At 52.9% G+C, this 140,191-nt stretch overlaps 8 protein-coding genes across 14 annotated transcripts; 1 reads left to right on the forward strand and 7 right to left on the reverse strand.

Annotated features, from left to right (window-relative positions):
* Positions 1-867: 867 nt before the first annotated feature.
* On the reverse strand, positions 868-14,341 carry OLFML2B (olfactomedin like 2B; the record flags this gene model as incomplete). The annotated part of the gene is made up of 8 exons (XM_080348895.1): positions 868-1,469; positions 1,871-2,047; positions 2,499-3,068; positions 3,925-4,153; positions 5,955-6,122; positions 9,519-9,626; positions 12,904-13,167; positions 14,198-14,341. 8 exons carry the CDS (start codon positions 14,339-14,341, stop codon positions 868-870), a joined length of 2,262 nt encoding a protein of 753 aa, XP_080205021.1.
* A 12,257-nt stretch (positions 14,342-26,598) lies between these two features.
* Positions 26,599-34,202, reverse strand: HSD17B7 (hydroxysteroid 17-beta dehydrogenase 7; the record flags this gene model as incomplete). 2 transcript variants are annotated; one of them, XM_080349152.1, is made up of 9 exons in its annotated part: positions 26,599-27,486; positions 27,870-27,968; positions 28,556-28,612; positions 29,601-29,705; positions 30,634-30,828; positions 31,336-31,450; positions 32,316-32,408; positions 32,514-32,717; positions 33,997-34,202. In XM_080349152.1, the coding sequence occupies 9 exons, from the start codon at positions 34,200-34,202 to the stop codon at positions 27,391-27,393; spliced, it is 1,170 nt and encodes a 389-aa protein (XP_080205278.1). In that variant the 3' UTR covers positions 26,599-27,390. The 2 variants fall into 2 exon arrangements, with proteins under 2 accessions (XP_080205278.1, XP_080205279.1); XM_080349153.1 differs by lacking the exon at positions 33,997-34,202 and adding an exon at positions 32,865-32,899.
* Positions 34,203-35,256: 1,054 nt separating this feature from the next.
* Positions 35,257-43,754, reverse strand: DDR2 (discoidin domain receptor tyrosine kinase 2; the record flags this gene model as incomplete). Its single annotated transcript, XM_080349154.1, has 16 exons — positions 35,257-35,427; positions 35,870-36,019; positions 36,559-36,793; positions 36,956-37,147; positions 37,548-37,684; positions 37,801-38,024; positions 38,509-38,719; positions 39,496-39,626; positions 39,791-39,850; positions 39,975-40,218; positions 40,290-40,473; positions 40,872-40,977; positions 41,134-41,281; positions 41,367-41,598; positions 41,720-41,822; positions 43,676-43,754. 16 exons carry the CDS (start codon positions 43,752-43,754, stop codon positions 35,290-35,292), a joined length of 2,574 nt encoding a protein of 857 aa, XP_080205280.1. The 3' UTR covers positions 35,257-35,289.
* Positions 43,755-49,695: 5,941 nt separating this feature from the next.
* UAP1 (UDP-N-acetylglucosamine pyrophosphorylase 1) lies at positions 49,696-57,236 on the reverse strand. The gene is made up of 9 exons (XM_080348375.1): positions 56,887-57,236; positions 56,601-56,805; positions 55,614-55,789; positions 55,162-55,334; positions 53,822-54,015; positions 53,515-53,658; positions 52,938-53,126; positions 50,525-50,591; positions 49,696-50,259 (listed from the first exon to the last, which is right to left on the reverse strand). Exons 1-9 carry the CDS (start codon positions 57,209-57,211, stop codon positions 50,167-50,169), a joined length of 1,566 nt encoding a protein of 521 aa, XP_080204501.1. The 5' UTR covers positions 57,212-57,236; the 3' UTR covers positions 49,696-50,166.
* A 767-nt stretch (positions 57,237-58,003) lies between these two features.
* UHMK1 (U2AF homology motif kinase 1) lies at positions 58,004-73,107 on the reverse strand. 2 transcript variants are annotated; one of them, XM_080348376.1, is made up of 10 exons: positions 72,718-73,107; positions 71,460-71,752; positions 68,555-68,746; positions 67,664-67,758; positions 66,665-66,741; positions 63,391-63,489; positions 62,594-62,682; positions 62,028-62,100; positions 58,240-58,362; positions 58,004-58,128 (listed from the first exon to the last, which is right to left on the reverse strand). In XM_080348376.1, the coding sequence occupies exons 1-10, from the start codon at positions 73,001-73,003 to the stop codon at positions 58,019-58,021; spliced, it is 1,437 nt and encodes a 478-aa protein (XP_080204502.1). In that variant the 5' UTR covers positions 73,004-73,107; the 3' UTR covers positions 58,004-58,018. The 2 variants fall into 2 exon arrangements, with proteins under 2 accessions (XP_080204502.1, XP_080204503.1); XM_080348377.1 differs by lacking the exon at positions 58,004-58,128 and having other exon boundaries at positions 58,230-59,319; positions 62,024-62,100.
* A 1,872-nt stretch (positions 73,108-74,979) lies between these two features.
* On the reverse strand, positions 74,980-75,835 carry LOC308043103 (uncharacterized protein C1orf226; the record flags this gene model as incomplete). The annotated part of the gene is made up of 2 exons (XM_080348989.1): positions 75,564-75,835; positions 74,980-75,466 (listed from the first exon to the last, which is right to left on the reverse strand). The coding sequence occupies exons 1-2, from the start codon at positions 75,818-75,820 to the stop codon at positions 74,980-74,982; spliced, it is 744 nt and encodes a 247-aa protein (XP_080205115.1). The 5' UTR covers positions 75,821-75,835.
* A 787-nt stretch (positions 75,836-76,622) lies between these two features.
* SPATA46 (spermatogenesis associated 46) lies at positions 76,623-77,658 on the forward strand (the record flags this gene model as incomplete). Its single annotated transcript, XM_080349074.1, has 2 exons — positions 76,623-76,629; positions 77,195-77,658. 2 exons carry the CDS (start codon positions 76,623-76,625, stop codon positions 77,656-77,658), a joined length of 471 nt encoding a protein of 156 aa, XP_080205200.1.
* Positions 77,659-80,702: 3,044 nt separating this feature from the next.
* NOS1AP (nitric oxide synthase 1 adaptor protein) lies at positions 80,703-116,138 on the reverse strand (the record flags this gene model as incomplete). Of its 5 annotated transcripts, none has more annotated exons than XM_080348986.1 (10): positions 80,703-81,109; positions 81,640-81,805; positions 84,453-84,620; positions 85,177-85,340; positions 86,551-86,692; positions 86,881-86,989; positions 87,582-87,640; positions 88,007-88,099; positions 106,731-106,802; positions 116,034-116,138. In XM_080348986.1, the coding sequence occupies 10 exons, from the start codon at positions 116,136-116,138 to the stop codon at positions 80,703-80,705; spliced, it is 1,485 nt and encodes a 494-aa protein (XP_080205112.1). The 5 variants fall into 5 exon arrangements, with proteins under 5 accessions (XP_080205112.1, XP_080205110.1, XP_080205114.1 ...); XM_080348984.1 differs by having other exon boundaries at positions 84,453-84,642; positions 85,169-85,340; XM_080348988.1 differs by having other exon boundaries at positions 85,177-85,324; positions 86,544-86,692.
* Positions 116,139-140,191: the final 24,053 nt, after the last annotated feature.

Raw genomic sequence — 140,191 nt, forward strand, 5'->3', positions numbered from 1 at the left:
GGGGTTCCCGAAAGCCAACAGGAGACACAGCAGGAGCTGGAGTGGCAGCAGGATGGGGAGCGAGGGCTCCCCCAGCCCTGAGGGGCCCCCCCCAGCCCCACAGCTCCCCGACCTGGCAACCCCACACCCGGCCAAGCAGAGCCTTCGCCCAGCAAATGCCATAGGGGACTATTTCAGGTTACAAAATGAACAAACAAAAGCCATCTACACGCATTTACAATGTCCCCCTCCTGCTGCCAGGTAGCCCCAGATGGGAGTCAGGGCTGGGGGTGTGCCCAGCCCCCCAGAGCAGGTTGCAAAGGGCAGAGTTGCGGCCAGAGGGGACAGTCCTCAGCATAAGTGCCAGCACCAGGGGCTGCCAGAGCTGCACTCTCAGCCCCATTGTACAGCATGATCTCCGAAGGGCCTGCTGGCCATCGGCTGGGTTGATGGTCCTGAGAGATGGGACATCCCCATGGGACACGCACGCCCTCCACCAGGGCAGACGGACATCAGTATCCTGCTGCGATCTGGTGCCTGCAGGAGAAAGGCCAGCTTCGCACCCGGTTCTGGGGCTCCTGCTGACCATCTTTAGCTAAAAACCTCATCAGGAGAGCAGCATCTCAGCCACCTCCTCCTCTACAGGCAGGAGAGCCAGGTCTGCCCTCCAAAACCCTCCCCACGGGAAGGAAAAAAAGAAGTAAAGTTACAGCAAAAACAAAGGGGGTGGTTCTGGCCTGGGGATTGATCTACAATCCACCATAAAAAAACGAGCTCAAAACAAAACGCATCATTTACTCTTTGATTTGTACAAAATAACAATAAAAATAATAATAAAAGGTGCTGGTGGCCCCTGGCTCGCAGTGCCCCACTGTGGCGGGGTGGGTCTCAGTAGGCAAAGATGACATGGTAGGTGACTTGATGCCCATTGTCCCAGGCATAGAGCAGGCGATCCTTAGGGTTATAGTCTATCTGCGTGGTGTAGGCATACTCGTTCTCAAAGAGCAGCCGGGGGATGATCTGTGTGTTGGTATGTGTGTCAAAGGCATAGGAGATGTTGGCATTCCTCTTGTTGTAGCTGTCAACTGCGTACAGGACCCCGCAGATGACAAAGCAGTTCCCATAGAAGTTCTTCCGCAGCCCCGTCCGCCACGTTGTCTCCTTCTGGGTGCTGAGGTCGGCTGCGTTCAGCTTGCTCAGCACAATCACCTCCTGGTTGAAGCCCTCATAGCTGATGGCCGGGTAGATGATCCACAGGCCGTTCTCATCCACGGCAAAGTCCACGTCCGAGTGGCCTCGCCACCGCCATGGGGTGGACTCCTCATAGGCCACGTCGTGCAGCATAGCCCAGGCGGCCACGTACCGCTGCTTAAGGTCGTATTTGATGATGTTGCGTGTGAAGGCTCGGTTGTAGTAGAAGGAACCATTGTAGACAACGTGTCCCGTCCCGATCCAGCTGTATGGGAGCTTGTAGGAGTTGCTCCAGCGACCTGCAGGGTGGAGACACCTTGTTGGTGAGACCTTCTCTTTGCTTTCACAGAATCACAGAATGGTTGGGGCTGGAAGGGACCTCTGGAGATCATCTAGTCCAACCCACCTGCTAAAGCATGTTCACCTCGAGCTTTGGGGTTGGTGGCCCTGCTGCCAGCACCCCTTGCCCCCAGTCCTGCCTGCACTCCCTCCCTGGCCACAGCCACAACCCGGTGTGGTGACAAGCATGTCCAGAGCCACCACAGGCAGCCTGACCTGCCCCATGCTCTGAACCCCACACGCCAGGTACAGGTGTCCAAGGGTGGCAGGTCCCCCACAGTGTGGCTTCCCAGGGAATGGGGACGCTACTTGGACCAGCCAAGCGATGGCTGGCACAGCATCGGGGATGGCGCAAGCCCACCTTGCTTGAAGTTGTCCAGGTTCCTGAACTCCACCAGCGTGTTCCCGTAGTAGTAGTTGGTGACGTAGATCCGCTCCTCCCTGGCCAGGGGGTCCTTCATCCAGGCCCCCTCGTTGCGCCCATAGGTGTTCTGGGTGGTGGGCCCTGAGATGGTGGACAGCGTGTCCTTGCAGCGCCCTGCACAGGCAGAGAAAGGTTTGTAAGGTCCAAGTAAGGGTGGCCATGGTCTCCCTGATCCTGCTGGGAGTGTGTGGGCATTGCCCCCACTCCAGCCCCCCCAGCAGGTACCCCCGCTGCCTCAGCCTGGTCTCAGCCTCACAAGGCCTAGCAGCTCCGGCCAGATTCTGCAAACATCCCCGACAGCCTCAGCCATGTCCTTGTCCCAGCAGAGGCTGCTGCCTGTCTTGGGTCCATCCCCAGGGAGGCCTCTTTCTCCCCTGCCCAGCCCTTCAAACTAGGAGGAGACTACAGTAGGTTCCAGAGTTAACAAATGAGTAAAGCTGGTGCCCCAGTAAAGCGCTATCTAGCCACCACCTCCATGACACATTCCACCTGTGACCAAATCAAGGTGTTCTACGCTCAGCCCCCCACATACAGCTGGATCAGTGCAGGACACTCAGGTACTCACCAATTATGTTCCTGATGTCCTCCTCCTCCAGAGCCTGCTTTGGGGTGGCAGGGATGGTGGGGCTGACTGGTGTTGCAGGGGTGCTCGCCTGCTCCCATGCTCCTGGGCTGCTCTCCAGGGAAGGGCTCATTGTCATGTCCCTCAAGGTCCCAGCAGTTGTGGCCACGGCAGGGCTGGGGACAGCAGTGGTGGCTGTGGGCAGGCTCTCCTTATCTGTGGCCATGCTCTCTGTGACTGTGGCCATCACTGTGCTGGCCAAGGCTGCTGGTAGCTGTGAGGTCCCCTCCTCTGCCAGCCCCACCAGGGCAGTCGTGGTCTCTGGGGTGGGGGTCAGCCGGCTCACAGCAGTGGGGTCCGCGGTGGGGCCCATGGAGGTGGCAGGGGACAGAGGCACGGTGGCCGTGGCGGCAGTGTCGGCAGCTGGCGGGGTGGTGGGGTCGCTGCCAGGCATGGGTGGCCATCCCACCGGGGAGGGCTTCCTCATGCCCTTGCCAGCCCTGGGACTGGGCCTCAGGAGCTGGTCCTCGATCAGCAGGTCCACCGTGTTGTCCCCGCTGAACAGCTCGTCTGCTGCCAAACACAGGCACGGGCATCAGCCCCACAGCAAGAGGGAGCAGGTCCCCTAAGGCCCCTCTCTGCCTGCCCCACTGCTCTGGCTCCTCTGCCTGCATCTCTAGGCTTTCTCATACTAAATCCATGCAATTGTCCTCTTAATTTGCAGCCAGAAAAGGGCTGCACAATCAGCAGGGGTTGATGGTGCTCACATTAGGAGGTCGGTGAGACCTCATCACATCCATGTCCACCATCTCAGGCTGAGTGGAGTGGGAGGTGATGGAGAGTGATTGCACCCTGCCAGCTCCCAGAGATGGGGCAGGATGGAGACAGCTGCAGCACCCAGCCAGATCCCACCCACCCGACCCGGCTGCCAAAGCGGGAGCATCATGGGGACCACTCAGGTTTCCAGCCAACACGGGTGCCCCGTGCTCCTCCTCGTCTCAGGGGTCTCATGAGCCAGCCACAGCTCCGAGCTGCCTCCAGCACCCCAGCCTCCCGGGATGCCACACAAACCTCTCAGGATGCCATTAGGCAGCCGGATTTGCAGGAATAACATATGTAATAAACCTGCATTTACTTTTGGAAAAGTGTTGGTGCTGGGCATTTTAAGCCAAAGTAGTGACCTATGTCCTTAGCTCCCAGGAATTTTCCGTGCATAACAATGCTGCACAACTCCCTCCCACAGGCCCCAAAGGCTGCACAGCAGTGAGGTACAGATCCTCCCACCTGTCCCCCCCTCCAAGCCCTCCTCCCCGAGGTGACCCCCCACGGGCTTTGCCCATGCGTTCCCAGGGGACAAGGGGGTTAACGCTGGTTTTACTAAAGGATGCAGCCAGCCATCCCACCAGACACGGCTGCAAACCCAACTCACGTTGCTCCTCAATGTCGTTCTCCGAATCGGTGGACTGAGCTTTGTAGTAGGTGACCCCTCGGACGATGGTGGGCTTGGAAGGAGGCCGGCTCCTCACATGCAGCTTCCTCTGCAAGAGCTGCTTGGGCTTCTCATCCTCTGGAGAGAGGTGCAGCTCCGGGAGGGACTCAACGGAGTTGATCTGCTGGGAGATGGTTTCATCTTTCAGGAATCTTTCTTCGTACCTGCCCTGGAAGAGATGCAGGAAGTTGTTACACGATGGGTCAGAACAGCCAGGTTTTGAGGGACAGGGCAGGTGAGGCTGGCCATCCAAGCACTGGGTAGGATGCTCTGTCCTTCTTCCTTTCTCAAGGTCACCCTCAGTCACTTTTGCCCAGGGAAATGCTCCAGGACACAGTAGGGGCAGCAGATCAGCAGCATTGCCTCCATCTGACCTTCATGCCAATCTGCAAACCCAGGACCCAGTGCTTAGTAAGGCACCAGCTGTGGGAAGTGGGGTGCAGGATGTGTGAGCAGAGCCAGGGGACCCCGAGGAGGCATTAGAAAGGTACATCCCTGGGTACCACTGCTTGCATGTCCACCCGCCAGACACCCCCTTGCACACCAGGGACTGGTGCCCGTAGCTGCAACATGCAACATGCACCCAGCTTTGGTGTAGCAGAGAGGCTGAAGACACCTTCCCAGCAGGGCTGGGAACCCCCAGGACAGGGACTGGGAACCCCCTGGATAGGGACCAGGAACCCCATGCTGAAGCAGCCACCAGCTGCCACAGCTCATGCCTGAAGGATTTCATCTCATTAAAGGAAATCGGAAAGACAGCCCAAAGGTTGAAGTGCTGCCCATTTGGCTGAGAAGACAGTCTCAGGGTTCCTTTGCGGCCCTGCTGCAATTAACAGCGAGCAAAGAGGAACACTGGGAAATGAGGTCACTCGGGGTAATAAAAGCCCCACGTTTGCTCTCCTGCCTGGCCAGGCTGGCTCCTCTCCAGTGGGCAGCGGAGCTCCTGCTCAAGTTACGGCCTGGGGAGCCGGGGGCGAGGTGCTGGGAGCGCTGCCGGACACCCTCTGCCATGGGTACAGCCCCCCCGAGCACAGCACGCCAGCACATCATAGCCAGTGCCGTTTACCCACCCACTGACCCCCAGCGTGTCTGAGAGTCCCCCCTTATCCCCATCAGGTCTCATGGAGCCCACCTCTGCATAGGACCCACAATGTCTGTTCCTGGTGCCAGGATGCCCACGTGTGGGCTGTCCTCAGGAGCCAAGCACCCCTCTTTGGAGCTGGAAATGATGCAGCAACTGTTCCCCCTTCCCCAGACACCTCCTCCTACCCTGAAGGCAGGATGCTCCAGCAGCCACCCAGCATGGTCCAAAGCAGTGTCAGGCCACCCTAGATTGCACCACCGAGGCAGAAAGGGGGGTCAGGACACCCTGGGTGAGCCTTTTCCCAAAATACCCCTCTTACCCCTCTCTGGGGCAGCACAGAAACCATTGCTCTGAGCAGAGGATGTCCCCACGCTGTGAAGACCCCACAGGGACCCCCGTGGTGTGGGGCTGGGCACTGGAGCCAGTGGGACACCCAAATCTCTGCCCGGAGCCAGCCAGGCGCAGGCGCTGGCTGGGGAGGGGTAATTGCCTGGGAGGGAGGGAGGGCGACAGGCTGTCCCTCCACCGAGCCCCCAAGCCCTGCTAATCAAAGGCTCCGCATTTCCCAGCGCTTCCCAGCCGGCCCCACAATGACATCACTCTTTCCGAGCAGCACAGCCGCCACTGACCTCAAAACCCAACAGCCCCGCGGGAAGGAGGGAGGCCGAGGAGCAGCCTGCTCCTCTTCCCTCCTCCATCCTGGCAGCAGCTGGGCTGCGCTGAGAAGCAGGCTGGAGCTGGAGACACAGAAACAGGGTCAGGTGGAGCAGGGAAGAAAATGACCCTGGGCTGGTGGCCTGCTGGTGGCCACATCCAGGGACACCCCCTGGGCTGGCTCCTGGGTTGGCGGTGACCTTGAGCCATGCCACCTTCGGTGCGGCCGTACCTCTGTGTGCATGTAGGCAGCCTCGGCGTCCCGCTGCAGCGAGCCCTCGATGTCAGCAAGGCTGTTGGTGATGAGGCGGGAGCAGTTCTCCCTGTCCCTGCGGTGTGGATCCTCCTCCACACTGGCTCCTGCCCGGTTGGCTTCCTGCGAGAAGTTCCTGGCCATGCCCTAGGAAAGCAAGAGAGGAGATTTTACCACTCACGTAAAGACAGGGGATGCTCCACAACCACCAAATGGATGCTCCACAGCCAGCAAGTGCTGTGCTCCCACCCTGGACTTGTGGGCTTCTCTGTGGAGCTGGGCACTTCAGTTGCTAAGAAAGTGCCCCTGACACCAGTGGGGTCCAGAAACCCCATCCCTGGTGTGCACATCCCAGACCCACTCTTTGCCATGGGCCCCCATGGAGCAGGAGAGTGGCCTAGAGGTTCTTCAACACCCATCTTCAGCCATGCTCACCAGCTGGTAAAAGGAAGAGAAGACAAGCTGAAGTCCCAGTCTTATGTCTTTGCCTGTACTAGTGAGTTCTTCTCCCATTTATTAATCCCACTTTCCTAGCAGGGTCCCATCCTGGCTGGCCACTGCCTGCTTGATCCCCAAGGCAAGTCCTCAAGGTTGGCATCCCCCTTGTCTGGTTTGGAGCAAGAGAAGCATGAACTTTCCGAGCTGCCTGCCAGCTCCAGACACAACAGCACCCCTCAGGGCATTGGGACATGGCTCTGGGCTCTTCTCCCCACTCTGCCCCACTGCCCAGCCATGCAGCTCCTGAACTCAGGGACGGCTCCCGCTCCCCACCCTTCACTCTCACTAAAGAGAGGGAGAATCTGGGGAGACGGAGAGAACCAGGGATACTCAGAGAGCTGTCCCGGACCCAGAGGGAGCCGAGGCTGGCTGCAGCTTGTCAGGCAGCCCAGAGCAGGTAAACCCCTTTGCCCTTCACAGGCACAACTTGTCTCCAACGGGTGGTTGCAGTCTCTGCTCATCACTCCTTGGTCTTTTACATCTTAAATGGCAACTGCTTTGAATAGATGGTACATCAATCACTTTTGCACAGAGAGTGGGGGTGGTTCCCCCTGATCTTTCATTTTCAATCTGTCCTGCCATTAATTTCTCCTAAAGCCCACCATGACCTCCATCTGCGACCTCAAAATCGCCAGCTGATGCAACAGCTGCAAGCTAAAGACAAAGCAGAGAAGCTGTCTCGCTGGAGAAGGCACTAGCTCTGCAGACCAAGTGTCCCTTGACTGTCACCTTTTGTATAAAATACCTGGTTATCCTGGAAACAACTCACAAACTTTCTCATGTCTGCAAAAATACCATCCTGAGCTCAGTTAATCCCCAGCCCCCTCCATGGATTATCTGAACTCCCAGTCTCTATCCAGGAATTGTGAGTCTCAGCTTTATCATGCAATTTTAAGGCTGAGTCCAGTAACACAGGGACTCTTCAGCAAGCATTTTGCTGTAGTAAGAAAAGGAACGGGATCTCACGATGCTCTCCTAGGAGCAGAAGCAGCTTCAACACCCTCCTCCTTTCGGGACGATGGCTGATTCCAACAGCCATGGACCCTTATCACTTTTTCAGTGTAATGTTTGGCTTATGACCTGCTCAGGGATAAAATCTGTCTCCCCTTGAGCAGGGAGGCACCACCACAGCCTGGTCTGTGATTCTGCTTCAGGCTGCTCAGCTGCTTTGCTGGGGAGCAGCTGCCAAAAGCATGCCCACCTGGGAGGCCGATGCTTTGAAGCGATGCCAGTCTCTTGTTCAGCATCTCAGCTGTCTGTTGTATCAGATCCCATGGCTGATGCAGGGCATGATCCTCCTCTCAAGAGGAATTTACATGTTAAGCCAGCAGCAGGAAGCATTTCACACCTGCTGCCTGCACTGCCTGCACCAGCTCTGTCCTGCTCCAGCAGCATCAGGGAATCTCCATCTCACCCAGACCTCTCCTGTCCTTCCCCATACCGTCCGAGTGCCTGCAGGCAGCTTCAGCTGCTTGTTACATGATACTGCAGCCCCGCTTCTAGGAAATTAAAGACCCAAATCTGTGAATCCTCCCCTCTCAGACCTTTACTGCCCCATCTCTGGGCAAACTACTTCAGCCAGACCAAGCTTTCTGCCCTTCTGCCTCACTGCAACGGGCTGCGAGCAGAGCAGCTACGTTGCCAGGTCACCATGATGTGCCCAGACAGACAAGTGCCACCAGCACTGCTGATGCTGAACAGACAGGAACACTTGGGTACCAAAGAGCACAGTGAAGTAACCACTTGTGCCATTTGTCAGTACCCAAACCCCAATGCTGACCTTCCCTTAGGCTGCAAGTCAACCGTGAGCCAGGTCTTTGAGGAATCTGCACTCCCTGCTCACCAACTGTGGCCATGCCACTCTAGTCTGACCCGCTTAAAGGTGACAATGTCTATCAGCATCACTTTCAGTCAACTAGTTCCAGTTGCCCAGGGCAGGGCTCAACCCGACACCAGATCCAGGGCTACCAGTGCCACTGGAGAACAGCCTAAACCACAGGAAGAGCGTGGGATTGCAAACAAAAACACTGGCGCTTCGTTATTTTTAGACCTCAAAAGCCCTTTTCCCCTCTTTTGGGTCAATCACTGTGCTTGGAAACCCAGAGTCCCCCAGGCAAGCGCGCTCCTCTCGGCTGTCTCTTTCCTGACCCCGGGATGGAGCACGCCGTGCCTTCCCGAAACACTTTGCAAGTGGAATTTTGGCTTTATAAATCATCGCCTCTTTGCTCCTGGCTGCAAACGAGTGGGACTGCTCTGCTCCAAAAAGAATGTGGAATTACTGTCCCAGATACAGACCACGGGAGAAAACTCCAGTATTTAATCTGGCAACCTGTTGCTACATAGCTGAGCAAAGCTCAACAAACTGCAAACCCTACATTGTGCTATCCAAAGAAATATTAAACTGTATGGAAGTGAAAATTATTTCACTGGAAGTCTGCTTTACAAAAAGCAGGAGGTACTTTATCTATGTTTTTAGCAGTGCTGAGGGCTCAGCTCTTTTTAAACACATCCCAATATATAACTTTATCCTTAAGGAGTTTGACCTCCTTGGCTACGAGCAGTCCTGGTGAGCGTGTCTCGGTACCAGCCCTGAACCGCTCTCCCCCACATCAAGGAGCACAAAAGCACCTGGTTGAGAGCAACTATCTCACCATCACAGACATAAAACTAAGAAGAGGAAAAACTTAACAGCACACTCTTTGGACCCCAAGGAGATGCTGGTCCTGATGAGGCCACAGCTGGGATCCTGCACCCACTTTGGGCCACGAGAGATGAGGGAAAGTGAGAGGGTCAGAAGACAGTAGGCACTGCTGTGAGGAACAGTGGAGATCAACTTTGGGGAGCCTGGGCTGGTCTAGTTTGGGGAGTTCAGTCTGGTCTAGCTTGGAGAGTTTAGTCTGGTCTACTTTAGTTTCAGCCAAACAGCTAATCAACATTTCTTCCAAAAGGAATGAGGCTCTGAATGCACCAAAGGTACCAAGGGATAGACTTGAGGCAAGTCCCACTGAAGGCAACAACCCTGAAGTGGCACAGGACTTATCTTACCTCCTCGAGCTTTTCCACCCGACCCACAAGTTTGGTTGTGACCGAGTGCAGTTTCAGAAGGTCCAGGCCATAAAAGGCACTTTCCAGCATCTCAACGATGGAGGACAGCTGTAAGGCAAAAGGAGCACACCATCAGTCAGGGGCACTTGCTGCAAAGTGCCTTGCATGGGTTTTACAGCTGAAAAGTCAAGGGTAATGCATGCATCTGAGCACAAGAAGTTTATTAAAATGCAAGTTTTTCCTTATACAGCCCTGCCACATCACTGCTGCAGTCAGGAGCAAAGCATGCAGAATTTCAGGGGTTCGAGAACATGTTTTGCGTGCTGAGGATTAGTAAGGAGAGCACTGCCCTCCTTGCCAGCTCTGAGCAAGCTCTTTCACACTCCCAAAGACTTAGCTGCCCCACTAGTGATGTGACTGGCAACAAGCAAACAGCAGCTCACATAAAACTATGTTTGACATCAAACTCTGAGTTCATGCCACCAATTTTTTTTTTTTTCCAGTAACAAGAAGAAACTTGTTAAAAAGTTTTAAAATGTTCACAAATGCAAGAGTGAAGCAACTGAGATTCAGTGCCAGCCTGGTAAGACTTTGCTTCCCTAGAGAACAACTTTGTCAGCAGAATGTTGCCGCCTTCTTCAGCCTCCCATTTCAGAGATGCCCTGTATTTAACTCCTCCGCTTCCTGCTGTGGGAAGTGTTGCATCCCCGCGTCCTGCCAGCATCAGCCCTTGCTCATCAGTCCTTGGGATCCAGACAGCAATACCCTCGTTCTGCATTTTGTACGGTTCCTGGTGCTCATTTTGCAGAGGACAGATCTGAGCCAGGCACCGGCTGATGGGGTTATCCCCCAGGCCATCCCCTGCCTCAGCTCCCACACGCACCTGCTCTCTCCAGTCCCACATGTCCCCACACATACAGCACGGTACTGCAAACCTTACAGCCCTGGCAGCTCAGAAGTATTTTCAGTGCATGGGAATTACTACAAGGCAGTGACATTTTCTCCCAGCAGCTACAAACTGGTCAACAGAGCTCCATAAACATGGGAGAAGTGCAGGCAGCGCTGCTGGCAGCACTCTGAGTTTCCACCCCAGCCTCTGCAGTCACCCTGTGGAGTTGACAGCAAAGGAAAGATTGTTGGGCCAGATAAAATAGCAGCATGAAAAGACAAGGGCTGTTTTATGGCTATGCATCCACTTTCCACCGAGAACTGGATGGAGATGACCGATACAATGCACACAACCTGCCAGACAGCCACTGGAGACATGCGCTTTCCCTCCAGGCTGGATAATTTCCATCAATGCACAAAAGTTGCAGACTTTATTAACCACCTTCAAAATCTTCCTGAACACCGACTTCTTGCACAGATTCTGTGTCCCAGACCCCCAAAACACACACCATGCCTACAAGCAAGATCCAATTTCAAAAAACTGGATCTTAGACTCAGCTACCCCTGCCAACACCAAGTTGTCCCTCCCCAAAAGACCATGCTGATGGATGCACCGACTCACTCTGTTTCCTTCCCATTACCCACTGTGGACTTTGGTTCCAACTGTCTGAGGGTCTGTTCATTCCTGTGGGACCTTATCAAAGGCACAGATGGGACTGAAACCTTCAGCTGGGAGGCTCAGTGCAGCTTCATAAAGCACAACAGACATAGAGCATGACTGACTCTACACGCTTCCTGCTGCTGAACCAGGCAAGAATGATGCTCATCAGACCAGCAAGCAGAGTAAAACCCTAGGGGCTGTTAGGAACCATGAGGTGGTCTTGCCTGTCCCTCCCAGCCCCTGATGAGCACAGGAGCTGCTCCTCACGAGTCACATAAGAGCTGGAGCTGTGTCCTTTCCTGTCTTCTCCTACGAGAGGTGGTTGTTCCCAGTGAGCCCAATCCCAGGAGGGACTCTGTGCTTGGCGAAAAAGGCAGCCTGTTTCCACAGCTCCCACAGCTTGACTTTCGCAGCAAAGAAAAACCCCACATGTGTGTATTTGGATAAACCTTGTGAAACCGCTTGGCTGTGGATCCTTGCGAAATGAGCGGGAAGCCTGGGCCAGTTCCTAGAGGACCAGCTTTCACACCACAGCTGGCTGTGAGCAGCTCCCCGGTGGGAAGAGGCAGCTGGAGCCAAGGGCGCAGCTCGCTCTGCTTCTCTCGCTGGCTGATGGGCTCTGGAGGGGACGGGAGAGAGGTGTGAGCTGCTGGTGGGGGACTTCTGCCTGTCTCCAGGCGAGGCACTTCAGGGGTAGCTCTGCCGCCCTGGAGGGTGTTTTCTTCCCAAACCACAGAGAGCTCATGGCTCCTTATCTAAGGCCAGCTGGGACATCTTTGCTTCTCCTGCAGGCGAGGGATCACCAAACAACTCCGGACTGGGACTTCTCCTTCACTGAAATGATGGATTGTCTGCCTGTGCCTGTTTATCTTCCCTAGCTGCAGGGGAGCTTGGACAAGAAGCTGCTAACTGTCTGCAGTCAGACAAGATGAAACACATCCTCAAGCTCCAAATTAATAAGAACAAACCCACAGTGGTGGCCCGGGGGGGGGAAGGAGGCTGCCCCACAGCACCCTGCACGCTGCCCGCTTTCCCACCTGAGCTGGGACCAGCGGTACTGCCCCAAGGTACGTCCCATCACCACCCACACAAGTGCCACCAGCACTCAAACTTCTGCTCTGGGGACTCCCCAGGGCTGGAGCAAAGCAGAGACCTGTTGGGGAGGATTTCTACTGCCCTACACAGGTAACACACCGGAAAACTCAGTAGGGTCTGATGCCAGCTGCTAGATCAGCAGCAGTAAGCATCCATGAAAAGTCATGAGACAAACACTGTCACATTTGGAAAAAGGGTACATGTTACTAAAGAGATAAAATACCAAATAGTGTAGAAGTGGCAGCACTTAAATCAACAAAACCCATCCTGCCATCAGCCAGCTGTGTAACACAGCCTCACACTGACGCATCAGTGGCTTTAGGCCCACAGAACCCAAAATAGCTTTTTGCATGGATCCTCAGAAGTCCTTCTGTGTGATGGGAATGAGATCGGGCAGCTGTGGAGCAGAGCAGATCCGTCCCCCCGGGGACACTTAGCGCTGGACAAAGGGCAGGGAGCAGCCCAGTCCCTCCTGGGCTTCCAGCACAGGCAGCCACAGCAGACCCAGGCAGCACAGGATGAATTGAGTGAATCATCGACTGCAGCTGCTCAAAACAATCCCTTAAGCCGAGCTTGATTTTTATACAATACAGGCAGATATAAAAGTAACTATAGGATATTTTTTTTTTTTAGAAAAAAAAGAAGTTTACGAAAAAGGTTTTATAGAAAACAATCGGAAAGAAAAGGCTTCGGAAGATCTTCCCCTCCCCAAAGACACCTGAATTCAAGCTGCTCTCCTACCTTCAGGTCACTGCTCTCCGCCTCCCGCAGCTTCTTCAGCCTGAAGTCCCCCTCACAAGGGTTGAGGGCCGAGGGGGGGGCCACGCACGCACACTTGCAGCTGGGTCCTGATGTGATAGTTTCCACCGTGTAAAAGTCCTCTGCTCTGAAAGCGCCTTCGTTAATCCTTTGGCAGGCACCACGGCCCAGGGGTCTGACCAGGCATTTACACCGACAGTCGGAGCCTTCAGACACAGCCTTCACCTTGTCGTAGTCACCTAAGAGCTGAGCACAGAGCACTAGCAGTGAGCAAATTCCTCATCCTTGCTTCCCCAGCAAGGGACAAGGACACCCTGGACCTCAAGGTCCAAAGGAGGACAATATGGACACCCTGAACCTTGAAGAAACTGGACAGCTCTTCCAAAATCTGCTGTCCAAGAAGTTTTCTAGAGAGTGCAGAGCTTTATGATCCCTACCTACAAGGGGAATATGAACTGGCTTCTTCCAACAGGGTATTTTTTATTCTACTTCGTGTAAAATGGACCTAGTTGCTTTGAATTTTAAATACAAACTGCACCCTGCTGTTTTCTAGTGATCTGTGTCCAGTAGACCCACTAGGTCACCTGCTACCCTGAACAAGATTCCTTTACACAGGTAAACATGGTAAGGGTGCGCTGAAAGGGCGACTGAAAGCCTTAAGCAGTGTAACCTGGTGGTGAAACAGTATTTCTGATTAGGCCCATACAATGCCAGGAATTTCCTTTACGGAGATTTGCAGACAGCACTTCTGAAAGCCCAAGCACAAAAATAACTTCGGCGGTATGTTTCCAATAGTCTCCACGTTAGCCATTTCCGAGGGCAGATAATAGCACACAGTCCAATCAGCCAAATCTAACAGAAACCTCCACCGCATCCCGCTGGCGGGGAAAGAGTCTGGATCCCTCCCCTAAGCACACAAAGAGGCTCCACCAATTCCTCTCCCAAGGAGTTCCCTATTTATTGAGTACCCCCTGGGAAACAATAGGATGGAGTCTGTGAACTACTCCCCGTTGTGCTTCAGTGGGTTCACTGTACCCCGGGTAATAAAATTCCCTGCAGTTGCACTCACCCAGCAGTGCCAGCGAGTGCACAGCATCTCTCAGCACCATCGAGCATGTACATCCAGTATCACCCAGGGTGTGCACAGCATCCCCCGGCTGGGTACCGCAGCACACAGCAGCACCTCCCGCGGTGCGCACAGCCCCGCGCCGCGGGTACCCAGCACCCTCCGAGTTGTCCAGCATCCCCCGAGGTGCCCCGCATTCCCTGTAGATACCTGGGAGAGGATGTTCTCCTGGTTGTCCGCCTCGTCCTGCAGCGGCTCGGCGGAGGGCCCGGCCGTACCGGTGGGGGGAGACCCTGCCCGGCAGCCGGCGCCCAGCACGGCCAGGCAGAGCAGCAACGGCAACGGCCGAGCCATGGGCGGGCGGCGGAGGGGGCCGGGACCGGGGCCGGGACCAAGGCCGGCGCGGAGCCGCCGCTGATCGCTCAGGTGCGGCGCGGCGGGCGGGGCCGGGCTCCCGCCCCGGTCCTCCCTCTCTGCCTACGGTCTTCCCTCCCTCTCTCCGGTCTTCCCTCCCTCTCTCCGGTTCTCCCTCCGCGGCGGGACGGGCCCCCGGGCGGGGCCGAGAGGGCGGGGGGGCGGGGACGGGGCCGCTCCGGGCGGCGCTTCCCACCCGTGGCGGAGGCTTCCCGCAACCCACCCCTAGCCCGGCGGGGCGGCGGCCGTGCGTGGGTCTGGTGCTCAAGCTGCCTCCATGGGAAAGGGAGAGCCCTGTCCCGGGGGGAAGGCTGGGGCCAGGAGGGAGTGGGAGGCTGCGAGGACCTGGGCATCATCTGCTCAAAGCAGGTTGTGATGACCTACTGCACACAGGGCTTCTCTGGGGGGCCACCACCCACCTGGCAGCACATTTTCCCAAAATACCTGCATTGCCTTTCTGCACCAAGCAAACCTGCACATCCCACCCCTGGGGGTTTCCAGGGAGCTGGTGGGGGACAGAAAGCCATCTTTACAGCCTGCCTGGATCATTTTCCATCTCTGGTAACAGCCTGGCTCTCATCCTCTGCATGCTTTGGGTCATGAGGAAGCCATCCTGATAGCACAGTATGGCACACCATGCCTGCAGCTCTCCAGTATCACTGTGTGTGCTGGGGTCACACAAGCAGTTGATGTTTCCAAGACAGGCCCATAGCCATGAGTGCAGACCTCTGCATTCTTACTGAAATTCGGGCTGATGCCTTTGGGAAACAGCCGTGCTCTGGCAGTCCTGTATCCTTCTGAACCTCCTGCCAAACGGAAATGTCCTGGACACGCTGTTCCCGGGGAAAGCACAGGCACAGCATCCTCCACTGCGTAGGTGTCTGCACTGTGGTGATCATATCTGGACCTTGCTAAATTAACGATGAAACCTGAGATTCCCTCACAAACATACCGATGGCAATCAAACACATGCCAGCACCACACCCCAGGTATTGCACAGGCTTCCATTTGCCTAAAAATCTGCCCACAGGTCAGAGAGAGAAACCACAAGCACAGTGGGTAGCACGAGAGGCCACACAAAGCTCTTGCTGAAGCAAGGCTGTGCACCAGCACAGCACCTCCATCCCTTAACATGCATGTGTCCCGAAACCACCTCAAACCTGGTGCCTGCAGCCCTGGGACAAATCACATCTCTAGGGGGGCTCCAGCTCTCACATCCCATGGACAGGCCAGAGCGATGGAGCTGACAGACACAAAGAAAACATCTTGTGTGAGAGAGGAAGTCACTGTGGCACAGGGAAGTTGCTGGCTCCAGGGCCAGGACCACAGGCTTGATGTGGCATGGCGCTGTGCCCCCACCGCCTCCACCCTCCCTGGGAAGCAAAGCTTGTGGAGAAGGGGGCAGGGATGCATGAGTGCCTGCAGAAAGGCTGAACAGAACAGAGCAGGAGGGGAAGCAGCCAGTGAGGATGGGAGGACAAGGACAGACATCCTTTGGGCAATTGGAGAGCTATAAGAAGGCCAAGCCACTTCTAAAAGCCTCTCCCCCACCAGCCTCCCTCAAGGATAAAACATCCCTTGGGCACCAGTTCCTTCAGCTCTGTTTCCATCACTCCATGATGACGACAGCTGAGCTTCTGGAACTAGGGAAAGCTACTTGATTGTCTGACTGTCAGCACAGACTGCTCTGAGGCTGCGAGACTGCGGCTTCTGCAGCCCCAGCTCATGTAGAGCAGGGCCTCCAGGAGACCTTAGCTGGCTCAGACTGCTGGGCTCCTATGCAGCCCAGTCACCATCAGGGTTAGCAGCCGAGAGCAGCCCCCAGAGATCCCAAAACAAGCAGAACCTTGACTTTTCAAGCCTTTTCCTAATGGTCACTTTCAAAGGCTGGAAAAAGAAGGAAAACAAATCAACCACGCTATTTCAGAACAAAAAGGAAGGATTTCACATATTACCGACAGCCTTTGTTGATTTCTTTTCTTTAAAAGGGGAAGAAAGCTTTTCTGGTGGTATTTAGCTTGGGTTAAAGACAAGTTTAAGCCTGTCCTTTCAGGGCAAAAGGAGATATTGACAGGCAGTTTGGGTTCACTGTGGTCATCTCTGAAGTCTGAACATTCCCCTTTCAAGAAAAAAGAAAAACCAAAACCAACCAACAACCAAAAAAAAAAAAGCCCAAAAAATCCACAAAAACACACACAAAACCTCCTCACCAAACAAACAAAAAAAAAAGAAAAGAAAACAAACAAAACCACCAAACCCACAAACATGGGAGGACAGTGGAGCAAGTAAATGTGGCTCTGGCTCTTCTGTCTTGCTGAAAAAGGCTGGCCTGGACCCTGGCCTGAGGAGGAGGCCTCAGTATACCCACACCTGGTCCCATTCTGGGTGACTGGTCTCATGCAGAGCAGGGGCTGCCCTAGGAAGAAGGCAGGTGGTGCTCTCCAGGTGCTAGAAGTTAAAACATCACTGGCTCTGGGAAAAAAAAAAGCAATCAGCACTGTGACAGGCAACAGAGCATCTCTGTGCCTGGAGCTGTGGGTGCAAAAAACGGTCCCCCACCAAGCCCTGCAAAGTATGGCTCTGTGTGCCTTGCAGCTCCCCATGCTGAGGTTTGGGCAGTGCCTTGTCAAAAGCACTGGCAGGAGGGATAGTGTGCCATTACTGGTCAAATCAGGCCACAGATATGATGGTGGGAGACTTAAAGCCTGGGCTGCCCCCGATGCTAGGTCTAGCGAGCGACCCATGTTGATTTTAGCGGATGCTGAGCTTGGCAGGACCAGGGGAGGCTGTGCACGCAGGAGCACATCGAGCCCTTCGAGAACAACCACCGCCGCCAGCCCCAGCCCCGGGCCGGCCGGGTGCTCCCCTGGCCCGGGCACCGCTCCCGGGGGATGCTCGGTGCCGGGCGAGCGGCCCGGGCGGGTTCCCGGGCCGGTCCCCGCCGCCGCTGCCTGGCGGTGCCGCCGGCGGCCGCAGTCCCGCTCCGCGGGGGCGCAGCACCACCGCGTGGCACCGCAGCCCCGCGCAGGGCCCGGCCGAGGGAACGCGGGTGCTGGGGCTGTCACTCATTAACATTCTTTGCAATTAAAACTCTTCATACTGCGGGCAGAGAGGCAGTGCCGGCCTGCCCGAGATCCCCCCGCAAGCCTTCTCCAGGCTGAACAGTCCCAACTCGCTCAGCCTTTCCTCGCTTCAGTCACCTTAGGGGACCTCCACTGGACTCTCTCCAGTATGTCCACATTTCTCTAGTACTGAGCAGCCCAGAACTGGACACAGCACTCCAGCTGTGGCCTCAGCACAGTCCACCTGTGCCTTCCAGAGGGCACAAAGAGAAAGAAGCTGGTGGAGTTTGTCATGATGGCACTGGGGCTCTACAGCTCAGTGGCTGCTGTCAACAGCAGCCAGGGGCTCACAAAGGCAATGCTCCTGTGGCTGTCAAGGGCCGGGAGGGAGATAACCAGGCATTTGAAGTGAGAGGTGGACCTAACAGATGGCACTCACTGGTGGAGAGCACATGGTTGGATGGCAAGAGACCATGTAGCCTGGCAAGGGGCTGCAGCAAGCAGTGACAGTCCCTCGTATATCAGCTCCACCACACAGCTTTGCTGCAGGTGCCCAGGGTGAGGGAAGCTCTCTCCTGCCTCCATCTGCTGAAGGAGAAAACCAACATCATGGGAGTGATGTGACTAGACAGGAAAGCTCATGACGTGACCCTGAGTTGCACAGCAATTTGAGAGGTTTCTCTACTGACCTCAGTAGTGACACTTCTGTTTATGACTGCACGTCAAACAGGAGCTGGGTGAACAGGCACGTGCTCCAGAAACCACATCTTGCTGTGGCTGTCCAACCTGTGTCACCTCCAGGAGGCACAACTACATCAAGCCTGACCTTTCAGCCTCCCTCCTTCAACAAGACCTGGAAAGACAGAGGAGGTTTGTCTAACTCAGGAGACATGTTTACAAGCATGTCTTAGAAATATTAATAAGAAAATTTTAAAGACTGTTTTTAAAAACCTGGAGCAGTTCAGGAGAGTTTTGTAATGTCAGATATCTCAGCTGTCTGGGATGAGCCCCAGGTTCCTAGGCAGGTAAGGTTCAAGCTGGTAAGAGCTTATGAGACCAGTGTAAAGCTGGGTTTAGGAGAACTTGCGCCAAGCTGAGCTGCATAGGCACCTAGTACAAAGCTCAGGACAGATTACTGAAATACGAGAAAAGTGGTACTTCATACAGGTTCTGCCTTATAATCATATTAAGCTGAAATTCATGGCTTCCTATTCCCATACACCAAGCAGTGCCACACCATGGGGCCTGGCAGTTTCCCATCAATGTCAGAGACTTTTTGAACCTTTTTGGGTTTTCTGCACACCACGGGTGCCTGTCCTGTGCCAGCCCTAGTACCTGTGGGGTGCAGGAAGCCCAGTTTCCCTGGCAGCCTTTGAGACCCTACAGCCCTGCTCTTCATCCATGGGAACCCCTACCCCATGGTTACCCCATGTGTAGGCATGGCTGGGAAAAATGAGGCTGGCTAGGAGCCCAGCTTGAGCAGCACAAAAGATGACCAAAATAATCCAAAATAGAGAGTAATGGAGGTGACTGTCCATCCTCCTGACCCCCCCCATGCCTACCCAACTCCTTTCTTCCCCAGCACAGGATGCAGCTATACACATCCTGCCTCCCTGAGATGCCAGCTGTTTGTCCCTGTCCCCACTGCACACTGTAATTAAACCTGGGCAAGCCCCTGTGATCAAGGCAAGGTTCCACCTTGTTGTGTTTCAAAACATAAATCCCCTTGAGCGTACACATCACAACATGCCCTCTCTGCTGCGTGCAGCTGCGCAGGATCATCCCTGCGTTTTGAGGCCACCCAAATGACACTAAAGCCCTGCAACATAGGCACGCTGCCAGCACACCCACACGCTGCCCTGGGTGCCCCACCAGTACCTGGACATGCAGGGACACCTGAACTACCCCTCGGCTTCTGGACCACCTGGAGCTGATCAGCATGTCCCAGCCTTGGTGGAGACTGAGATGGGAAGGGACACACAGGGGATTCACTGCAGCAGCAGCGTTCGCGGTACCACACGTGTGCTCACGCTGCCCTTTGCATGGAGGCTGCATGAGCACCCATCTGCATCCATCACATGAGCTATCACCAAAACCCAGCACGGTCACAAATGAACTTCCAGCTGAAAACGCAAAATGAATGACCTATAGACAAATACTGTGATTTAACAAGCTGGGCCAGAAGGACAGAAATGTCTCCATGCATCCCTGGTTATAGCACCTTGGGCTCACACCATCCCACTGCACCCGAATCCTCCCCGGCTCCCCTGCCTCTGTGCTGACCCAAGAGCATCCCCGCAAAGACAGGGCTGGGGACAGGGCCCGCAGGGGAGGCAGAGGCTCGGGAGGGCCATAGTGCTGTTCACACCTTAACAAAGCAAGGAAGCAAAAACCTTCTGTTTCAATCTCCTAGACAGAAAACACCAATAGAATTTTCTGGGGAAACATCCAACTTGGACAAAAGCGAGTCTCTGTTGGCTGTTTGGCTCTGAGGAAACAAGCCTGGCTCTCCTGCCCAGCTCCAGCCATTCTGGCACCTGCTTTGGGATGTTCCTTGCATTAATACCCTGCTTTGCTCTCTCCTGAGCTGAACCATGGACCTGAGAGCCCACGGGACATGGGTTGTGCCGAAAAATGTGGGCGGAACTTTGCGCATCCCAGTCAGCCCCTGCAGAAGCTGCTAGTGGTCAGCATTTGGCAATGATGGCAAAGTGAGCGTGGGTAAGGTCCAGGATGGACTGCCTGCCTTGCTCCAAGCAATGCTCTCATGGTGTCCAGGACGCTGTGGTTTGATCCACAGTTCTCATACTGGTATGCTTGCAAATGCTGTAAAGGCAACTTCTGCCCTGTGGCAATCGTGACACTGCTGAGCACCTCGGAGGGGGAGACATGGGCACAGTCAAGAGGAAAATGTGGGGAGAAAATAGTGATTAGCAAGGGCTGATAAAGACAGGACCTCTCCTTGTCAGCGGTCTGGGTCATGAGGAGCGTTGGCAGGTCCTGTTGTGAAAAATTACAAAGCTCAACTTGTCAAGCAGCAAACAGCATGCATCAGCCCAATCTGCAGCATTCAGGGCAGCTGACTGAACAGTCAGGGTGGATGTACTGGGGCAGGTCTCTCCAGGACACAGACACAACATGCCATCAGCAACCTGTTGACGAGGTGCCCTGGCACCACATCCAGACACAGAATCAGCACCACCAAACCTGTCCAAACATGCTCCATCTTTGCCCTGGAATAACAATAGGAGCTCGCTCCACCAGTCAGTGCCTAGAACTCACTGATGATCTTGCAGGCTCATGGGGGACCCAAGGGACATTTGGGAAGACACATCCATCCCAACAGCTTCTAATCCCACCACTATGACTGTGTGCTGACCCTTCTCTCCTATATCCTCGTGAACACTACTGCTCTACATGCCAGCAATGTTGTCCTCAAGTTTAGGAAAAGAGAGGAGAGCAGAGGCTGGATGCAGCCCTCAGCCTCCATAGTAGGAGAACAACTGTGCACACTGAGGAGTGATCTCCTGCAGGACACATCTCACCCTTGTGACCCTTTCTCATCAAACACCATAGAACCTTGGCAAGAGTGACCAAACTTGCTGAGGGCTTTGTTGATGAAGGAAATGCCAAGGGCTATAGCCAAGTGGGTGGCAGGAAGCCGATGATGCCCACAGGACTGAAGCAGCGTTCCGGCATCTGGTGAGACCTGCCTGCTGGGCCGGCACGCTGCCGAGGGGCTCACCGGGTAAGGGCTGGGTTTTGGCAAGGCAAAAGTTGTGTCCTGGTGTCTGCTGTGAGAGACAAACCAGGTGCTGCTCATGTGACTGGTTGGGTCCCCCCACAGCCAGGGGGATGACTTCTGGTCCCACTGAAAACGGCAGAGGGGTCCTCATTGTGACAGGACAGCTGCCAATGCATCCAACCCATGCAGAGCAGGGAGCTCCACCATGGATGTCCCCATGGCCAAACACCTCAGGGTCTCTGCTACCCTGGCACATCCTCCCCTCAGAGGGAGCTCACTCTTCAGGAGGTGTTTGGGCACGGGGATGGATCCCTTACCTTAGGTGAAAACTGCAAGGCCAGCACATAAGATGCCTAGATTCAAAAGCCTCATGACTCAGGGCATGAAAGGAGAGCAGGAGAGCCCAAGGATGTGGCCAGCACCATGGGACCCTGTAACAGTAGGGAACAGAGAGGTGGACTATTACTGCTGGTGCTAGTCCTGCTCCAATAGGGATATCTCCAACAAGGGACCCGCAGAAGCCTCCAGTGAGTCTACAATAAAACATCTGGAGACACTACTCACTGCTTGTATACAGAGAAATCCCCAAACTGACCATTGCCCTCACCAGTCTGACCTTTCCAACCTTAGATTTGATGTTCCCTTCTAGTCTAAACATGAGAAAATGTGCTTGCTACAGCCTCCTCTTCCTAACTTCACTGACCTCAATCTCTGCCACTGTCTGGCAGATAGCCCAGAGATGGAACCACCCTTATGGCTGGCCTCCAGCCCTTTCTGTTCTCCAACACCTCCGCTATTTCATGGACGCAAAGCAGTGTCCCCAGCACATTCTACCAACTCCCATCCACACAGCCTAGAGCCAGGTGACAACACATCCCTCTCCAGGCAAGGATGCCTATCATGAGCTGGTTGGGCAGAGCAGAAAGAGCTTGAGCCAACACAAGAGCTGCCCAAGGAAAAGAAGCCATGATTTGCTGAAAGGTATCCAGAGAATTCAAAGCATGGATGTGGTGCAGCTCTTCTGACCCCCAAGCTGTGGCATTTGCCTCCAGGCAGAGTGTGGTTAAGTAGCATGAGGATCTGCTCTGCTCGTGAGTGGTATTACTGCATTTTAAGGCCATTAATAAATCCCCGGTGCCTGGAGACCATGCAGCACGTGTCCCTGGGTTCTGCGGGGCTGGCAGGCATTGAGCAGCATCCCTGCAGCCTCCACATGCCACAGCTTGGAAATTACTTACAGAAACCACCTCAGCAGGTCTGGCTTTTGCTGGCTCACCATGGCTGAATCACCATCTATTGAGATGACATGGACACGAGATATCACTGCACATTCATTGCGCTTCCCAGAGAGGTGCAGACCACAGTGACTCATGGGGCTACTTCAGAGGTAAATCTCAGGAGTACCCGAGCAGTGGGCGACCATCCCTAGGTCTCCTGAGCTGAACACACAGGTTCTTCCAGAGGACTCTGGCAGACAGATGTACACTGAACCAAACTGAACCTACCCAAGGTCCTGCCGAGACAGACAGAAACAAAGAGCAGAGCAAGACTGAAGCTGTGCCTCACCGATGCACACTGAGGTCATCCTTGTCTTTACTAGCTTCTCTTTCAAGAAAGAGGATCCCACACCTGAACACAGGACCTTGCACAGCTTCACCCCAGGCAGGCTATCCAGCCACCTCCTCTCATTTGCTTTGCTTGAGGCAGTTTTAAGGAAGAAATGACTGCAGAGAGATCTGTTTGGCTATTTTGCCTCAAGATGAATGCCACTCAGCCCTGTTCATCTATCTGCCTGCCCTGCAGCCTCCCCTGCTTGCACTTGAGTTAGGTACAAATCCTTGTGTTTACAAGAGGGTTTCTGGTAGGGCAGCCTTCCCAGACTCCTCTCACTGAGGCCAAAATGTTGATTACAGCACTGCAGCCTCTCCAAGCTCTGCTCTTACACCAGAGCATCTATTGATGAGGTAGGATAAAGTATTTACTACTCATTCTGATTCTTTTCACAGGCTGCTCCTGAACTCATCCACCAGTTCCCCTCGAGGTTTCTCCTTCAGGCACAGTTCTGCACTTTGAAAAGCAACACTGAAGAGCCTTCCTAACCCTGCAGGTGGTCTTGTCTCTCTTGGGGCTTTCCCATTCTCTTGGCCACGTAGCACATGTCTGCCCTGAGCCTCTGACATCTCATCCTTCAAACCATTCAGCCCTACTCTCCCTGGGAAGCTGCCAAGCAGGGTGGTGTGCAGGAGCAGCCCCAGGAAGCTGTGGGGTCTTCATCCCCACCTGGACACATCTCTGCTCAGAGCAGGGCTGGCTGGAGGGCCAGAGCTGGTGTGAGAGCTCCCTCTCTGCCAAAAACTTCCTGGGGCTCTACAATTTGCCCATTCCCAATGAAACCCATTCGAATCCAAGTCCCCCTTGGCTCTTCCCTGCCAGACAGACCTGTCACACTTCTGCAACACTCCCAGAGGTTTTTCCACTCCACATTTCTCACCCAGCTCTTCAGAGCTATGTCTCTCCTCTCCCACCAATCCCTCTGAGCATGCTTAAGATCAAAGCTGCCGTTGAGATGTTAAGCCTGGATGTTTCAACACAAGCTGGCTGTATCACTTCCACCTCTGTTTACAGAAGTCCTTCTTGTTTATTTCAATCCCATTGCCTTCTCCTCTTAGAGAGGCAAAGGTCACCCAGCCATGGGGATTTCAGCCCCGCCACACCAGTCTCGAGCTTTCTTCTCCCTTGGCCACAGCTTGGGCTGCAGCTCCCACCCACACTCCTATTATCCCTGCCCTACATAGCTGGAAGTCAACTGAGCAACGGAGGACTTGGGCTGTGTCTGGAGCAGGGCAACGTGCTTGTCCATGAAGATAAGAAACCAGTGACTTGGTCATGAGGCAAGATGATCAGATATTAGATTGCACAGCCTGATTGTACAGGACATCACGGAGCAACCGCAACGAATTTTCATGTTCAAGACCTGACCCAGAGCATCTCTGGAAAGCTATGTATCTGAGGATGGGAAGCAGAAAGCTCCTAACTCAGCACTGACTCCATCATATGCCTGGCATGTCTCAGTGCCCTGTGTCACCCCCGGCACTGCCACAGGCCCCGTGCTCCAAGCAGGACCTGTTTTCGTTGCGTAAAGGGCTCGGCAGCTCCACGTGCACAACCTCAACAGAGGCACCTGGCTCTTGGAATGGCATCAGCGGTGTCTCCACTACCTCAGCAAGCAAATACGTGGTGACAGGAGCACACTGGGAAGAGGTCAACAGATGCAGGTATCTACCTGCTCTCTTTTCTCCATTACCGATTTCATGCTTGGATGTGCCCGCTGGCTGAAAGGGATTAAGCTCCATACAGAGGTGTCTGTTAGCCAAGAGCAGAGCACAAGGAGCCATCCCTCCCTGCAGATCAGCAGCTCCAGAACATCAGCCAGCTCTGCTCAGAGTCACCTGCCTGGTGGGCAGCCAAAACAGGTGCCACAGCACCCCTTGGGCTGGATTCACAGGGCAAAGCTCACAGAGGGCAAACAACTGAGTCACCCTCCATTTCAAGCCACCAGGTCCTACCTGTGCTTCATCTTTGCAAAAGATGAACTTTCCTTCCACAGAAGAGCATAGACAATGACACCTGGGGTCACAAAAGCAGTCAGAAACCTCTATAGAGCAGTGGAGTACTGCAATAAGTGCTATAGGACACCAGAGCACCTTCTCCAACTGAAGAGCAATCTTCTGGAAACACCTGGGCTGACTGTGCGTCTCCAGCTCCATGCAGCACCCAACTCATAGGAAACCACAAGCTTTATGCTGTCTTTCCAGGTTGTCCCATCCCTCCAGGGCTCAGCTGGTGCTTTAGTGCCTTTTGCTCCTTCTTCATGTAACTCTCTTTGAGCAGGTAGCTGAGCTAGACATCTCCAAAAGCCACTTTGCGTCCACACCAACCACAACCACATGTTGCAGCAGATCTCCCACAACTTCTAAATCCTACACTTGCATCTCCCAGGATGTAATATACATCATGATGCACCAGGTACCTTCACAGCAACCAAGGTGAAACTAAACCACGAACAGGCTGAGCTCAGACACAACAGAACAGAAACACATATTCTCTAACCCTGAACCCCAGATTCCCAAGAGAGAGCTACAGAGTGCTTTTAGGATGAGCCCAGAAGCCCGTTTATACTTAACACCAATGTCATGGATAACAAAGACTGGTGATGGTATATCACATGTCCTTCCCCCTCACCATCCTCTGCATGCTCCATAGGCAAAAAGCACTCACCCCATCCCACCAGGCAAAACTTCCCCAGTAAGTGCTCAAGGTCAGCCCATAGGCACACACTTGAGGAAAAACAAAATAAACAAACAAAAACCAACAACAACAACCCCTCCTCCCAAGAAAAAAAAAACCCTTACGCAAACAAACAACAAAACCTCAAAGGTCCTACCTATGATCATCAATCTCTGCCCATCCTAGAAATCTGCCACTTTGTTCCAGGCTTTAGAAGACAAAACAACACACACACACGCAGAAAACACAGAACACTACCACAAAACAAAAAACCCACACCACCAACCCACCAAAACAAACTCATACCAGAAAACATTTGATTTTCCTAACTATAAGCTGGCTTATTCAAAGCTACCTCTTCTAGCACCCCCAGACCTTACTGCCTTCAAACCCCTGGACTGCTGCAGCTACAGGGCCAGCACAAGACAACACCGGTGACCAGCTCAGTGTAGGAGCCCCATCCTTCCCATCTCCCAGCATGTTGCACTCCTTTCAGCAAGCCTTGTGTCAGACACTGCTCTGAGTAACATTTGCTATTTAATTTACCTCACCCCAGAGATAACGTGAGACAGAGGCAGCAACAGAGCAGGGCAAGGAGCGACCAGGTGCCTCTGGCTTTGGGATCAGGGTGACAGGGCTGGGTGGCATGGCCACCCTTCCAACCTCCCCAGCCCCTGCCAGGCTCCAGGGGAGCATCTGGGCACACAGTGCAGCCCTTTCTTGCCAGGGAGCATTAAATCAGTCATTCCATGACACGTCAGGGTGAGCAAGCACCAGAGACATCAGCATCTCTCAAGCGCCTGGGGCTGGGAAACAGCCTCAGGCACCCACATGTGCTCAACACACAAAACCACACTGAAGTCAGAAGTCACTCATGTCTTTCATTAACCAGAAGGAATGAGAAGTGAGCTCAAACAGGTGGTGAACAGCTCTCCTATGACAGAAGAGACCCCATACATCCCAAGCATGTGCCGGCTCATTGTGCAAGGCAACAGAAACCAACCTCCCTTCCAGCCCTCCCAGTGCAAGCCAGACAGCTACTGGAGTGAAAACGCTACTGCAGCAAGGTCAACTCAGTTCCAGTCATTTATTCATTGCAGCATTTGAAGTACACCAGGTACTTGGTGAAGTTCCCCAGACAGACAACAGGAAGAATACTTGGTACAGGAAATTCATATAAAAAGAGAGTTAAATAGATAAAACAACATGGTAACCTCTTACTCTCGCTACAGAGTAGACTAGTCCTGAGCCCAGGTTAACATCAACAGTTTCAATCTGGTTAGATGGGACAAAAAAAGGCATTGCACTGCTCAGGCCAGCTCTTCAGGAGCTTGGCTTCAGACGCTGTGCAGAGCCTGACTTCCAGTCAAGTTCAATCTTGTTGAGCACACCTGGAAAGCTGGCCCCAGCTTTGGTGTACAAATGAACAGCAGCTCTTCTGAAGATGAGCCTTCAAGTACTTCAGGATCAGCCACAGGTTATACATTCAGGCCATCTAGAAAGACTGGTAGAGCCAAGGTGCAGGGCAGCACCCCAGACTGCTGCCTTTCCTGCACTAAGCCAGATTTAAACCACACATTTTGAGGCTGCTCCTGAACCACACATAGTTCAGTCATGCTTTCGCAAAACACTGTTTTGCACCTGTATTAAGACAGTCTCCATCTACTTCAGGTCTCCACTGTTCTGCCAGAAAAAAAAATCCCATACCAAAAAGACTAAGTATTTCTCTTCAGTTTTCACAATTCCATGTTCAGGAACTGTTCACCTTCTGTTGAGAAGGAAGATTGGGTCTGAAGCCATGTGCCTGTAGAACCACAGGCATCGTGAGTAGCACCAGAATGAAGAAAGCCCATGTTACTGATACGAGGCTGTTATCCCACGGAGACTGGCTTTACTTAATCTAGGAGATCACTGTATTTCTCTAGAGTCTCCTTCTCCAGTTCCAACAGCTTTTGGTAAAATTTCTCAGCAGTTTCTTCATCCACATCCATCTGGAAGACAGTAAGAACAAATACTGTGAGACCATCACCTTGGTGGCAGCCACCACAGATGCTGAGGAAAGCTAGGAGATACGTGGGTGGATCTCCAGGAACTTCTGCATCCACAGAGAGGGAGCCAAAGGCATCTATCAGCAGGACACATTTTCAGAAAGCATCATCACACACTGATCCTGTTCTGAGCATTGTCTTCATTGCCCTCCAGACTCCAGCCTGAGCTACTCTAGGAAGCCTCACAAATAACCCCACATCAGTATTCAACACTCATCTTGTTTCCCCTCCAGCCACAGGACACCCTTGGCACCAACCCTTCCATGCAAGGCAGATGGTAGATCCCAGCCGAGTCCCCCACAGCAAGAGGTTGCTGCTCCATTTACCTTTCTGGGCTCCACATAGCTCTTCCCCAGTCCAGAAGTACAGCTGTGGTACTTGACAAGAGCATCCAGGCTCTCTGGCTTCTGTTTGAACAGCCACACCTGGGAAGAACAGCACAAAAGTGTATGAGACCTGCACACACAGTCCTAACCGAGCCTGTAGCCAAGGACCTGACTGCCTATGGACACGGGAGAACACCCAACAGGACCTTTCACCAAGCAGAAAAAGACTTGATATCCACAGAAAAAGGTCTCAGCTGGCTCCTCTCAGCTGTGACCTACCCGAGTCAAAACTAAAACCATGTTTATGCCCCAGTGCTAAACCACCAAAGCAGTTCAACACGGCTAAACATGCTCACGGCTGTGCTCATGACCCCGTATTACTCACCTCCTCCCTGTGCCTGCATGTCTACAGCTGCTTGACTGCCAAAAGGGAGAGCAGTGTTCTCCCCACCTGAGATGGGAGGTTGGTTATTTTATGAGCACCTGATGAACGGCATAAAGCATCACCTTGGCAGATCAGCCCTGGTCACAGCTGCTTCCCCAGCACTCACTGCTGTGTGCCATTCAGGGGTGAAACACCGCACCCACCCACACGCCTTGCTCAGAGGCTCTTTGTTCAAACCAGCAGACTCTGGAAGATCTACCCAGAAGGAAGGAATATTTAAATCAAGTTGTGAACTACTTACATGAGCTTCTGCTCCATTATGTGGTGTCAGAGTGTAAGTTTTGGCAAAAAAGCGGATCTGAGTGGAAAAGAAGCACATGACAGAATCTGTATTTTGGCCCATGGTTTCTTTGGCAAGCTCTCTGCAGCCCAGCCATGACAGATCATCTACCAGCAGCAGAAATGCTTCTTAAAGTTGACTGCAGGTAACACCACACACTTACAACTCAAGCTTTATCACCACAAACTCTGATCTCTGAGGCCACCCACCAGATCAGCAAGCCTCGCTCCATGCTCTCCCAGAGCAAGAGGCCACAGGCCACACAAATGCCTCATTGGCACCTCTTCTTGAACGGTCTCTAGAGCACATCAGGCAGAGAGGATCTGCAACACTGCTGGTGCTGAGGACATGTGAGAAGGCATCACCTCTCCTCAGCCAGGAGAAACGTGACCTGTCAGGACCTGGGGCAGCTTCAGCAGAAAGGCCAACCTTGCAGTGCCAGCACCAAGGCTCAGAGCTGTCAGCCTTCAGGGGCAGAGATGTAGGGAACCTGAAAAGCTGAACCCTAGCAGAAGAAAGGCAAGGGAAGTTTTGGGAAAGCAGGGGAAGAGGTAATAGAGAGCAGGAGGCTTTGCTTTCCAGAGTAATGGAAATAAAAACACTGAAAAGCACAGAGTCTGTTGTAGGGACAAACAGCATTTCAGTGTACAGGGGACACATTTGTCCTGAGCTCTGCTGCCACCACAGTGACTGGATTTTACAAGCCCACAACAGGCTGGCAAACTTTCTAAGGGCAGCCCTGACAAACACTGCTACAACTGAAGGGTTGAACGCTGGCTCTGTGTATGGTGCCTGTCCAGTGCTCTGGTGGGCAAAAGGAACTCAGCTTGCAAATTGTGGCCTCAGGGTACCAAAGGGATGTTCTGCATAGGGGCCAGCCTGACCAGTTCAACAGAAGGAAGAGCAAGGAGCCAGAAGCACACTGCACATAGCTCCGCAGTGATGCACTTCACTGCAAGTGATCTCAACCCAAAATTCCCCCAAACTAGCCAGGAGTTCCACTTACCAACCACATAATGGGCATTAGCAGCTTCCACAGGAAAACCGGCAAAATTCTGTATGTCATATTAGACATAACGAGACCAGGACAAACGACACTGGAATACAGACCCTGGAGAGAGGAAACTGAGTCAGTCTGCAAATATACAATAATTACTTCATGAATGAATTATATCCCTTCCCTCCAAGTACTTGTCAGCAAGAAAATAAAGGTGAGTATAGAGACAAGGTAATAGCAGATGCTCTCCTCTCTAAAATTACCAGAAGCAGATAGTGATTAGATGTAGTACTTTCTGAGAGGTCCCAATTTGGAGATGTTTATGTCTAATCTGTGCCCATTAGAAGTTCACAAGACAGCAGGTACAACCTCCCAACACATCTCCACCTCACCTTGCAGTCTACATGCAGCTCAGCAGCAACAGCAGTCACTCCACAGATTACAGCCTGCTCAGATCAAAGGCTACCTCACATTTAGGAGACAAGACTTCAGCCTTCTAGGACTAAACTATTTTCTCATGAAGTATTTCAAAAGAGTGTAATCACTATCATGGGACTGGGGTTGCCACTTGTCAATTAAATCCATCAGTCCCCCGTGATGGGGAAGGCAGGTTGCTCATACATCACAGCGTGGAAAGCTTGAGCACCAGTATGGAGCCACCAGGAGAGACAGCAGAGCCTGCACCTCAAGTATTTGCAGGCAAAGCTGCCTGAGCAGCCCTGTTCTGATAGGCAGGTACACCTGAAAGCAGCAGCTCTTTGCCCTTTAAGGCCAATTCTTTGGTCTAAAGGGACAGCTAGAGCTTGCAAGGTAGGGATCGCTGCTAAAAACTTCTGCTTTCAGCTAAAACACATGGACAAGGACCCCAGAAGCAATTTCTCTGGCAGCTTCTCCACCACCTGCACACCCTTGGCTGTGTTTAGTGCATTAATGAACACATCAGATTGCTACAAACGAATGCAACTAAGTAACAACAACATAATGATAATTATAAATAGTAGGATCTCATTAGGTTTTTTACAAGTACAAACCCCATGGTTACCTGGTTATTAAATTTCCTGTTCAAAACCACACTTGTCAGGTCAGTAGCATACTTAGAAGAACTGTATGATTCCTGCCCCTTGGCATGCTGATAGTCAGAGAGGCTGAAGGCAGATTCCCTGGCATTGCTGGAAGATGTCCAGATGAGTCGCGAAGGCTTTTCATTACCACAGAGTAGAGACTCAAGCTGACGAACCTGCAAAAGAATTGTTAAACAAGTTAACACGGTAATTTTGAAGCCTTACAGTATAGCTTTACAGTTCTTAAAAGCTTTCCTAGTCTTGGCTAATCTTCACTAAACTAGCCAGAAGCAGCTGCTGTTCAGGTAGAAGAACTTCAGCCCAAGGTCCACCAGGAGCATTTACAAGCAGCCACTATTCTCTTGCACATCTCAGTTAAACACTTCAGAATTTAATACAGCCAAGTCTTGGCATTCACCCTGGACAGCGAGAATGGTTTACCTCTATTCACTGACTAACTCGAGTAACCTCAAGATTGTATTATCCCTTGCAACAACTATCACCATTTATTGCTATTTTAACAAAACTCTAGACCTTCGCCCTATCATTCCTCACCCACCAGGCTGCAGCCTGCGTCAACATCCGAACCAGGATGATGGAACTGATTCATCAGTCCTATCTGTACCCATCTTTACCCACATCAACCACCAAACCAAGGGCTCAGTCTTCAAACACAGCCTCACCAGGATAAAGTGTCCAAACAGGTTGGTAGCAAACACCTCCTGCAGTCCATCTCCATTAAGCCTGTCCGTCTGGGTCATTACGCCCTCTGCAGTGGTCAGCATGTGAAGCAGCTTCCTGGAAGCCAAGGACAGGAGTTAGGCAGGAACATTGCCAGTAGACATCTAGTGTGCCCCTGCTTCAGCCCTTCAGGAGAATCCCCCACCTCACAGGCTCCATACAGGCTCCCTACTTTACACCTCAAAAAGCCGTAATAACACATGAAAAAATGGTTGGAAAAAGTTTACGGAGTGTCCCACCCCCTTTATTCACAAGTGCCTCAATACTGACTAGAGCACCACAGTAAAGCACCATTTAAAAAAAAAAAAAAAGCATTGCTTTTCAATTTCACATTTATATAACAAAAACAAGCTCCAACATGGAACTAAGCCCTAGAGGCAAGTCTAATACGGGTAAGGAAAGCAGTTTAACATCTACATTCAAGATCCCAACCACTGTATTAGACTCAACACAAATCACTTTCCTCTCTAGCTCAACTTCCCCATGTTGTTTATACAACAATGATGCTTATAGAATAAGCACCGGCATCTAGCTGCACCAAATACCATGATCCACAGCTGAGAACAATTACGCAAACCTACAGTGGAACCAAAACAACGGTAAGGAGACCCAGTAAGAGGAAACTTTGCCTCCTCAACACCCAACCCTGAGCCAGGGGTACAGTTGGACTTCTCCCTGTGCAACTGGGTTCTAGCAACACCAGGAGCTGCAGAATTTGGGTGCCCTATACTGGCATGCAGTGGAACCCACACCGGGGATGAGAAGGAGCGCAGCGTTCCTCAGAGCACCCCAGCACTTCACCCAGCTGCCAAGCCCACCCCACACGGATGTGCTCTGTATCACACTGGGGCTGTGGACACAAAGGCATGCCTTGGCCACCACGATGCTGCCAGCGTCCCATACTGCCCCCAGGATCTCCTACCCAGTGAGGAGGCCACGCCAGAGCGCCTTGAAGTTCACGTGTGGGTTGGGCATGATCCCAGCATTGAGGTAGACAAAGTCCAGCCGCTGAAACCTGTGTGGGGAAGAGCACAGAAATAAGTAGCAGGACAGAGGGGTCCGTTGGAACGCTATGCAGGCAGATGGGGATCCAGTGGGGCAGAGGACAGAGATCCAATACCTGCAGCGGAGCTCCTGGGCCACACGCAGGACGGACGCCAGGTTACCCAGGTCCACTTCCACGGTGGAGACCTGAGCGGCAGGGTGGGCGGCCAGGATAAGGTCTCGCGTGGCTTCACTCTTCTGGTCGTTGCGACAGGCGATACAGAGATGGATGCGGCCATCCTCCTCCAGCAGCCGCTGGCACAGCGCCAGTCCCACGCCGCTGCAACAGAACGGTGTCAGGTACGGCACCGAGAGGGCTGGGGCGAGCCGGGGCGGGGCGAGCCATGCCAGCACAAGCCCGGACAAACCCGCCCCACCCCAGCCCTCTCGGTTATGGTTCCTGCCCGGCCCAGTCCCCGCCGCTCACCCGCTGGCCCCGGTCACTAGCACCACTCGCTCCATCGCGTTCCCCAGTAGCCGCCACCCCCGCCCGCCCCGCGCTATAACCCCTGCCCGCACGTGACGCCCCTCCCCTCTCCGCCGCCCCGGCCAATCGGTACGCGCGAAGGGGGCGGGGACTGCACCGCCTGTGGCGTGATGGTGGGCCGAGCGGAGGGGGCGGGGCGTGACGGGACACGCCCCCTCGGATCACAGGGTGTAGACCACGCCCCTCCGCCCCTCCGCCCCCCCCCCCCCCCCCCCGTTGTGTAGGCCACGCCCACTCCACCGATCTGCGAGGGCACGCGTTCCTGCACTTCGCGCTGCGTTGTGCTGCCCTTCCTCCCTTTGTGCTGCCTTCCCTTGCCTTGCAGCACCCCTGGTGCTGCCCAGGTGCAGCAGGCAGGCTTTCTGCAGGTAGCTGTGGCACGCTCTGCGCTTGCATCCCTTTTGCAGCCAAGCAGAGGTGACACCAGGTTACTGTTTCCCAGTGCTGCTGTGTCAGAGGGGGTCTGGGTGCGCAGGTCCTGCAGGAGATCTGTCCCTGCCCTCTCCTGTCCCAGGCCTGCTATCTCACATTAGTCCCTGCCTGGGGTCATATCTCCTGTCATGGATGCTAAGCTTCAGAGCACCCTCACTGCCAAACAAGGAGATGAGCAACTCTTGTGTGTCAACCAGCAGGTCTTCACAGAGTCACAGAATGTTAGGGATTGGAAGGGATCTTAAAAGATCATCTAGTCCAATACCCCTGCCAGAGCAGGAACACTTAGATGATGTTACACAGGAAGGTGTCCAGGCGGGTTTGAATGTCTCCAGAGAAGGAGACTCCACAACCTCCCTGGGGAGCCTGTTCCAGTGTTCTGTGCATCCTTCCTCTATCTCTTATGCCATTACCTGTGTGCACTCCCCTGACCTCTCCCCACACAGCATCTTGGGGTACACAGTGGAGCCCCAAAGCCCCCCAGCAGGTGGGTACCAGCCAGGCTCCCAGGGTGCCCACAGAGGAGTTGAGCCACCTTCTGAACTGCCGCAAGCACACCATGCAACCAGATTCATGTAGCAAGTGTCTTTTCAGCGGGTTTGCCCCTATACATAGGTGCATCTACTGAATATATACACACCTTAGCAATAGTATACTGGAAACTGTGCCACGCGTGACTTGATGGCGCTGAACTAATGCATACAAAAGTATGGAGGGGTCCATGTACCCTCTAAGTAAAAAGTTCCTCGTGTCCAGCTGCAGGAAGGTCCCATTGTGGGGCTCGACAGATAACCTGCCAGGGCTCCTGGGGGGCACGCAGCTTTGGCACCTGCCCAGTTTGCTCATGAAGCAGCTGGATCCGGGAGGACGGACTGGTGCCAGACTTCTGTGGGATGCTCAAAGCAGGAGACTCCAGTCCAGGTGCTCCAGCTGAGCCGCGACCACTGGGCTGACAGCCAGGGAGAACTGGGCTGCTTCTGCTCCCTGCCCATGGGCTACTGCAGGTTTGGGCATCAGGCAGCAGCATCGAAAGCCCAGCTACCTGTCTTCCTCTGATGGCAGGTGAAGATGCAGGTCAATCCTGGGATAGGAGAACTTGGAGATTTCCCTTGCAGGAGAAAGGTGCTAACATCCCACTACCATGCAGCAACCGCAGGGCATCCAAAATGCATTTTGCGGGCAGCTGAGCAGCTCTGGAGTGGCTGTGATGGGTGAGAGGAAGTCTCCTCGGTGCTTCTCTCATGCCCACTCCTCCCCGGCTGACACAGAGAAGCAACAGCTGAACACATCAACTGCTCCAGCAGCCAGGTGAGGAGCCAGGGGCACAGTTGGACTTCTCCCTGTGCAACTGGGTTCTAGCAGGCAGGGATGAGGCTTCCTGCTCCTCCATGCGGCATGTCCAAAGCCCAAAAGGTCCAAGGAGTTTTTGCTTTCACTCTGTAATTGCACAGCCCACTGTGAGCTAGTGGCAACTCCTGGCCCCTCCTCGAGCAGGCTGTGGCCACTGGACAGTCCCTGCTCCAGCAGGCAGGTACCCACACGTATCCCTTCCTCGGGCGCCTGCCCTGTGCATGAGCCAGAGCTTCCTCACCGACAAAGTCCGGCTGATGTTCTTCCCCTCCAACAGGGGGGGAGAAGCTGCTCTGTCCCAGTCATCATCACCGAGAACACGCTGCATCAATAAATAACCGTCGTCTCAGCTCATGTCGCTCCCAGGCATGGGTCAGCAAGTGAGCGGGAGCTCCGAGTCATCTCAAGCTGTAGCTCTCCTTGCTGCCCTCGGGGGTTTTTCTCTGAGGCTTCACTGTACAATTAGAACAAGACCAGCTGCCTGGGTTTTATTGCTAAGTCCAAGTGAAGTGGCTTCAGTTTGTGTATGGGGATCCTCTGAGGATGGGGTGGGACAGGGACTGGGCTGGGGAGAAGCAGAGGGTCATTCTTCACTGGCTGACTCCTGGAGAAGGCGGTGGATGTCCTGGAAGGAGGGACGATCTTTAGTGTCCCGTCTCCAGCAGCTGAGCATTAGCTTATAGACTGAGTCAGGGCAAAGTGCAGGCTGGGGAAGGTAGGTCTTCAAAACAAAAGGCAAAGATGACAAAGGGAGAGAGTTACTGGCACAGAAACCAAAATGCAAACTGCTCTGAGGGAGCCCATTTCTCTGTGCACTGGGGCAGGGGGCTGTGCTGCTGTGTGTCCAGGGGCAAGGGCGCCCCAGACAGCATGGTGAGGGGGCTGAGGACAGCAGTTCATGCCTCCCAGCCTGACTAGAGGCTGAAAAGGGGTCAGTGGGCAAGTGGTGCATTGGACTGTGTGAAGTACCGGGTTTTCCATACCGGGCCCTTCACCAGGACTCCTTCCCAGGGGATTCCTGCTCCGTAACCTCGCCATAGGCAAGCTCCCTATCTGGTCACCTTAAAACCTTTTCCCAGGTGCCCTGGTGTCCCATGCGCACCGCTGCCTGTCCCATCCCGTCCCATCCCATCCCATCCCATCCCATCCCATCCCATCCCTACCTGCCGGCCTTGGTCCCGGAAAAACTCGCCGGTATTTTCAATGACCTGCTCGTCAGACAACTGGGAGTAGGGCTGCTCCCGGCAGAGGGTGAAAGTCTCCCACAATGTCACACCAAATGCCCACACGTCACTGGCTGTTGTGAACTTGCCCTGACGGAAGGGAGCGGAGCAGGGTTGGTTATGGGCATTACCCCATCCTGCTTTATAAGCCCCCATGTGCCTGGGGTTCAAAACTTCTTTCTGGATGCCTCAGCTTCTAGATCTGGGCCCAGAGCAGGACTTGGTCCCACAGACCTACTCTCTGCCTGAAGTCAGAGCCTGGTGAGCTCCAGGTCCAGCTTGCAGAGACAGCTCTGAGATCTGGGGCTCAGTAAGGACCCAGCTCCCTGCAAAGATAAAACCTAACCCTGCTCCCTCTTCCAGGTCTGACCATAGCCAGGAGGGGTTGTCAAGCATCCTGCTCAAAGGTTGGGCACCGGGTTGCCGAAGATCACCATAGTTTCCCCGCCCCCATCCCACCTCAAAAAGGTGCTACTGCTCCTGCCTCCTCCTGCTCCCATGGCTGCATGCCTCACCCCAAAGCTGGGCTCCAGGGAGGATGGACTTCTCCATCCCTTCTTCACTCCCCAGCCCGAGGAGAAGAGGCTGTGAGCAGCCCCAGGACCCTCTCAGTGCCCACTAGACCATACCAGCAGGATGCTCTCCCAGGACATCCAACGGATGGGGAGCACCGCCCGCCCCTGGATGCGGTAGTAGTCCCCACTGTAGAGGTTCCTGCTCATGCCAAAGTCAGCTATCTTGATGGTGTACTGCTTCCCCACCAGGCAGTTGCGCGTGGCCAGGTCTCGGTGCACAAAATTCAAGGAGGAGAGGTACTTCATGCCAGAGGCGATCTGGGTGGCCATGAACCGCAGGTCACTGTAGCTGCCAAGGAGGGACATGGGAGGACTGAGGCACCAGGAAGGGTGGTAGCCATGAGGGCACGGCCCCAAGTGGGACACAGCCCTGAGTGGGACGATCTGCAGCCAGGAGGGATGAGTGGAGCAGGCACCCCTGCCTGTCACTGCCCATCCCAGGCAGCACTACCTGATGGTGGGTGCATGGCCAGCGGGGGGGCTGTCTGCCTGCTGGCGGGACAGGAACTGGTTGAGGTCTCCATTCTCCATGTACTCGGTGATCATGCACAGTGGGTCATCTGTGATGCACACCGCCAGCAGCCGGATGATGTTGGGGTCCTTCAGCCGCGACATGATCTTGATTTCCTTCAGAAAATCATTCCTTTCCGGAACAGAAACCACATGGATCGGATAGACAGACCCAGAGGGGCATGGAGGCATGGAACGGCTGAGCATGCCACCTGTCTGCCCGAGGGAGCCATGAGTCCCTTCCACTGGGACTAGGGGCCGTGAAGGGGAGGCCAGGCTAATCTGCACATGGCTGTGGGGTGGACTCAGCAGGCAGATGGGGCACTGGGGAGCAGGTTAGAACCAAAAAGGACCAAGGGTCCCAAACTGCAGCAGCCCAGCATCCCCAAATGGCTCGGACACGCTTGGTGCAGCCGTGAGGACCACACACCTGGCTGTCAGAGGCAGGGGACACTTTGCAAGCATCCCAGCTCTCCTGGGAGCTCTGCATGGTGGGTCATACCAGGGTGCATGCACCCTCTTTGGTGCCCTACCTGGCGTTCTTGTTGGCATCTGCTCGCAGCATCTTCACAGCCACCAGCACAGGACGGTTGGAGCTGGTGTCCAAGCCCTCCAGGGCAAAGTCCTTGCCCGTGAACTTCTCCATCCCCTCCACTTCGCAGAGGTGAACCTAGAGGGGAGCAACAGGCACCATTACCTCTGCTCACTGATGGTGTCCCCTGGCACCCATCAACAAGGAGGAGCCTTGCTCAAGCCCTGCTCCAAGCAAGTTCAGCTCCAACTCACCTCCCCAAACTGGCCTTCCCCCAGCTTCTCCTTGAAGGTCAGCAGCTTCCTGGGGAACTCCTCAACAGCCACGTCCTTGCCAGAGAGCAGGTCCATGGTGAGGGCTGGCACCGAGTAGGTGTTGCCACCCGTCACTCCCTGCAGGTTCACGATGTCAGCCTCAGCGTAGTGGGGGACACCTTCGGGGACGCTGGCCTGGGATGGCTTCACAGGGCCACTGCAGGCTGTGGGGAGACAGTGGGGCCAGCCCTGCTGTGGGTGTCCTCCTCTCAGCTCCCCTCATGCTCTAGCTACTGGCTTATCTGTCCCTGTCCTCCCCAGAGCCCCTGCGCTGCCTCAGCATGGCTGGGCTCCTGCAGCACCACAGACTGCTCCGCTCCTTCCCCATCACCAACAGATGCCCCAACCCAGCGCCAAGCACCAGTGAGCAGGGACCAGTGCCCGACCTCCAGATCACTGAGGAAGAGAGGCTGGAGCATCCCAACAATGGTGGTGGGGTCACAGTTCAGCCCAGCGTGGACACTGGTGATTGTTCTTGGTCAGAGGCTTTCTGTGAGCTTTGAGGGGGATGCGCCATAGATCATGCAACATTCCCCCCACCTCGCTGTGTCAAAATATTTGGAGGTTGGCCAAAAGTTTGGGCTGGGGCTGCACTGGGCTCAGTGCATGGTGGCTGGCTTCCAGCACGCAGGGTGTCCCAGCTCTCACCTGTCTCCTCCTCTCCCGGGGTGAACTCGGGCAGCTTGCGGATCAGGCGGGAGGGCTCTTGGTAGTCAGGGCCCAGGGGGAATATGCGGTCATAGGTGGAGCTGGACTCCTGCTCGCTGGAGGAGGTGGAGTGGTTGTGGTTGAACATGCTAGATTCACTGGGCAGGGAGAGGCTGACAGTCATTTCATCATCTAGCATCCTCCGTGATGCCTGTGAGAGAGGAGAGAGCTGGGACAGAGGGTCATAGAATCATAGGATGTCCTGAGTTCTAAGGGATCCACAAGGATCATAGAGTCAAACTCCTGTCCCTGTATAGGACAACACCACAATTCATACCATGTGTCTGAGCACATTGTCCAGTCTCTTCTTGAAAGATGCCTGCCTGGGGAGCCTGTTCCAGTGCTCCACCACCCTCTGGGTGAAGAATCTTTTCCTAATGTCCAGTCTAAACCTCCCCTGGCACATTTTCCTGACATTCCTTCGGGTTCTGTCATTGATTGCCAGAGAGAAGAGATCAGCGCACAGCACTGGCAGTTCAGGGTCTCCTGTGCTCCGTGGCACTGTGGCTGTGCCCACCCCAAGCCCCACACTCTGGTGTCCTGTCCCAGGGCTGCAGCAGCTGCCTGGGGAAGGTACTTGTCCTCATGTCCCCCCCTCTTTTCTACAGAGAAGAGTTTGGGTGCATCACCTCTGTGACTGCCCTCAGCTAGCCAGAGGCTGCAGTGAGACCCCCTTGGGCTTTTTTTCCCCAACCTAACTTTGGGACAGAGGAATGGACAAGCAGGCCAGGTCCCAAAGTCAATGTCCTGCTCAGCTGAATCCCTGTGCTTAGGAAACAGGTTGAAATCATAACCTTCCTGAGGAGGGGAAGGAAGCCTCAGCCTCTGCATGGCCTCTACTTTCCCTATGCTGAGCAACCAGAAGAACCTGCCCAGGACAAGCCCACTGTCCCAGGGCACTTTGCCAGCCACCCTGCCCTCACCCACCTTCTCCAGCATCTTCTGCCAGAACTGCCGCCACAGTATGATGACGATGATGGCCACCAGGATGAAGATGATTGCCACCAGGCACCCAATCAGGATGCGGGTGTTGCTGTCATCCATCTTGAGCGTGGGGTCTGGCAGGAGGAGGGGACACCAGGAACCAGTCACACTAGGGCAAGTGAAGAGCCCATGCCCCTTTCCTCCATAGGATGGGGCAGACCACCCCAGAGCATCACCTCACAGAGAGGTGACCCCAGCTCCTGCCCAGCTCGGGGTGATGTGCTTTTAGATACCTTACCTGTGGTGGGGACCACAGGCACCTCTGGAGGGGCCACCGAGTTGTTGTACATGGCTGCATCTGGCAAGGGAGAAGAGGAGGGCATCAGGGTGGGGAAGTGGGTGACTCACAGCCCCACTCCCTCCTCAAAACATCCCCACCCAGGAGGGACCAGTCCCTCTGCAGGGCTTATGGTGGCGGGTACCTGACTGGAAGGTGATTTCACTGAACATCATCCAGGCGTCAGCAAAGTAGTACTGACACTTGATGGCACTGGCCATGCGGTGGAGCAGGGGAACGGTGACGAAGCGGGCACTGGGGTTCACGTCGTCCAGCACCAGCACAGAGGAGACGGTGCTGGGCTCCCACTCGCTGGTGTCAGCACGGAAGTAGCACTGCACCTCCTTGAAGATCTTCACCCCTTTGGCGAACATGTTGTTGCAGTGGACCTGTGGGGCAGCCTGTCAGCGCGGACATGGCAGGGGATGGGGTCAGGGGACAGAGTGGGGGACACACGGACCTTCATAGCGGTGAAGTTCCTGATGCGGTCGAACTCGAAGGTGATCTCCACGTAGCCGCCTGTGGTGCTTTCGTTGCGCCAGCCCACGTAGTCGTAGCCCGGCCAAACATGGTACTCGTGGGTCTGCGTGAAGTCGTCCAGCCCTGACACCCCATCCGTCAGCTGGCCCAGGCCCTCCGTCATGCTGGCACGTGTGAGGGGGAAAGGAAACATGACGCTTGCCAACCTCCCAATCCTGCCAGCACCCAGCAGCACCCTCCCCAGCAGTTCCTCACAGCTCACGGGAAACTTATATGGAATTTTTTTTCCTTCTTGAGGTTCTCTCTGGAAAAGGCTGCAGGATGCTGAATATGCAGTACAGTTAGTGTATATCTAAGAGAAGGGCTGAGCATGCTGCCACCATCATGCTATCCCTGTCACCACGTGCAGCCTCCCAGCCCTGGCCATGTCTCCTGCTTCGGGGAGACCTGAAGTATTTGCTGTGCTGTGGATCAGCATGCCAGCCCGCAAACGCAGGAGTGAAACACCCCATCCACCCCTGCCCGGCACAGCACCGTGTGCGCAAGCCCACCTCGTCCTCACCTGTACCCAAATGCCCCATCGTACACCGAGTCATTCAGGTAGATGACAGTGCCACCGGGAAGGACGAGCTGCTGCCCAGCTGGTGCATTGTAGGACACCAGCCCATCTGTGGGGAGTGGAGGATGAGCAGCTGCCTGTGCCGTACATCCCTCTGCCAGTGAGCTCTGCCAGCCCCTGGTGGGACGGACGACCTCCAGAGAGATGGACACCCTCCAGCCAGGCTCTGGGGACATGGGGAAGGACACAGGACCCCACCACCCACCCAGCCAGACGCAGCCATACAGCTCCACGCGCAGGCAGACGTTCATGGAATGGTCAGTGACGGGGATGAAGCGGACAAAACGGGCGATAAGGGGCGGCTCCAAGTCCTTGAGGACAATGTCATAGGGATTGGTGTTTCCATCTAGCACCTGGGGAGAGGACAGAAGTGTGGTGGGGACAGGCAGGCACAGCCCCCCACTCGCCTCCCAGGGCAGCCCCTGCTCGCCTCCTCACATGCTTCCCATGCCGGTTCCTCCAGGAGATCCAGCGGGTGCCGTCCCGGCTGTAGTTGATCTTATACATGGGGGCAAATTCGTTGCCATGGCCCCCAGCGTGGCGGCCCTGGGTGCCCACCAGTGTGATGAAGTGCAGGGCGCGCAGGTCGATCTGCAGGAACTCCTTCAGGTCATCAGGCTCCACTGGGATCTCAGGGCACCAGGCACCATCACCATCCTCTGAGTCCAGCCTGTGAACCCAGAGCAGAAGAGACACTTGCAGGCAGCCAAAGCCAGCCCCATGACCCCCTTCTTCCCCTCTGTGTCAGCCCAGACCCTGCCACACTGTCGCAGGAGGATACCCACACTCACCGTCCATACTTGGCAGCTGTGGACTCGGACCACTGGCTGGAGGCTGAGATGTCCTCGTCGGGGATGTGCCCACCTGACATTCCCAAGGGGTACCGGCACACCGCTGCAATGAGATACAGCTGAGACACATGCTGGAATATGGCATGGCAGTGCCAGGGCACATCCACAGCACCATGGGCACCGCAGGCGCAGCGCTCTGCATCCCGATGGCTGATGAAGGGGGGATGAAGCACGAGGGGACAGTGCTGCACAGGCAGACACTTGCCCAGACAAATGGAGCCCTGGCCAGAAACGGGTGCCAGCCCAGCTGGAAATGAAGCTGGGAGCAAGGGGGTCCAGAGCTCTGGACCAGGCTGCTGGACGCACCTGGTCCCCATCCCTGGAGATCCTGCAGCCTGGCTGGCACGCATTTTGGCTGTGGCACCGGGAGAGCCTGTGGGCTGGCACTGCTGTCCCCATGCTCACTCTGTGGGCACCCAGAGGCTGCTCACCCAAACCCCCCCTGCAGCAACCTGTTCTCAGCAATGCCATCCTGCCATTCTCTCCACTTCTCTGGGGGAACAAGTGACACAGGCAGGCACTCACCCTCTCCGCTGGCCCCGTGGCTCCCATTGCCAGCCCTGCTCCTGCCCCGGCTGCCAGTGGAAAAGTACCCAGGGCTGCAGGCGGGCTGTGCCCCTGAGCGGCAGCCGGCTCCCCCGGCACCGCATCCACGCCACTTCCCAGGAGTTATTTTTTCACGCCTGGCTGCCAAGAGAGCTGCTGAAAGGCCGGCTTGTTTGGCCGTGTTTGCTGTCTGGCCACCGGCCCCAGCCCACACGGCTCCCCCCGCACACCGTCCCAATCAGATGCCCGCCCCGAGACGGCAGGGCCCGGGTGAGGATGAGGTGCTGGGGCTGCCTCCTGCCCCCGTGGCCTCTGCCTCGCCTGGTCCTGTGTCAGCACGAGCCTGCGTCCCAGCGTGTGGTGCTGCCTAGTAGCCTGCTCCCACCCCACAGGGACCACCGCCTGCATCTGACAGAGGGATGGGCACATCTTCAGCATGAGTATTATGACAGCGAGGAGCATCTTATCGTGTCTCCAGCCCTTCCACTTGCGATGTTCTGCAGAGTGCAGGTCCCACTAAACTCCCATTTAATTCTTGCTGACCATGGAGCCAGCCCAGCTCTTTTGCCTTAGATAATAACCATCCTAGCCAGGCAAAGCCAACACTATCAGCCCTGGATGGCTGTAAAATAAAAAGGATTTCTTCCCTAAGCCGCACGCAACCTCTGGGGAAGACCCAGCAAATTCTTCCCATGATAGAAGAAGCCTTTGAATGGACTTGTCACAGGGATGCCCCAGGGAAACCCCAACACGTGGAAGGAGCGTGGGCTCTGTGTCCACCCTTGCAGTGCAGGAGGGGGCTGAGCCCTGGAGAAAAAAACCATTTAAATACACTTCTCTCACTGATGTCTGGTGCAGTGTTGTGGTTTCTGAGCAGAAGCCAGGCACCTAGTCAAGCTGCTTTACTAAATTCAACCTTGGTTTTCTGCAAAACCGCCAAAGAAAGCAGGTCCCAGTGGCAGAAAACAATACCCAGTACCTTGCCTTCTGCATGCCACAGCCTCAAAACTGAGTGGGCTTGATGAGCCCCTGATGGAGAAGGGCCCCACTGAGAGGCAGCTGCAGCACTTTGCCTGTACCCCAACACCCCGCCAGCCCACATGTGCCAGGATGGGCTCCAATGGCACACAGAGGATGCTCTCTGGGTCACTGGCAGTGTCCAAGCCACATGCAGGACAGCAGAGTGCCCACATGGGCTTGGGGCCCATCACACGCTGCTCCCAGAGCTGGGAAAGTCCTGGAGATGCTGGAGCTGATGTGAGTCCAAGCTTGAACAACCTGGCAGGAGTACAGCCCAGGGACACACACACCTCACGGCTCTTGCACCCACCTGGTCCCTGTCTCACTTACCCGGGTTGACCTGTGCTCTTGCAGCCCATGGGACATGCAGCAGCAGCAGCAGCAGGGTTGGTCTGGGGGTGGCCAGCATGTCGGCTGTCCTGCGGAAACAGAGCCAGGATTCGTCATGCTGAGGCAGATGAGCTGCATGAAAATGCCAGTGCTGCATGGGGTGGCCAGCCAAGGACAGGAGGGCTTCCCCTGCATGAAACCCTGTGTCCCCACATCAGCCTTGGAGGAGGAGCAAAGCCCCAAGCCTCACATCTGTGATGGTGGCCCCAGGACCCACAGCATCACAGTGCTGTGACACCACAGGCCCAGCATAGACAGATAACATGGCTCTGCCATGTCCCTGGAGCCATCTGCATGGAAAGGCCACGGGACCCACACCAGCCTCCCAGGGCTCTGGCTGGGGCTGGCGCCATCCGGCTCCACTGACGGGCAGAAAGGCTCCAGCTGGGCCACCCGCCCTTGGATGGTTTTGAAAGCAAGATGTTGCACAACCTCATCGTATAACAAAATAATAGCACGTTGCAACACACGGTTTCCCTGCCTTCTGGCTCAGGAGGCATAATAGCAGATAATCGTCTGAGATTTACAGCATATTTATTGTGACAGTCCTCTGTGGTGTAGCGGATCTCAAGATGAGTGACATAGAAAGGTGTGACAGAGGGCACGGAGCCAGACTGCACTCGCTGCCTCTAGGGCAGCATGGGATGGGGCTGCGGAGGACCTGGGGGTCCTGGCAATGTGGCTCAGGTTGCAGCGAGAGAAGAAAAAGTGCCAGTGCTGGCCAGGCTCCTCAGAGCAGGGTGCAGCCCATGGCACCAGGGGATCCCCCCATCCCTGGGACGTGCTGTCCTCCAAGTCAGCACTGCCACCACAGTCACTTTGCAGGGCAGTGGCCATCACCCCAGCTCTGGCCAGCCCTTGGCTCCAGGAACCCCCAGAGCCCAAGCAGCTCCACTTGCACCCACACATCTCTGGGGAACCAGAGATGCACCAGGCGATGCACCAGGGACACCCCTAAATGTCATCAGTCCTGCCCCAGGCTCACTGGGCTACCCCTTCCCTTATTTGCCAAGGGGACATTTGGCCTCCTGGGACAGACCTTCACACAAGCACTGGATGCAGATTAGCCCTCTTTCTATTAAAAAAAAAAAGCTATTTTAATTTAGCTTACATATACATTAACCTTTACAGGAACAACTTACTAGCCTGGGGGTTAATGGGACCACAGCTCCTGGCTACACTTGAGTGGCAGGGTAAATCTCAGCCAAGTCCCACCATATCAGGGATGGCTGGGCTGACCGGCCCCAAGCTTGACCGACACCAGTGACCCCACAGGTGGGTGCCTGCTTGTGTTCCCACACCACACCGTGACCCGCAGCCTTGTTCCCACCACCAAGTGAAAGCCCAAACCCACCCTGAACCAGCTGCCACATGGCAGATATCCCCATCACGCAGAGCCCAGCTGAGAGGCGCTGGATACAGCCCTGCTTGGTGACAGAACCAGGGCTGAGGACAGCAAGAGCAAGGCAGGCTTGCTGTGGCCATGCCAGCACCCAAACAGAGCGCAAAGCCTGGGAGCTGCCACCCACACCCTGCTAGAGGGCCTCTGCACCCCACGCTGCACTGCTGGGTTCCCTGGGAGCTCTGCTAAACACCACCACCTCTGCAGGAAGAACAAATAAACACCTGGACTTAGAGTGATTTTTTTTCCCTTTTAATAATTTCCTTTTTAATAATTTTTTTTTTTGAAAAGCACATATATGGTTGCTTCCACACCCCCCCCCACACCGCTATTCACAGTTTAATTAGTTGCAACTAATTCGGCTGCAACTGAGAATTTCATCTGCATCCCTGAGAGGCATGCATGATGCGCCTCTGTTTGATGATGACCAGTTCCTCCAACATTAAAAGCTTAATTTCCTTCTGCATTCCGAAAAACATCCAGGGATATTTTTTCCCACTATTCTTGCAGACTGAGTAAACTCTTTAAACATCAGGATACCAGATGCCATGGTCTCCTGCAGGCAATGCATTTACGTTTAGTTTAATATAGGAAAATTATCCCCACACAGCCATTGTGAATAGCTCACCCCTCCTTGGTGGAGCAGGGCTGGGGGACAATGCAGGAGACGGTGACTCAGGTGTCATGGCTGGGGGCTAAGAGATGTATGGTCAAACCCGCTGAAAAGTATTGGCAACCCAACTGGAAATCATTTTTTGTTCCACCAGCCCTGCAAAAGGGATGGCTTCGCAACGTTTCGTCTGAAATTGTTTGCCGAAAACTTTCAATCACTGGAAATTTTTAGTGCAGAGAGCTTTTGGAGCTCCTCCCTGGTGGCGCCTGAGCTTTGGAGCTTCCCTTGACTGCCGTTTTGGTTTTTTTTGTTTTTGTTTTTGGTTTTTTTTTTGTCTCATTTGCCCTCTTTCTTATTCTACTGAAATCACCAGGGAAAGTTAGCAGGAAAAAATTAAATTCATACTTGTCCGAAGTCAAACCCCACACAAGCCGTGGTCCCTCTCACCCCCAATCCACTCCAGCTGGTGAGGTCCCCAGCTCGCTGCCCAGGTGGCTGCCACCATCCCCACCAGCACCAGAGGAGAATCATCTGCAGGGAGGGGGCTGGATGGCAACAGCCCTCATGCTCTGTGATCACAGAGTTTCATAACCTCAGGGCTCCTGTTGCAGAGACCCCATCCTGGCATGGGGCTGGGGGCTCCCTTCCCGCTGGGACGGTGATGGGTGGTACATGCTGAGGCCACGTCCCCGAGCAAGCAAGACTCTCCCTGTGACCCCAGGCCATGACCCAAAGCCACTGTGTTTTGGCAAGGGGGTTTGGGATGCCCATCCCAGCCGGCACTACAGCCCCCAGCATGCTGTGCCACTGGCACAGCCTTGGCGGGAGTGCAGTGCAGCATGTCGGGACCCGTAGTCCCCCTTCCCCGCCAAAAATGCCATTTTAGACCTTCTCAGGGCTGGATGTAGCCCCATTTTCTACAGCAGCAAGCATGTCCCCAGCCATGGGCTGGCCGGTTCAGCTGAGAGCATTGCAGCTGTACAGGGTGTGAGGAGCAGCCGGTGTGACCCGCAGATGTCTGCTGCCCTGGAGAGACCTGCCAGTGGCACAGCCCATGGCCATGGGACCTGGGGACACGGTCCTGTGGGTGCTGCACCCAGCAAGCACCCCGTCAGCTGAGAACTTGCAGCCCTGCTCTGTGCCACAGTGCACAGTGTCACCCTGCCGCGGTGCACGGCATCGCCTCGCCACGGTGCGGGGTTGGGAAACCACAAGGAGGTCCCCAGCACCAGGATGGGGGGCAGGATGCTGAGGAGCACCAAACTGGTGGCCATGTCCCCTCCCCAGTGTGACCTGGTGCCTGGCTGGGGGACCCTGGGGACAGCAGAGCCTCTCTGGCTGGCCAGCACCGCCGCCAGCTCTGCCAACAGACACATAGGCAGGAGCCAAGGAGGGACACCAGGAAACGCTGGCCTGGCATGAGACACGGGGGGGAAAACGCTGGCAGCGAAGGGAAAAATAGAGAGAAGGGGCCAAATGTTACCTCCCCAAGTGGGGACACTATCCTGCTGCTGCCCCAGCACCTTCCCAGGCAGACCCACACCCCAGCCCCTCTGCCTCAGCTCCGGCATGGAGCATGGCTGACTCCACGTCCCCCCAGAATCCCAAGCCAAGAGGTGACAAACGCCTCCCCGCACACCCAAGAGTGACTCACCGAAGCGAGGAGGTGATGGCGGGTGGGCTTCTCGCCCCTCGCCCGGGCTGGGGGAGCCAGGCGAGGAGCGAACTTCCCCGGGCTGATGCAAGATGCCTCTGGGAGCGCGTTTGCATTCTGCAGATTCCTGGGAGCCAGCCAGAAATCCCACAATCCTACATCTTGCACATTTGGTTTCAATTAGGGAGCGGAGAGGGGGAGCCAGTCACCAATCCAGGCTGGCTTTTCGGCGGAGGTTATTTTCCTCAGCCCGAGGGAATGTGCGCAAAGCTATAATTTACAGCAAAACCCATTCATAGTGCAAGAGAAAAAATAAAAAAAAAAAATCCCCATGGCCGGTGAGGGTACTTAAAGCAACAGGCATCGTTTTGCTTTCTGGCGCTCACCCTCGCAGCCATGGGACAGCACATGCTTCCAGCACCCTCCTCCCGCACCGTGGGGTGCAAGGGCCAAGCAGGACATTCCCAAAATGAGGTGCTTGGGCTCCCGTACAGGCTGCCCCACTCCGGGCCCCTGGTGGGAGGGTGCCGGGCTGTGCATGGGCACACGCAGCAAGGACACTGGCCGGACACCGACCTGCCCCGGCACGTGGCACAGAAGCAGCACTCTGGCTCCCCAAGCTGCACACTGAGTGCGGGGTTTTACATCATTTCCAGGCACTGGCTTGGCACCGCGACCACCAGCTACGCAACGCGCCAGGGAGAAAATAATAATAATTAATTTTTGTGCAATAGCTAAAAACACAATTTAAAAAACAAAAACAATGCTCTTGCAGACTAGTGTTTTAGTTGTATTTTATACCAGAACCCACACGACTGTGGCAGGGAAGCAGCACCCCTGGAGCAGGCCAGCAGCCCCCAAAAAGCGTTCCTGCACACAGAGCTCCCTGCACTGGTAAAGGCACCTGCCCCAGGGCTGCAGCCTTACTCCCAGGCCCCCAAACCCCAAACCCTCACCAGACTCCCAGCCCCAGACAAACCAACCGAGGGCAGGCAGAGCAGGTGGATGTGCTGCCCACCACAGGGCTCTGCACCCTGCTGTCCCAGCTCAGCGGGCCGGGGAAGCCCTTGCCCGTGCCCAGGCTGCCCTACGTGCACGCCGGCACAAACACCGGCCGGCTCTGCTCCAACCTTCCTGCTACCTGGAACTAGTGCTCGAACAACTTGGCAGCAGCCAGCACTGCATCGCTCTATCCCAGGACCTCATGCAAAGGTGTTGGTGTGCAAACAAAGCCAAAACCCAAAGCAAACACACCTCCCCTGCACCCTCCCAAGTGCCCAGGGAGCCAGCTGGAGCAGTGATCCCCCCAGGCTCACCATGCAGCCCCTCATCCCTGCTCAGCGCTGGTCCTGGGGCCATGTGCATCCCCCCAAGGTGGGACATGTGTGCTCCGGCTGCTGCCCATGCCAAGGAGTAGCAGCTTTGGGGGTCCCTGATCACTCTGCAGGGAGCAGAGATGTCCTTTCCGCAGGGTGGTAGCTCCCAGGAGCCGCAGAGCTGGTGGGCAGGGGCAGGCGGTGGCGCAGACCACCCACATACTCGCACCGGCTCCTCGCGTCTGCTCTGGCCCCAGTCCAATCCATCTCCCCTGGGACTCATGGCCGCCAGCCTGCCTGGGCCACACACAGCCCAGCTGGCCCGCGGCGAGCCAGCAGCAGCCACCACACCAGCCAGGACCCCCGTGTGGCTCTGGCTTCCCAGCACGCTGCTGGTGGAGCCGAGCGCTCGGCTGAGCCCAGAGTGCCCAACAGCCACTGTGGCACTTGGGGACTTCATGACTTCCCCCAGGGGGAGCAGTTTGGGCCCCATTCCCAGCCTTGCAAGGGAAAATCCCTCCCCAGGCGGCTGTGGGGAAGTGGGAGGCTGCGTCCCCCTACCTCAGGGGCTGTGGTGGGACTCAGGAGCAGGAGAGGAGCCAGAGGAGCACTGTCTCCTCTCCCGAACAGGAGGGGAGGTGCAGAGCTGCTCTGCCCGAGGGCATCAGGACAGCACAATTCAGGACAAGGGGCTCAGGCAGGAGCCATACCTGGGTATGCAGGTACACAGTGCTGCTGGAGGGCACCGTGCCAGCTGGTTTCACCCCGAGTGCTCCGGCAGCACAGCACACCTGCCTGTTCCTATCTGCTCAAGCCTTACCAAGGTTCGCAGAAATCCATGAGGAAAGTGCAGCCCTCTGTTTCTTCCAGAAACACCAAAAATGAGCGTCACGGGCCAGAGGACCTGCCTGCAGCCCCCCAGGCAGCCACCCCTGCCTCTACAGAATGCCACCATCACTAAACTACCACCAGACGACAGACAGGAGAGGCTCAGTTTAATTGGGAGCTTCCAGTTGTGCAACATATAAAGGATGACCAAAAGGGAGGACAGGGGCAATGACAAGGACCCTATTAAAAAAAATAGTAATGTAGATTTGAGAAAAATAAAAATTCAAGATTAACCCCAGCCTCGTACCATAAAAATCCTCTGCATATACAATGACTATTACTATATACATGTTTAAAAGTAAATGCCCACAGCCTGGAGTGCAAAGAGTAGCGCCATAGCTGTGCTTCATGGCAGGGGAATCCATAAAGTGTTTGGTTTTTAAATTAAAATATAAATAGAAGCGTACAACATGCCAAGAACTGAGTGGGTTACATCCTCCTCTGCACAAGGCCAGAGCAAGCAGGACCAGCCCCTGCCACTCACAGCTATAAACCTTCATGTGTCCGAATTCCCAGCCCATCAGGTGGGACAGTCAGCCCAGCTTGGGCACGTCACCGCTACATCCCATTCTTCACCAGCTCATGGATCCCGTCCTCATCAATAATCAATGGTGCACGAAACTCTCGGTCCTTCACGTACTTTTCCAGACCCTAAGGGAGGACGAAGCAGCTCATTAGTAACACACCACACATCATTTGCTCTGCTGGTCTGTTTAGCTGCTCACAGGTGGCTCTGGTCCCCTCCCATGCTAGTGGCTTGCAGGACACTGCCTCAAAAAGCTCCACAGTGAATTCAAGCTATGCTTCTGTGGCTTACCCCTTCCCTGGCCAGGGCTCCCCATGTGTGCCCCACCAGCCTCCCCACCCACCCGGTTTCTCTGTGAGGGCACTCGAGCTCTGGAGAGCCAGTACTCACTTCTCCACCGTAGGAGATGAGGGGAGAAATTTCACACTGGATTGGCAGGTCATTTGCATCCTTCAAACTGCAGATGAAAAGAAACAAACAAACCAACAAGATAAAAGGAGGGTTATCCACGTCCCGTTGGGGGATGCGGATGGGGTGCAGAGATCAGGGCAGCTGCCAGCCCACACAGATCCCAACAGCACAGAGCTGCCCTGTGTTAGTCAAGCCTTGCGTGCTCTCCACAGAGGTGTGAGCTGAAGTTTAGATACCAGCAGCAACTGAAAGAGAGATTTATCTGCATCTTTAATGAGAATCTTGGTGCCTTGCAGCGCCTGTGCCCTGGACCACAGACCCCTGTGTTTGATGCTGCGTGCAAGCTAGTCACCCCTTCCTCCTCCTGCATCCTTAGGGTGATGAGAGATGCACTCACAGCACCTTCCTGTTTGGCCGGTCACAACAGGTCTCTTTCTTTTTAAACACACTCCTTGCTCAAAGCACAACCTGAGGATACAGGCTAGGTCTGTCTGTTCACTGAGAAATACACCTTGCGGCACCATCTGCTCCTCCTGCCTTTGCCTCTGAGATCAGCTGTCTCAGCTCCTCTGCTCTGCATGCAAGCCTGAGGTGGTGAGGACAACGGCAGTGCCAAACCAGTGCTGTTCCTGAGAACAGGACAGCAGCACCGCCACAGAGGAGTCCTGACCCCACTCCTGCTGCCACCAGCCTCTGCAAGACCCCCTGGGATGCTCTGTGGATCTGATGGCATGTAAGGCTGGCCGGGGAGCACAGCCACATGGAGCTGCTGAGGATCTATGGCAGCATCTTCATGCCTGCTCGCCATGGTGGCCAGAGCAATGCTCCCTTCACCCAGGTGGAAGCTCCTCCCTTCTGCCACACATTCGGCTTGGCCCCCTCCCATCCCAGCTACGAGTAGCTAAAACCACTCTCCCATCCTAAGCCAGCCTTGCACTTGTGTTTGCCTTAGAGTCAGATTTGTTTCAAGATAACAGTAAAAAAATAAAAAAAGAAGAATTGCCATTAACTGGCAATTATGGATAAACACAGGCTAAAGTGCATCCTTTATCCAACAATATAACTAGCGTGATGGCCTTCTTAAACACCTGAAAACAGTTGGAGGCTTGAATTAAAAACCAAAGAGCCGAAGTGTATCCACCAGAAAGCAGAAGACACAACTTTTCCTGATGATGGGGAGAGGTGACAAGCTTGGTCTACCAAGTCATCGACACTCACCAGCTCTGCGTATCAGCCGCACAGATGTGCCCTGTGCCTACAGAAGGACACACTGCTGTTACAGAAATCCCTTTAACACTTCTGTCAACTTTCCCATTTACTTCTGTTAACTTCCAAACACTGAGCCAGGGGCTTTCCCTGCTGTCACAGTCCGGATTTTCAAAACTCAAGAGTTGGAGTCAGAGCACAGCTGGCTGCCTGCACTGAGATTTGCACATGCTACATCAACGCCTGCTTGTCGTTTACTTAACATTTTAAATCCCATTTCAATCTGCTGGGACGCCTGGCCAACACCGGGAGAGGGCGGCTGTCTCCAGCTATGAGACTGGCTGAGATCAGCCCAGGCTGTGCTGTGGCGTGAGGAACAGGGCAGTGTCACCGAAGGGATGTGCCAGCATGTTTCACAACAGCGTCCCACCCAGCTGCCTCTGCAGAAAGGAGCCCTGGGGGGAGCAGATGCTGCTGTTGCCCGTCACCATGAGAAGCAGCACCTGCGGGTCCAGCAGTGAGACATGCCCCGCTCCCAGCATGCGGCCCCGAAACCCGGTCCCGTTAGTCAGTATGGGCGCCCGCTCACCAGCACGCACCCATCGCGGCCACCGCAGCCTGGCACGCTGCTTTGCCCGCAGCCCATTAGTACCTAAGCACAGCCCCGCCACCATGCATGTTGCACGGTATAGTTACTTGTCATTGACATCTGCTGGGGTGGCATCTGACCTTCCATTTGTGACACTACGTGGGAATAAACATGGGTTAGCAAGGGTGGGGAAAAAAAAAACAAGCAAGACAAGTCTGGGGTTTGCTGTTCTATAAACAGGTGTGGCAGGTGGTCTTTCAGTCGAGGGATGCCACAAACCCAGCCTGGCTGCTGCACAAATCTGCTGGTGTGCTTGGGCTCCCTCCCTGCACAGGCAACCTTGGCTGCGCAATGGAGACTCGCATGATTCAGTTCACAGGGGCTGAATCAAGAAAAGCTTCTGCTGACTGAGTGAGAGTCTCTCCTGCAGTCACCACCTGGCCCGCACCTGGCTTTGCCCCACAGCCACCTGGCACATGGGACCCATGGCTGGGGGCTCCAGCAGTGCTGACTCCAGGAGCGCTGAAATGGAGAAGGGCTGGGGACTGCCCAGTGCTTTATCACCAGCCCCAAAAGGATGCAGGAAGAGCAACTCACCGAGGGATGGCAGGGACGCGTGTGCCGTTTTCGTCAACAAAGTGCCCTCCCGCATTGAGGACCCAGCAGTGGTGCAGGGACATCAAAGCATGTCGGGCTGTGGTGGGGTTGTCCTTGCCATTCTGGCTGTCTGCGTTCTTCAAGGGAGAAAATTCATCCTCACGCAGCACCTCATACACCACGAATTTCCTGGGGGTAACAGGGCACAGGAGGGTCAGGTTTGGGAAACATGGCCATTCCCTGCCGCTTCAGCTTCTCCCATGCCAAGGTGGCTGAGCCAGGGCCACAGTCCCCCACAGCCTGCACCCATGGGCTGTAGGATCAGGAGATGCTCCTCTGGCCCAGAAGCAGGGCTCAGCCAAGCAAGGAGCACACAGCACCTGTCCTTCCCACTGCTCACATCCCTGCTCATCTCAGGGCACAACTGTCCAATGCTGCTGAACAGCACAGCAGCCGGCATCCCATCCTGACCCAGGGCACCAGCAGTGGGCACAGCCCCCACCATCCCTCTGAGACTTCCAGAGCTGCTCGAGCAAGAGCCAGCAGCCTGCTCCCTGTAGAGTGAAAAAGGGCGTACTTAGAAAACTGGAAGATGTCGAAAACAAACTTTTCCATCTTGATTCCATTGGGCTTCTCAGGTTGGATCAGCTGCCCTGTAGTGATGTCCACATGTGGAATCTTCTTCTCAGCTACATGGTGCTGCAGCTGTGGTTCATAAGTGCTGCAACGGGCCAAGAAAGAGCCATCACTCATGAGAGAAAGGCACATCTCCAGCCCCCGGCTCAGACACGGCTGTAGCAGGATGGTTGCTCTGCCTGGACCCCCAGCCACCCTGGTGCTCCTTCTCTGTCTGGCATGGCAGCAGCACCCTCGCAGGCCCTTACTTGACGACATCTTTGAGGAAGGCAGTGGTGAAGAAGTGATTGGCGATGTTGCCCGCGTTGAAGAGCAGTCGCCCATCTGGGCCTCGTTTCTGGGCAGTGGCGAGAGAAATCTCACTGTACTCCACCACTTGGTAGACACCATCCACTCGGCATACCACGCCGACCGGCTCCGTGGGGTTCGTCTTCTCCACCACCTGCCCAAGAGAAGCACCATCAGGGAAAGGCCCCCAGAGCTTCACACTTCAGATACCTCTGCTTGTATCTAACAGCCCCCGTGGAGATGTTCTCCCACACAGGAGAGCAGGGTTAAGGCAGGGATAGGAATGCTGGAGCCCTCTCCTCACAGGTGCTTTTGGTGACAGTGACCAGAGGCAAGCAAGATGGCAGGGCTGGGTGGCAGGGTGCCAGGCACACCCAGAGGCAGGATCTGGCACCAAGCCTGAATGCGGCTGAGAGAGGGCACAGGTATTTTTAGCACCCAGCTTGCATGTGAAAGCCAGCTTGCTGTGCACAAGTAGGAAGTTGCTGGCTCAGCACAACCATCCCTCCACACCTGATCTCTCTCTTCTTCCTCACACCCAACAACACTTCCCTCTTGTCATGCCCCACCCCATAAAATCCCTAGCCAGCAAAGCCACCACGATAGCATGCAGGGACATAGGACTTTCTCCTTTCTCCACACTTCAGTGTATTTCCTCCTTCTCTCGCCTGGGTCAGGAGGAGGAACTGCTTTCCCTTTCCTAGCCTGCTCTCCGAAAGCTTCAGAGTCAGCAAGCCCTCTCACCTATTTGCCAGAGCCAAGCCCAATGCAAACACAAACACACAGTCCCTTTTGCTGTTAATCCAGGCTTTAAGCAAAGCTTTGGGCATGCAATGTCCTACCCACGAGACACAGGGCTGGGCTCAGCATCGGCTGCACCCATGGTGTCCTGATCTGGTGCCCAGGACGCCACAGCTGGGGACAGCTGGCAGCCTGCAGCAGGGATCCCAGCTGCCTACGGTCCCTGCAGCCGCCCAGACAACAGCTGCCCCGTGTCTGGGTGGGAACCGGGCAGCTCTGTGAGGCTTCCCAGCAGCTCTCAGCCCTGCACAAGGCAGGAGGGGAGCAGTGCCACGCAGGGGTCAGTGCCACCCCGTACCCCTGGGGATGACAGACCTGAGGGGCAGGTGAGACTCTGGCACCACGTGCTACCCCACTAGCAAGCTCCTATGCTTAAATATCCTTCCTGGCTCCAGCAAGCCAGCAAAGGAAGGGCAAGGAGTCAGGGAAGCCAGGCAAGGAGAGGACAGATGCCACCCTACTCCATGGAAGCAGTGCCTGCCTGCCCCTGAAACTATACCTTGGCCCCGCAGTCCGCTCCCTTCTCCAAGCAGAACCCGATGAACCTGGGGTCAGCCACCTTCACCAGGATGTTGTCCACACAGTAGACGTGGACACTCTGCACACCCCTCCGTTCCATATCATCCACGATGCCGTGAGCCCCCAGGGCCCGGTACAGGCCCCCGTTACCATCTGGGGAGGAGGGAAAAAAAAGTGCTGAGACCACAGGAAAGCCTGGCTGTCCCGTTAGACACCCATGCTCATCTTCCTTCCTCACAGAGCCAGGGTGGAGGGTCCCCATTCCAGCCATACCCCACCCTGGTCCTCCCTGCCAAGACAGACACCTCCCAGCTGCGTCACTTGTGGGCCACGTCAAGCTGCAAGACTACCCTATGCAGGCTTCAGCTCCAAAAGCTTGTCCTCAGCACATCTCACCCCCCCCACCCCTCCTGCCAACTCCTGGTCACCGACCTGGTGCCATGGCAATCTTGCCCTTCTCCTCCAGCAGGATTTTCCCATCAAAGCCCAGGGCAGGCAGCATGCCCTGCTGGAAGAAGATGACATTTTCTTTCTTCAAACCAAAATAGCGATGCTTCAAGAAGAACTCCTTAGTGGACTCCATAGTCCTGCCGCTTGTCATGATGTACCTGCCACAGCGCAGAAGAGACCCAATGAGCAGGGAGGCATGGCAGGGTCTTGCACTCCCCATCCCAAATGTGAGGAACCACTTTGGCCTGTAAGACCCAAAAGAAGTTTCTTCCCCCTCTCTAGATGCTCAGAAGGATCTGACCCGCTGCAGTCCCACCTCTTTGGCAAGCCAGCAAAGGGCTTCATGACTCCTTGCAACACACATCTCCATAACCCCACCACACCCTGTGCAGTGGGTGGGACACACAGCTGAGGCAGCCAACTCCTGCTGTGACACCAACCTCTGGCTTGCAGCACCACCGCAGCCCCTGGCCTCCCAGATCCCACCTTGCACAGCTGCTGTCCCGTGCGGCAGGCTGGCCACGGGTGACATGACATTTGTTCCCAAGGGCTGTAGGGTTGAGTCTGACAACGTGGGATCTGCCAGTGCTGCCCTCCAGGCTTTGACCCATTAACTCCAACGGGCTATGGCCATGGCAATAGTGTCAAAACGGTCTGTGTCAATCCACGGGTCTTTGGGTGGTCAAGTGGGTCTGCTGCAACCCATGGGTCTTTGGCCTGCTGACACCAACTACGCTCCTTGATCCGCCACGGCCAACCAATGGAGCTTTGACTCAGCTAACATCAATGAGGCAACATCAACCTACAGACCCTTAACCCACCAACACCAGTTGGGCTGATGCCAACAGGGTCCTGCCAACGCCAACCCACAGGACCTCGACCCATCAACACCAACGACACCCCATACACTTTTTCCCAAAGCTACCCCGGTGGACTTTATCCCAACACAGCCCAGGGCAGGGTGCTCACCAGGGGATGTGGCAGGAGGTACCGTGCTGCTCCTCTGCCAGCTGCTGCAGCCGTTGCAGACGCTGGGCCTGGAGATGGAAGAGGGTCTTGCGGGAGGGCAGCCCCACGTCGTACATGCCCTTGGGATAGGGGACGCCGAGGCGGGTACCCTGCCCGCCGGCCAGCAGCAACACAGCTACGCGGCTCCTCGCGATCTCCGCCAGCCCTGCGACGGGAGAGAACGCACGTGTGGGACCCGCCGCGCCGGCCCCGGCCCCGCGCCGGCCCCGCCGCCCCTCGCACCTACCGCGGCTCTCCCAGCGTGGCAGCAGCTCGCGGTCGCGGGAGGCGCTGCCCAGCACGTCCCGCGGCACCGGCTCCATCCGCGCGTCCAGTCCCGCCGTCGTCCCGCCGCCGCCGCCGCCGCCGTCCCCGCGGGCGCGACGGAAGAAGCGGTTGATCTCGGCCACGTCCATGTCGCGCAGCTCCGCCGCCAGCGCCCGCCGGGCCGCGCCGCCCAGCTCAGGCCAGAAGCGCAGCACGTGGCCCTGCCCGGCCGCCGCCAACCGCTGCCCCAGAGCCGCGGCCCCGTCGCCGTCCGCGTCCCCCCCTGCCGCCCCAGCCGCCTCCATCCCGCCTGCCGCCGCGGGGCCGCCGCGCCCCCGCCGCCCCTTTATAGCCCCCCGCCGCCGCGGGGCCGCCAATGGCAGGCGGCGGCGGCACGTCCCGCGCCCTCACTGGCTGCGGGGAGCGACGTCACCGCCCCACGCCACGTAGCGCCCGCCGCCCGCCCAATGGGAGGGGCGGCCGCTGCGGCGGCGCGCGCGCCGGTGGCTGCCATGGCAACGGCCGCCACGTCAGCGCGCGGCCCCCGTGCTCCCGCGGCCGGGAAGGGGCCGGCCCGGTGCCCTCCGGGCGGGGAGGGGAGCGGAGCGGAGCGGAGCGGGGCTTCCCGTAACAGCCACGCCCGCCCAGCTGCTCCGCCCCGGCCCCGGGCGGGACGCGGGAGCCGCGGCCGCCGCCCGCCCCCGCAGCAGCCCCCCCACCTCTGTCTCCCCTCCTGCAACAAGAGGGGAGGGGCGCTCGGCCAAAAAAAAAAAAAAAAACGGCAAAATCCACCCAAAAAAGGGCAGCAAGGCCCCTGCGAAGGAGCGCCGCTCTGGCTCCAGCCAGCCGCACTCCAGGAGCGCTGCCGGGCTCAGCCCCAACACATGTATCGCAGAGATCCCTGGTCCCGTTATCAGCGTTTAGCGAAATCAGCAGGGGCTGCAGCCTCAGCCCTGGTGACCCCGCCAGCTCCCCAGCACCGTCACGGGCTGCAGGAAGTTGTGCAACTCACAGCATCTCCTGAGAGCATCCACGTCAGCCCACGGGTGATCTTCCTCCGGCTGAGGTCACTTCAGAAACCGTTACGCCATTCCCCCCAGATGCTGTCACCGTTAATCCCACCGGGATTTTCGGCCACACTGGTAGGGCTGAGCAAGGGATGAGTGCAAGACGGCAGCGCTGCTGTGGCTGGGGCACAGCCCTGTCCCACTAGACGGACACCCTGGTGCAGGGTGACAGAGAACTCGCTCAGCTACACAGCGCTTCGCCAGTGGCCCCCACAAGAAAAGCTGCTGAACCACCGCTTCATACTGAAGCATCGTTTATTAATCACCTGTATCAAGCAGACGTCTGCTCAGCAATGGTGCATGACGGGACACAAGAGCTGACATGGAACCTGAAGGGAGGCACGTGGCTACAGGATCCAGCACAGCGGGGGGCAATTCTGCTGAACCCCCTGGAAAGACAACCCGGGTGAAACACAGTGCTCAGGTGTTGTTAAGAGGCTGGAGACCAGCAAGAATAAAATCCAGAATATAACTAAGATTGCAGCTGACTTGTGCTTCAGCCAGTGATTTTAAAACCAATTACCCTCCTTGCATATAATAAACAGGTGGAAGTGCAAAGAACTTTCTCATTGCCCCAGATGTCAGTGGCAGAGGAAGGACAGATATTCTTCGATTGGCAGTGAGATTTTGCATCAGATGAAGTATGAAACCCAGACACCATCAAGGAATAGCAGAGTGCCAACGTGTTTCCCATTCAACACACAAGCTTCAAGGGGACCCAGCCCCCTGGGCTGCCTCCTCCTGGGCAGTAGGGCCGGGTGCCTGCCCTGGCACCCCACTGGGGCAGCACCAGTCCCCGTGCGTCACTCCAGAGGCTTCATCTTCCATCCCATTCCTCCCCACAGCAGATGTCTCCCTCAAAAGCAGCCTACGGGTTTGCACATCTGTTGCTTAGCAAGGAAAACGCAGGTTGTTGCTCCACCTCGGGCTGTGTGGAGGGAGCCGTGTCAGCAGCACAGACCAAGAAACCCAGAGAGCATTCGAGCGGAAAGCCACAACACCCCTGCACCTCGAGTGGGCAGTAATTTGGAGACAAAAGCCAGGCCCACCCAGGCACACGCCACGACAGACACCTTGGATTGAATCACCATAAACACTTCAGATACAATCTAGAGTTAAGAAGCTCGCAGGTTTTAGCAGGGTTGAGACTTATGCCAAGCCACCAATAAATCACTGAGACACCAGAGCTTCAGCTTGATAGAAAAAGGCTCTGAAGGCAGAAGGTGAGGGATAATGATAAAATGCTTCTGCTCTGAGGAGTTTCTAAACCTGCCTGTATCCCACAGCCCGCAGAGGGAAGCGAGCGGCTGGATCCAGTGACAGGACAGAGATCAGCATCTTCAGCTCTTGGCAGGAAAAAAAGAAAAAACAAGCAGCTTTGGGGTTTTTGCCCAGCTCAGTTCCCAAGCCTGGTCAATGAGCATCTGGAGAGAAAATCTGGTGGCAGGAGTTTGCATCTTGGAGTTTTATTTAGCTCCTATTGAAGCAGCTGAGTAATAGCCCAGCCAAACTCTGGTGGAACAGCTCTACCATGCTGCACAAATAGGTTGTAGCTCTTCTCTAAAGATTAATCCTGGCACAGCTCTATAATTGCAAATCCAAAGTGCAATTCTGACTAAAAGAGATATGCTTGAAAGATGGCAGAGCAGCTCACAGTCCTAGACAAATGCATGTGAGAACTTAAATGCATTCAAGTTCTACACCTGCACCATGAGATCCCCCTGTCCCAGCAGCGCTATAGGTGACAGACCCCACACGCTGTGTCCCCACGCAGGCTGGCACTCAGTGGGACAGGAGCTCTTGGCACACCCATAGCCAGCTTAATGCTGTGGACATGATGGCATTCAACGCAGGAATTTTTGAGACAAAGTGCTTTCACCCCTGGTTCAGCCTGCCAGGAACAGCAACAACCCAGAGCTGAGAAGGTCAGTCAATAGCTACCAATACTTAGAGTACTTTAAACACTGCTCTTCACACAGGAAAAACCCACAGCCAGTTGATCATCCAGTTCCTCCCAGACACTACAGGTTTTTCACTGCAAGGATAATTAAATTAAAAGCAATGAACCACACACCCCATCTATGCCAAGCTGCTTTACAGCTCTACACCAAAGTAGCATCACTCCCAGAAAAAGCCTGATCAGCGAATCAAACCTTAAAACTCATTGTGGGATTTTTTTTTTTTTTCCTGGAAAACCTACCACCTCAAAGGCAAGAAAAAAATTCAAAGAGATTGGTCCTTTCTGGAGAAGTTTGGGAAGGGCCATAGTAGTCAGGACTCTACACCAGCACAGAGAGAAACTCGGACTCAGGAAATGCTACAGACATTGGATCTCCCAACACACCACACGTGCACACAGGGCAAAAATCAAGAGAAACTTTTAAGTGCAGGATTCTAGCAAGTCCAGCATCAGCAAGATGCAAAAAGTAAACTGCAAGGTAATTCAGGTCTTATTCTAAGGAAGATCAGAAATGGTTCAGGCAGGCATTTCAGCTGAAGGAAAAAATTCACGAGGGCTCTCCTCACTAAAACTGGTACCAGGGCTGCAAGCTAGAACATGCTGGTCCCCCTCTATGTAGGGCTGTTCCCTGCTGTGGTCCCCAGGAGCAAAGTGCCCACCCCTGGAAAACAGCCACCACCTACCCCATGCCCACAGCTGCTGAGAGAGCTTCTGCCTGTGCCTGAAGCCAGGTGAGCATTTGGTGGGTGAGCAGTGATGCTGCTTTTGTTTTTTTTTTTTTTCCCAAAAGCACGTGGCTGTTGTCCCTGATGCTGGCAAAGCCCTTCTCCTGGCCAGTCAAGTCTGATGACCGAGCAAGCCCTTTCCATACAGGATCTCAGATTGTCTCAGGCCCTTTGTGTAACCTATGGAGGACCAAAAGTGTCAGTGCTTCTAAGCTACGAGTCTCGTGGGTTAACGCAAAACCAAAACACACAACACGGAAAAGCCAAGCGTAGGACCTAAGACAGACAAATATTGTTCTTTCTCTAGAAGACTCACAGGGCAGGAGTCCTGCTGAGACACAACGAATAGTGCGTGCTGTAGCACTCCTTTCCTAAAATATCACCTAAAGACGCTTGTGTATGACAGAATATTTGGCATCAGAGCTAGGGAGCATCAGTGCCAGCACAGGGTATATGCTAGAAACTCCACACAACAGGGTTTTCACATCACCTCAGGCTACAAAGTGCTTACAGGTGGTGTTGGGACTGAGGCTGGCACTGCTCCGAGGACACGTATCCACCACCAGTCCCTTCGCACCCCAGGCATACAAGCAAGTTCAGCTCACCGCAGGCAGTGTCACCCACACAGCCCAAGCCCAGCATGCCACCGCTGCCAGCTCAGACGGTGGCTCTTCTTGGGTTGTGAGGCGGTGACAGGGGAACACTGTAGGCTCAGCAGATCTGATTTCACTGTCTCTCTCTGCTTTATGTGATGTGAAGACTCAAAAGTCTTCCTGGTTTAATTTAGAGAGGATGGCATTTCTGTTTCTCTATTTACCATAGATATCGACAAAAGGCAGGGAAGCCCTTCCTCCTCATCCTCTGCACTGGTGAAGAGCACGTGCATTATAAGAAAGCTTAACAAAGAAATTCTCTCTCCAGAGCAAAGTCAAGTGCTAAGGCCAAGTCTTTTAATGGTCTTACTTCAAGTAACTAAAAAGCGCTTGCCAAGATCTGCTGGGCCTCCCAGGCTCCCAACAAGCCACAGCTCCTGCCACTCGAGCGCCCACCAGGGCAAAGCCACACACCCAGTGTAAACAGCAAGCACAACACACACACAAGCACACGCCGAAAGCCATCCCGGCCTCCTCTGCACATCACAAAGCAGCAGTAAAGGTTTCAAAGCCCAGTGAAGTCCTTTGCATCTCTCCTTCACAAATGACTCAGAAGCAGGGCTAGGAAGCTCTTTTGTACATTCAACTTGTAAAACACGTGAGGAAGAGGAGCAAGACAACTCTTCTGATTGTTGCTACTGCCTACAGCAAGTTTTGGTACAGATATCCTCTCTTATAGGCACTCAGTGGGTAAAACGTAGCCACAACGAACTTGCCATCAAAAATCTTTCCAGTCAGCATTTTTTGGGCAGCTTTGGAATCACCAGCATTTGCATATTCAACAAAGACCTGAAAGAGAGAGAAACAGGACTTCCAGTGCAGTCAGTTACCTGCCCCCTCCCACCCCTGCAACTGGGGAAACAGGTCCTAAACTAGTTTTTTCCCCCCTCTATCCTTGGTTGAGCCCAGAGCAGTGGAGCAAAGAAGCATGGAGCTGCATCTTTGCAGAATTTCATCCCTTTCAACCAGAATTTCATCCCTTGCTCCTCATTTCTAAGGGGTGCATATATGGCACAGTAAGATGAGGTATGATGATGCTCTACATCCTCAGTGCTTCTTCTCCCCTTCCCTCCCATATTACACCTCCTCTGCTAAAGCGGTTTGGGGACCTCCCAGGTTAGGCAGCCTTACATAACCAGGAAGGAACCTGTGCTGTCCTTCAAGACATCCAGCTATTTTTAGCACTGTCATCAGCCAGGAGATTTCCAGGAGCTGAGCAGCAGTTCTGCAGCACACAGAGTGTACATGGAAATAACACAGCCTCTTCCCTCCATTCACTTACTTGGCCTTTACCAGGATTCTCCTTTGGAATAAGCAAGGAAACCACCGGTCCGTATTTCTGACACTCCTCTCTTATGTCTTCCAGGATATCTGAAAAAGGAAAGAGCTGGTTGTCTTTCACTTTGCAAACTAGTATGAGCTAAGAAACAAATGGAGGCCAGATGAACACATCAAGAACACCCAGTCATCATATAGCTTTCTCCTCACAATTTAAAATAAACAATCGAGAAGTGCCATAGCAGAAGCTGACACTGATGAATGGCCGAATAACGAGACAAAGTGTCTGAACTGAGGCTCCGGAACAGACCTGCAGGCAGTGAATCCCCAACAGCAGGGTTTGGAGCACATGGACAGTGCTCTTCCTTGGACACAAAGCCTGGTCTTCCAGTAGCTAAAAGATTTGGGATTTGTGAGTGCTATTTTATTGTTATGGCACCTGGAGGAGGGGAACTCAAGCAGCTGCCACAAACCCTTCTTTGTGTGAGCAGAACCCAACCTTTCCAATACATATCCCCAGAGCTCTCTAGCTGTTGCCACTCACATGGATTTGAGAGCAAGCAGAAATGCAAATTCCACCGACATGTCTTGCCACCTACCATGTATAGTTTTTGCTACAGTTTAAGAACTCCAGTGAGATATTTCATTCTCTGCTGAGATCTTGGATAAGTTCACTACCAAACTTTTAAGGATCTCTGCTAGTGGGCTCCAGAGTCCTGCACATGTCCAGCAGGAGCTCAGAGCCACAAACATTCTGTAAGACGACAATTGCTATATGGGAATTGCATGACTTGCACCAACCTTCATATTCTTCTTCGCACTGCAGAGAAGCATCACTTAGAACATTTAGCAGCCTCAGCACAGGCGTGGGGAGCATCACCAAATCTTCAATATGGGGAGCTGTTTGACACCCACAGAATGAAAGAAAATAAATTCAAGTCCAAATGAGCAAGAAAACAGGAAGCTGACTCAATATGCACTGTCATACACAAGTGTTTACTCCTCTTTGCAGTACAGTTTTGCTTATCTCCAATATTACCTGCATTTACAGCCTGTATTCTCCCTGTTTCCAACCTATCTTCACCTGTGCGCCGAGAGACTCTCCCAAAGGGTTCAGTGTACTCTGCAATTACACTGAGGACAGCACCTGAAATTGCTTTAAAAATTACAAAGCTAGCAGAAATTTAGACTGGAGTTCTATCTACTTAGCTCAGATTCAGAAGTTGATGTGACCTCAAGAGTTATGCTAGTTGAGCAAACTGTGCCACATATGGAGATACAAGAAGATGAAAGAACTACTCTGCAACCTGCCTCTCCTGTTACTGCTACCAGATAAGCTGAAAACAGGCTAGTCAGCTTCTGTAACTCCCATTATCAAGCTATACTAAGGTATAAGCCTCAGCTTTCTCTAGAATATCTTCCAGTTCTTCCCTAAACACCATTTAAACCCTCTACCTCTCAAAATCCAACCGCAATACATTGTTTTTAAGACTGCCATACACTCTTGCAACAGAAATGGCGAAAACTACTTAGTTACTTAAACAAGGCAGTGCTATAGAATAAGGCATGGCCACATGGTGGGTGAGCAATGATCTTGTGAACAACTTCAGAGAAGCAGAAATAAAGCCCCCTGACATGGGGTACTTGGCTCCAGAAAACAGGCAGCTCCAGGACAGCGTGGAACAGCGTTGCATCGACACTACTATGGAAGAAGGAAACAGTCAAGGTGGACAGACTAACACCAAACTAAGAGGGTCACGTCTGAGAGGACACCCAGACCTCTAGAAACTCAAAGCAGCAGGGACAATGTCACTTCTCCAAAGTGACATCAATTTAAGATCTGGGAGCCCAACCTGCAGTACTTGGTGAATGTTAGTGTTTTTATTTGTACTGGCATCTACAGCAGCTGAACACAATAGTGGAACCCCACAGTTATCCCACTTGACAGCAAGAGGGGGGAGAGAAAAGGGAAGAAATGGCTCCAGTTCTCCAGTCTGTGCTTTCTGACTGCATTTGCAAAGATTGCAGGCTATGATTTCCTTGTAAATACTTTTCCAAGCTAAGAACAAGCTGAGGGAGCTGTCATCTCTTCCAGGCACAGACGGATATAGATTTCATAATGCAAGAAGAGATCGTAGGTAAGCACACATTATAAATCTCCTCCTGCCTGACATGGAAGAGTCCTTATGAAAAGCTCAGAGGATGAAAGGCCTTATCAGTCTAGACGATGCCCCACAGCGCTCAGGGACAGCCCTTCGAAGAAAGGTGTGGCACTCAGATAACCAGGCGTGTTCCAGCTCCGAGTGAACCTCTGGGACCATTCTTCCACAGGAGTTTTGGCAACCAAGAGACAACACCAGATGAACAGGGGTCTGAAAAAACATTTAAGTGTCACCTCAGTCTTATATGCTGCCCCTTTCATTCAAGTACGTCTGTCCTTCATTTCACATGCGTTTTTTCAGAGAGGGAGACAAACCAATCCCTAGGACTCGGAGCCACCTGGACTTTCTGTAACCAATAGACAAATGCACTTCTTGCAATACCCTTCTGCCCCAGGAGGAACTTGCTGCCCAGCCCTTCTGCTCCTCTTCAAGGGGTCAAGTGATACCAACCACATTGGCAGCACAGAGCGCTGCAGCCTGCCAGGAGCTCAGGAAACAAGCTGATGAACTGGAAAGTCAAGACTTAGCTGCAAATGACAAGGTAAGCCATTCTCAGCTGCCTTTGCTCTAAACAGAACTATCCTGCCCAAGTGAAAGGCAACGAGAGATCATTTTCTGACTTCTAGGAAAGCAATACTAAATGCTTCTTTGTGTAGACAAGCTTATGTACAAGTTTGGCAAAGAAGAGAACCAGTGACTTAGGAAAACTGAAGCTGTTGTCTAAACTTGTAGCACTAACCACAGAAGCACCTTCCTAGATACAGTTAGAGGTCTGTGTGTTTAGGACTAGACCAGAAAGCATTGCCAACATGCTATTCCCTCGGCTCTAAAGCAATACTGGCTGCAGGGTTCAGTTCCTTCCATGGAAGGTGGCTTTGATTACAACAGTCCCTGTTTCTGAGATGCAAGAGAAGTTTGAAAACAGGAACAAGTTTGTTACCTTTGCCTAACACACAGGAAAGCCAGTATCTTGACATCACCTCAAGAGGCAATACTTAACCTTCATTGCAAGGTACACCAAGCAGCATGAGAAAAGCAGGGCTGAGATTCAAGGGAAAACGCTAGCCCAGCCAGAAGCTGGATGCCTGAAGCATTAGTTTATGCTGCAGAAAAGCTGGACACAGAGCTCTTTGCTGGTGTTCTTGAAAGCAGACAAGCTCTGGAGAATGCTGCCATGTTACTTTTGGAACAGAAAACAGGGAGGGCTACGAGCCTAAACAGGGTGGTCTCAGCCCATCCTTGGCTGACAGTCTGCAACATACATGAGGAGTCCCTGCAGAAACACCACCATTTTATTAAATTGAAGAGAAAGTGCCAGACCAAAGCGACAGTGACATCTGTCTGTGACCTGCCACATAGGCACCAGAAGAGGTAGGCCAGGCACTGCAAAAACAGGCTCATGCCACGAGAACCCACTGTGACTATTTGACTTGTGCAGAGGAGGCAGCAGCAGATGCCACCACCAGGCACTGCCTTTGTTGTTCACGTTCCCAGCTGCTTGAACTGGGAAACTCTGGGCATAAGAAAACCCATCCACCTACTATAAATAGCAGGACACTCTTCAAAAGACCCTTAACAGTCACAATATTAGGTAAGTACGTTGGTTATTTCAGTCCCCTCAGATGAATGCTGCTGCAAATACACTCTTCATCAGTTTGATCTGGGTAGAATTTGCTGAGAATCCAACCAGGGAAAGGCAACAGTCTGTGGGGTGAGAGGGGCAGAGCAGCACTGAGAGCACAGGCATTACTCCAATCTGCCTGCTGTGGTACTGCAGAGGGCTCGAGAGCACCGCAAAAAGCAACAGAGTGGCAGCAAGGCCATAACCAGAAACAACATAATTTAACTGCACTCAGTGCTGCTTCCAGAATGTGCTAGGAAATCCGTGAGCAAGGGAGGTGTGCACAGCTTACCGAAGGGAATGCTGAAGAATGGGCTGCATAAAGCCTTCTCAGCAGAGGCTCGCTTTCCTTGGTCACAATGAAGCATGCTGGAAGAGAAGGGACACCTTGATGCTCTTGCAAGTGACATTCCTGCATTGACAAATCCAACTCAGGCTGGAAGCCAGTACAGAGGAATACCCCATCTTTGGAGTGCTTATGGTACAAAGAGAATAGTGAGAAGCACAGAATCGCAGCTAAAGCACACCCGAAGGATCCCTTGAAAACATTTAGGGTTCATAGTACAGTAGGATTTCCTTCTTGATGTCTCTCAGCATCAAATGATGGAAGTGGCTCACTCACAAGTTCACAAGGAACATGGCACGTTCCAGCTCCACCTCCCCAGGCCACTCAGCCCATGTCTCAGGCATGCAGCCTCATGAAAGCGATCACACTCCAAGGAGCTCCCACATCTTTCCACAAATGGGATTCAAAACAGCTAATAGCCCAGGGCTTGCCTGAGAACATCCTCTACTCAGCTTTAACAGTGGTTCCTGATGCTATTTCTGTCAAGTTCTGTCCTCATTCACTCTGTAGCCTCGGAGCAGAGTCACAGGACAGCAAAAATAATCCCCTCAGGAGATTTCTCAAGAGAGACCTGCACAAGTACATTTGAATCTTGACATCAGTGGAGAAGCAGCACTGTGCCCTTTTGGATAATACCGCTCTAAAACAGCAAAGTCTCCAGTTCTCTCCAAAGATAAATTCACTGGCAGGAAGTGCAAAGCATCAAAACACCAAATTATGAACATCACAACTGATATTCTTTATATGCTTACTCCAAACTGTGCCAAAATCAGAGGAGCTGAAGCATGTCTGCTAGTGGCTGCACTTGCTACTAGCACAGTGGCAGAGATATTTTTTAAAAAAGAAAAATAAAGTGTTAGATGTGGGCTCTAAGTTACCAAGAGCAGGGCACAAGGCTTTACAGAGCGCATCTTTAAGCAATGGTTAGTAAACATGATAGGATACCTTTTGATAAGGTCTCTGAGGTGATAAGCTGGAATGGCTGAATTAACCACCCCTTCACTGGCAAATATGCGATCAATGATGGCAGAACTGTTTGTCTAAAAAGAAAAAGAAATAGTGCTTAGGGAGGAAAAAAAAAACAACCATCAATGCAAAGCTTGCAATACCCCATTATTTTCTGGACTGAGAGGCAGAGGGCTCTGGTACTGTGGAGTTTTGTGAGAGGTCCCCAATGCTGAAGTCTCACATGTTAAAGCAGCAGACCCACATCAGACAAAGTTTGTCCCATTTGCCTATGCAAAAGCTGGAAATTTCCATGTGCAGGCAAATTTGCTGTTACTGTGGATGTTACGATGCTGAAAAGATACTCTTACTGGAAAAGGGAACACAAACCAAAATTATTTCATACAGAACAGAGGACAGAGTCAGGCTCCAGGCTCACAACACAGATCCTTCCTCCTGTTTTCTCAGGATACAGACTTATGAGAAGATACCCAAATTAGAGCTAGTGTTAGACTAAAACCAGCAAATAATTCCTCTGTCATTGTGTTGCTGAACTAGCTGGCAGACGTCAGCCATCCATTCTGTTCTTCCCTCTGTGCCACATTACAGTCAGCACATCTCACCTCCCAGATCTTGGCACAACATGGGCTCCAAACAGACTCCTGGAGCCCTCAGCAACCTGAACACAAGCAGCATTCAGACATGCCAGTCCCACGGGCTAGGCAGGTATTTAAGGCTCTGGAACCTTAATCCTCAAGGCAACAGGATTAGAGAAACATCCTGGAAACCCTCTCTAGTTGCCAGGCACTAGCTCACAAATCTGGATTACAAACAAGAAGCAGAAGGACCTGTTTGGTGCAAGTAAAAACGCCTGTATCAGTTCTCACTCACCTTCCATTCCTGAGATTGGACTGTATGTTTCAGTTTCATTCCTGAGAACATTTCCAGTAAAACAATTCCCAGACTCCACAGATCCACAGCAGAGGTACACTCCGTCTCACTCGGGAGCCCTGCCTGCGCCAGGCAGTTCTGCAGTTCTGCCTCTGGAGCCCGATACCCGTCTGTTTGAATATATTTCACATCCTATGGAAGATCAAACACACAGAAAGAGTTAATTTTCCAGATTCAGGTTCTCCATCCATCCTTAAATCAGTTCACAGACATCCTTCCAAATGGGTCACCAAAACACAATTGCTAAATTGACAGAAAGCATTGTACAGCCAGTTGTGTTATGCAGGGAGTTCAACTCCCACTGCTGCATTGGTGAGGAAAACAGCAAGACTGTTCGGAAGAGAAAACATCTCCCAGCAAAACAGGAGGCATCCCACTAACATCTGATCTCTCTGAATTACAGTTCTGCTGGGAGGAAGAGGCTGGATGTCACCACGGATGTTAACCTCTCATAGAAGTTTCAGGATAAGGGTCAAACACCTACAATAAGCTGCTGAGAGTACAAACAGCCCAGTCAGAACAGTGAGGATCTCCAACAGCTTCCATTACTCAAGTATTGATGTTCTCTGGGACAAAGTAGGCACCTAACACTCAGACAAGGAAATTATCAAAGGCGCTTCCTACACACCTCTTCCTTCTCCCCCTTGCAGCCAGAAGTGCTGCAGCAATTGACACCTGCCCAGCTGCCGCCGCTGGCAGAGACAAAGAAAATGCCCACATGCTGCCTGTTTAAATGAAAACAAGAAATCATAGACTCACACAAGTGCTGGCTGGAGGGGCTGCTCTGAAGGTCTCCAGTCCAGCTTCCTGCTCCCAGCCAAGACCTGATCCGTCAGCTGTGGCTTTGTCTGGCCTAAGACAAGCCACATGCTGTGTCTTTTTAACATGGGAGGGCTTGTTCTAGACACACTGATGTGACTCAAGGAATGAAAGAAGAACATGCAAGTCTGCTTCCTGAATAAGGCATAAGATTGAGAATTCTTGCCAGGGGAATATATTCAAACCAAAATCACCTAGTTCTCTGATTGAAAATAAAGTTTACAAAAGACATTTCCAGGCAACAGAGATCCAAAGTGTTTAATGAACTTAAAAAAAAAAGATACACAAATTGCTCATCAGTGTCCCTGTTCCTATCAGCAAAGAGTAGAACCTCTCACATGGCAAAACCAGATGTTTAGTAAACCCACCAAACAACATTTAGAGAGAAAAAAAAATGCCATGGCCAATGCCACCAGCAAAAATAGTGAGATGTGATTTCACTCCTACCATCTAGACCATTTTGAGAGATTTAAGTCACTTAAGACCTTGCTTTATGTACAGCCATTCGCTGTTAAAACAGTAATGGCAGGAAAAGTTATGCATGGATAAGCTCAGCAGTGTTGTCACACATAAAATTAGTAGTCTTGGCTCAGATAAGGAAATCATACACGTATGCTGCTGGTCTGGGCAGGGGCGGTGAGGGGAAGATGATACCTGGTGCACATGCAAAGCTGGGGGGGGTCAGAAGGTTCACACCACCAGTGTATTTCCGAGAATGGGCAAAGGAAACTTAGCCCAAAGCAAGCAGATTGGAAGGAACCACAGACAGAAACAAAAAAACCTGATGAACTGTTATGAGGCAACTCACAGAGCAAGCAGCAAAACATTAAAAAAAATATCTGCATTAGACACAGGACACCAGCAGAATGTTTTCTGCTGATAGACAGCAACAGATTACCAGCACAAACCAGCATTCAGCCAAGAATGTGGGAGAACAACAACATGGAGGAGTTAAGAAGTAAAAATATTAAAAACAGCTCCTGTACCAAAGAATTCAAAGATAGATCAAGCACAGTGGGCTGTACTGTCAATACTAGGTAAACCAGTAGAAAAAGTATATTAATTTAAAACTGCTACATGAGAAATGAATAGAGACAAGCCAAGACAATGCCTACATAGAAAACTCATAGCGCATGTACTAGACTTACTGACCATCACACAGTGATTAAAGGCAAATTTGCTAAGAGGCTACCTGATGAAAAAAGCTTTACTGATACTCCCTCCACAGGTGGTCACTGAGAGAGGGAGGGGTGAAAGGAAGCTCTAACAAGACAAAAGTAGAACCTCCTGAGACTCTTTGCTTTCATCAGAGGCCATGGACAAGAATAAAAAGGGCAAGGACAAACTTACAAAACCTAGTATCACCAAAACAAAAAGTGATGGCATGAAGAGGAAGGGAAAGCCCAGCAAACTGGAAAAGCTGGAGAACAGACAGAGATCTGGCTGTTGCAGTAAAGAATAGACACTGCCTGCACGCAACTAGTGTGTGGGCTTTTGTCAAGACAATGACATGGGAAAGAGACATCCAGACTTCCTGAGAAAAGGAAGCTGCTGAAGACAGGATGAAAGTAAAGACAAACACAAGGACACTGCCAGAGATAATGCGACTGACCAGGCAGGCTGACAGTGAAGCCTGGACTACTAATACATATGATAAGGGATGATAAAAGGAAATTCTGAGGAACTAGCTGCTCCCACTTGCCTGACCATATGAAAACTAGTAAACTCTCCAGGAAGATGAGACACTGCTTTTTACAGTGCATCATTAACTTTAGAATTCATGATCATGTGTAGCACAAAGGCTAAGATATCAAGAGAAGCCAGAGATATGCAAGGAGAATGGCAACACAAGCTTCTGTTTCTGGGGCCAGATGACATTTTAGCCTTTTGCAGGAAACCCTCAGCACCAGTTCAGCTACTACTCTGATCAGGTCATGTTGACTTCTACTCTCATGAGGCCCAAAGCATCACAAACCCACACAACTCAACACAGAGCCAACTGCTTTGAGAACAGCACATTCCAAACCTGATTGCCCTCTTTGAAGCTAAGTCCAAAGTCAATGAGCTTAAAGCACTCCTCCTCTGCACTCCACAGGATGTTGCGTGGCTTGAGGTCTGCATGTACGTAGCCTTTGTGGTGCAGGAACGCCAGGGCTTCAAGAACGTCTCGGGCGCAGTGCTGGATCATCCACATGGAGCAGCCCTGGTTGCTGGAGTGCAGCAGCAGCTCGGACACACTGATGTCCAGCAGCTCAAGCAGAAGACAGCGAGATGGGCCATTCGCAGAGTAGTGGTTGGTGAACACACCATACAGTGTCACTACGGTGAGACACAGTAACAAGCAATTACATGGTCATCATTCTCCACTGCTTTCTACTACTGCCCAGAAGACCACAAAAGCTGCAGGAGGCAGCTCATCTGTTTTACAAGGCATGATTTTCAGAGAGACAGAGAAACAAACTTCAGAAGAAAGCAGCAAGGGAAAAACAGCCACATCACCCCTATGGGTTTTAGAGGACTAAAGCAACAGGGCTGGGTGCCCCTGCTCAGAACAGTCTCTGGGACATGGGCAAGCAGGTCCCGGTGGGTAAAATGGGTGTAGTACCACTACTTTTGGGCCACATCAATCTCTTCCTGTGACAAACCTAGCACAGTGGGAAACAGATCTCTGTCTGGGTGCCGGGGTACATTACAACGCTGATAAAAACAACAACCAAAAAATCAGCATTGGGAGAATCCCAGGGCTTCCAGCAGCCACCTCTGAGGTACAGGCTTCCTCCCTCCCAGAGCCCATTCCCACCCCCGCAGGCAGCCCAGGGCTCCTGTCAGGACAGGCAGGCTGGTGGGCGGCCACGGCCCCGCAGGCCAGGGCGGCTGGGGTAGCCCTGCCCAGAAGAGGATTTGGGGGTGCCCTGCTTGCAGTGACCTGGGCTGCCTTCCCAAAGAGTGACGCTCACTGCCCCAGGGCAGGGCTGGGGCCCTCAGGAGCCTGCGCCGAAGGGGTACCAGGGAGCACCACCGCAGGGATGCCGCTTTGGGGTGTCCAGGGGTGCCAATCCAAGGGGCACATTGGTCTGGGGGTCCCTAGCCCTGCCTGTGGGGGTCAGTTGGGAGGCGAGGGAACCCATAACCCCAAAGGAGCTGGGAACACCCCTGACTGGTTGGGGGTCCTTTCCAGGTTGCGAGGCGGGGGGGGTTGAGATACCAGTTTTCCCTGGGAGGGAAATGGGGGGTGAGGAAGGGGGTGCCTGGAGGGAGGCCCGGGGGTACCGCGGTGCCGTTACCGATGTTGCGGTGTCCGCGGAGCTGCTCGAGCGCGGCGCGCTCCTTGCGGAACCCGTACTCAGCGCAGTCGGCGGCGGGCGGGCGGGCGCCGGGGCGGCGAGCGGGACCGGGCCGCGGCGGGGGCGGCACGAACTCCTTCACGGCGCCGGGGGGGGCCCGCGGGTCCCCGCAGCAGCGCACCCGGTAGACGGAGGCCGAGGAGCCGCTGCCCAGCGGCGCCTGCACCTCCCACAGGCGGCCCAGCGCCTCCAGCAGCGGCGACGCGCCCCACACGCAGCCCGACATGGCGCCGTCCCGCCTCACATCGCCCCCCCGCCGCTCCCGCTGCCCTGCCGCTGCCGCGCCGCCAGCAACGGCCCGGCCACCGGCCGCCGCCGCGCTCCGGCCGCCATGACACCGGAAACGGGGCGTGGCGGGGACGGCAGGGCCCGGAGGCTCCGCCCCCCGCGAGGCCGGGCCGGGGTTCGCGGCCCGTCCCTTCGCAGCGCCGGGAGTGCTGAGCGCTGCGCCCGGGGACCGACAGGAGCCCCGCTCCCTCAGCACCAGACAGCAGGGCAGGCACGTCACTCCCTCAGCCCGGCCACCCCCAGGCCCCGCAACGCCCCCGGCTTCTCATGGCTCCCGGCGTGCGGGAGCCCTTTGCAGGTGTCAGGCCTCCAGCAGCGCTTTCGGGGGATATTCCCCTTAACCCCGCAGCTTTAACACGCCCCCCCCATCCTGCCCCTCCCCATCAAGGGAGTTGGGAGTTATACGGAGCTGATGCCAGATCCCCTCCCATCAACGGGCGGCTACATGTCAGTGGGTAAAAAAAAAATATTTATTGTGCAATCTGCATCTTTTGTCCCAAACTACGCACACACCCTAGACAACATAAATAGAGAGACTGGACCAGCAGTGAGGTTCCCTTGTGATTGGCAGGGCTGGAAGACACTGGTCCATCAAAGATGGGCTACAAGCCCTTGTTTCCATCAACATATACAATGTGGTGCAGGTTTAAGCAACATACATGTATACATACTCATCCAGATTTCTGTTTGTGGGGTGGTATCGGCCATGCACAGCATAATCACATTATAGACGGGGTGTGTAACACCTCAGCACCAATCACCAGCTGGCCATGGGCTCTGCACAGCTCTGCTGTCCCTGCTCTTGAGCACGGATGTTCTGGGGGCCAAGCGCTGCAAAGCCCCACCACTGCCACGGCACTGGCCATGCCGATGGGCAAGGAGGCACAGTGGGTGCTCCCAGGGCAGAGGGATCCCTGGGGCCATGTGGGACCCACGACCTCATTCCCTCAGTATGACCACAGCATGGCTTTGGGTGGTGGAAGACAATTCTCCAGCGCAACCACCCATGGCCCAGGAGTAGCTGGGAGCAGAGGTGCCCTATCCATGAACCCTGAGCCTCCTCCAGCCCAAACCCGGTCTTCAAAGCTTTTCCTCTCAAAACCACCTTTGCGATGAGGGCAGGCATTAAAGCTCCAAGCAGAAAGTGCCACCTCACAGCTGCTTCCTTGCACTGGGCCAGGGATCCACAGGCTGGCAACCCTCTCCTGTAATTCATAGGGAAACAATCATAGAGCAGTATCAGAGCACCACACAGCTCCTTGTGTCCCAGCCTCGCAAACACATCACTGTCCCAGGAAATAAAGGAAAGCAGTGGCACTGGCCCACAAAGAGCAGGCTGCTTGCTTGGGCAGGTTGTTCTGGTTCATGATGGCTGGGGCAAGACCAAGAAACAAGCAGAAGCTGGAGCAGGGTGTACCAGGGAGCTCAGCTCCCTGTCAGAGCCCATTGGCCAGCAGCTGTGCAGCCTCAAGCATCCAGCCCTGCTCCCTGCAGATGTGGGGAACAGCGTGGGATGCTCACAGGATGCTCTCCCTGGCAGAGCCAACTGGGTTGGGGGCAGGCTGAGGCTTCTGCACCCATACACAAGGACCTAGCAGCTGAGCAAGGCCACCCTCAGTCCCCAGCTCAGCGTGGCCCCTAGCTGCAGACAGGATGATGGCACCATGGCAGGACGGGAGCTTTGTCTTTGCACTGACCAGGGTGAATAGGCCAAGGGTGGGGCTGCAGAAGCCATGGCAGGACAGGCTGTGCCCCTCCTAGGAATTTGGGGAGAAGTGGGGTGCCATAATTCCCCACAGACCACGCTGGGGCAGCAATGGCTCCTGCCACCCCAGGGCTCCCCCCTCTCCAAAATAATGACCTCAAAAAAGGCAAATGGCAGGGAGATGTGCCCCTGTCATGGCTCCCCTGCTGCTACTCAAAGGACAGTAGGTCAGGATGGGGGCCATCCACCTCTCGGCCAGGGGCGCATGGCTCCAGTCGCCCTGTGCTCCCCTCCAGGTCACGTTCTAGCCCTGTTCTCCGGGAGGGCTTCTCCGTGTGGGGTGAGGTTTCAGCAGCCCTCTCACCCACTCGCCGTTGGCCGTCCTGGCTGCCCTTATGGATGAGATCGGGCACAGGGAGGGCACCGGTGGGCTGGTCCCCACTTGGGTCTGGGGTGCCAGTCATGCTGGGGACCCCAGGGCATTCTGGAGGGGATGGTTCCCTTGCTCCTGGCTGCTCCTCTGCAGGGTCGGGGTAGGCTGTGGGCAGTTCAGTGGGCTCCTCCGTGCTGCTCCTTGGGCTGGTCCCTGCAGGTGCGATGAGCATGTCCTGTGGGGTCTTCAGGGTGCGTGGTGTCCTCTTCTTGGTGACAGGGGGTGGGGGGTCCAGCCGGGGAAAGGTGTCCAGCCCCACAGACCTGCAAGCACAGAGAAGTCACATACAGCCCCATGCTGAGACCCCTCCAGCCTGTCCCAACATCCCCACCACAGGGTGCACACCATGGGGACACTCACCCATCTTCACCAGCTGGCTGCCCCGTGCCCAGCATGGCCCCAGCGCTGGCGTTCACCTCCATCACCCCCACGCTGGGGAGGCCAGCTGGCTCCTTGCGGCGCAGGAGGTCATTCACCTTGGCCCCCATGGCTTTGCCCAGGTTGCGGAGATGCTGGCTGCCAGCGGGGCGAGGGGGATGTGGCGGGGCACCTGCACTGGTTGGGATGTGCTGTGGCCGTGGAGTGGGTGCTGTGCTGGCGCTGGCGTTCTCAAACATGCTCTGGTCCACTGAAGGGGGAAAGGAAACAGGGATGGGGTGTGAGCAGGGCTGGAAGGGGAACACTGGCAGGGACAGCACATCCCAGAGAGCTGCCTGCCACCTCCCAACCCAGAAGCACAGGGGACACAATCTGGGGGACAGGGAGGCTGCAGCTTCACAGCGGCTGTGCATGCAGTGGGGGAAGCATAGGGCAAGACGGGGTAGCAGCAAGCCCAAGGCTCCACACTGACACACCAAGAGCATCTCTTACCTGATTCTGAGCAACTTGGGAAGCAGGTTGTGGAAGGAAACAGAGAGAGAAAATTTACCAAGGGAATGGCAGGGGACAGTGAGCCTGTCCCTTCCACACTGCTGGGTGAGGTGCACTGCCAACCCACTGCTCAGACCTGCCATTCTGCCCATGGAGATGGGATTTACATGGGGCTCTTGTTGGCCAGGCATCCACAAAGCAGTGGGGGATCTGTGGGGGAACCTGCAGCCTGGACTCTGCACTGCCCACCCCACCAAGGCTCCCTCTCAGCCCAGGCTGGTTGTTCCCTTGCGCTGGCCAAGCTTCCCAGAGACCCCAAGGGCTGAGCCCACTGTGCAGGAGCATCCTGCTGTGCACGGTACACACGTGTGACATCAGCCCTTTGTGACATCAGCCACTGACGGCATGGGCACCATGGTGCAGTAGCCACATGCCAGCTAAGCGAGGGTGATGGAGAGCTTTGCCCTGCCCACCGTTTCCCTTGGAGCTGTGCCCCGTGGCACCAGGACAAGAAGCTCAGAGGCCCCGTGTGCCTGGGGCCCTGACAGCATGACCGGTGAGCTTGGTGCTGCCTGCTGCAGCCAGGCAGGGTTGCAGACAGCTGGCTTTGTCTATGGGGAGGGCTCCCTTGGCACCTCTTGGGCAACGCCATGGCACCACTCAGCCTCCCGTGGAGGATCGGGAGCACCTATGGCAGTGGGTGCTTTCTGGGGACCTGGGCAGGTCCTGCAGCCACATGCCACCTCTGAGCTACACTGGTTTCTCCCTCATGTCTTCCCAGCATGCATCCTCAAAGCTGTGGGTGCTGTCCCCAGGACTGCCAGCTCTAGCCCCCTGTCACTGCCCCCGTGCCAGCGCAGCTCTCTGTGCGACAGCTCCAGTGAGCTGCTGGCTGAGCGCTGTGCTGTACCAGTGCCTCAGTGTCCGCCAGCATCCCACACCCATCTCTATCCGTGTCCTGTGTGGGGAGGGATGGTACTCTCCATGCTGGCGGAATGTACCGTGACAGAGCCAGCCACCTCTGCAACCCACGTGGACAGAGAAGGGACCCCAGCACCACTTCTGGTCTAGGGCTGGGCTCTTGCAGGAATCCGATTCACTGAAGGCTCTTTCCTCCCCAGTCCCACCGGGCAGCGAGCTCCCTGCGCGCTACTGTACCATCTACCGGCCCTGGTTCTCACCCTACAGCTACTACATGTGCACCAAAGGAGCCAGCCACCAGCACCCGAGCAGCCCCTCCTCCAGCCTGGACACCAGCATCGCAGAATGCGATGACCTCTCCGAAATAGTCTGCCTCTCCTCTGGCTCCTCAGACAATGCCCTGCTCACCAACAGGGACAGCACGGCCAGCGACAAAGCCAGCATCACGATCCGGGACATCCTCACCGCTTCCCGGCAGCAGCCGGTGCCCCAGCGTGGCTACCAGTGCGTGTCATGCTGCCGTGTCTTCCCCACGCTCTGGTCCATCAAGACCCACATCCAGCACAGCTCCCGGGAGGGCTACAGCTGCAAGCTGTACTACCGACGGCTCAAGGCCCTCTGGGAGAAGGGGAACAAGGAGCTGGAGGCTGCAGCCACCGTGTAGCCCCGTTGGCTGGGCAGTCGCCACAGGAGGGCACTGCTCCATCGCTCCCAACAGCGGCACAATAAATTGCTGCTGCTCTTGCCTGCACAACACCTCTGTCAACCTTCAAGAAAGGCTCTTCATGATTTTTCCTTCCCCAGCAGCCAAAAATCTCCTAAGTCCCTGAAAGTGCTGCTTAGCATCTCCACATCTCCATGGGGAGCTCTGCAGATGTTGGGAACCCCTCGGCACCCTTGAGCTGTCAGGTTAGCCCTGAGACAAGCCTGCGTTGTGCAGTAGTCAAAGGAGAAGGCTGAAACCCCTCTACCCTCAGCAACATTCGAGGCACTTCGTGGTTGTCACCGCAAGCAAGGGTCCCACAGTGGAGGATGCTGAGGTAGGAGGGGGTCTGTGCAAGGCCAAGGGACACCACCGCCCATGCTGGCTCCCGGCGTGGATGGGGAGAGAAGTACAGAAAGAGAGAGAGTCAGCAAGAAGGAAGAGACAACAGAAAGCCTTGAGAAATAGAAAGATTTATTTAGCAAAAGCCAGTCGACTAATGACAACACCCAAGGGTTAAGTGCACTTACATTGACAGATTGATTGGTTTCTTGATAGATTGAGTCAACAGTTAGTAACATGACAGTTGTAGGAAAAGAAAGGACAAAAAATATAGCTATAAATTCCCAGTCCAGGTCCATAACAAAAGTCAGAGGCTAGAGAGGTGTCTTGGAGGCAGCGCTGACTTAGGAGGAGGATCATCTACACATGTACACCCACAGTGCAGCAGGATGCTGGCAGGGTCCCACCAGTTCCAGCAGCATACCCAAGCCCACGGGGCACTCACCACCTTCCCCTGTGGGCAGAGTGCCAGGCAGGAAGCTGAGCCCACAGCCGGTCCCTGCAGCCCCTGGGGGCCCTGCCTGTGCTGTGCGTGTGCAGCAGGGATGGGCAGGAGATGGCTCAGTTCTGCCTGGAAGAGACTTCCTGCTGCTCCTCCCAGGCTCTCCCTTCATCTGTCCTGAACTTATGGCCGAGCTCCTGCCATCTCCTCTCCTGCCTGTGCCATGTCCTGTGTGTGCTGCCATCCCCACCTCTCCCTCCCAGTGGGACCAGCCTCCTACCTTGTACCTTCACCTCCAAGCGCTGTGTGGTGGAAGTGGGATGTCGCAGTCCCCAGCAAAGGGGCTGACACACAGCGGCACAGGTCAGGGTATGAGAAGGTATCGGTGGCCAGAGGACAGGAGAACCTGGGATGCCCTGCAACTGGGACTTGCTCCCATTTGTGGCCTGTCTGGGAACTCCCCTGGACACCAGGGTGCTGCTGGGACACTGGAGCATGGCTTTCCTTCCCACTGGTTGTTGCACAGCATCCAGCCTCCTCCTGTGCTGGAGGGTGCAGGGCACCGTTTGTACCAATCCCAGGGCCTCACCCCAACCTCTCTCCTCAGGAGCCCTCAGTCCTCTGGGGCTGGGGCAGAAAGAAGCAACAGACCTTCCTCAGCAGCCAGGCTAGCACCTGGAGGAGAGCAGGAGATCGTGCCTGGGAGATGCTCAGCTAGGGGTTAGGTGCAGGCAGATCTAGCACAGACAGAGCTGGTGATGGTGAGAGTGGCAGGGAAGCAATGAAGTGAAACAGAAGCAGGACAGGAGGGTGAACAGGGAGGAAACAACTGTGCCAATCCCCACCTTGTCACATGTTTTCACAAGAACGAGGGGGGGCATCAGGACTCTGGCTCATACCCCTTCAGCTGTGACCTCCTAAGAGACTGCAGCAACAGGCAGCTGATAAATGTGCTTGTAGAAAAGAGACAAGCTCTGGATCCCTTGGCGGCCCCCAGAGATGGCTCAGCCGTGGGTGCCTTGGGGTCTGGTGGGGAATCCCAAGATCTTGGATTCACTTTTCCGGAGGGTGCAAACCAGAGTCATGAAGCAGCACACCTGCAGACACCAGCAGTTTGCTGCCCACTTAGGGGCAGCACATGTGCCCACCCCTGCATAGAGCAGATGCCAGCACTGCATCCCCCAGCCCTGCTCTAGGGACAAGTGACTGCTTGGGAACAGCAGGGTTTGTCTATAAAGCAAAGCAGGGAGTTTGTGGTGATGGAGGTGCAGGGAAATGCTTGAAAACGTGACTTGAGAGCACCAGAAAGGCTCTGAAACATGGCAGCCATGGCAAGGAACCCAAAGACTAGATAATGAGAGGAAGGACACTAGGTGTCCCCGTGCTGCGTGCTCCACACCCAGCCCTGCCTTCCACCCCACCCCACAGGCCGGGAGAGGAGCAGGCAGTGCCCCCACAACCTCCACCTGCCTCAGATAGGGACAAACTCTGTCTGGGAGGTACCACAAACACCATCACCCTACCAGGAGCTGCCTGAACCTGGCATGACCTCGTCTCACCCCTTCAGCTCCTTCCCAGGCTCATCCCCGCTGTCCCTCACTGCCTCACCTCTCGCACACCCACACCGACAGTGCACTGTCACCAACCCCAAATCTCCTGCTAACTCTGCCCTGGCCTCATCTCCCAACATCTCTATCATGTAGACACTCCTGCCAGCAGCTTTGTCCCTGCTCATAGCCCTCCACTGGCTCCTCGGTCCCTCTTGTTCTCGCTCTGCCCTGTGCCTGCTCTCTTGTTCCCCCTGCAAAAACCTTCATCTGCTTCCCTGCTCCCCCTGCAGCAACATCAGCACAGTGGCTGATCCGGCAGTGTCCTGAGGGGTCCCTTGCTTCTGCTTGACCTCCAAATGCAGCTTGTGGGGGGTCAGGGACCAGGGGGAGCACATGCAGCTGTCAGCTCGCTGTTCCATGTGAAGCAGGGACACTCCAGCTCAGCACACAAGCCCATGCACACTGGAGCACAGCACATCCAGCACACCCCCAGGGCACAGGTTGTCCTCACCTCTGCACACCTCCCAAATGTGTGCTGGAAGCCTCATGCTCCCTCCTCTGTCCCCTCTCCCTCCAGGCTGTCCTATCCCTGCCAGGGCTTGGGGGCTACAGCCAGGACCTGCCTCAGCTCCGGTGGGTCCTGGCTGCTCCAGACCACCTCCTGCCAACCCCTACACCGCAATCTCGTCCTCCAGGCTGTCGCCCAGGTCCTGCCTGGGCTGGACGTGAAGCAGGCGCGGCGGTTCCTCCTGGGACCAGGAGTCTCGCTCCTCGCTCTCGTCCGTGTTGGACTCGTACTCGGAGGCGATGCCCGACTCGCGGAATTTGAGGAGCTCCAGGCTGCCCAGTGCTGGCTCCTCCAAGGCAGGCGGCCCCGAGCTCGGCAGAAAGCGGTAGCACTCCAGCTTCACCAGACAGTCGTTCCTACCTATTGGGCTGCCCAGAGTGCTGGGGAAGCCCGAGCCGGGGCCCAGTGGTGGCGGGTGGGTGTCCTCAGGCTGTGGGGTGGTCGGGTCGCAGAGGACGGGGAGGACGTTGGAGCGGAAGGTGATCTCCAGCAGACTATCCTGGGAGCCTGCTGCAAGGGAAGGGCATGGCTGAGAGGCAGGCAGTGCCACCCTGGAGATCTCCAGCCACCACAGCGGCTTCAAACTGGACAGTCTGGGGCCATTTGGGTGTTAGCCTCCCCACTGCCACCATTTAGAGGGGGTTACTTGGTGCTAGGAGCTGCTGCTGATCAGCAAAGTGCCAGTTTTGCACGATAAATGTAATGTGACTGCCACCCCAGCTCCTGCAAGGTGCTAATGGCCATGTCTGCTGGAGAGGAAGGCCAAGGAAGGGCTCTTGGGCAGGTAAGGGGCTGGCCTAGACCATGCAGCCACTGTGGAAAGCATTTATACAGCTGATGGACATATGTGACTGCCTGTCCATACAGCCCTCCCCAGGCCCCTCCCACACTGCATGCAAGCATCCTGCCACACACACACAAGCCATGCCAGAAGGGCACAAATATTCCCCTACAGAAAACCGCCATAAGAAACACCCACGTGGATGTCCTGCACAGACCCAGCTAGCTGCGAGGAGAGAGGAAGGGGCAGGAGTGCTTACTAGTGTTGTTCCCCGCCAGCTTCAGCTCCAGCTCCTGCACCTGTTTGACCAGGAGTGAGATGTGCTGCAGCAAGTCCTTGTTCTGGAGCAGGAGCTGGTGCACGCGTGCCTGGGCTTCCAGCCGTGCCGCTGCCTCTGCAGCCAGCTGGTCCTTCAGCAAGTGGACCTGTGTGACAGGGAGAGATGGGTGAGCACGTGGGAGATGCCTCAGTCCTAGCCATCCCTACCCCTCTGCCAGGGCTCACCAGCATACCACCAAACAAACTGAGGAAGAAGCCACTCCCTGCAGGTACCAACAGACATGATGGGGAAAGTGGGGGCAGGTGGCACTGTCACACCAGGGCACACTCAGCAAATCCAGCACATGGTCCCCTGCTCCCTCTGATGGAAAAGCTGAGGCAAACGGAGGTGGTGCTGACTGAACTGTTGGCTGTGCACGCGTGTCATGAATGCCTGAGGAAAGGGCAGCCCAGGAGGGAGCCAGACAGATGCGGAAGAGAAGACACACTGGACAGACTGCACGGTGCTGCTGGTGCATGAGGGTGCAGCCCTGTACTGCAAGCTGTTCCTAGCTGAGCTGTCTTTCCAGGCAGGTTTCCCAGGGACAGTGTTTTGCACCAGGCAGTGTCCAGCCAGTGGTGTCTCTCGCTAGCAGAGGCTGGAGCATCAGAGCTGCCCCAGAGCTGCTGGCAGCTCCGGCAGGCACAACATGCCTGGAGCAGCACAGATGGCAGAGCGCTGCCGGGACATGGTGTCTCTGGGGACACGAGCTGGCTGCTCATTCTGGCCCTGGGAAGCAATGCCTGGATGTTAGCTGGTGGGAGTCCACAGGCAAGAAGTACATTGATTTTAGCATAACCACTCATACGCATCTGTACCACCAGCACTGCATCACAAGGAGGTTGGGACGCTGCTGGGCAAGACCAGCCAGGAGCCCTTGCCCAGGGACAGTGGGGATAGGTCTCCGCTCTGAGCTTGAGCAAGGAGAGCCACAGGAGCATGCTCCCGACAAGGGGACAGCAGCACAGAGCCACTCAGGACCCAAACCAGCTCAGCATCCCCTCCTGCCATCCAGAGCTACTACAAATGCTCCTCTCCCCAGCAAGGACTGAGCCAGCCCAGGCTTGTGGGGAAACAAGAAAGCATGGGTTTAATGCAAAAAAAAATGTCCAAAACAAACAACAACAACACCACAACCCACAAAAAAAAAAACAAAACAAAACCAAAAACCACACAACAACCAAACCATCTCCCCTCCCTCCCAAAAAAAACACCACAAAAAAGGCAGTTTTACCTTGGCCTAGAAGGTGACCTTGGGGACGAGGGGGAAGCTCTCTGCACCCTGCCAAACCCGTGAGCTGCCACAGGGTCCCAGAGCAGCCCAGCTGGGAGCCACCTGCTCTCCTGGCTGGTGTCACCAGCCACCTGGGGACAACAGCCAGGAAGGACTCCTGGCCTTAATTCAGAAGAAGGAACTTTCACAGGTATCTGTGAAACACCTTGCAAAAGCAAGTCTCTGGTCAAGAAGGGAGCTAAATGGTATCTCATCCTCAGCCAAGTAATTAGAGGCCCAGATAATTACAGGATGGTCCCCATAGCTATAGACCAAGCACAGATCCTTGTCTACATAGTGGATCTCCCGGCATTGTTAGTAAAGCATTAAGCCTGTGCCCATCGCCACATGTTCAGGGACAAACTGACTCGGTACTTTTTGAGAGAAGATAACAAGTGCCATTGAGAGAGATGCTGATGTAATGCATTCTGTCATCTGAAAGGCATTTGACGTGACAGGGCCCAACTTTTTCATTAATAAAGTACAATGATACAAAATCACCACAGTGCATGGTGAAGGGATTAGAGAGCAGCAAAGTGACAGCTCCTGGGACAAGAACCATCTCAGGGTGGGCAGAGCTCCAGGACAGAGAGTCAGCCCTTGGAGAGAGGAGGATGAGGCCACTGGCTCCCATCCCACCAGACAGCCAAAAAATGGTGTTACACTATTTCGGGTTGTTTTTTTTTTTTAATCTCGAAGTAGGAAGAAGAAACTACAGGTAGACAAGGACCGGGAACTATGGAAGGTGAGCAGTCCCCACTACAGAGGGACACGGCTTTGCGAGGCAATCTTTGCCTGTAGCAACATGATACTTGGGCAGACATAAAGCTCCCTGTGACGATGCAGGTCCCTCTTCCAGAGGGGAAAGCGACTTCACGTGCCCATGACCCATGAAGGCAGGTAGGCTCTTGGGACAGCAGCACAGCCAGAAGGACCAGCACCGATTTTCTGATGCATAAAAAGGAAAGCCATGGAAAAGCACAGAAAAGCTGCTGAAGCCCACTGCTCAGGCGAAGATGAAAGTCAAGCAACTGCAGAGAGCTCTGGGAAGGGTCAGGGAACAAAAAAAGCTAAAGTAATGAGTTGGATAAACCAGCCAGAGCTGCTTACATGAGAAATACCTGCATGGAGAATTAGTTGGCTAACGCTGAGGCCAGGCATTTGCAAGAACACAGGGGCCAAGGGACCAAGAAAGCTGGAGGCATACAGACCTAACGCTAATCCCTGCAGGCTCAACAGAGCCATCACTGGGCACAAGGGCACAGTGAGACATGCCTGGAAAATGTGACAGAGCACGCTGTGCCATGGAAAGTGGGGGACGCAGCCTGGTCTGTTCCCACGCTCTGGTGTCAAGGTCCATCCTGGCTCAGGTTGGGTCCCCAACCGCGGTTGCTTCCCTGCTTCGCTGCTCCGGCAGCGAGGGGCTCAGCAGCGCACCCCAGCCCTGCCATTGCCCCCAAGAAAGAGCTGAGGGGACCACCTGTGCCACGGCCACTTGCGTCTGCTGCTGCTGCTGCTGCAGGAGCTGCTGGAGAAGCTGCATCTGGTGGTGGGCAGAGAGGGGTGTCCCCAGGTCTGGCAGCTGGGCAGACGAGGGCAGCAGCATCTTGGGCGATGCTGTCAGGATGTCTTCAGGGTGGAGACAGCCCTGCAAAACACTGGCGTCAAAACTGTGATCTCACGTCCCTCGCCACCGAGAGCTGGCAGGCATACATAGGCTGCAGCACAGAGCAGACCCCCACAGTACCCAGGAAAGAAACTGCTGCATTCAAAGCAAATGCACACTTTGCTGGGGGTGCTGAAAAACTTTGAAGGCAGTATGTTTTCAGTTTTGACAAAAAACAAATACTTTTGTAGAAAATTCCTGAAAAGACTGATGCTTCCCATGGGAATTTCCACTGCATTAAAAAAGTCTTTTTTTGGGGGTTTTTTTTTTTTTTGGTTTTGGTGGAAAAACATTCCTAGTAGCTCTGCCCGAGATGCTTTCCGTGTGGCTGCACATAGCTGAGCCTCGGCACGGTGCTCTCCGGGAGGGCCCCGGGCCCCAAGCCAAAGGGCAGCCCTGCGGCGGCAGATGGCTTTGATCCAAGAGCTGGGGAATGCTGCACAATCCCTCCTGATTCCCGGGCCCCCGGGATGCACAGCAGAGCTGCAGGGCCGGGGCCACGCCATGCTCCGAGAGCGGAGGGACAGGACCCACGCACCTTGGCATCGGCGTAGCCACTTGCCTCCTTGCCCACGGCGTCGAGGTCGGTCACCCCACGGCTGAAGTCGAGGATGTCAGCTCCAGGCAGCGGCAGCTCCACGGCATCAATGTCTGTCTCCTCCGCTGCTGCGGCCGCCCTCTCGGCACTGGCAAGGCGGCAGGCTGCAGGAGCGGTGTCAGAGCAAAGCACAGCCCGCTCAGAGCAGGAACTTGCCACTTGGTGTGGTGAGTGATGCCCACCGGTCCCCACCACCCCCATGCTACCCACCCTCCAGCTCCCAGGGGAAACCGGTGCCGAGTGACATGGCTGTGCTTCCTGCAGGGGTTTGCAGCCAGAAACACAGCCAGCACCAGCACGGCAGACCTGGGAAACAGTGAATGGTCAAAACCCCTGATATGGGACAAACAGGCCATCAAGAGCAGAAGACACAGAGAAAGCTAAAGAAAGGTTACAAGAGATTACAGGGAAAAAACCCAGGGGACAGCATATCATGTCTGGGACACGGTGCAGAGGAAAAACAAACAATGGTTGGCCCAGGGCAGGCCAACGATTCAGACACCATGACAGCGCTGGCTGCAGAGGCCGGCAGGAACCACAGCACAGCCCAGGCTGCTCCTGCTGGGATGGGGAATGGAGCCCCAGCACGGGCTGTGGGGCAGGCAGCCCACGCATGGACAGGCAGCAGGACCTGCCAGAATCCCAACAGGTGTTGCAGGTGTTTGACCAACCTCTTGCAAAACCTCTGTCTCCTCTTCAGTGCAGCTGCCAGCACCATGGAGCACGGCAGCTCCCCAGGGTACCACAGAGCCTGGGGCGATGGGGTGGACCAGCAGTGCCCAGCCAGGAGCATCCCTGTACCCCCAGCCCGTGGGGCTGAGGAAGAAGGGGAGGCCCGCAGGCTGCCTGCAGCCCTGGGAGCTTGATACAAAATACCAAGCACGGCTCTGCACACACAAGGAATTGCAGAGGTGGCAATGGACCAGGAGCTCGGTCCACAGCAAAGAGCTGGACCCAGTCCTGCGAGTGCTCGAGGACGCAGGGAAGGTCTGTGCTTGGGGTCCCTTCCGTGGTAGCAGCAAGGAAATGTTTGCAGCGTGTGCAGCCAAGCATAAATAGTATTTAGGCGCCCAGCAGAGTCCCAGGCGCTGCTAATGGGCTCCCAGCAAGGGGGATGTCTGAGAGGAAGACAGCTAACACCTAGCGAAGGCTCCGTGCTGGGCAGGATCCCAGCTTGAGCTTGAGACGCCGCAGGCCAGATTGCTGTGCAAATCCCTTCCCTGCAGGTGTCAGCCAGCAAGCACCAGTGTGAGAAGTCGGTGACTCTGCAGTTCTCGTCTGCCAGGCTCCAAGAACCCCACCCTCACAGAGTACCTGGGACATCCAGGTCGTCCCCGTTCCTCTCGCTGTCTCCGTCCTCCTGCCCGTCCGCGTTCTGCTGGGTGTGCTGCAGGCTCAGCTTGTGGCAGACCTCGAATGCCTGCCCCACTGTCCGGACGATGCGCATGGCTTGGCTCTGCGGTGGGCAAGGAAAGGAGCAGCATCACCTCAACTGGGCTGTCCCTGCCCACTGCCCTCCCCAGCCTGCTGCAGCTCTCAGGGGTCTCTGCGTGCAGCCACAGGCACTAGAACTCAGGTTACCACAGGGTCCTGTCCCAGTTGTCCCACCCCTCCATGGTGGGATGCGCATCCCAGCATCTTTACCTTCTTCTTGGATTTGAAGACGTTGCACCTGAAGACATTGCTAGAGCCATCCCTGGCGATGTAGCTAAAGATCTTTAAGTCCTGGGAGTCGTGAGACACGTAGAATATCCTGCAAGGACAGAAAGGAGGGGTGTATATCATCTGCAATGCACATATTACCCACGGTGCCCAGGAGACAGGCAAGGCTACAGCCAGCACTTCCCAGGGCACGTCCTGGGGTGCTGGCAGATGCCCAGCCTCTGCAGCACATCCCTGATAAAGCCCATCAGAAATCTTTTTGGCAGTGGTTTTGCCTCGGCTGGGCAAATTAGCCCACTGACTCAGCAGCAGCAAGCATTTTGTGAAGGCAAAGCTTTCTCTGCTCAGCCCCCAGTGACAGAGCTGGACCCAGGAGCCCTCCAGGGACGGAGCAGAGCAAACCTCACTCCTTGCCTTGCCTGCTCGGAGAGCTGACCTGCTTGCTTGGGCGCCTGCTGTCCCCTCCCTGGCACAGCTCCCTTCCATTTGGCTTCCCTGGGACACAGATGCCCCATGCTCTTACCTTTTGCCAAAGAGACGGAGGAAGAGAGATGGAGACTTTTGGAGAGCACAGCAAGTGACAGCAGCTCCCCATGGTCAGTCCCCAGCTCAGTGCTGGTGCAGTGTGGTGTAACCAGCACGGTAGAACCACCCAAGTCTGTCCCCTCACAAAGCAGACTTACCTGTAGATGGGATCATGCATGACGAGCATTTTGTTCTCGTCCCAGGCCCATTCTTTTTTCTGCAACAAAAGAAGCTGAAAATGAGTACGTTAGATGCTGCCCTTGAGATCAAGGACAGGGCAGAGACAGTCCAGAGGCAGACCCGGGAAGCTCTTGTCACAGCTCTGCTGCTGTTCCCCTGCAGCCCTTTGCTGAGTGCTGGGTCCTGCTGGGGACCGGTGATGTCCCTCACCACCTCCTACAGAGCCCCTCGAGTCCCTTTTGCTCGTGCATCAGGGCTGGTTCGGCCATGTTGCAGGACGACAGCTTGTCCGTGGCCAATCCCAGCCCACCCCTCTTGTGCTTCCCAGAAATTCCAAGAATCCTGCATGTCCCCACACTGCAAAGGAAGGAGACCCACTGCCCCAGGGACTGGGTCTGCCTACCTTCTTCTTCTTCTTCAAAATGACCTTCACACCATCCACCGACACAATGAGGCTCACTTTCTTCTTCTTGATGTTCTTGGCTTTAAACTCATACTGTGGGTGACAGAAGCAAGCACCTGAATTAGTCTTCCTGCACCAGGAAAGCCCCAGGGAGGGCTGAGGAGGCTCCGATGGGAAGGGGTGAGAGGGGCATGGCAAGATTTCCCCAACTCCACATGCCTCCCGGAGCACAAGCCCACATCAGCCTGTGCATCCATGCTAGGGCAGGACAGGGGGACGTTTTGCCCTGCAGTGTCGCTGTGCCCAGCATCCGGAGCAGCACACCCTGAAGCAATCTAGCCCCTGGCTGTGGATAATGCTTTGCTCAGGTTTGTCCCACTAGCTTGTGGCCATTGCTGACCTCTGGGAAGATAAATCTCATTTCGAGTGGGGCTTTTTAGGGGCTCAGTATAAAACTGAAGATGATTATTGAGGACTCTGTGAACCTCTCCAGGGGAGATGGGATAATGCAATTACTCACTTCAATCAGAAGTCACTGGAGAGGAAAAAATCATCAACAGGAACTTCCAAAGATCAGTGACTAAACACAAAGCCCTGATCCAGCCCCGAGGAGAGAACGAGATCCCCCAAAATCCAGCCACTTTTGCATTTGAAGTCTTGCAAACAGGGAGGGAGCTGGTGGGGCAATAGGCTAGATGAACAGCAAGCTCCTGCTGTGGGATTTTTGGGGAGTCCCATAGCTAGTCTACCACAGGTGAACCCCCATCAGGTACCTGGGGTGCTGGTCCCACAGGCAGGGTGCTGTGCACAGCAGCAGGACAGACCCTCTGTGCCCGCCCAGCAGCAGAACAGCCCCACATCCTGCACCTCACATGCCCAGGGAAGAGGAATTTAATTACTCCGCTCATTATTTCGCCAGTCTCTCTGCAGAGGGAGCAGAGGGCAGGCACCCTGATGCCTCCAGTCCGCACCGAGCCTCCTTGTGACATTTCCAGCGCGGCGTGATGTATTAACTCTGGCAGCCGGAGCCAGCAGGCAGGAAAAGCTGCTGGCCCTGACCTGTGATCAAATGATAAAAGATCCCAAAATACAATTCCTCAAAGCCATTGTAGAGTTGCTGATGTGGATGGGAGATACAGATGACTCAGAAAACAGTGGGGGGAAGGCAGCTCTGCCCTCCCCAGTGTACCCACCAGCCAAGCTCCAGGGCTGATGCTGTGGTGATGGGCTGGAGAAAGCAGAGCTCAGGCTCCCACCATGGCTACAGCCAGCCTCAAAGTCCCCAGCACAAACCCATATGCTACTTGCAAGGCTTATTCCTCATGGAGAAGGGTCTTACCAGAGTCCCTCACCAAAGAGCCCACCAGGGTGGGTTTCCAAAAACCTTCTCTCATATTCCTCTTCCCTGTCATTACAAGCAAGGGTGAAACTGCATCCAGGAGCCCCCGCTCTGTGACTTGTTAAGACACGAGATCCTGGCAGTGTGTCTGGTACCTAATACTAAGGAAATGTCTTAATTTAGCACTGAAAAGGTGAGCTCCAGCCTGGTTACCTTGGAGTAACTAACCCAGTACTTTCTGAAGCTCTGCATGTGATTTTTCTGGGAGCCATAGGCTGCGCTGGATGCTCTCTGCAGCACCCTGGGTGACTGCATGGCACCTGCTGAAGATGCAGCTTGATTTATTGGTCCTAACGATCAATGATTATAAACATCAAGCTGCTTTTCCGAGCTGCTGAAGCCATGGGGTTTCTATTTTGGGACATCCCAAGTGCTAATTAATGTGGGCTTGGAAGAGAGAGCAACCCTGAAAAATATCTCAGGGTTAGTGAGGCTATTTTTAGGCTGTTTTTTGGGTAACAGCCCCAGAACAGCAGTGCAGACAGGCCAGGACGTTTCAGCAAAGATGCTGCCCAGCTCCAGCATATGTTTCAGAGACAGAATCACTGCAGAGCTCCTTGGAGAGGCTCCCGCAATCCCTGACTGCAGGCAAGCGATTCTGCCTGGGCTTGCCCTGAGCCTGGCACCGGGGAGTGCCATGGGGAAAAGCTCTTCTGCCTCTGCCATGCTGAGGCCAAAGAAAAACTCCAGCAAGAACCAACGGGAGCAAAGAAGTCAAATTCTCAGACAGGCTGACCAGCCAGATTTGTTAAGCCCTTGCATAAATCCAGGCCTTTATCCTGACGCCAAGGCGAGAGCCAAGCTCCTTTGCAAGTCTGAGCCATGTGCTTAGAGAGCTATTGCACACCCTGCCCCAACCAGAGCTCGTTAGCACAATCACTCCAACGAGCACAGATACTCTTTGGGATACGTTTCCCATGGAACGAAGCGCTGCTCTAACCCATAAAATGCTAATGAACTCATGCCCACTGGGGCTCTAATGAAACACTAACCGTAACTTAATAACACATTAGCAAGGAAGAGGATTCAATAAAGCGGCAATTCGGCTGAGCTGCCTCTCGCACCCCTGGGCTGCATGAGGCAGATGCGCTGGGTTCCATGGGCCAAGAGCTGTGTTGCTGGTTTTCATAGACTTTTAAATTTGAGTTTGGGCAAACAGGTGCAAGAAGGGATGAAAAGCAGACCGAACCAAGAGTGAGCACGTACTGCTCTGCAGAGCCTGGCACACTGCTCGTGTGCTGCCACCCCCCCTGCTTACAGCCACAGCCTGCAATGTGCTCTGCCTTGTTCACCAGGCTGGTTCAGCAAACCAGAGGCATTTCAGCCCAAGCAGCACCTCTGGCTAGGGTCAAAGGAACCATCAGGTCTGCGTGATTCCTCTAAGTGAGATTTGAGCCACAGAGACTGTAAGGGATGAACCTCAAACCGCACAGGGCAGAATTTTCACTCAGAGCTGCTGGCTCATGGCACAGCAGTTGACATTAGCAGTGACAGCAGCTGCCACCACCAGCCCTGCTCAGTACACTGCCATGCCATTTTGACAGGACCTGCCCTTGCTAACACCTGCCCTGCAAGCCTGTTTATGAACGGGGCAATAAGAAACCTCTCCCTATACAACTGATCGGGACCTCCCTGGCTTGGAGTTATTCTTGATCATAGCTCTGTCTGCCCTGGGCACAGAGATCTGCTGGGTCTGTCCGTGTTTGTCAACATCCCCTCTTCTGCTGTAAAATGGAGAGAGAAAGCTTAAGAGGGATGCAAACCATTAGGGTTTTAGTTTTCCCTGTTTCTGGGAGAAGAGCAGAGGTGACGGCAAGGTTGGAAATGCCCCTGAAGGGACTCCAGGACCATCTACATAGCCACATCCAAAACCAGCGGGCACCAGCTGATGCAGAGGTGAAGAAAACCCACACGCTTCCATGGAGGCTGGATCAATGCCACACAGCCCTTGCTGGGAATATACCCTGCATCACCAAAAGTGTGCTAAAAATCACACCATCACTGCTAACAGGCTTCTCGCCAAGCCAGTGCAAAACTGTGTGTGTGGCCAAGCAAAAGCAAGGTTTCTCAAAGCTGCCAGTGTGGGACCCGCTCTGCTGCCCAGAGGAGATGGGGATCATGCTCAGGAGGAGCTGGTTGACAGCAATTCACCCCACTCTCTCTGGATACAGCATTTTGGTCTTAGGTGACCCCTTTCCCCTTTGGTTTCTCACCATGTATTACTTATAAATAACTGAATGGCCAGAAGGGCTTTCTTGGCTTTCAGTCCAGGTAGTCTGCCCATCTTGGGCACATTTCTGGATTTTGAAATATCTGTAACAATCCTACAAATTTGGGTTAATGATATTAATTCTTGGCTACAGTCACAATTATGAAAAAGAAGTATTAGATCACTTCTAAACTCCAACCAGCTGAAAAGTTAATAAAGATTACCCCTTAATTTTACACTGCCCACAAAAAAAAAAAACCAACAGTTCATCTTCTCAATTAGAAAAGAAACATCTATTTCATCAGGGCACAAGGGCCTTACCATTGACCTCAGGTTAGTGGGAGTCTATGTTCAACATCTGTCTTTTATGCAGAGTTTACTGTTTAAATAACTTCAGATGGAAAATAATGCCAGCTGGTGTATGCATCATTGCGCAACACACTCCTCCTGGCATAGCATTAAAATTGCCCTTTGTGGAGAACAGAGTAACATATGTTGCTTAATAGAGAGCTCATGTAACCTTGTCAGCTTAGAGTAAAATTATGCAGGAATCCGAGTGTGATGGGTATGTGTGAAAAGGACAGAAAACTAAGAGTCCTTAGAAACATGTTACCCATCTCTGTGGTGCTGTTTCTACATGGTAAGTGTCAGAAAACTTGTAACCACGCACTGTAGGGGAGGTTAGGAAGATCAGGGAGATGATATCTTTCTAGATTCATCATCCTCTCATATTCACAAGCATCTGAAAAAGATGAACCTGAATAAAAATGCCCTCATTTCATTACAGCCCATCTAAACTGCAGCAGGCACAGGTTTAAGTCTGCCCACTAGCACTCTCCGTAAGTAATGGAAGCTACCACAAATGCTATACTGTCAGATTGTGCTAGCAGAATACAAATAATTGGGAAATTTTTGAATGGAAGTTCTCCTAAATTCAAAGAGCTGTATCTATCCCCTTCCACCCTCTATCCCCCTCCTCCTCAAAAAAACAAGGGTTTACAAGCTTATACTGGGGAAAGAGCAGTGGTCTGAGAATTCAATTAATAGGGAAAAAAACCATTTCAACAAAACCCATTGCTACTCTGCTAGTTTGAGATACAGAGAAAAAAAAATCTAATACTGAAAAACACACAGAAGGGGATACAAACAACTTTTTGCCAGAAAACTGTATTTCTTCGTGTTTATACAGAAAGGACATGAAACCCAGACGCCGTCTGTGAGACTGGGAGGGCAGCAGAGCACCAGGGGTACCTGGGCATGAAGCATCACTGCCCTTGCTGTCAGTTGCTGCCCCGAAAGCAGAGAGGCACCTGCCAGCTGGCATCTCTCTTGTGCATTGTCCCAGACTCCACCAGGGCAGCAGCAGATGCCAGCAGATAAAACTGGTAGAAAGCAGGATACCTCCCAGGAGGGTGGTCAGACTCATCCAAGAGGTATTCATGAGCAAGGCTTCAAAATAGCTGACAGTCTGCTGTTTCTGGGCTGCACTTTAAGCCCACAGAGGACTCAAGCTTGGTGGAGGGGAGTACACTGGAATACCTGCTTAGCCTGCTAATCTGATCAGCAATAAACAGACTAAACCCTGGTTTTAGAAGACTGCCTTAAGCCACCCTACCTGTGTCTATCAATGACTCTCTTTTGCCACGGGCATGTAATCCCATCTTGGCTCCAGCAAGCACACACTGTCCCCCTCGATCCCTGCATGCAGCTGCAAGGTACACCGGCATGGGCATGCCCAGCATCTGCAGGGTGCTCACCCTCCCAGGGCTGGGAGACAGCAGGGAGATTTGGAGATCCCCATGGCACGATCATTCGGCTTGTCTTCCCCTCTCCTGCTGCCAAAAGCCATGACAAGACCAGCCTGCAGCACTTGTGCCTGCAGAGGGGACGGCTCCCATCACAGGGGGTCACAGAGACGTTTGGGAGCAGGACCAAGGTTCCCATCGGCAAAACCGCTGTTCACACCTCTGTCGTCCTGCCACCTTGGTTTTGAGCTGCTCCTCAGGCTTAAATTTCCCATGTCATCCTGTCTACATCCTAGTGCTGCTGGTTTTGCCAGTAGGTAGACTTTAGCCAAAGGGCATGGTTATTTTGAAAGGGGGAAGGAGTAATAAAGTATTGGATACTCGTTCTTGGGCTTAACGATGCTTTTTAAAACTCTTCCACAGTTCCTCAGAGTTTGCATTTGAACATATGGGAAAATGTGGCTCTGAGGTGCATGTGTTCAACTGAAATATGATATGATTTTGGTTTGTACTGACAAGGTCAGTGCCTATTTTCCCATCCAACTTCAGGTTTAATTTTGGTAACCGTCTGTGATGGTCATGAGTACTGATGGGTATAAATGGGAATCAGCCTAAAAATACCCATGTTGTGAAAGCAGCAGAGCAGAGCTAAGGTTGTTGCTTTGAAACAATCCCCGGATTACAGCATAACCATTTATCACACTAAATATGTTTTCCAATAACACTGAATATTTCACGATAAATTCCCTCTGCTCGGTTTGCTATTTCCTACCAGATATCAGGGAGCTGCCTCGACCCACCTCCTCCAACCTCCCCTCACTACCTCCAAGTTTCTCAAGTGCAGCTGCCAAACTGGGATGTGTACACAAGCCATCTTCAGCCTAAGCAGTTTCACAGGAATCTCAGAAGAATCAGAACTGGTAAATATTAAATCAATATTAATCACAGGGTTAAATGGATAAAGATCCTCTAGGTAAAAGCTTATTCTCACCCTCTCTTTTGCAGACTTCTATTTACAAGATGATTTATCTACCATACAAGAAATTCATAGTGCTTCCATACCTCTCTATCCCAGTCTTGAAGTGTCATTTTTTAAAAAATAAACTTAAAATAAGAATTCAAAGGAGACCTGAAGCACATAACCCTATCTCCCAAGGCAGCTTGCAGCCACTCTGTGTGCCATGGAAGCCCAGCACTGTGCAGGGGGATGCAGTGGCAGGAGCACGCAAGGGATGCAGTGGCAGGAGAATGCTTCCCAGAAATGTCCCTCAGCTCCACCCAGCAGCTCGTTAAAGACACCAACAGGTCTCTACACACATGTTACTGTTCACTTCACTGAGGCTTAACTAATACCAACATTATCAGAGAAATTTGGGGAACCCCATCCCAGCACAGCCTCATCATATCTCCTCCAGCTCGGGAACACACAGCAATGGCTCCGAGTGGGAGCAACAGCTATCGAGCTGGGAAAAGCAACACTTCTCAGGCAGGAGAGAAGGTCAGTGAGACCGCACTGCAGTCCAGCCCCCAGCTTTGACACCATCTCTGAACCCTTTTCAGAAGGGCTTGGAAGTGATACCAGCATGGGCCAGAGCTGCGTGGGAGCAGCAAGCTCCCGCCTGCCTTCACATGCTGCCATCCGTGATGGCCGAGCGAGGTGTGTGTGAACTCACCTGTGCGTGGGTGCATATGGGATACTGGTCGAACTGGTTGCAAAAATAACCAGGTTTTGAGCTGCTCCCTTGGGTTAATGAAAACAAGGAGCACGCTCTGTGTGCATCTGCAGCCACTGCTTTTGGAGCCCAGGAGACACAAGACAAGAGATGAGCTGTACATGTTTTAATATATACCACCTGTTGCTAAAATAAGGAGAAGCACATTCCTTGGAAACTCCACATTTACTGGAATTTGTGGTATTTTTAATTAGATATGCATCAGTTTGCCCTACGCAGGCAATGGCAGTGGGTGCACAAGCTGCTTGGCAACGGCTCCCTGTGACCAGCCTTTGAAGGGGGTAAGAGGCTACAGGAGCCTAGAAATGGTCTCTATTCAGCCAGGCTGAAGGAGTTTTGGAGCCATGTGCTAGACAGAGCTCCACTTAAAGAAAAGCATTGTCATTTGCAGCAGTTTAGGGTAATCCCTAATTGAACTCCTGCCTCTTTCGGACACAGGCGAGACTTGATGCCCTGGCAACCATGGGGGTGCTGAGCAGGTAGAGCCCAGCCAGGCACCTTCCTCCATCCTACCAGGAAAACAAAAACCCCTGAGTTCATGATCAGCTCTCTTCCCAAAATGCTTTCCTTCTCAGACAGACCCTGCCTCAAGGCAGCTGAGATCATCCCCCCTGCACAGAGGGGCTGCAGGCAGGGCTGGCGCTACAGAGGAGCACGGTCACCCATGCTGGAGCTAAAAGACACCCGAACTCCACCCCGAGGGCAGGTGACAAAGAGAGGGGCATCACAAGCACATACCCACGCAGCGCTTCGGGAAGGTGTCAGTGCGGCACAGCAAGCCAAATCAGAACATGGCAAGGTTTACGCCTCGGGTTGTGAAATACAGGACTTTTATTTTTATTTCTTTTTTACCGCTTGCTAAAGAGCTGCTCTCCCACAGTTCCATAAAAAGCTTGAGTAAGACCAGTTGAGAAGGCAGATGAGAATAGCCAGGCAGAAAAACAGTGACAAAGTGAAGGACGGGAAGCTGGTAATATTGTAACTAAATCAGCAATTACGGAATTCAGACAATTAATAAAGAATAAATGAGCAGCAGCATTAAACACTTAGCACATCAGAAACAAGCCAGCCCTGTGGGGCTCATTAGATGCTGGCGGTGCTCACCAATGTTTCTGGGTTGTAACTGGAGAGAAGAGGTAATTATTCATATCACACATGTTTTATGGTTCCTATTTCAGTAATAACTAATGCAAGCATTAAGACTAATTCACTAGTTTCTACATGCTGAAGTCAACAAGTCAGAATAATGTCCTTCAGAGAGATTTAGAAAGAATTATAGAAAAAATTCCAAGCTAATAAAAGTTCCAAGATTTTAAGTGGAGTTAGAAAATGGCCAATATAGGACTTAACATCAAGCCAAAGGATTGCAGTACAACTGCCCACAGCACCAGCTCTGTGCAAGTTGAAATCTTAAATTATCTCAACAAAATTAAAAGTGTACTTCACAGAGCTATAATGCTGGCTTAGAAACTTAGATAATACATTGCCATTTCCTCCTTTGTGTGCATTTTGACAAAAATGTCATCTGAAGTGACCACACAGCCCAGATTAAAGGGCTTAAATCCACCTCCCTGGTGGAGCCCCAGTGAAGAAATAACAGACAGACACATGACAGACAGACAACAGAATGTTGCTGTCCTTCCATGAAACTCCACAGCAAGGAGAGCACAGCAATGCTCATTTTTACGCAGGTCTGGAAGAAAAAGAGTATTTGTTACTGAGGTCAAGTGTACAGGAATTTGGCATCTACTGATTTCAGGTTGATTTTATATTGCATTGGCCAAGCATCCTTCCAAAGGAAAAAGGAACGGAAGCTGCATCCACAAAATGCTGAAATGCATCATAAAGAAAAACCCTGGAGACATCAAAGGGTGTCATCCAGAGGAAAGGACACTATGAAGAGAGCATGGTCCTGGGCAGTGCGAGCAGGGAAACATGCAGCAAAAGAGAAATGTGACTTTATCTCAAAACATAGCACTGTTGAAATCACTACTGATATAATCCATCCTGATATAACATGTTCTGCCTTACCATACACTTCAAAGAAGCAATAGTAGAGAATTTATAAAAAGCAACAAGAACATGAGGCAGGTTTCCCAGACTCCTAAGTCCCAGAGGTTAAAACAAACTGTTTCTATTTAGCTTATCCAAAAAGCAGGCTGAAGGGGACTTGTCTGCAGCTCAGACATGGGGAGAGCTTCCTCACATCGAAGGCTCTTTGACTTCAGGCAAATACAGAAGATCAACTAGCTGGGAGTTGAAGTTGGATCCACTCAAACCACAGAAAGCATGACGGGTCCTGCACCCTGAATCACACTCACCCCAGCTTTGGGCCAATTACTCCAGATTTGTCTTTTAAATACTGAGGATTTCTAAGCATGTATTTAGAAGTCAGCACAGATGTGTTCTTTGTGTTTGCAGTACTGGAGAGATACACACACATCCCCAAATTTCCTGAGGATCAGGGAGTGTTTGAACGAGTCCAGACCATCCCCATCCGTCATGCTACTAGGAATAAGAAAACGTCATTGGAGCAAAATGCCAAAACAAAACCAGAGGCCTTGAAGGGAAAAAGAAAGGGATGGCTTCCTACAATGCACATCATTATTGCAATCCAAGAACAACACTGTAAAACATCACAGGTGGGGCTGTTTTCAGTTAAAGAGTTAAGCTGAAATTTAACCATCTTTTTTCAGTATCCAGTGAAACGGATCAGCAGTTTCCATAGGGAAGCATAGAGGGTTTTTTCTACCATGTTAAACTCATGCTGGTGAAGATCAAGTGACAGCTGAAGAATCACCAGGATCCTTGCTCTCTATCAGGGAAGCCTGGATTGAGAGGGAAATATTTTCTTCTCGGAAAACATCTGAATTTGGCTACATTCCTCTGGGCAGACTTCACTCCAGCCTGGGAAAGCCCAGTTCCTCAAAAAAATCCCAGTTGAAGCACATCACCCACCAACTATCGTCCCGCAGGGCTTTCATTGTGCTTTGTACACTACAGCCCATCTGGGACTGGGAGAGCACTCGGCTCCTTTATCTTGTTCTCAGCTGTGCTTCTTGTTCTGCTGTCTGACAATAGACACATCCTTCCTTCCAGCTCCCTAATTAAACGAGATCCATTCCCCAGACCAGCTCGCACAATACCTTTTGCAGCCTCTCATCTTTAGCAGATGTGACCCTTTCCTCTGCTCCCACACGCCACAGGAACATGCCATAACACACACATCCGTACAGCTCCCACAGCCACAAAAACTGTGCCAAAACCCCCCTCACCTTGCTGCAGGCTGCCAGGCAGGCTCTGGTGCTGCTCTTCCCCCCTTGGCCATTTGGTGTACAGCATCCCCTGGAACATCTTCCTGCTGCACCAAGCCAAAACCATCAAGAATTAATTTTAGCAGTAAAGAAATTTGGGGATGTGGCTTTTTTTTTTCCAAGGCTGCAGCTCTGTGCTTTGCCTCTCTTCTTAAGTTATGCAGCAGAGGAGAACACTTCAAAAAATTAAATCAAGGGGTCCTTGGCCTTCGAGGACCAGCAGAGAAGCACAAGAGCAGAAAGTATCATACACAAGAGTAGCATTTAAAGTGTTGACTTCAGCTTAGTTCGATTTTAATTCAGTCTGGTTCACTGCACAGGGATTTCTCCCTCGGAAGGAGTCTGACAAGTCACTTAGTCTCCCTGTGTCTCAGCTTCTCAACCGTAAAACAGACATATATTACTTGACCCCTGACTCCCTGCTTGTGAGGTTTTTTTACTCTTTGCTCTCCTTTTCCTAAGTGATTTCTCCCCTTAATCACAGAGCAAGAGCCAGGTACCATTTCTGGACACACACGTCTGGCTGGAAGAGGCAGCTGCCCGTGTCTCTTCTCACGTCCATGCAAGGTCACTGCAGTGGTCAGCACAAGGGAGTGTTTGGAACCCACTCCATCACAAGAGTAAAAAGCTGTCATATGGCAGCAAACTGATGAAGCTCTGATTTATTAAAAAAATGCAGGAAAATTCCATGTTGCAGTAAATCAAAGGGAAATAAAAAAATCCAAATAAAAGCAATAGCATGGGTGTGAGGAGACACAAACTCAAGGGGATTGCAAAAGGGAGATGCCAGGATGAGTTGTAGACCCTGAAATCAGCCACATCTCAGCATACCCCTCAAACCCATTTTCTGTAGTGTTCCTCCCCTCAACAATCTCCCAGGTGCTCCAAAAGCTTATTCTTATATGTAGGTATTTACTCTAAAATGTGAAGATAAGTGGAAGGGGTTATCTTCACTAGCAAGTTTCTAGAAGAGGAAGAGCCTGCCACCTCTTCGTGACAGTGACGGGGCTGGAGTGCACAGAGCTGATTGAGTTACAACTGGTGATGCTGAACACAGCCCCTTCCCTCGATAACAGGACTTTCTGCAGAGGTTTATGTGAGTTAGAGGGTCAGGCAATCAAAGGCAGTTCTGTCACCTTGCAGAAGGAGCATAGAGCTATCAAAGGACAATGGTTTCTGCAAGAACTCTTCAAACCCTCACAAGCAGCAATTACCAGTGCTCTCATGACCCCAGATCTCCCAGAACAAGCTGCAGACCTCCGCCTTGACAGCCAGGCTCAATTCAATCAGGTCTGTGAGCCAGAGCATGCAACACATCACTCCCTTCTTGCCAGGAGGAAAAGCCAGAGCAGGCATGGGCACAGCAGGAGAGCCACCTCGGCACCACCACAGCTTCCACGGCATATGTGGCACTGCAGATGTTTTGTGCATCAGTGCTCCAGCGGCACTGTGTTCCTGCGGAAAATAAGGTTTGCAGCATCAGATTCCCTTGCTTCTAGTGCAGCTGAGCGCTGGCACCAAATTGGGCCTGCTGTGCTACCAAAAATGTGTGTGCAACATGGAGAGCCTCAAAGGAGCCACAGAAAGCCAGGGGCACCTCTCCAGCGGGCACCGACCCCCTTGCACAGGCTCTGCTGAGCCCAATGAACACACAACCCATTCGTGCAATGCTTACAGATTGCTTGAAGAAACACTGCTGAGGAAGAACAAGTGAGAAGCGGGAGGAAGAGGAGGGAGCACAAAGGCACAAAAGGGGACAGACATTTGTGAAATTATTTGACAGGCTGGCCCTGAATTTAGAGAAGGGGTGGGGCCAGCAGAGCGTTCCCTGGCTGGGAAGGAGCGATGCTGAAGGTCTTTTCCCTCTCCCCCATGTTCAGGGAGCCTGGCAGCCGTTATTCTCTGCCCTCTCCCTCGAGCTCCCAGCAGATATCTGCCGATGGCTCAGCCAATGGCACCTGGAAGCCGGGTACCGTGACTCACAGCGAGTGCCAGTGGGGAAAGCCCCCAGCCAGGGAGCAACATGAGTCATGGGGAGATGCCGTCAGCTCTCCGAGAAGGAAGAAAGGCCAATCAAGCAAAGGCTAATGCAAGCAAACACAGGGCAAGGATGCGTGACGGTGACACAGGGCACTGTTGCCTCCCATATTTTTGCCAGCAGCTCCAGTCCTGCCACGGGCTCAGTGCCTGCCTGGCTCCCATCCCTCTCAAAGGCATTTGCCTAGCTATGGGCCAGCATCACCCACCAGAGGCTCTGCTGCTCACGCTGGCATTCCCAGCATCAGCCCATGTGCCAGAGCCCTGAGCACCACCAACCCTTGGGACACCTGCCCAGAGCAGAAGGGCTGAGCACACCAGAGAGACAGGAGACATGGGGACCACCATGCACCATCATGCACGTTCGGCTCATGAGCCTTCCCAAAGCACACTCCCTTCTCTGGGTTACAGTTTCCTTCATCCTCGCTGGCTCCACAACCAAGCTCTCTGTCCAGCTGGGAACTCCCTGCTCCTTCCCAGGCTGGACCCCCTGCCACCAAGCTCTCCCCACTGCAGTCCGGAGCCCAGCCACAAGCGATCTACTGTCACCTCAAGCCTGGCAGAGAATGCTTAGCTAGGGTGCTGCTAAAGCCAAAAGGCAATGAGATTATCATGACTTATCTATCACGCCAGCTACTGAGGGAAGAGGATCCTGCATGGCCCTCGTCTCATCAGGACCCATCAGGTCGCATGTCCAGCTGAGCCCAGTCATTCCTGCAGTGTGAACCAGCAAGCTCAGCAGACAGACAGCACTTGCTCATGTCTGCCATGGAACTGCTCCCCAAAGTCCCTCTGTCGAGCAGTGCTGAAAGCCCCATCCCCACCCGGCTCCCTCGGGGCTCAGACCTCACTTCCCAGTGTTAATGGCTCACACTTCTTACCAGCCCAGGTGTCTGTCCTCTGCCACACGGAGTCATTTACCTCCTTACACTTGTAATTGTACTTACATGTGCATTACAACAGAGCGTACCTACAACTTGCATTACTTAATGCTGCCAGTAACAGACAAAGCTTCACTGGAAAACACTTGCCGCATCCTGGCTGTGGTACCACAGAGAGCAAAGCCAGGGCCACCATGCTTTGGCCAGCTCTCCTGGAAACTGTCCCTTCCCTGCAGGCTGTCCTGGTCAAAAAGCTGCTCCAGCTTTAGTACCAAATCTGGGTACTAATTTAACTACTTTATTGATTAAATACTAACCACAAGATAAGATCCTGACCTATTAATGCAATCGAGTAGGTGGCATGTTGGTAGCAATGCTGGATTAGCTATTATTTTATCATGATGTTAAGTCGCACTAATGGCACTGGTAGAAAAAACAATAAATTTGCTCAGAAACCTTAACCCTTTTTACTGCAATTATCAGAGCACTGAAAGAGCACTTGAAATTATTACAAATATCCCTTTGGTTCCTCTCAGATCTAATACAGCGTAATCTTGTTCATCTCGGATGATCACGTCAAGTCATTAAGCTCGATGATAATTCACCTAGCACCGAGTGCTGTGACTTGGCAAGGAGCAGGTTGCACTCTTCAGGCAGCCAAGCATGAGCATCTCACAGAATCATAGAATCGTTTCGGCTGGAAGAAACCCTCAGGATCACCGAGTCCAACCATAAGCCAACTCTAGCACTAAACCATGTCCCTAAGAACCTCGTCTGAACACCTTTTAAACACCTCCAGGGATGGTGACTTCACTACTTCCCTGGGCAGCCTGTTCCAATGCCTGAAAACCCTTTCCGGGAAGAATTTTTTCCTAATATCCAATCCGAACCTCCCCGGGCGCAACTTGAGGCCATTTCCTCTTGTCCTGTCACTTGCTACTTAGGAGAAGAGACCAACACCTCCATGCTACAACCTCCTTTCAGGTAGCTGTAGACAGCAACAAGGGCTCCCCTCAGCCTCCTGTTCTCCAGGCTGAACAGCCCCAGTTCCCTCAACCGCTCCTCATCACACTTGTGATACAGGCCCCCTGGCCAGCCCGCTGTCTGCTGTCACCAAGCAGGGACCAAATGTGCAGGGCCAGCTTGCTTTCAAACCCTGTTCTGTTTTACAGCAGGAACAGCCATGCTGCTTCTCGCACGATGAAATTAAAAAAAAAAAAAAAGGAAAGAGACTGCATCATTGTAAATGCCCTAACAATTTTAAATAAAACCTCACCATGGCAGCAGGAACTGAGGTTATCTTGGAAACATTTTAATTAAACGAGCTCAAAATTACACCAAGCACTCTACACAAATAACTGGCCAAATGTATCAATTTTCACACCAGTCCAACTGTGCATGTGGCTTGCAGAGGATGCGAAAAAAATCTTGCTTTAAACCAGCTTGCTGAAATTCAGTTAATTTTGCCAATTTGCTAAAATAGAGCTCAGCTATGCAAATCACCAGAAGCCTCACAAAATCAGATGTACCTGACAGAGTAGGAGGTGTAGAAAGCTAGATTTTTAAAGTGTTTGAAATGCCTCCTTTTTTTGAGCCTGCGAAACTCAGCTGGACACTTACCAGAAACAGGCTTGCAGAAGACTTCCAGAGAAGCAGCTTTTAAAAAAGTATCTATATAGGATTTCATCCTTTCTGGCACCAAATAAAACCTGGATTAAAGCCGCACTCAGCAATCTAAGTAACAAAAAAAAAAAAGGACTAAAAATTCTCTAGAATGACTGCGCCAAGCCCCAGCCAGGTAGCACTGGCTGCCCTGGAGACATGCCAGGAGCACAGGGGAAAGCATTTGCATACATTTCCATTCTGTCAACATGCTTTGCCCTTGATGGGCACAGAGCAGAAGAGCACCATGGCCTCCGGGCTGCTGCTTCCCAGGGGAGCCTGGGTGAGGAAGGTCCCATGGGCTCACACCAACAGGACAGGCTGGCTGCAGCTTTAATGAGCATTTAATTACTCTTGAGCTTAGGATCGTTTGATGTTCAGGTGCCCAAGGGTAAGGATCTAGACTTACAGATGGGTTTCTCACACCTGGCATCCAGAGGAGCCAAGGAACACTTTGATGGTAAACCTACCCCAGCAGTTTAGGGCATGAAGCTACATGGACCAGGTCACCCAGTTTTGGAATGAGAAGGAGAAGGGGTTCAGTTGTACAAACATTCCTTGGCCCATTTGCCAAGGAAAATAAGCCCTGGCCTATTGTATTCACTAGTACTGATGTGGTTATCGGTGCTCTGCAGGAAAGCCAGAAGATGTAGGCTTTGCAGGAAAGTCTCAGCAAATGCTCACAAACCTGCTGTCCAAATGCATCTTTGGTGTGGTCAATGTCCCATTCCACCAACTCCTTCCAGGGCCAGGGATCTGCACCAAGAAGCAGGACAAGACGGGGCTGTGTCCCCGGCCAGCCCAGGCGGTGCAGGCAGGAAAAGCAGGGAGGCAGAGGCAGCCAGCTCAGTGCCCCCCTTCCCTCCTCGCACCCCAGCTGCAAGAATTCAGGGAATTCTCCAATATCCTCCTGCTTCTGGACAAAATCCCTCCCTCGGGCCATGCTGCTGGCAGCCCTTCAGGAGGGGGAGGATGGGGATGGCAACGCTGACTCCCTGCATAAGGTCTCTCTGAATCCAGATCCACAAAAAAGACCCAATTTGGGCTTTAATATATACATCTGCCTCTGGTGAAGCCGTTCTGCCCACGCTTGGGAGAGCAGCACAGGGCAGCAGAACCCGGCTGAGCAGGAATCCCAGCAATGCTGGCTATGCTGTGTCCTCCTCTTTGCCCCCAAAGGGTCAGGGCTCCATCTGAACAGGAAGAGCTGGGATCAGACAGATCCAGGGTGCTCGGCTGCCAGTCCTGGCTACTGGTGACAAGAGAGGAGGTGGTGCTGCTGGAGGAGCTGCTGCTGCTCATGGCCCCGTGCATCCCCAGTGTGGGCAGTTATGGGGGAACTTCAGGGCACTGTCCCCCCTCGGGGCCCTCACTGTCAGGCAGGGTGCTTCCTCACTTCTTTGCAGGACCATTGTTTTAGCCATTATTAAATGAAGCCAAAGCCTAGTAAGCAACTAGTGTGAAGGCAGCACTGAGAGGGTGGCTGCAGCAGCAGGAGGGGCAGCGAGGGTCCTCCTCCTGCACTGGCAGGATCTCAGAACACGCTGGGACACAACATTCCCCCTAAACCAGGGACCGCGTTAAAAACTGTATAAACCTCAGAGTTTGCAGCTGCTTCCCAGGCTGCACACAGAACCGCTGCAGCTTGCACTTAAGGATCTCCTGCTGCTCAATTTCTCTGCCTAAATAAGCTTTTTCTTCCTCTGGTTTCCCCATGCCAATATTTCGGGATTACTTTATTCCTTAAAGAACACAACTACCCTTCTGCTTTAAGAAGGACACGCATTCCTTGACCTCCAGCCAAATTCCAACCAGCCTCGGCACCCAGCCCAGCTGGCAAATGCCGTTGCAACACCGCAAGAACGCCTTGCTGCTGGGTGCAAGGCCTGTGCAAAGCACGGGAAATCAGGGAAGGGCTATGCACGTAAACTCCCATCAAACAAACCATCCTGGCATCCTCTTTACTAACAGCGCCCCTTGACAAGTAAACAGATATGGAAAGCCTCTCTGGCAGATCAGATCTGCAAACTCACGGCTTTTCAATGACTTGTATCTCTCCTGTCTTGCATTAGATCAAAGAAGACTGAGCACACGTTTCAAGCACATAATTCACCATGAGAAATCGTTATTTTACCCAAATTTGTTTTCTTTCCCTGCCATTCAGAGCTTTATCTATGAATTTTCTAGACTATGATTAAGTTTATTTATATTGGTCAACAATAATGTTTTGGTGTTTGGTGTTTTTTTTCCTTCCTAGGGTTTATTTAAGCCCTTAAAGTTGTGCCAGTCCTCCCATGCTGATGTGGAGTTGTGCAATCTTGGGGCTGGAGCTGCATTCTTTCAAAAGTTTTATCTTGAAAGGCAGCAGAGGAAGCAGTTGTTTATAAGAGCTCCTGACAGTGTAAGAGTTGTTCTGTCCCAACCCTCACCTGGAACCAAGGTGAGCAAACCTAGAGCCATAAAGGACTTTTCAGCTTGTGCACTGACAGCAACATTAACCACCACTGAGAAGACCGGGCAGTGGGTAGGAAAGCTGCTGAGAAGAGCACACAAACTATTTACACCCTGAAAGTTTGAAAGAGAAGAACCTTGCAATCTGCGTCCTTGGGATATGATACTTCTCTCCTCTGGTAATGAGAAAAGAGAAAATGAGATAACAGCAACAGTCTGCAGGAGGGCCTGAGAGAGAAGCACTGGGAGGGCTGTTTGGCCACACCAGCAGGTCCAGGGCTTGCAGGATGCCATGAGGCCACCAAAAAACCAGCTCATCCATCACTCAAGGTCCCTGCCAGTGTCCTCAGCTCCTTCCATTATAGAGTGTTATTTCCAGGAGAGAGCCATCCCTGGAAGACAGGGCAGACCCCTTACTGTGACCCAGAGAGTAGACCAAATTACCTGTCTTGTGCGTCGCAGAGCAGTCAAGCTCCTGCTGTTTTAAGCCTGAAGGCAGCAAGCTCACCGGGTGCATGGTTTGCTCATCACCCCCCAGCTCACCCTTGGACACCTTCCAGTTGTGCAGGCGCGGGGCCGGGAAGCAGAGGAAAAGCTCCTCTCCTGGCTACCGGCCAAGCATTATACAGCGAGAGCGCCCCATATCCTGACTGCAAGTGTTCTGGGAAGCCAGATGACTTCATCACCAGCTGACATTCCCTGACCTATTTGCTGTTCAACCAGCTTGCTGCTGGCTGGCCCCACAGCTCATTACTCAGCACTTTAATTTGCACGTTGCCATTTACTGGGCACTAACCTGCTGGCGTATCCAGGCAGTGTCCAAATTTTCACACAGCTGAAGTGCTTATGCAAACACTAAAAACCAAACATACTTCTTCCATAAGTAGCTTGCTGTTGCCTTTGAATTGGGACTGACACATAAGGAAAGCCTCTGAATCGTGAACACATTGTGGCTTCCATCTGGCACTAGCAGCCCCACATCCTGCACCCACCTTCCACCCCATCCCACAGCCTCACCAGCACAGAGATGGCCCTGCTGGGGCTGCAGCCCAGGTACCACAGAGGACAGTCAGCACCAGGGATGCTCCATATGCGACAGTGTGGCACAAACTTGCAGGCACTGAGTTGGGGTTGCACAGAGATCTCCATGGACAGAGTGATGGTGAAAAATAAAGAGTTACGAATAACCTGGAGGATGGGACTTATGAGGGACAAGGCTGTAAGCAGAGATGGAGGAGCAGTGCCCCTGTCACCCTGATGCACAAGGGGAAGGAACATCCTCGCCACACTCACCCTGATCCGTCTCATGGCCGTCACGATCTCCACCCGGCTGTTCGGCCGTGGCACATCCAGACTCCCAATGTACTGTAGGGGAAGAAAGAGAAGATTAGTCAAGATTCCATGGCACTGCGAACCTCATGGTCCCACCAAAGCTTTGATGGCATCCTCAGAGGGAACTCAGCATCACTTCTGGGGAACAAGAGGCATTTTGCCCACTGCACTGAAGCATTGCATGTCTCCCACCACAAAGCTGTTCCCCCACTGCAATGTTTCAAGGATTCAGCAGTCCTTATTCTAACAATAAAATAAGTTCAATAATCAGGCCAGCAGGACTCATTCATCTATGCCATGATCAAAGTACATAGGTATAAGCCAATATCCCCTCGGGTGCACTGAGGCATCTATTATAGACCTGGACATTGGAATATCCTTAAAATAGCTGGGGCAACTTGTCCTGTGACAGGCCCTTCACTATTCAATTACAGCCCTGCCAAACCCTTGGCTGTTCTTGCAGCGATGCTGAGCCTCCAGGCCAAGCCTGCAGAATAAAGGAGCCACTTTGCTATTCAAAGGGGACCAAAGGCAGCACCGCTGCAACCCAGCACAGAGAGCTGCCAAACAAAAACCCTTTAAGAAGTAAAATGGAAGAGGGCAGATTCAGAAGAAGGATCGGAAAACAGACAAGTGATGAAGAGTCAATGCAGAGCGCTAAAAATACGTAGTTAGAAGAAAAGCATTCTGAGTCTATTTACTAGCCCTCTGTGCTCCCATGCTTCATCTCAACATGAGCGCTGACGTAACCCCCAGCAGCACAGCGCGGGCACCAAAACCAGCAGGGTTGTATGTTCCTGTGAACACGACCGCAGCCTTTGCTGACACCTTGAAAATGCAGGTCACTGGTTGCTAGCGCTGAGATGGGTGTTTAGATGCCCAAACATGTGCGCGGGGTCATGGTGCAGGCAAAGGGCTGTTCCTCACCCAGAATCACTGCGGGACTCCCAGCTTCCCTCTGCTGGGACGCTGCTGTCACCTCCATTGAGGACACAGCTCAGAGGCTGCATGACCACCCCTGGGTTTTGTGTGTGTGTGCTGTCCCCAGGAGCCCTCCGTGCAAACCCTCTGCACTCCAAATTCAAGCAGACCCCCCCCAGCTTGCCAAAGCCACCCCCAGCTACATGGCTCCTGCCCTGGCTGCAGATGGAGGCAGGCGCCCAGCAACCAGCACCGGGCAGTTGGTGCTGCAAGGAGATGCAAATAGAGGGGATATAAAAATAAACACCAAACAGCTGGTGAGCCCATCACGTGCCGAGCAGACTGCCAGTGGCGCAGGGCAGCTTTACGTAACTGGGAATTAAGGCCCACAATGGACACTGCCAGCAAAGGTGGCATCAGCTGCCCAGACCCAGATGCTCAAACCCCAGCCACAAAAGCACAAGTCTTGATAAGTTTTCAGTTGCGTCCCCTAAATAGAGCCTTCCCGCCCCTTCAAAGGTTCAGGTCATATTAAGAGAGGCATCTTTGACATCAGTCAATTCCCTTTTCTTATATAAAGTCTGAAAGCCACCAGTAAAAAGTAGGTGATGAGGGAGAGGGCTGAGGCAACCAGAGCCCTGGGCACACAGTCACCATGCAGCATGTAAGAGAGAAACCTTTCCCTGCCTTCTGCTGCCAGGTGGACATCCTGGCTCCACAGCATCTCTCCCTCTGAGCCTCCCCAGCAGAAATCAGACACCACCTTGGGCCTCCTTGGATGGTCCTCCAGTCACAAAGCATACAGATTCACCCCTGCTCCAAACCCGGGCTCCACCAGAGCCCATGGCACCTCCAGCCCCAGTGTGGGCTCACTTCACACAGTTACTGTGATCACAGCTCCAAAAACACCCACCTCTCCCCCTACTCTGCAGGCAGGTATTTTGTGCACGTTTCACTAAACTCAACAGATGGACAAAGTGTCTCCAGATTATTTCTGCCTTCAGGGCAGAAACCATAAGCAGGAATGGCACCATAGAGGAGTAACCCTTCACAATGTGATGAGTATCCTCCCAAAAATGTGGACTGAGAGGTCAGTCTTTCAGCTTAACTACTATTTCCCAGGCAAGGAGTAAGGACGGGCTGAGAAACCACCCATATTTATTAGTGATTTACAGGTGATAAAGGCTGCTCCTGCTCTGCTCTCCTCCAGCCCTCCTACTCACAGCACCAACCCTCATTTCAGGAAGAGCTGTGGGAAAAAGCAGGCGATGCAGAGGTGAGGATCAGCACAGCAGCAGGAGCCTCCGGGGCGGGAGACTCTCCCCTCATCCCACCGCAATGCTGAGACACAGCTTCCCCCTCCTGGGACAGGAGCCCCAGGGACCCCTGAACACTAAGCTCCCAGAGCCCAGGCACATGGGCTTCTGCCTTCCTTTAAAACCTGTGTGCTTCAAGTGAGGCGGTCCCGGTCCCTGCAGGGGACAACGTCCAGGCTCCCAGGGCTCGGCCAGCATCCATGCCAGCAGGTCAGCCCCGCAGGAAAGGGAGGCACTGGGCCCGGGGCTGAGCCCGGGGAGGAGAAAGGAAGGCGCTCCAGACAAAAGGAAGGAAAATAAAGCTGTATGAAAGAGAGCTGACAAAGAAAATAAACCCATGAAAGAACCCATCCTCCCCAAGCCCCCGGGAACCAAGAAGGAAACCACACGCACATATGCAGGACACAGCTTTCCCAAATAATTACCTTCAGATCTGTATCCCCATCTTCCTGCCAGGGGATAGGGGGCTGAGGTGGAGCCCCCCACCTGCACCCAAGAGCCAGGCGGGATTAGGGGGTCACCAATCTCAGTGGGGAGGGCAGTCCCGGGCAGCCCCCTTCCTCCCCAGCCCAATTAGGAGCAGAAAGGCTGCCTGTTTGGAGCACCAATGAATGGGCAGCCGAGGGGGTCCCTCCTGTAAGGAGGCAGCCGCACAAAGGCTGCCCTTGCATTGCATGTGGCCAGAGCTGCTTGGGGCTGTGTTGCCCAGTGGCACAGGCAGGCACAAAGCACCTATTTTGCAGGACGCTTTCAGTCCCTGCACACCCTGCTGCTCCTCATCCCCATGTGTGGGACCCAGCCTTCTGTCGGTCCTTCCCGGGCCCCCGGAAAGGGCAGCCCCTCACCCTGCCATGGCACAGGCATGGTGACTGTCACCGATCAGGGCTTCCCAGCACCCAAAAGGAGCCCGCTTGCTGTCCCCCTTCCATGCAAGCAGGGTCATCTGCCCTGAGCACGGCTGGAAGGGGCCACCAGACACAGCCCATGCTATGCACCCTGCTTCCATGGCTTACAAGACCTGTCCAGTTCAGAGAAATACCAGTCCTCTCCAGGCCAGAGGGGAAAAAAAAACCAAATCAAAACAAACCCACACACAGAAAACAAAGGAGAGCATTTTGCCAAAGCAATATTTGCACAAGTCACTTAGTTTCTCATTTTTCCTTGAGGTTGTTCAATAGTGCTTGTTTTCTGCTCTGTCAGAAATGGATTTTCTTGATAACGTGCTTTTTCTGTGACAGCAGGTGGTAGATATTTTTGGAAAACCGAAGGCTGGCCGCATCCCTGACTGGGGGACACCTTTCAAGAGCTGTTGATGAGGTCCCTTGTAGGCGGTGGGCAGCGAAAGCGTCCCCAGAGCAGAGCTGCCGAGGGAGGAATGCTGCCTCCCCGCCAGCTCCATCCTGCGTGCAAAGGTCAGGGCTGAATCATACCCAGCTTACAGGGGAGCCTAGATGGGCTGGCTGATGGGCTTCCAGCGTGGAAAGCCACCCCGAGTCAGGGAGCTTGCCACAGATGACAAGCCACTGCTTCTGCAGAGGAACTGCAGGGCCAAAGTGCTTGGGCACCAGACCCCAGCCAGGTGCCCCAATATCTGAAACTTCTTTATTTCCCCAGTGCTCAGGGAAACACCCAGCCTGGCTGATAAGGGCTTCTCCTGGGGCTGCTGCCATCAGGGAAAGCAAGGAGAAATCAAATTCCTGGGACTTTTGCTGTCTCAGTGCTCCCACTCACCCACGCACAGTCTCCACCGGGAAGCCATGGGGCTGGGCTGGTGTGGCACCAGCTCTGCCCCACACCCCAGGAACACGCAGGCTCGCTGGACAGAAAGGGGGGAAGTTTACTCAGACTGCGGTGGTGCAGACTCAGAGGCCAAAAGCAACGGAAATTTGGGATGCCAGCTGACTTCAATGGAAAAAAGCCCTAGCTTTCCAGCCCGAGCCCAACAGACGGGTGCAGCAGGCTCTCTGCTGTGCCAGAGGGCTCCAGCCCTCCTGCGATGGGACTCTGCACCCTAAGGACACTGGGGTGCGTCCAGCCCTCGAGGCCGAGTTAATGCAGCATTAAATGAGTTTAATGCTGCATGTCAGACCTGTCCAGAGCTACACAACCAGCCAGTGGGCATCAATGCAGGGCCACCTCATGCCAGTCAGCAGTGGCCAAGCCAATGCCCTAAGGATATTGGTGTTCACCTGCCTGCTGATCCTAGAAATGCCTGCACTGCCAATGAGCTGCACAGGGGCTTGAGCACCGGCAATAATGGGGGTCCAGCAACAAGACCCCAGTGCCCACCAGAGCCACATGCACTGCACCCAACCTCCCCTCTCCCCAGCCAAAATGGGGCTTGGGCAATAAGGGGAGACACCTTTGTAGCAGGATGCGACCCTGTGGCAGGGACAGCAGGACACCGAGCAAGGGGGTGCAGCAGGAGAGCTGATGTTTTTCCAGGCCAATAAAGCAAGGCTGTCCACTTGCCGCCATTTCCATACCCCATCCAGCCACACTGCCTGCAGCTGCCCCACACACAGGGACGAAGGTTCCTGCATCCACACCCAGTTACAGTCCTAGCAGGCGTTCATGTACGGGCTGTGCAAGATCCAAGCGCTTCAGTGGCCAGAAAGCAGGGCTGAGAGCATCCCACCCCCATCACTCTTTCCTCAGGACCTTCTGGCATCTGCTGAGCCCACATGCTGCCCGGCCCGTACCCACAGTCTGGGCACACGCAGCTTTGCCAAATCCCAGCAGAGGATTGTTTTTTGCTAAGAGCTTCACTTAGCAGCCTGTGAACTGACTTAACAAGTATGGCAGAAATATGCCACTGTTTCAAATGAGAACTTTTGTGGCACTCAGGAAGGTTATTTATAGCCTCAAGCAAGCAATCCTGGGCTAAATCACACTGCAGCTTTGCTCTAGGCTGAGCAGCCCTGACACAGCATGCCCTATTCCAGAGCTGCCAGTACAAACAGCCCCCAAATAAAGCTGCCAAGTCTCTCCCAGCCAGCTAAAGAGGTGCAGAGCTTCACACAACCTGTCTCTGGCTTCGCAGCCCTCCTGGAAAGGGAATCTCAGTGGGAAGGGAGCCTGCAGCAGAGGGGGGAAATGAAGACCCTGATCAGAGCTGCACGCAATTCAACTTCAAATGCTTTTATGTACGGACCCTACACACATAAAAATATACACAAGAGTGGAAACAGACATGCATTTGTTGCTTAGCGTTCATCTGAGGTCATAATCCTTTTCTTGATAAAGGATTTATCTTTTCAGCAACCGGCAGGCACTGCCAGCACTGCTAGCCTCAGGAAGGCGGCAGCAGGTGAGCTGGAGGGCTTCAGAGGAAGGAACTTACTGGATCACACTGAAGTCTCCTTCGTGTCCCATCTCCAAACATAGACAGCAGCAGATGTTCGGTTCAACTTCAGTTTCCCACGCACAAAAGCAGAGAAAAGTACTGACAAATATGAGAGAAAGTGCCTGGTTGCCAAGATCTTTTAAGAGGAAAAGAAAAAAACAACACACCACTACTCAAACCCAAAAATCCCACCTGCTGCCCAGGACAGCAATACTCCCAAACCTCCAGTCCCACATTTATCTGCAGACAGGACTGATATCAGGAAAAGTAGTTCTCAGCACATCTTGTCCCAGCCCATGGCAGTCCAGGACTGCAGGTGGTGGGTATGCCCCAGGACCCAGGTTTGGCTGGACAGCCCATCTCCCCCGACCTGCAGATGGGCAGCATCTCCCCATCTCCTCCCTTCATTGGGAACCATGTATGTTATGGCACTGCTAATAGATTAGTGAGTCTCAGCACTGAAGAATTAAGAGCTGTTTCCAAATAATGGGTATTTGGGAAGTGGCACCTTGCTCTAGACCACAAAATCTCCAGGGCAGGAGGGATCTCTTGCTGCTTTTGAGGAGAGCCCAGCACAGGGAGCTCCCGAGAGCAGCTCTAATGACAGGGGCCAGCAACAGCTTCCCCATGCAAACCCAGCAGCACCCAGCACCCCTGCACTCGAACGGACCGGGGGTCCGGCAGTCCAGTGACAGGCTCCATCACTCCATTTAATTTTCTTCACGTGCTCATCTCTCTGGAGGCATTGGAGTAGCCTGAGTCATGATTTCTGAATGCGCAGAATTGCTGGTGTTGCACAAGCTGGCCCTTGTATTTTGTCCTGCAGCATCAAGGCTTTGGGAAGATAAGGAGTAAACTCACATCCCCCTCCTCCTCACCCCAACTGGCAAAGTGCTGGGCAGAGAGGTGGAGGAGGACAGGAGGAGTCTTTGCTCTCTACATACCCATTTATTTAACGAGGAAACCATTGCACAAGTGGCAATTTATACTTGCTCTCTTGTGTCATGCTGCAGCTCCCACATCTTTCATCTGATTGCTTCATCTAACACAAGAGGCCTGGCTTTTGATTTTATTCAACAATTCAGATCACAAGACATAGTAGAAGGCGAACGCCTTGCCTTCCCTCGGAGCCAGCACCTCTGATTCCCAGCAGCCTGGCTGAGGAGCCTCAGGGACAGAGAGATTTTGTGCCAAGAGAGGTAGCCAATGAAAACAGATCCAAAAGTGTGAAATGTATTACTATTCCTAAGAAGGTGGAGTGCGATTTTCCAACTATTGGATTTATCTCCAGAAAATGGATTAACATAATCCTTAGAGGACATCTCGCTCAGACTTGGCATCCCTGTGCCAGAGCATATGGCTGCAGTGGGGACAAGCAACTTAAGTCTCCTGATGGCATTGCATGTGACACCACCTCTTGCTTCAGAGCAAGTCCATCACTCTGTGCTTGAGAAGGGCCCAAATCCCAACTGCCCATGGACATCCACCCCAAGGTGCCTGCACTCCCTTGGGAGAGAAGCAAGGGGCACAACAGCACAGATGCCAGCAGCTACTGATGAACCAAAATACCTGTTACACCCTCTATGCGCCATGTAAAGACAGCAGCAGACAGCATAGGTCTCAGTGTAAAATTAAAATTAAAAATTAAAACAATAAACAAGTGCACACCGACTCAGGCCCACGTTACCCCCCTGCAGTGAGCCCCAAGCAAGCTCGACAGGAATCCTGGGCTGCCGGAGCAGAGACCGCTGATCCAGCTGCCGAGGGCTGGAACACTGGGATCCCTGCTGCCTGCTTTATCAGCAGTCCTAGGAGCCTTCTAGGAGACAGGCACATGAATCCTAGTGCCCCAGATGAGCATTCTTCTTTAATCTTCCCCCAAAGCTCTGCTCTAAATCAGAGTTCCTCATTTTTGTAACTTGCGCTGGGTGCCTAGCCAAAACAAGAGCTGTGCTGGTTTAAGCACTTGGGATTCTTGAGGATAAAAGGAACTAAAGGAGTGTAAGCATTTAATTAATCTCCAGCAATCTAATAAAAGGATGGAGTAATTGCCTAAGCCATCTGCATTCTGCATCTGGCATCAGGAGCTGCTGGAGAAACCCACAAATTCAGAAGCTGGGTTTCGTACGGATTGTGCTTGGCATTAACGCATGCCACGGGATACCAAATGAGAGAAAGAGGAGCTAACAAAGACTAACATGCACAACCCCATTCATGCAGCCAGACCAGCAGCACGAAAAAGAGATGAGCTGTGAGCAGATCGAGGGGGCAGCTAAAGCCCTACCCCACTCCTCACCCCCCAAGCTGGCCTATCCAAACCTGCCATGGAAGAGGTACATAGCATTTAGTACTGGAGATGCTTTGCAGACTCCCCACAGGTGAGGCATGAGCAGGTGCTGGCCATAAAACAGCAATCATCTCCAATAATCCAGAAGCAGAAGGCTGCAAAGCTGAATTTGAACAGTCTTTCCCAGGAAAGAGTTGCAAAGCAGGTTTAAGTTTGCTCCGTAAACAACTCCTCTGCTGTTTTGCTCTCTGCAGCACAGTGCCCGTCAGGAAGGCAATGGCATCTGCAGAGAAAGCCTCCCAGACATGAGAAAAGGGGGAAAATAACACTTTGACACCCTCCAATGGGCCACAACCTTGCCCCCAGGGCACTACATGCAATTAGATGCCAAATCTGTGACTTTTTTCCCTTGACAGCACATGTGCTCTGAGGAAAACGGTGTGCAACAGATGCCTGCCTCCCTGCCACTCAGAACTGTTTTACACCAGTTTTTTTCCAAGTCAGCCTCTCACCAGCGTGACAACCATATCCCCCAGGAACAGCAAAGGGAGTAGAATTTTATGTTTCCCCTTTTCAAACTTCATGCCCAGCTACTTCCCAGTGCAGTGCCAGCCAGTGCTACCTGCTTGGGGCTCAGCAACAATGATGGGTAGCTGAGATTTTTCCCAGCCTGCTGCGAGATCACAAGGACTCACACTGTGGAAAGCCACAACCTAAGCGGAGTACAAGACTGAGAGGTTCCAATAGGAAGGAGAAAGGAAAAAAAAAAAAAAGACCGCTTCCTGCCAAATCCACTAGCAAGAATGGTTTATATATGTAAGGAGAAATTTATTTCAGGCGGGCAGCCCTGACCTCTTGCACTGCACCACAAATGGCATGCAGTTCCTCCCTCCACTCACATAGTGAGTTTATCCCATTAGAGAAGCACCAGGGTACAGGGCATCCTGCAGACACCAACTGGCCCCCCATCACAGCAGCACTACCCAAGTCGCTGGAAATGCAGAGCAAAGCCCCAGCTCTCCACTCTTTCTAGGCAGATGCACACAGTCCGTGGCTCTCCTGGGCCAGCGTCCCCAAGCAACACCACGCAGAGCCAAGGAGGGATGCAGAGCCAAGGAGAGATGCCAGGGTGAAGCAGAAGGGTGACCCCTGCTCCAGGTGGACTCACTCGACCAGCTTCGCCATCCTTAGGGGATGGGTGGGAAGCCTCGCCCGACTCTTTGCAGCTGAGTTTGAGGGAGAGCAGGCAACCCCAAGGGGAAGGGCTCCTGGGGAAAGTGGAGAAAACCCAAGGCTATGCGAAAAGAGAGATGGAAAACAGGGAATCCCGAGGGGTCGGGGTGCAAGCGTTAGACAGGGACCTCCCGCCGACCCCCTCTACGCCCGCTGCCCACCTTGGCCTCGAAGCAGATGCCGTGCTGGAAGGCGTCCTCGTTGTGCAGCGGGATGCGGAGGTCGTGCCGGTCATCCACCAGGTTGTACTTGGACTTGGCGGGCATGGCGGCCCCGCGGCGGCCGGGCTGCCCCTGCAGCGCGCCCGGCGCTGCCGCCGCGGAACCTCCGCCCCTCGCCCTCGGCCAGCCCCGGGGCGGGGACGCGCCGCCGCGGAGCGCTGGGGAAGGGCGGGGAGAGGGGGTCTGTAAGCGCGGGTCTCCGTATCCCCCCCCTTTCTTCCAACGGGGAGGGGCCGGGAAGCGTGAAAAAATGAGGAGCCGAAAGGGGCGGTAGGGAAGGCTCCGGTGACATCTAGTGCGAGGTGCCGGGTCTGCACCCGGCCTCGCCAAAGTTTCCAAAAAAACAAAAAGGGGGGGCGGGGGGGCAGAAAAGCGCGCCTCGCAAGCGGCTGCGGTGATGGTGGCCCATCCCAGGAGTGCGCTGAGCCACGGGGAGCGCCGTGCCGCCACCCGGGGCACACAGGGCAAGCCTTGGCTGGGAGCGGGACCTGACAAACGCATCCCTCCTTGGTGGGAGAGCGTGGGCTGCTGCAAACGCCCAGGCCGAGGAGTTCTGTATCCACATCTCTATGTCAACACCAGACACAGTGGAAATTAAATGAACTGGGAGTGAAAAAATCTCTATCTTGTTCTTAATGAAAGCCCAGTCCTTGTGACCAGATCCAACCCTACTGTGCCCTGCCTTGTAAATGCCCTGAAAATTGTGAATGTGTTCCCCCACCCACTGAAAGCACCCCAGAGTTGCTTTTCCAGATGTGCAGGGACCCACTCACCTAGCTCTGACTGCAAGTCCAGGCTGTTTCACACCTTATCCCCACGTATGCAGCACACCCTCAGGTAGGGCTCCAGCCTTCTGTGCTTTAACACCCACAGATGCTGCATGACATCAGTGAAGCTCATCTCACTGCAGCACAGCTGAAAAGCTTGCACTGGCCTTCACACATGCCAGAGACACTACTTGCGACCAGCCTTTCCCAGGACAGATGTGCACTCCCACTCCACAGGAGACCCACAATTCCCAGAGGCCTTGCCTTGCTCTGTTTGAATGGTCCTACACACCAAAGCACATTTCCCTCAGGTTTCTAAATGACTGCAATGCAAACAGCAGTGCTGGTAGTTGAACCTTCCGTGAGCATAGCAGATTTTGATCCAGTCTAAGAAATAAATGGCTCTATGTGGTGAAACTTCTTTTGAGCTTATAACATAGTTCAGAGCCATTCACAGCATTTCAGCCACATCTGAAAAATTGTTGTTTCCTTTCCAAAGTGGAGTGGGCTTTCCACAGCCCCCAGAGGCTCAGATAATGAGCTGGGCACAGATGAATACATGACAAGCTGAGAAACCCGTGAGCTCAAGCCATGCCCAGGAGAGGTGCATGGGGATGGCTGCTGTGCTGCCAGCTCCCCTGCACCAGGCTCCGGGCAAGATCACGCAGAGCTGTCAGCACTTGGAGAGGTGAATCAAGGGCTGACTTCCCACTGAAGGCAAGATGTTAGCAAGCTCTGGGCTCTTGAAAACCTTTACTCCTTGTTTTGGAAGCAGGCAGAGGATCCGTGCTGTGGTTGGCAGCTGCAGCAGCTTGGAGACCGCACTTGCAGAAATCCCTGGACAAAAAAGATGCAGAGAACTGAACACCCATGAGGTGCTTGACCTCACTCAGGTCAAGCTCACATAGGCAGTGGCAGGACAGTCTTGAACCTGGATCTGTTATGTGGTATTTGATGGTCCAGGTTCTCACTGAAGGTTTCTGTTTATATCTGCCAAAGATTTATTTGACAATACTGAAGTCCCAGGTGCTGAGAATGATGCAGCCACTGCAGCAGTCCCCTGGAAGTCTCTCATCCAACACCTACTCCAAGCAGGGCAAGCTTCAAGATGAGGGCAGCAGCACAATACTGTATCTAGGTGAGCTGCAATTGTTTCTAGGGACAGAGGTCCCACAGCTGCTTAGGATACCTGTGGTATTTCACATGATTCCACTTTCCTGTTATGTTACAAAAATTAACTGTGTCTCTTTTTCCAGAATCGGTGACCAAATCTCCCTGCCCTTGCACCATGCCTGCCAAACCACACCTCTTCCTAGGAGAGCCTTTCTGGGCTTGGATCCCAGGACACTAAGTCTAGTCCAGCACCGCCACCAGGTACAGGAGATCCCCAAAGAACAGGGAGAGGATTAAACTCTCACACTTATGTTTGTCTAAGCCCAGAACCTGGTTCCTCCCTTTCAAAAATCAATAATTATAACCTCTGGAATTACACATTGAAGTTGTGTAACCGGTTTGCTTGTTTTGGCAGTTCCACCCATTTCCGCCCCGTGCAAGGACACGGTGGCACAACCGCCTGGGACAAAGGTCCCGTGTACCACTCGAGCAGGAGGGGACCTCGCTAAAGCCAGGGAAACAGGGGATGTCGCCCATGCAAACTTGAGGGAAGAGGAAGGACATTTTAAAGGACCCAACCATGAACCAGAGAATTTTGGGCAGCCTCGACGGTGGGGGCAGGAGGGGGACAATGGTGGCACCCTGGGGTCCTGCCCAGCCCTCGCAGGGTGCAGGTTGCCGGCTGACAGCCGCGGGTTGGAGATTTCTGAGGCTGCCCTGCCATCTCCTGGGGATGCTGTGAAATGCAGCGCAGGAGGCCCGGACCGGAGAGGCGATCACCTTTCACCAGCTCACGTTGGATATGATGCTGGCAGCACGCTCGTGCTTTGCTTTACGTTGAGCAACATACCTAAAAGCAGCTGACCTGGAAGAGCTGGAGTGTTTTGAGTTTGCCAGTAGTGTTTTTGAAAGCATCACAAAGCTTTCAGGACTAGAAAAGAGCTGATATTGTGCAAATATTTTGGGAAAGCAGCTTGGTCCACAAGTGTCAACATGCATTGTCTACTCTTGCCCTTTCAAACAAAACAAAACCAAAACCACACTAGGAAAGTATTGTAGTATTACTAGCAGAAAGACATTTGTTGCTGTAACATCCATGGCCTATGACTTAAACCACTGGCAATCCTTTAGCTAGGAAACAAAGTTCGCAGAGTACTTTGTACATCAAGCACAGTTTGTGCCAGGATGACAAAGCTGCACCTTTCCCTGCAACTCTTGGGCTGCAGCATTGCAGTAGGAGAGCACAGCCACCTGCAAAAAAGGCGATGGGGAGCCCCACCACAGCCCCAGCTAGCTGGTGTCTCCCTTTTCCTGCTGCTAGTGCTCTCAAAGCAAGCGGTTCCACGTACCAATGTCTGATTGCTCAATCACTGCACATGTTGCTTCTGCAGCGATAGTGTGGCACTGTGATTTTGGGGAAAATACACAGCACACTGTTTGTGCTCAGGAGGCCCCTGCTCTGGAAAGCAATAATAAAAGGGCTTTTGGCCAGGTATGCAAATATTTTTTTATTGTGCTGGATGTAGGTGGGAATGAAAAATATCACAGAGCATGACAATGAGAGGAAATGAGCAGATGGCAACTTTTGCAGCCCTAAGCAATAAATTGTAAAGCAAGTTGGCTCTCAGGCAGGCATTCAGCTAGGAAAGGTATGATCCAGCTCGTAGTCTGGTGGTCTAGTTTGCCTTAATGTCCTCCCATGAAATCCTATAACAGCAGATACTTTCAGGGTCATGGTCCTGCAGTTGAGGAGTACACTGGAGCACACATCAAGGCCCAGCTGGCACAGAGCACCCCAGGGCTTGCTGCCTGTGAAGCCATGGTGGGCTGGGTAGGGAGTCACCTTATCCCTGCAGTCTCCCAGGGGGAAGAAGCGCTAAGCAAGACAGGAAGGTCAGAACAGCAAGCAGGTACCTTGTCTGCTAATAAATCTTGGTGATTAACATCTAAATAGCAAGGGCTGGGAAAGAAGCAGAAACTTCAGGAAGGGGAGGAAGGCAAGTCTGCTGGAATTAAGGTCAGGAAGTTGCTGGCATTTGCTGACATTTTATTCTGATGAGCTGGCAGAGCTCATTCTCATCAGGCCCACACGTATGTATGCATTTAATTATTCTAGAGGTGGGACTAGGAACAATTTCAGAGCTGTTTTTTTAACAACACAGGCACATATTTCATATCCACTGGGGTGCAGACAGGCTATTAATGGAACCATCTGAAAACTCAGATTTTGCCTTCATAGACATTTTGAATCCCTGCATTGTCATTGTATTTCAATTTGCAATTATTCCAGGTTTTTGAAAGCTCTCTGCAAACCCCAAGTCTTGAAATACTTTTGTTTCGGAAAGACAAACACATGGTGCTTCTAAAATAAATATACTCCCTGGAGCAGAGCAGGTGCTGTCTAAAATTAACACTCCTCCTTGCCAGCCTCACCAGAGTCTGTGAACAAGCCATAAGAGCCTGGAAGGTTTGAGGCACCCATAGTCCCATTGCCACAGCAGGAAGCTGGTGGCAGTGGAAGCCCATCCTTTTGAGCCTCCCAAGGGCTCCACACATGGGAACTACCCAGGCCCAGTAGCCAGAGAACTCCTGCAGCAGGCTGAAGCAATGCTTACACCCACTGAACATCTCACAGCCACACAGGAGCCATCCCATACAATATGCACCTTGTTTTAATCTCACTTGCCCATTAATAATCAATATGCCTAAATGGTATTATAAGAAACACACACTGCATAATTTTTAACTACTCTCAGTTGTAATAGTTGCCAGGAAAGTTATCAATAAATGTATTAACAGTTATTTATTATAAAAATCCATACTTACCTCCTCAAAGTAGAGTGTTTCCCAGCCCCACAGCACAGCTCTGCTCCCAGAACCCTGAGGCTGCACCTCAACACAGCTGGAAAACATCTCCAACAGGCTGCTCAGAGCTATGCACAGGGCACAGCTCCCTCCACCACTGCCCACCCAAGAGACCCTGCCACCTCCTATATCAGTCCAGACCATTTCCCTACAAGATGAGATACATCCCCTTAAATCACCACTCCCCAGGTGCTCCCAATGAGTGACACAAGCTGCCCCACACTGCCTGCCAGATCCCAGAGGGGAAAAAAACAATACAAAGGTGGAAGAAGACAACAAGTGAGCTAGTTTCTGAGTGGCTGGCAGGTACCCCTGCCCACACAAGGCTTGGGATGCCCACAGCAATGGGGTTGGGAATTGCTGAGGGCAGATCCCCAAGAGTATGAGGGTAAGGACCTGAAGTGAGAGGGAGTTGGGCTGGTGTCCCAGGGCAACAGGGGGGTGTGTGATGCCACAAGGTGCTGCCTCTGCCAGCCATCAGTCTGAAATTCATTTATGGTTTATCATGATGCTGTTCCCAAGGGAGAATCACTGCAGAAGGAAAAGTCTTGGGTTTGTTTTCCTCTGGATGTATGGGAATTTGTACAGCAAGACCTCCCCTCCCTGCAGGAAGAACCCAGGGCACCCAGGACTGCAGGCCAGCCTTGTCCCTGTGATCTCAGTCCAGAGGGCACGATTTTGGCCATAGCTTTTATTTTGCACCAGAGACAAGAAGGAATCTGGAGAAATACAGCGTTTCTCAGCTTCTGTACCAAGGAGCAAGGAGCAGAGCATCTTCTTCATTTGTATGACAAGCCAGTAGCCATATTCAAATGATATGTTAATTGCCGCATCTAGCTGTCAAGCTCCTTGTAGCAATCCCCCACTTGCGGCTGATAAATAAAGACAATACTTGGCATTCTTCATTTAAGACTGCAGCTTGTGATCTTGAGACATGTTATTGCTCAGTTCCCGAGTGCAAGTCACCAAACTGAGGAGGAGCCACTATCCTGGGTGCTCTCCCCTGTGAATCACTGCAGCTAATTGCAACTACCTTTGATATGTTTGTAATTTGCCAAGGCTTATTTGCTGTATAATCAGACACATGACCCTTTCTTTTAATTGCCTTGTAAACTGCCAGGATGATTAATTCTGACACAAGCCTGCATTTATCTGGGGATCGACATGCCGTGATTTAGGAGGGTGGCGACACCCCCGTCCAGCCCACCAGGTTGGGGGAGCATCTCTCCTGCTAGATGCAAGCAGTTGCTCCTCACCCTTGGTAAACATATGAGCATATACCCCTTTCCCTGTGCAAGGGGGCCTGAAAATCCCATGGGTGCCCAAACCTGTGCCAGTGCCTGCCGATGGGTGCAGCATTCCCAGGAAAATACTCCCCGCACCCAGCCCCACCGAGGCAAAGTCCACGGCAAACACCTCCCTTGGCACTCACATACACCCTCAGGGACACATGCCAGCCCCTACCCTCACCTGGAGAACTGCTCTGCCCCTCTCCCGAAGCCTGTGGATAGGCGATGGCCTGCGAAGGCAATATTTCACTCTCACTCCCACATATTTCACATGCTAACTCCATAACTCTGATATATTCTCCTAAGGGACCTCTCACACCTGGGCAACAAATGTTTCTGTTTGCTGCTCAGCTTTCTTGCCTGCAGATATATTAATATGAAAAAAATAATATATATATCAAATCCCAGTGATGGCATATGCCCAGGGAAGAATTAAAGCAGCGCAGTTAATAGTCCCAGCTGTCATTATTGCAGAATTTACATAATTTCACCGTGGCTGGACACTGGTGGAAGGAGGGACCAACAGCTCAGGTGGGTGCCTGGGTTTTCAGCTGCTTGCTGCTGCCAGGATGGACAGATGGATGGATGAAAGCGGGCAGGGGGACCAGCATGCCCTGAGCTCCAGTGGCTCCTTGGAGAGGGGTGGGGGATGCTCAGAGCCCGCCTTGCCCACCCGCTGCCCACTGGAACCGGGGCATGGCTGGTCCCCCGCATCCCCAGTGCCACTAGAGGGAGGTGGCAGGCCACCCTGAATGCCGTGGTGTCCCTGTGCTGCCACCTGCATGTCTGGGGCCACTGGAGAGAAAATGTGCTGAGCATGCAGATGGGCAAGAGGGAGACATAGGGATGGGGCTGCAGGCTGCATGATGGGTCCCCTGTGTCCCCCCTCAGTTTTCCTTTTCTTCTCCTTGTGGAGACTGATTAGGCACCAGCTGAACCCTGCCGGAGCTGGCTCACCCCCTTCCCAGTGCCAAGGGAGAAATTAAATAGGACTTTGTTTCCAAACAATTGCAAATGCATAGTTCAAGATTCTGTAATTTAAACTCAAATCCTCCTTCTGCTAACAGTGATGGATGGCTTTTTCCTACTGCTTTGAGAGCCCTTGGATCCTGCACGGCAGATGCCTTCCTGATTTATGGCTTGCCTCTTCATGCTACAGGAAACAAACAGCCCAATTCTAATTACTGTGCTCTTGTTAGGATCGTTTCCTATATTGCTTCCATCTTATTACCAGGGCTCCCCACTCCACCTTTGTACAGCTGAACTTGTATTTTATGGGTAACCTTGGCATGGATTCAAATAATCTCTGTTGCACTCATTTCGCCAGCAAAAAAGTTCATGTTCACCATAGATGGATGACACACTAGAAACTGTATTTTCTTCCGAGTGGCTCAGTCAGTGAGGGGGGTCAAGATGCGGGGATGGGGATGATGGGGGGGAAGGAGAAAAGCCAGTGCTGGCGCTACTCAACTCCCTCTGACAGGCGCTGGCAGAAAAGAGGGAGGGATGGGGCCACACAAGGGGCTAAAAATAAATGTTCTTATTCCTAAAGAGAATCTTGCTGGTTCGACTATTTCCCATTGTTTTCTGTGTGAGAGTGGTTAATTCTCCTTGGGAGCCCATTCACTCAGCAGATGTTGCTTTTCTTTGTGTGATTAGCCTAAAATCAATGGAAATTAGTCCTGTGCTTTAACAAATATTGGAGCACACTATTCCAGTGCTACAAGGTGCTTCAGCAGCCTGAACAGATGCTGAAATTATAGTCCATAAGAAAAGTGCACACAGACATATTTATGTTTTTAAAATAGCATCACCTGAGTTTACAAGATGATGGGGAGAAAATGCCTGTTCCCAGTTGCAGACCTTTGCTGGTTTGGGCTCCCCGGCACCAGGACAGTGACATCCCGGAGTGAAGCTGGCGAGGCCACCGGAGGTGGCTGGAGTGGGAGCACAGGCTATACAAGAAGCCAAGAGCTACATTAGCTCAGCCTGGGGAAGGGGAACCATCCAAAATACCTCCACCCCGTGCTCCGCATTCAGCACAGGCAGTGGAGCTCAGCCTGTGACGGCATGACTTGTCCTGGCCCTGTGGAAAATGCTGCCAGTGGTGATGCCACCAGCAGAAACTCCAAACCCCAGCCCTTGCCAACCCCAGCGACACCACCGGCTGAAGGCTCTGGTTCACACTGACTTCTTAAAATGAGCTTGTCAGCTATGTTTTCATTCCCCTAATGTGTCTTTTCCTGATAACTTTTAAAATCAGACTGTTGCAGTGTCCAGACTCAAATGCCAGCAAAGCCCAAGGATTTCACATCTGTGCTGTTACCTTTACCAGCCAAAGTCATAATCTCATCAAAGAGCAAAATCAGGATTATCTGATGAACACTGAGTCCCTGTAAAAGCCAGAGGATGGGAATGAATTTATTTGTATCACCCACTCTAAAATCACAGAATTCCAGTAAACTTGTCCTTTATTTGCTGCTGTGAAGTTATAACAGATGCTATCCCCCACTACTGACCCGGTCCAGTCCTTCACCAGCTCCTTCATGGCCCTTCAGTCAACAAGCCTGGCTGGCACCCACCTCTTCTCTCGTCCCTCTCTTGCCATGTGGGAAAATAGACTTATTTCTGATCACCCCCTTCTGCTTGTGCTGAGCAGCCTGGGGCAATTTCCTGGCATGAGGACACCTGTGTCACTGCTCTGCATGGAGCCCGGAACTTGAGCCACCACCAGTCATGGCCTCCTACTTTTTCAGGTGACAATTTTCTCCAGCAAAAAAACCTTTGGATCACAGAACAAGTACTTTTATTTCAACTAATTTTCAGTCGACACCATTTCATATTTCAAAGTCACTTCTGTACCAAGGAGAGAGGAGTGAATACTCTGTGAGACCTTTTTTGAAGGTGATGTCTCTCATATTCCTCTTAGACATATGAAAATGCAAATAATTTCCAAATGTCATTAGATCATTTAATCCAGCAACATATTTCTACGTCGAATTTGTTATCAGTCCCTGAAATCATTGTCCTGTCTCAGTGCAGCATTGGAGTGCTCTCTGCTGTGACAGCTCTGAATTGGCATCTCCCTGACGGCTGAAACTTGATTGGGCTTGGGGGGCTGGTGCTGCTAGGGCATCTATACAGGCTCACCTGAGCACCTGGGCTGCCCCTGCCTGGCACCGGCATGCTGACACTGGCCCTGAGAAACTTCTCTCCCTTGCCCGTATCCCAGGACTCTTTTCATGGAGCTGTGCCGGGTTCTGCTGCATCGCGAGCCACCTGTGGGCTGGCCCAGCACCCGCTCCCTCCATCCCCAGGAGGAGCTGGGGACAGCCCCCACAGATGAGGGGACACGCCACCTGTTAATCATCTCCCTAGCGCTGTGCCGGTGCATGAAATTGGATTTAGCACCATTAGCCAAGCGGCTTCTGAGCAGCTCCTTGACTCCTGCTGAAACCACTCTACCATTGCAAAGCTGATTAACAGAGTGTGTCCATAGTATTTAATTAACCTAATGAACCTTGACGATAAAATTAGAGTCCACTTAATTCCCTGTCCCCCACTGTGACGTGCAGGTGAAACAGCTCATGGTGCCACGATGACCTGCAGCTGCTGTGCAGTGGCTGCTGGGGACCCGGCACTGGGGCGGGGGGGGGGGCTCCTGTGCAGCCGTGAGCTGCGGAGAATGAATCAGTCTCTTTGCCCACTGCACTTGTAAAACTCTTCACAGCCCCAAAACAAGGGATTGGAGATAACGAATCGACAACTCACATCAGAGCAATTAACCGGTCCTCACACTCTGGGGGCTGGAGCACCTGCTGCCTCTGCGAAGGACTCCTGGTCCCATGTCTAGGCATTTCTCCTCATGAGAAAGGAAAGGATAATAAATGAAAGGCTCGAGAACTTTGGCAGCGTCTATGATCTTCAGTTGTGCTGCCCTGGATGTTACAGACACTGATGCTCGTATGGAGAAGGGAGGCGATGGGTGGGGTGAGGAGGGGGTCCCTGTTTGGTGCACCCGGCTGGGCTCTTGGGGCCAGCATGGCCCTGAGTGACGGGCACTCCTGCTGCAGGTGGCAGCAGCCTGAGCTCATCCTTCCTCTGAACTGCTCCAGACGTTCAGAAGGAAATGGTTGAAGGAGAGAGGGGTTTTTTTTCTGTCATAAACAAAGCTCTGGTTTAACAAGAGCGAGCTGGCCACAGCGGAGCATGGGCTGCCCCTCTGCCGCTTCCCGGCTGGCTGGGGAGGAGAACTGCCAAACACCTCATGCAGGAACGGGGTGCCTGCTGGTGATGTAAATTCTACAGCACTGGATGCTTTCTAGTTCTGACTGGATTTCTCTCTGTGTAAAGATGGATTGTCGCTCAGCCAGAAATGCTGGACTTGAGGGAGGAATCATCAGGCAAGCTTCTCTGGCCGCTGCTCTGCAGATCATAATAGTCCCTTCTGGCCCTAAAGCTTATGAATCTATAAACCAGATAATTACTAAAATAGCTATGCCATTTCCCTGTGACATAACAATCATTTATAATGTATTTTAATATACAGAATGTAAAATAGAAAGGTCCCAGGGAAACAGAAATGTTAAAGAGCATCAGTTCTGCCACTTGTAGCAAACCAAGTGGCTTTTTGTGATGGAAGTGCTTTTTTAAGGGAAATGAGAAAAATCCCTTCTTGCCCTCCAGGTTCCCAGGAGCCCCATTCCCTGACCCAGATTACATCCCTCTCTCCACTAACCCCTACAGCTTGCAACCTGCTTGGTAGCAGGTGTGCAGTGAGAAGTGACAGTACAAGTAGGGGTATAGCACCAGACAGCGGTCTAAGGGAAAACTGCCTTTCCTCACCTAAAGTCGGTGATTACCTTTGTGCCCAACTTCTGGAGTCTGGATGCCTTGCAGCCTTCTTGGGTGTGACAACTCAGTGGAAGAATCTAAGGAGCCAATTTAAAGACAGGTTTAATGACTTGGGAGCCTCATCCTACTCTTGCTTTGTGCTTAGTCTTCCTCAGGCTGCTCTGTTCAGAGAAACAGGTCCAAAACACATGTGAGAAAAACCCTTCTGAGCCCAGAATTAAGAAGAAATATGATACAGTTATTCCAGGAAACTTAGAGTTGCAGAAAACTGACGCTAGTGAAAGAATTTGTGGGAGCAGTTTATTGTCTGGATTCCAGTATGCATTTAAAGTCTCAGGGCCTGGTTTGGGGTCAGTGAAACCAAGAAGAAGGAATAGTTCAGCTGCCCAAGCTGTTTACAACTGCAAGATGATAGGCATGGAAAGAAAGTGTAAAAATTAAGTAAATGAGAAAATTAGTAAGATTTCTTTATAATTTTTAACTTATAATAGTCTGTATTTTTGCTTGTCCTGCAGATAAATGAATGACAGATACTCCACATCCTCCCAGATAGTTATTTAGCATGCCTTCAACACAGAGAGAAATGGAAATGAAGTCTAATAAGGCTCCTGAACTTTCTTTACTACCCTCAGAGACAACCAAAAGGCATTTAATTTCCTGCAACCCAAGAGCATAAACTGCACTCAGACACTTTGAGAAACCCATCAGGCATCTTTCTGAAAGATTAAATAAGTAGGACAACATTTTCAAGAAGCTGAATTGGAACTGCATGAGCGAACTGCCTGGCCAGAGCTGTGCCATGCATGTCTGCTCCTATTTCTACCCCTTTACATGTCTCTTCTCTTGCCATCAGCGAAGCAGAAATGAGCCTCCAATGGCAGCAGAGGCGTGGGGCTTATGCCACCTGCACATCCTCTTTTAAAAGGTCAGAGCTCCCTCTGCATCACACCTGCTGCCCGGCACAGATGGAGGATGAGGTGCAGAGGTTGCTGCCCTTCTGCGGGGGGATGCTGAGGTCTGGTCCCTATCCCAGGGCTGCTCAGCAAGAAGGGGAAATTTTCGGGGGTCTGTTTGCCAGAGGGCAAGGTTACATTTAGGATGTTTTGGAGGGAAGATGTTCAGATTTCTGGGCTGCCCCCACACGCAGGCAAGCAGGTCTTGGAAGGCTTCCAGACGGTCTTCTCTTGCGAGCAAAGCCACACGATCTGGGCAGCTCTGCTTCCTTGTCATATGCCTCGATATTGCAACAAAAGAATTCAGGGAGCAAACTACTTGTGTGAAAGAGAGAGCTCAGTTAAGGAAGAACTCCCAGTGCCTTCGGGAAAATGCTGTGGCTATGGGGAGGGGATGATGTGACTGCACGCTGTCAGCTTGGGCATCCCCTCTCAGGTCTGCGCTCTCCAAGCTCTTTGCCATGGGCAACAAAACTTTAAAATCGCAGAAAATATTCCCATGTGTGTCAGTTCCTGTCCTGCACCCTGGAGCAAAAGGGGACAGCGTGTTCAGGGAGAATTGCAGGGGGAAGGGGCCGGATCCCGTGTACAGATGGACAGCTTGTTTCTGCACAGGAGACAGAATTTTGTAGCAGACACAGAAGCTGGAAAGAGCCCAAAAACTGCAGCTGTGTTGAGCAAATTGGATCGTTATATTAGAAACCGAACAGGAGGAATCTGTGAATGAGAGCAGCTTGATGCTAGCTATTTTTCATCTGAAGAGGGATTCAACAAGGCGAACCCACTTCCCACCGTTACCTTGGCCACAAGATGATGGAGTTGACAGTTTGATATTCACTTCCATCATATCTCCTCCTATAAATGCAAATAGCCTGTCAGGCTTCTCCCAGCCCTGCCTGCTTCTCTGGCTGACACGGTCCTGCTGGGAGCACATGGAGCATCCACACCCCAGGAGTCTGGAAAGCAGAACTGCTAGGACTCAAATGAAGGCAAGACATATCAGTGACAGGAGCCCTCCACAACCTCATGCACTACCCAAAACCCCTGCACCGGGGCCAGGGGTTTAGCTGCAGGGCATGGGTGACTAGAGCCGCATGTCCTGGTGGACAAGTGCTGGCTTTGGTGCTGCTGGAGGGGGATGTCACAGACCCACCTGGTTGTGGGTCCCCAGGACCCACCTTTGGGTGCTCACTATGGTCTTGGCACACACCAGTGAGGACTGGAGCAAGGAAAAAAAAGGATATCCTAGCTGCCAGACTGCAGGCTTGGGCTCTTGCCAGTGCCCATGACTTTATTTAGGAGGGATGTGGCAGAGGTGAGCCCAGCTGCAACGGTGCTGCAGCTCCTTTCACCTTCACTGGTATGACCCTGCCCAGAGCAGCTCCCCTGCTTGTTGCAGCACACTCAGCAAGGCGAGTTTCAGCTAAATGTCAGCTGTGATTTGGTATTTTATCTCTAAGTGGGGGTGAGTGACCCTTCTGGCTGTGGTCGGTACATGTTCCTGGCCCCACGGAGGCAGGCGCAGGTGGCTGGGGAGGAGGTACCAGGCCATGCACTGATTTTTGGCAGGAACAACATTTTATTTTTTGCCATTTGTTGTTTCTTTGCTGCCCTTGAGTCATTGTTAAATTTGTCAAGAATGATTTACAACTGTGTCAACAAGTGGGATGCAAGCTGCTGGTCCACACCACGGGGAGGAGGAGGAATAACTCCTGAGATGCAATACAAATTGGAAGGCTTGAAGAAAAAAGCGCAGCTACTCTCTTAAGCCACAGGCTGGCCTCGTCAGGTGTTGCTGTAATTGCTCTGCATTTCCCAGGGTCTGACATCACCCCTGGACATTTCTCTTGATGTTCAAATGTGGCTGAGTCTCTTTAGCAGGGCTGAAATTCAGACTATGGTTCATGGGGGTTCAGTATCTTCAGCTTGTTTCTAAACTGTGCCAAGAAGTGACATGCTTGTTTCCCCAAAGGTGTCATGGTCCTTCCCTTGCAGGGAAGGCTCTTCATGTCAAATCCCATAGTCTTCAATTTTTGCTGTTTGATCCCAAGCACGGTCCCTGGCTCAGGGCAGGGCTATGGACAGTACTAGACCTGGCCACGATCACCTTACTAGCTTTTGGTTGCTCCACGTCTCTCCTGAACTGAAGGCAGGGACTCAAACTGAGCTCTATTTCTGAGATGGCAGAGCTGGTCACCAACCACAGTGTCACCCATCATGGAGCAAGTGCTCTGCCTTGCAGTGGACGGAGCCGGATCAATGCACAAAGGAGATGACTGAGCTACTGTGTCACCCCGATCAATTCAAACACCCTCTCCTTCGCAAAGCACTGAAAGGTTCAGCAAGCCAAACCACAGAAAGACACAATTCACTTCTATTTAACATCACACATCAGTGCCTGCAGAGCCTTTCTGCTCCATTGGAAGTGTTGCGAAGCCCTTCAGCTGGCACCAGGCGCTGCCTTCTCATGGCAACCGGCCCTGCTCCGCAGGTCTTTTGCTGCCTGCTATGTCCTGACTCCCAGCAGAGGATGTGGCAATTCCTGCTTGCAAATCCATGCTGTAATGTTTTTGTCTGAGATCAGGTGGGGAAGGACACATCGTCACTCCCTGGAGACCTTTGGAAGTGTTATTTGGGATGCATGACATTTTCCTTCTGCTTCATCACTGGAGCAATCTGGACAGATAGCAGTTGTCTGTTGGAGCAAAACACGGCTGCCGCCACATAGTTGCATGTAGCTGATGTTTATTTCTCAATGAAGAGAATTACAGTAACTACTGACAAACTGATAATTATCCATAAAAAGCAGCAATGGAAGCAACCACATACTGGAGCAATGCACCCCATTGCAGCAAAATGTATCCAGCAAAACAGCCATTCCCCCTCCTTTACCTTCAATTGGTAAAGAAAATTGCCATGCATTTGTACTGTGGGGTCTCAGACCCAACTGAGTCATCTTAGCATCTGAATGGCCTGGGGAACATGACATGCCAGGTCTAAGGTGATGGAAAAATCCTTTTTCTATTTCCCTGTAAAATTTCCCTGTGATGAGAGGGTTCTGCTCCTCATTAGGGGGTATTCATATGTGAGTCAACTGTGGTTGAGCTGCTTTAAATGTATCATCCTTATAATAAAACCCACTGTTAAAAAAAAAAAAAAAAAACACCTTAATGAGAAATCCTCAGAAAGGCTGGAGTGCTTGTCCTCAGCTCTGCAGAAGAAACTTGTAGTGGAGCATGGGTGTCTGCAAGGCAAAGGAAGATGTTGGCTAAAGCCGGGGGCTGCTGCACCGGGGAGAGTTTTGAAGCAGCAGGGAGAGCCTGCTTGCAGAGGAGGATCCCACTGCCATGCCCCCCTTTCACATGTGAATGGGCTTATAAATAACCTGATTCCCATGCCTTAACAAATAGGATGCACTGGGGTTGCTCTGCAAAGGGCAATATCCGAGCAGGAGTTCCCTGTTCATTTCCCTTCCCTTAGCATTCTGCTCCTCCTGCTGCAAAGGCAGCCTGTTGCTGTTCATATTGTTATTGATGTTATTATTATTATATAGCACTTTTTAATTGCCTGGTAAATTTGCAATAACTTGAATAAAAACCAAACAAACAAAACACCACAAAGGAAAACATGTAATTTGAAATGCTAAAGAGAGCAAAGACAGGGAAAATGCAGAACATCTAGTAAGATTATTGAAGAGGTGATGAGGACATTCTTAACCTTAATTATTCGAAATCAACTCATTTTGTAGAGTGTGTAGGTTTATGAATCAGAAGAAATGTAAATTGATTCATAATTTCTTTAATTTTCTGCTCTTTGGAGAATTTAAATCCATATTAACATAACCTATACCAGCCAGTTACTAAGAGACAGAAGAAAATAAGTATCGGTGAAGCTGGAAGACTGGCATTTGAATACACTTGAGCCCATCTGCCGCGTGGAGCTTGTGATTGGGACTCGTCAGCGTGGGGGTGTCCTCGGCCCCCCTGGTCCCCGGCTGCTGCTGCCTCCGCTGGGACTCCCTCGTAGGAAAATGGAGGGCACAGTCAGAGCTTGTTCCTGCTGCTCCACGGTAATAAAAGCAACTCAAGAACTAGGAGAAAAGTTAATATTATCCGTCACAGAGATGGAGATCCACTGCCCAGTCCCCTCCGGGCAGCATCAACTTGCTTTTTTTGCAAGTATTTTTCCTTCCAATGCCTTTCATTTTTGTGATGTTCTCCTCATCATTTGCTCTCTCAAAATTATCTTTCTGGTGCCTATTTTCTGCTACACAAATTCACACATTAAGGGAAATGTACGAGTCAACCGTGTTGTGCAGCGCTGGAAAGAAAGAGTTTTACTGTAAGTCCTGTTACATAGGGGCTGCACGGGGGTTTTGAATTCTTCTCAGAAAACATTTCCCTCTGCATGTCCCTGCTGGCAGGTTTTGCATACTGTGGTTAGAAAGCCTTGAAGGGCAGTTCAGAGGGAAAGACCCTGCGCACTGCTGCTGGGCGTCCCCTGCCCCTGGGTGACACAAAGTGACACGGTGTCCCCCAGGTCCCTGCTCCCTGCTGTGGCAGGCTGCACAGGGGATGTGCCAACTTCGAAGCACTGCGTGAAGGGAACACCGGCATTTGTCATCTCTTGTCTTAAAGAGAAAGCTTTCTTTCAGGAAATAAGCAAATACAAGAATTTACAGGTACAGGAAAAAAAAAATCAGGATTATTGGCCTGCAAGAATAAGGAAGTTTATAAGCAAAATCGCTTTCTTGTTCTTTTTATTTGTACCAGTCCTGTGCTGTAGATGTTTCTTTTGGCATGCAGCTGGAGGCTGAGAAGGGATGTGGATGGAGGTTTGGGAAAGTATGTTTGTGCTCTTCTTCAGCGTAAGGCTCCAGCAAGCTGCGCTGCGGCTGTCCGGGCTGACCTTGCTTGCGAGTCCTTCTGGGCAGTGACAAATGGCTTCCTTCGGGGGCTGCTCTTATTTCAGGTTGGACGGAAACCAAATGTAAAAAGCCCACGAGGCAGTTGGCCGTGTGGGATGCTGGCTCTGAGTGCTCTTGCTCAGTGACAGAAATGCTTAATTTCCATTTTCACTTGTCCTGCACATTGTCCCTGCTGAGTCAACTGTCCTGATGTGCCTTGGGCAGCTCAGGCACCTCTGCCATTGCTGGCACTGGCCATGACCGGTGCATGGGGCTTGGCAAGGATGCAAGTGGCCACCTGAACAAGTCACCATGAAGCCCTTCGCTTGGCCACTGTGCTGGATCCTGCAGCTGGTGGCAGGCGTGGGGAGAGGAGGGGAAGCAGCAGCAAAGTTGCTCCCATCCTGGGCAGGTGTTGGCAAAGCAAAACACAACCCAAGCAGAAATATTTCAAAGTCGCATTTACTGTTTGAACTCCCAGCTGCAGTCTCATTGCTGTTCCCAGCAGGCGGGGGTTATTATTTCCTTGCAAGAGTGCCAAGGCAGGGGAGATGCATGTGCCCCATGCCGGAAATGCAGTTTGTGGCAGGAGACCTGTATGAGTACATTCTTGCTGGTGTATTAAACATGCTGAGTAAAACAGTGTTCATGATAAAATTAATCCAATATAGCAAAATCAATAGTGGAATTCAGTTCAGGAGGGAGGGATTTTACGTCTGCCTCTCACAAGTGCAAACACACATTATGTCATCAGCAGAGTGGTAAATCAGCATTTCTGAGACCAGCTGCCCAATTACCAAGGCAGTTAGATGATGGGAACTGTAAATTTGATGTATGCAAATACATAGCATGAGACAGTAAAGTAAACACCTCCAAGAATTACTGAGAAATCTCTGGATGAAGTTGCCAACCAGGCAGCTAGCCAGGTGTGAAGGTTCACAGGGCACAGAGCAGAAAATGTGTCTGGATGCCCTTGGTGCTCAGGCACCTTCCACAGGGCACTGCCAGGCCAGTTTAGAGACCTGCAAGCTCCCCTTGACTTGCAAGACCCCATGGCCTCACCACTACAGATGGCAGAAGCACTGAGTGCCTGACACTACTTGGGCTGTCTCACAAAATGCATCTTCTCCTGCTTGAGTGTTGCTTTACATCTCCTTCAGGGTCCTTATGTGTCGCGGACCTCTGGATTTCTACAAAGCTAGGAGCTGCCAGATGTGGCCAGGTCCATGCTGCTGGTCCTGAAGATGAGGCAGCCATCACGTATTTCCATGTCCTTGCACTGAAGAGCATCTTCCCTGAGCACACACTGTGCTAAGAAATTATGTCAGTTTTGTCTTTTCAACAACTTCACAAAAAATGAATATTTTTAATTGCTTTCCTTCATGTACAATTTCTTTCCTCCTTTGTACTTACAGAGATAAGGTAAAGCAATGATTCAGAGTGAAGCTGAAGAATTTGAAGCGATGATGATGGGAGAACTCAGACTAGGTTTGTGCCCACAGAGATGACGAGGAAAAGCAATTAGTTCTGTGCCGGAGCACGCTGTGAAAGCCTGCCTGGAGCACACCTTCTCCTGTGTCTTTTTTTTTAAAGGACTTCTGCTCAACTTCTTTCTCTAGTTTTGGTTCCTTTATATCTATTATCTTTATTTCCAGGTTCTCCTCCTTCTCCATGCACTGCTTCCTTTCTCTGAGGGTCTGTCCATCTACCACCCCCAGCTTGGAACAGCCCTTCTGCACTGCTCTGCATACTTGCAGATTACAGTGTAAATCTGCTCATTTGAGCACCTGCATGAGGCCAAATGAGGGGGTTTCCCTGCTCATCTGCAGAGGACACCAACAATTTGTGGGTGACCCGACTCCAAGTGGTGCTGAGCCCACCAGGTCTCTTGGTAGTCCCCTAGACAAGCAACTGCTCTTACAAGCAAAGTGTTCGTTGCATTTTCAGCTTGAAAATTGCTGAATTTTCAGTGTTGGTCATTGTGTCTTCATCAGCTACTACAAAGACCTATTTAAATATTGTACATCATCTCCCTGCACAGGTGCTTAAAGACTGTGGTCAAGTTTCTTCTTTACCCAGCTCTTCAATAAGCTAAACTAATGGAGCTCCTTAAATCAAAGAGAGTTAGAGAGATAATTACCTTGAAGGCAGGTCTCAGGACCCAAAGCAACATGACCATAGCTCAGTAGAAGTGACTTCTAGCTGGGCTTCCTAAGCAAAACTGCAGTCACACACCTGGGATGTTTGCCTATTGCTTGCCTGTGTGCCCATCAACCCCATCCTCCTCATCTCAGCCTGTTACAACCCTGTTTGTGAGAGGGACATTGTGCCACGGAGATGCACGCTGGAAGCCATCAGGGTGCAGGGACCTGGCAGTTATAACCCTTCCGGTTGTAACGAGAGGGATCTTTGCACCCTGATTTCGGTGGTTAGCTCTGGGTTTATTGTGTGCCACCCACAGTGCTCTCAAACCAAGGGCACCCTTCCAAGGGAGGTATCGATCATGAGTTAATAGCAGCTAGCCTGAGATGAGCACATCGTGGAGCATGATGCCAGCCCTGGCTACTGAGAGCTCCTTGACAGAAAGATGAAGCCTCCCCAGCTTACCCCGGTTGGGGTCCCCACACTGAGGCCGGTAGCAGTCAGCAGTGTTGAGCAGAGCATGGCTCTGGGGTGAACCTCCTCCCCATTGCAACCCATTGCACCCACCAGGCTCTCAGCCCCACCAGAAGGACCCTGGATTTCGCTGCTGTCTTGGCCCAAGAGCAGGGTTAGGTGTTCCCACAGGACCAACAGCAGTGGAGAGGAAGAGATGCTTCACTCACCCTGATGCACCAAGGATGTCCATGGTTTGGTTACAGTGGTGCAGCCTCACCTCTATTTGGCCTCTGGCCTACAAATGGGTGAGGAAAGCTTCAGGAAAGTGGCAGAGACAAGGAGGAACCTCCTTGCTGCCTTCCATTTGTGCTGTCCAAACTGCAATAGCTGAGACAAGCACAGAGGAGCAGCCCGGCTCAGCGCTCCTGCTCACCCAGAGGAATGCTCACCTGCGCACCTTTGCCATAGCACACATGGGGCTGCAGCTGGCGAGAGCCTCTCTTCCATTTATCCACCTATCTAGTGGTCCCAATGGGATATTTCCAAGCTTAGCCTGGCATTGTGACACTGCAAAAATCCCCTGCCAAAGCCAGCGTCTGCCAGAGTGGAGAGTGGGTTAAAAATAACCCTGCATCCACAGGACTGACTCGAAACTGCTCCTGGGCAAAACACAGCCGTGCTACTGAACGATGGAGCAGGAGACAGTGGGTGCCGGAGGCCAGGCGAGGTTTTGCAAGGTTTTTTTTTAATTTGGCATCATCAGCCCCTGGCATCAGGATTCCAGCCCCTGACCAAGGGCTGGCAGGCTCTCTTCTTGCCGCAGGACACAGGTACATACCCGGCGGACGGAGCAGGCAGTGCTGGCTTGGCTGCTTGGGCGACACGTGCAAACAGACCCAGCACGGGTGTCCAGGGCAAGCTGCTGCTTCTGCTACTCCAGTCTTTGTTTTAATTTGTGTTTGTTTTAATTTTAACTACCTAAATCTATTTTAATTGTCAGCTGGCCAAGGTCAACCCACCACAGCCGGTTCCCAGTGAGAGCTGCCGTGCCTGGTCTGGTTCCCACAAGCTGCTGGGGGACATGGGTGTTACGTGGGACAAGGCAATGGGCCCTGCAGTGCCAGAGGGAAAGGACAGCCGCTAGCAGAGCCCGATGTCGGCAGAACAAACGATGCTGCACTTCCATCCTATTGCTGGAAATGTAAATATTTCATTATGCATTTATTATAATTTAGTCTCAAGCCAGCCAAGTGCATAATGAGTTGTATCAGCACCGGCACAGGGAAATGCAATTCCTGCCTGTCCCTGGCTGCTCACCCACCCTACATGTCCTCAGGTACCAAGACTGCCCTTGACAAGGACACCTTGTTGACCAGTGACCTCTCTAAGGACAGGGCCATTGGCTGTCAGGCACTGGCAGGGCTAGCACAGGGACATATGAGAACTTCTAGCTGTCCTTCAGGGTTTTGCTGCAAAACCAGCACTCCCTCCATGCCCATGCATCACTTGCCGTGGCCAGTGCTGCTCTAAATGCTCTCCAGGAGACATTTACTTCTCTTCTTTCCTCATTGCGGGAAAAAAACCTTGGAAGTGGGATGGTATCTCACATAGGGATGCTGCTTTTCATGCTGGGCTGCTCCAGAGCACGGCTTCTGCACCTGCCTCTGCGGTGCCAGGCTGGCAGGTCTCTCCCAGCATTGTTTCATGGAGTTGTGAAGCCAGAGCAGCTGCCTGGCTGGTGCTGGTGTGCAGGAACAGTGTGACACTCCCGGCAGCCCCACACTGCCCCTTGGATTTGGAGCATCCTCCACAAATCTAGTTTGGGGGTTGTCCTGCTCTCTTGCTTGGCCCATAGGCTTGGATTATTTTAATCCAGGCTTGATAATGCGATTAATTCTGATCGCTGATTCGTGATGTCTGCTTTCTGAACCATAAGTGCTTTAATATTTCCTTTTTTGTTGCTTTCAGGGTTACATAGTTTATTCCACAAACAAGAGGTTGGGGTAGTCATTAGTGTGTGAAATCAGAAATGCATGCATCAGTAACTATGGCAACTCCAGAGAGAACACCAGTTTCTAGTAAAATCAAGAATTAAGCTTACACAAAAAATGCTGAAGTAAGAAAGATCCTCTCTGCTGAGGGCTTAGCGTTCATTTAAGAAAAAGTAAAGAAAGGTCTGAAATACTCAAGTAAACTGAGCCCACCCAAACCTGGGAGCGCAGGTGGTCCTGCAATCCAGCCACACTGATGCATCCCCACATGAGGGCAAGCCTGCTGACATATGAAAAATAAATGCATGTACCAGCCAAGACCCCAGCCTCATCCAAAGCCCTCTCATGCTGCCCCTGCACCCCTCTGCTGATGCTGTGGTGTAGCTCAGGGAGCAGTGAGGCTCGGAGCAGAGAGTACCTGCCAGGGGATGCTCGGAGCAGCATCCCTAAGTGATGCTGTAAAACCAGCACTGCCAGTTTGGGCCCCCTTGTGATGTCAGGTGCCAGATGTCAGTGCAGCTGCTTTCCATGCAGCTTGTAGTTACAGAGGTTTGCTGCACTGTGTGAAGGCATCACAGAGCTCCCCCTAAATAATTCAGGCTATCCTTCTGACAGCTTCAGTACGTAAGGACTTTTCATCACTGTGATGAAGAAAGCCTTTGCATTGTGCTGCTGAAAGCTTATTGCCTCTTCAATATTTCACTTACCCGTTATGTAATTGAGAAAACATAAACAAAATAACAGCACTGGGGAGAAGTTCTTACATGCTGTCCTTTCTGCAGAGCGATTACACCTACATAGTTGGACACATTAGACATATGATAGGTTGGTATTAATCTGCAAGATATCAGGCACCAAACCTGGATGCTGCTTCATAGACAGCATCTGCTCGCACCAAGCAGGGATTTTAATTCTGTACTGAACAAGGCACTATAAATACCTCAGCAGCCCAGCAAAATGCAGGAATTAAAGGAAATGAAGTTTTTTAGAAGAGGCTTCTTTTTCGCAGCCTGATTTTGTGATGTTAATACTGCTACCTGTGATTATGTTTGCCCATTCCCAGTTGCTTTTCCAGTGTAATCAGCCTCGAAGCGTTCAAATGGAAATCTGTCCCGCTGCTTTCTGCATTGCACTGATTTGGGAGCAGGAAGGAAAGAGCTGCCAGCTGGTGGGGGCCATGGGGAGAGCAGGGGTGGTGTTTGGAGAGAGGGAGTTGAGCGGTGGAGGATGCAACACCAGCAGCAGACGTTTCTTATGTCTTCCTTAAACACACCTATAGGTGAAACAGAGAGCAGTTAAGAAGTGACCCTGCATGTTACAACTGCGCTAGAGATAATGCAGGTCGTTCCTGGCTGCAGCAGAGGACATGTTCATCAGCTTGTCTCTCCGATCCAGAAGACACTAGCTCTGCACCCCAGGGATTCTCTACCAGCCAAAGCTTGTTGAGGAACACATGCTCCACCATGCAGGGCAGTTAGTGTGTGATTGCCCAGGCTGGACCAGCAATCTCCTATGATAGCACGTGGACCGGATTTGCAGCAAGATGGATGTGGTCAGACTGCATGGCTTCCATCTTCTGAAGCACCTGGAGCTTGTGAGCTGCCTTCTCAGTAAATGCCCATCATCATACTCAGATGTGTTTTCAGGTGTGGGCCTGTGTATGCACTGGCATAATTTGCATGGTAGACATTCAGGAAGAAATCAGAGGTGTTATCAGAACGGCCTTCTGCCCCAAGAGATCAAGGTTTTAAAAGAACTCATACATTTCATCTGAAAAATCATCAGAACATGTTTTTATGTTGAAAACTATGAATTCCTTTGAACCTTGAGATACAGACATTCCTGGCCCATTCATCGTGGTCATCTGAAAGACAGTACCGTGTGCATGAGGTGTGATTTGCAAAGGCACTTAGCATGAGCTTGAAACCCTGACCCAAATCCAAATTAAATACTTTTCTGGCAAAATAGGTTTATTTCAGATGAGTTTTTACCCTTACCGAGAGTACCTTGTCCTCTGCAAATTATCTGCAGGCTGGAGGTCTGTACATTTATTATATAGATAATAAAATGAACTTTTCCAAATGGCAGGCAAATTCTTTCCCTATTTGTTGCTCTTAGACAGACATGATGCATTGCCTTTCCACCAACACTTTGTGAGCATAAGCTGATATTCTCAAACACTGACAAATAAAAAGGGTCATAAATACTGAAAAGGCAAACCAGCTCGGTTCATTTGCAATAATATTGCAGATGCATTCGTTTTATTCACCTTGTTTGATGAGATTGAAGGCTCCTCAGGCCAGGTTGGATGAAAAGCATCTTGACTCCTGGCTTGGATGTTTTTGGTCTCACATCTGAGTTTTGTCCCAAGCAGTTTTTTTGGTGGAACTAAATATGTCTGGCAGAGGGAAACAACTTCTTAGAAGCAACCCATCAATGCAGGTAAATGCTGGATGGGTGAAGGTCTCAGGCACTCGAGCCAGGGCAGCAGCATGGGGAACAGTAGCAGGACGTTGGCATCAGAAGCAGTGAAGCCAGACATCAAGAGTAATCCCGAGGGGGAAATGCCATGGTCGGAAAGGCCTCCTGATGGCACTGTTGGGAATCTTGCTGTTGCCTTTGGAAGGGCTGCATGATGCATTGAGCATCTGCTGCAGGAGCATCCCACAATGGGCAGGAGCCTCCCGCCCCCTGGGCACAACTGAAGCGGGCAGGACCACCCTGACTGCCCAATATCTGCACTTTCTGGCATGGGCAAACCT

Source organism: Nesoenas mayeri (genome assembly GCF_963082525.1).
Source record: "Nesoenas mayeri genome assembly, chromosome: 8".
NCBI classification, from domain to species: Eukaryota; Metazoa; Chordata; class Aves; order Columbiformes; family Columbidae; genus Nesoenas; species Nesoenas mayeri.

Excerpts from the sequence above, each read along its gene's own strand:
- UAP1 (XM_080348375.1), bottom strand. The coding sequence starts at position 57,211 with ATGGAGGCGGCTGGGGCGGCAGGGGGGGACGCGGACGGCGACGGGGCC. Across the intron at positions 55,790-56,600 it reads ACCTCCTGCCACATCCCCTG|GTACATCATGACAAGCGGCA; the intron begins GTGAGCACCCTG and ends GCGCTGTGGCAG. Across the intron at positions 50,592-52,937 it reads CGCGTCCCTGCCATCCCTCG|TTTGAAGGATGCAAATGACC; the intron begins GTGAGTTGCTCT and ends TTTCATCTGCAG.
- UHMK1 (XM_080348376.1), bottom strand. The coding sequence starts at position 73,003 with ATGTCGGGCTGCGTGTGGGGCGCGTCGCCGCTGCTGGAGGCGCTGGGC. Across the intron at positions 68,747-71,459 it reads GCTTCAAAGAGGGCAATCAG|GATGTGAAATATATTCAAAC; the intron begins GTTTGGAATGTG and ends GATCTTCCATAG. Across the intron at positions 63,490-66,664 it reads ATTCTTCAGCATTCCCTTCG|CTCCCCATATTGAAGATTTG; the intron begins GTAAGCTGTGCA and ends GGTGTCAAACAG.